The sequence below is a fragment of the Panthera leo genome, chromosome D2, assembly GCF_018350215.1.
Source record: "Panthera leo isolate Ple1 chromosome D2, P.leo_Ple1_pat1.1, whole genome shotgun sequence".
Taxonomy (NCBI): Eukaryota; Metazoa; Chordata; class Mammalia; order Carnivora; family Felidae; genus Panthera; species Panthera leo.
In genome coordinates this window covers 49,315,427-49,458,061 of record NC_056689.1, presented here as the reverse complement: position 1 = coordinate 49,458,061, position 142,635 = coordinate 49,315,427, and the positions used below count along the sequence as shown (strand labels likewise).

At 47.6% G+C, this 142,635-nt stretch overlaps 2 protein-coding genes and 1 long non-coding RNA gene across 11 annotated transcripts; 2 read left to right on the top strand and 1 right to left on the bottom strand.

The window, feature by feature from the left end:
- Positions 1-32,951: 32,951 nt before the first annotated feature.
- On the top strand, positions 32,952-85,627 carry RET (ret proto-oncogene). The gene is made up of 20 exons (XM_042908630.1): positions 32,952-33,205; positions 55,434-55,700; positions 57,476-57,763; positions 59,805-60,049; positions 61,264-61,459; positions 62,813-63,012; positions 65,045-65,303; positions 66,036-66,161; positions 66,650-66,760; positions 67,373-67,495; positions 68,376-68,632; positions 71,597-71,744; positions 73,187-73,294; positions 74,285-74,499; positions 74,582-74,704; positions 76,949-77,019; positions 78,317-78,454; positions 79,561-79,660; positions 81,600-81,747; positions 83,094-85,627. Exons 1-20 carry the CDS (start codon positions 33,133-33,135, stop codon positions 83,249-83,251), a joined length of 3,354 nt encoding a protein of 1,117 aa, XP_042764564.1. The 5' UTR covers positions 32,952-33,132; the 3' UTR covers positions 83,252-85,627.
- A 2,286-nt stretch (positions 85,628-87,913) lies between these two features.
- LOC122202307 lies at positions 87,914-94,076 on the bottom strand. The gene is made up of 2 exons (XR_006194584.1): positions 93,999-94,076; positions 87,914-88,562 (listed from the first exon to the last, which is right to left on the bottom strand). It is a non-coding gene; the product is annotated as an uncharacterized LOC122202307 (long non-coding RNA).
- Positions 94,077-94,169: 93 nt separating this feature from the next.
- CSGALNACT2 (chondroitin sulfate N-acetylgalactosaminyltransferase 2) lies at positions 94,170-140,147 on the top strand. 9 transcript variants are annotated; one of them, XM_042908631.1, is made up of 8 exons: positions 94,170-94,307; positions 111,450-112,385; positions 115,023-115,239; positions 116,585-116,686; positions 119,963-120,141; positions 122,117-122,211; positions 132,961-133,042; positions 138,073-140,147. In XM_042908631.1, the coding sequence occupies exons 2-8, from the start codon at positions 111,725-111,727 to the stop codon at positions 138,363-138,365; spliced, it is 1,629 nt and encodes a 542-aa protein (XP_042764565.1). In that variant the 5' UTR covers positions 94,170-94,307; positions 111,450-111,724; the 3' UTR covers positions 138,366-140,147. The 9 variants fall into 9 exon arrangements, with proteins under 9 accessions (XP_042764565.1, XP_042764567.1, XP_042764566.1 ...); XM_042908633.1 differs by lacking the exon at positions 138,073-140,147 and adding an exon at positions 136,859-138,064; XM_042908632.1 differs by lacking the exon at positions 116,585-116,686.
- The last annotated feature ends 2,488 nt before the right edge of the window (positions 140,148-142,635 follow it).

Below are 142,635 nucleotides of genomic sequence, written 5' to 3'. Positions count from 1 at the left end.
TTATGGAATAATAGAGTCAATCCACCAGGAAGACATAGCAACACTAAATGTATACACACTAAACAACAGAGCTAACAAAATATGTGAGGCAAAATCTAAAAAACTGGAAGGAAAGGGGCGCCTGGGTGGCTAAGTCGGTTGAGCATCTGACTTCGGCTTAGGTCATGATCTCACAGTCTGTGAGTTCGGGCCCCGCGTCGGGCTCTGTGCTGACAGCTCAGAGCCTGGAGCCTGCTTCAGATTCTGTGTCTCCCCTTCTCATGCCCTGTCTCTCTCTCTCTGTCAAAAATAAATAAACATTAAAAAAAAATTTTTTAACTGGAAGGAAAAATAGACAAATCCATATTTATAGTCAGAGACTTCAACAATCCTCTTTCAACAAGTCAGAGAACTACAAGACAGAATTAGCAAGGGTATAAAACCCAACACCATCAACCAACAAGATCATATCAGCATTTATAGAACACTTCAACCAACAACAGCAGAATTCACATTTTTTTTCAAGTTCCTATGGAAAATATACCAAATTCATCATATCCTAGACCATAAAACAAATCTCAACAAATTATAAGAATTGAAATCATACAGTACTTGATATGACCACAATGGAATGAAATTAGAAATCAATAACAAAAAGACAACAGAAAAATCTTGAAAAATTAGAAAACCAAACAACTCCGTTCTAACTCATCCATAGGCTAAGGAGGAAGTCTCAAGGGAAATAAAAAAAATACACTGAAGTGAGTGAAAGTGAAAATATAACCTCTCAAAATTTGTGGGACACAAATCACTACAGCAGTGATGAGAGCGATGAGAGAGAAATATATAGCACCAAATGCATATAATAGTATCAGTTTACTAGGGCTGCCATAACATATGCCACAGACTGAGTGGCTTAAACAACAGAAATTTATTTTCTCAAAGTTCTGGAGGCTTGAAGTCCAAGATCAAGATGGCAGCAGGTTTGATTTCTTCTGGGGCCTCTCTCTTTTGGCTTGCAGGTGGCTGCCTCCTCTCTCTCTCTCTCTCTCTCTCTCTCTCTGTGTGTGTGTGTGTGTGTGTGTGTGTGTGTATCTGTGTCCTAACCTTCTCTTCTTACATGACTGCCAGTCATATTGAATTAGTGTGCCATCCACACGACCTCATTATACCTTAATTGTTCAAAGGCCCTATTTCCAAATACACTCACATTCTGAGGTACTCAGGTTTAGGACTTCAACATATGAATTGTTGGGGTTGGGGACGTAATTAGCCCATAGCACTTTTCAAAACCCTAGAAGAAAAGTGAAATAACTGTAAAGCAAGTAGAATGAAGGAAACAATAAAGATTAGAACAAAAGTCAATGGAATTGAAAACAAAAATAATAGAGAAAATCAATGAAACAGATTTGGTCCTCTGAAAAGGTCAATAATATTGAGAAACTTCTAGCAAGACTGACAATGAAAGAGAGAAGTCACAAATTACCAGTTAGGAATGAAACAGGCAATTATCAAAAAGCTAATAATTGCGAACAACTCTACACACATAAATTTGAACACTTAGACAAAATGGACCAACTCCTTAAAAAACACAACTACAATAACTCATCCAGATAAAATGGATAATTCGAATAGGTCTATACTATTAAGGAAATTAAATTTGTAACTTTAAAAACTCCCCCAAAGAAATTTCCAGGCCCTTATGGTTTCATTGGGGAATTCTACCAAATATTTAGAGTTAACACCAATTCTAAACAATCTCTTCCAGAAAATACAAGAGGAGGGAATTTCATTTTATGAAGCTAGTATTACCCTGATGCCAAAACTAGATGAAGAATACAAAAACTATTGATCCCAATATCCTTCATCAGTATAGATGTAAAAATCCTTAACAAAGTAATAGCAAAGAGAATTCAGGGGGAAAAAAACATTTTTAATTTATTTTTTTTTAAGTTTACTTATATTTTGAGAGAGAGAACATGCATAAGCAGGGGAGGGACAGACAGAGGGAGAGGGAATCCCAAGCAGACTCCACACGCCAACATGGGGCTCAAACTCACAAACTGTGAGATCATGACCTGAGCTGAAATCAATTTTAGGGGTGCTTGGGTAGCTCAGTCAAACATCCAACTTCAGCTCAGGTCATGATCTTGTGGTTTGTGAGTTTGAGCCCTGTGTGGGGCTTTCTGCTGTCAGCGCAGAGCTGACTTCAGATCCTCTGTTTCCCTCTCTCTCTGCCCCTCTGCCCTGCCCCCATCATAAATAAATAAATAAATAAATAAATAAATCATTAAAAAAAAGAATTTTAAGGGTGCCTGGATGGCTCAGCCAGTAGAACATGTGACTCTTGATCTTGGAGTTGTGAGTTCCAGCCCCACGTTGGGTGTAGAGTTTACTTATTAAGATAGATAGATAGAGATATGTTTTAATTAAAAACTTAATAATGAAAGAATTTTATACTATAACCAAGTGAGTTTTATCCCAGGATTGTAAGGCTGGACATTTGAAAATCAATCAATGTAATCTACCATATTAACAGGTTAAAGAAGAGAAATCACATGAACATCTCAATTGGTGAAGAAAATACACTTGATAAAATTCAACACTCATTCCTGAAAAGAAAGTTTCAGAAAAAATAGTAACTGAGGAACTTTCTCCACTTGATACAGAGCAGGTATAAAAAAAAAAAAATCTATAGCTAACATTATGCTTAATGGTAAAAGACTGCTTTCCCCCAAAATTAGAATAAAACAAGTTTCTTCATCCTCGCCATTCTCATTCAAAATAGTGCTGGAAATTATAGCCAGTGCAACAAGAGGGTCGGAGAGAGGGGAAGGAAATAAAAGACATGCAGATTGAAAGGGAAAAAATAAAACTATTGTCCCTGTTTGCACATAACATGACTGTCTAGGTAGAAAAGCCTAAGAAATCAACATAAAAAATCTCTTAAAACTAGTAAGTGAGTCCAGCAAGTTTGCAGGATACAAGATAAACATACAAAAAAAAAAAAAAAACCATACAAAGTGCTATATCTATACACTAGCAACAAATACATGGACACTGACATTAAAAATAAACCACTTACAGTAACTCAAAAAAAGAGATATTTATATGTAGATCTAGCAAAACTTGTTAGCCTGAAAACTATACAATACTACTGAAAAAGATCAAAGAAGATCTAAAGAAATGGAGAGATATGGAATAGGAGACAACATACTAAAGATGTTGATTTTGTCCAAATCAGTATATATGCCTAACACAATGCTTATAAAACTCTCAGCATAATTTTTGTAGATATGTATGAGATTATTTTAAAATTTGTATAGAAAGACAAAAGAACTACAGTAGTTTAAACAATCTTGAAAATGAAGAATAAAGTAGAAGAAATCAGTGTACTCAATGTTAAGATTTTTATGTTGCTGCAATAATTAAGACTGTGTGGTCCTAGCAAAGGGAGAGACACATGGATTTATGGAACAGAACAGAGAACACAGAAATAGACCCACAAAAATACGCCCAACTGATTTTTGACAAAGGTACAAAAGCAATTCAATGAAGGAAAGATCACCTTTTCAACAAATGGTACGGGAATAATTGGACATCCTTAGTCATAGATCTGAACCTTGACCTAAGTTTCATATCTTATACAAAAGAGAATTCAATATGGATCACAGAGATAAATGTGAACCTTAAAACCAAAAAAAAAAAAAAAAAAAAGAGAGAGAGAGAGACAGAGAGACAGAGAGAGAGAGAGAGAAACTTTGAGATCTAGGTCTAGGCAAAGAGTTCACAGACCTGACATCAGAAGCATGACCTTAAAAGGTAAAATTAGTAACTTGAGTTTCATCAAAATTTAAAACTTTTGCTTTGCAAAAGACCCTGCTTTTAGGATAAAAGGTAAGCTATAGAGTGGGAGAAACTATTTTGTAAACCACATATCCAACCAAGAACTGAATCTAGAGTATATCATTTTATGCCATTTTGTAGGACATTTTCCTACTTAAAGAACTCCCAAAACTCAACAAGTAAAAAAAAAAAAATTCAATTAGAAAATGGGCAAAAGACATGAACAGACATTTCACTGAAGATGATATATCAAATTCAAATAAGAATTTGAAAAGATTCAACATCATAAGCTGTTAGGGAAGTGCAAATTGAAACCACAATGACACCTCATCATCAGAATGACTAAAATAAAAAAGTGACAACACCAAATCCTGATGAAGATGTGGAGAAACCAAGTTAGTCATACATTGTTGGTGGAGATGTCAAATGGTAGGGCTGCTCTTAAAGACAGTTTGACATTCTTAAAATAAACAAAAACAAAAAACTAAACAGGCACCTACCACACAAGCCAGCAACTGCAATCCTGGATATTTATCCAACAAAAATTAAGACTTACGTTAACACAAAAACCAGTACATAAAAATCTGTAACAGCTTTATTTGTAGCAGTCAAAATCTGGAAAGAGCCCAAATGTCCTCCAATGGGTAAATGGTTTAAGCAAACTTCAGTACAGCTATACCATGGAATACTATGCAGTAATAAAAAGGAACAAGCTATTGATACAGGCAACAACCTGAATGAATCTCCAGAGAATTATGCTGAGTGATAAAAAACCAACCCCAAAGGTTACATACTATATGATTTTATTTCCATAACATTCTAAAGTGACAAAATTGTAGAAATGGAGAACAGATTAGTGGTTGGCAGGGGTTAAGGAAGGATGGCGAGAGAAAGTGGGTGTGGTTATGAAGGACAACATGAGAGATCCCTGTGGGGATGGAAATGTACTATATCTTGACCATATCAATGTCAACATCCTGGTTATGACGTTGTACTGGAGCTTTGCAAATTTGTACCAATGGGGAGAACTGGGTAAAGAGGATATGAGATCTTTGGGGCTCCTGGGTGCATCAGTCATTAAGCATCTGACTTCGGCTCAGGTCATGACCTCACGGTTCATGAATTCAAGTCCCATGACAAGTCCCAGGGATGAGCTTGATCCCTGCTTCGGGTGAGCTGGAGTCCCACATCCGGTGAGCTCGTACCCCACTTCAGGTGAACACAAACCCCACTTTGGGTGAGCCCGAACCCTGCTTCAGGTGAGCCCCACTTCTCTCTCTCTCTCCCTCTCTCTCCCTCCCTCTCTGTTCCTCTCTCTCTGCCCCTCCTGGGATTTTCTGTCTCTGCCCCTCGCTCACTTGTGCCTGCTATCTCTCTCTCTCTCAAAAAAAGAGTATATGAGATCTTTCTGTATTATTCCTTACAACCGCATGTGAATCTATAATGATCTCCAAATAAAAATTTTAATTTTAAAAAAATGATGATGAAATTAGAGGCAGACTTGAGCTCTAGCTATACTGTTTAATTACTAAAGATTATACATGTTTCATACTCTTGCAGGGGGAGGGAAAGGTGATAGATTTGATTCATAAAAATGTAAAACATCTGCACAGCTAAAGACACCATAAAAATCAAAAGACGAATGACAAAATAGGAGAATCATTCACCAAGTACAAAAGAGAAAAGAACTTTAATACAAGTTCAGAAAATATTCCATTTAGTGAAACAAAAACAATTTAATAGAGAAATGATTCACAAAATAACTAGAAATGACTAACCTGTGAAAATATGCTCAACATTGCCTGTGATGAAGTGAATACAGATTAAAATACCTGTGAGATACGATTTTGTATGTAACACTTTGGCAAACATAATTTTTCCCTTAAACCTTTTATTTGAAAACAATTCTAAACTCAGTGCAAAGAACTCCCTTTCACCACTGGCCCATACATTTTTTTAATGTTTTTAATGTTTATTTATTTTTGAAAGAGAGAGAGAGAGAGCATGAGCAGGGGAGGGGCAAAGAGAGAGAGGGAGACACAGAATCCGAAGCAGGCTCCAGGCTCTGAGCTGTCAGCACAGAGCCCGACGCGAGGCTCGAACCCACAAGCTGTGAGATCATGACCTGAGCCAAAGTTGGACACTCAACTGACTGAGCCACCCAGGCCCCATCCACTGACCCATATTCACTGGACTGTTCGTATTTTGCTGCATTTGTTTTCTCTACCTCTCCCTTTCTCTGTGTGTGTGTCTCATATGAATACATACATGTATACATATGTACATATATTATATATATGTGGTTTATTTTCTGAATGATTTGACAGTAAGTCGCACACCTCCATGCCTCCTTACTCCTAAATTTTTAAATCTATGTCTTCTACAAACAAGGACATTTTCCTACTTGACCACGATACATTTATCAAGTGCAGGAAAACTAGCATGAATACAGATGTTATCTGTTAGTCATACTCTCATATATTATCTGAAGTCATACTTTAATTCTGTCAGCTGTCCTGATATTGTCCTTAATAACAGTTTTTTCTAGTCCAGGATCACTAATTGTCACGGCCCAGTAGACCCCTGGAATCTGGAGAAGGCTCTGCTTTACTTTGCTTGCATAACGTTGACATGTATGAAGGGGACTGTCCCTTTATGTTGTACAATGTGCTTCAGTTTGGGTTTTGTGATATTTCCCCAGGATTAGATTCAGATCATCAATTTTTGGCAAGAATGCCTCAGAAGTGCTGCTGTGCCCTCTCAGTGGGTCACCAACACGGCCATGGGAGTGTGGTTCATCGCTGGTGATATGGACTCTGATATTCACTGGGTTTCTCGTTTATAAAGTGGCTTTTTTCCCTTCTGTGATAAAGAAGTGTTTTTGTGGGAAGATACGTCGAGTCTGTGGTTCCTGTTCAAACTTTCACCCACAAATTTTGCATCTGTTGACGATTCTTGTCTGATCGATTATTATCGTAACTGTTGCCAAATGAAGCTTTTTCTAAATTCTGTCTACATGTATTAGCTGAAATTCTAAAAGTACAAGCTTTTCCTTTTTATTTAATATCATTACAGACTGACTCATGGAGTTTTAGTTTCAATCGCTATAATTCATTGCTATAATTTAGTCTGATGCTCAAAATGTCCCAATTGGGTCAGCGGGAGCTCCCTCGAGTTAGCTTGTGCCCCCTTGACATGTCTCTGTCATTCTTTGAGTGCTTCCTTACTTTCTGTCACATCAAACTGTTCTAAGCTCTTTTTTCGTTGTTGTTCCTCACCCCAGCACTAGAATCAGTCATTTCTCCAAGGAGTCATGATTCCTGGTTCCTTTTAGGGGAGACAGTATTTAGAAACCAAGCTTTGGGCTACTGGGGTGTTTGCAACATTTGTGAAGATTAAGTGTGTCCAAGTTTAGTGAAGGCATAGGGAAAGAGCGCTCTCGTTCTCAGTCAGGGAGAGAGTAATTGGTGCAGGAGTTTAGGAATGACATTTGGCCACACCTGTCAAATGCAGGCTTGGACACAGCCAGGCCACGTGTGGGAGTCTCTACAGCCCAAATTGACGTACAAATACATAGAAGCAACACATTGGAAGTAACCAGTGTCCGTCGACACAAGGTTAGCTAAAGAAATCATAGTACTTTCTTCCTAAGGAAAAGTCAGCATATGTTGGAAACAATGAGCCAGATTTAAGTCCATGAGTTATTATTGGATAAGAAGTAAATTACAGACTCCCGTGTAGAGCCTGAATTTTTTCTATTTAAAATAAGATGTGTGCGGGGCGCCTGGGTGGCTCAGTCGGTTAAGCGGCCGACTTCGGCTCGGGTCATGATCTCGCGGTCCGTGAGTTCGAGCCCCGCGTCGGGCTCTGTGCTGACCGCTCGGAGCCTAGAGCCTGTTTCGGATTCTGTGTCTCCCTCTCGCTGACCCTCCCCTGTTCAAGTTCTGTCTCTCTCTGTCTCAAAAATAAATAAAACGTTAAAAAAAAAAAAAAAGATGTGTGCATCCTACATATGAGTGTGTTTGTGTAGGGAAGGCTCTGAAAGGACACACTCTAATCTCCTAGGTAATGCTATCCCTCTGAGTTATGGGGAGAGGGGGGTGGAGGTTGAAAAGATGGGAGCAGAAAATTATACTTTTTATTTCGTAAACTTCTGAACTATTTGAAGGTTTTATAGCAGCCTCGTATTTCTTTCATAACTTAAAAAAAAAAAAAAGCATTAAGAGATAATAGGTAAAGAAGAGACAAGCCAGCTCCCAGCCCAGGAGACTCTCCAGTATTTCTGAATAGAAAGGTAGCTTTAAAAATAAAGAAAAAGACGTTCATCAGAAGTGGGGTCAATCAGCTTTGGAAACAGAGGAAGAAAAAAAGAAAGAAAATCTTGGCAGTGTTTGCTCATACGTGCCCTGGAGCAGAGGAGGGGCCTTGGCCCAAGGTCTTGGCTCTCTGTGGAGTGGCCCCACAGGCTCTCCCAGACTCTTGAAGATTCCGGGTGTCTAGTCCCCTGTTCTGATCCTGGCTCCCCGCCCTCCTTCGGAAAGTAACTGGCTTTCCCGGAGTAGTGCATGGAGGGAGAGAATGGGGTGGCCAGGAGGCTTAGGACAAGAGGCCTGAGACCTGGGTTGTGCTGTTCTTCCTGGCTTCCTCATCTTATAGACAGATAATACCACCACATGTGATTATGAGCACCCAGAGCCACACTTTCCGAAATCACATCCTGGGTCACAGCTTACCAACTTGGACAAGTTCTCTCAATCACTCGATGCCTTCATTTTGATACCTATAAGATACCCGCCACGGGCTGCAGGAAGATAAAATGAGTAAATATGCCAAGTGCTTAGGAGAGTAGCTGGCATGTAGTGAACACTCAAAAAAAAATGAAAAATAAAACAACATTTGTAATTATTAGCAATCCTAGCTGTTACAGCAGGCACACCCTTGTCTCAGAATGTAATGGAAATGCAGCTAGAATTTCAGTGTTACTTGTGATGCTGGCTGATAGTTTGCTGTAGTGGTGTTCATTAGCTAGGAATCCTTTCTATTACAAGAATTCCAAACACAGCAGCGTAAACAAACAAGGCTTTGTTTTGCCTCAGTTTACAAGAAGCCTGTAAGTAGAAAGATGCTGGCTGGTGTTCAGCACCTCAGCCGTGTCAGGGCCTTGTCTCGGCAAGTGCTTAGCCTCTCTTTCGTGCATTCTGCCTCAGTGTTGCAACATGGCTGCCCCAACTCCTGGCATCGCATCCACCTTCAAGGTAGGGAGAAGAGAAATGGAGCGAAAACCAGAAGCACCAGCCACATTTGGCTCTTCTATTAAGAAAACAAGCCTTCTCAGAATCCCCCAGCTGACTGCCAGTTATGTCTCATTTACCAGAACTGTGTCTATTTGACCGCACTTAGTTCAAGACGGGCCGGGAATATAGTTAGCTTTTCAGCCTCAATAGTGCAGATCATAATGGAAAGGAGGTCGGGGATGACCTCCGCAGAGCCTGCCACAATTTCTTTGTCCTATTAAAGAAAATTCCGTGTGACCATCTTTTAGTGGATCAGGAGCAGGTGGTGGCATTCAGCAAATGTTTCCTCAGCAGTGAGACCTTTGTAGTGTTTCTGTCCCTCTCCTGCTCTTGGGGTCCGTCTAAAGAGAGGCCCACCTGTTGTGAAACAGGAGGGGAACCTCTAGCTACACGGGCCAGCTGGTTGCTCACATTCTCTTGGGAACTCAGCAAAGCTGGGAGTAGTGCAGACCAGGATCCAGGGCGTCCAGAGCCTCCAGATCCAACTTCCCAACTCAGCCAACCCCCTGCCAGAAACTGCCATCGCTGCGGCGGAGGGAGCCAGAAGCAGTCAGGCTGCTGGCCCCAGCCCTTGGCAGCGAGGGCGCCTCTGCTCATTTCCTTCTGGACTGGAACCTGTTTTCCATCTTCCGGGCTCCCAGGAGCACGGGGCAGGCCGGCCTGGAATTAGGCGGCTCCCATGTGTGACAGCCACAGCCTCCCTCCACATCCGCTGGGCAGGCCAGGCTGATGGTATCTAGTTCCTGAGACCCTACAGTGAACCCAGACCCCAGATACTCTCTCCTGATAACAGCCTCGCCTTTTTCATCTCTTTTAACGAATACCAACCACTGGCTGAAACCCAAACTCCTGGCCGAATACCAACTCCTGGCTGAAAACTTGCTGCTTCCCAGAAACGAGCCTGGTCGGAGACGGATGGTGGAGGAGGAGAAGCCGGCTGCGTGCCCGGGGCTTCCTGCCTGCCCCCCCCCCCGGGGAGCTTAGCGCCTTCTCTGGGGCCCTGTTCCTCATCAGTAAAGTGAAGGGAGCGGACCAGAAGCTTCCTGGGATTGCTGTCCTCTGTGCACACTCGGTGGTTCCCCTGGCTCACCCATCACCACGTGCTGGCTCTGAGGACAGCCATGGGCCACCTTTGGCAGGAAAGCCACAGCCACGGTCCCAGGTCTTGAGGAAAGGCAGTTTGTTATTTGTGAGTTTGTGGGAAGTGCACCATGAACACATCTGCACCAATGGAGGAGATGATATCTCTCCTAGAGGCCAGAAGAAAGGGAAAATTCGATTTTCCCTGACACCCAGCCCTCCGTTTCTGCTCCTACTACCTGTGTTCTTGGCCATTGAGAGGAAGCAAATCCTGCAGGGCACAGATGAGGAGGAAGGGGAACAGAAGCTGTTTCAAACAAGGGACTTTTCCTCAATTCAGTAGCAAGTTTAAGCTTTCTTTCAGAAGGACTTTAGCCCCCTGACACGGCAATACGTTGGCTGCTCAGGGTACCTCACGTCCTATTTGCACCACCTTGATCCCACTCCTAGTGGATGACTAATCCCTTTCCTCCACAACGTCACTGCCCCACGCAGGCCTTCCTCGCACACCCCTCACACAGCCTGTGAGAATGTGCTCTCACTCACTCCATTCTCCAGATGAAGAAACTGAGGCTTGGGAAGGTAGTCCCTTGCCTGAGACCATGGCCGGACCCTGGGCCTGAGCCTGATCTCGCGGCCAGGATGTTCAGCTACCCGCTGCTCCCTCAGCAGTGACCAGCCGCTGTGTCCCCAGAGTCCCTGTCCTGCCCCCAGCACCTCCGAGGGTCAGTCAAGGGTGTCTAGGGCTGGCCTCCACTCTGCTCTGTAAAGCTTATCAATCTATTTCTTTCAGCTTCTCAAACGCCACATGAAACAAGGCTGTAGATGCAACATGAGATTAAAGGCTGAACCTCGTCCAGGTCAGGAAATTCCAAGGGCAGTCTCCCAGCTCGGCTCCAGCTCCCTCGGTCACCCCCAGGGTGACTTGTCTGCCGGCTTGCGCGGTGGGATGTCAGGGGACCCATGCGTGCCGCAGGGGCACCCGCACCCTCCGGAACTTCCTGAGGATCTGATGCTCTGATTTCCCAACCGGCTCTTAAGGACATTTCCAGCTCCCTCTCTCGGGACAACTTCCAGCCAGCCTCCCTCATTGCTGTGTCCTGATGTTTCCTTCTCTAGCCAAACCATTCCCATTGGGTTTATACACTGCTATTTCCCCATCTTTAAGACACCCCTCTGTTGTACTCACTTTGTTCCTTCACCTGCTGCCCTATTTCTTTGCTCCTCTTGGCCGTCAAACTGGTTCACATTGTGTTCCTATATGTGGTTTGCCCCTTGAACACTCTCTCGAGCCCTCGGCAAAAATTCGTGACACTCTCACTGCCAGTGACCCTTGAGTTGCTAAACCCAAGTCGGCGCTTGGCCTCACCTTACAGACATCAGGGTGACTGAGCTCCCCAGCCCCTGGTCCTCCACACTGTCTTCACCTGCATTCCAGGTTCCCTACCCTGGCCCTGCCACCCTGGCCTCCCCTCCACTCCCTCCTGCCTCCCATCTCATGGCTCAGAAAGTCTCCACATGCCGCCCTGCCCAACCACCTCAAGTTCAGACGGGCGCCCAGAGCTTGAACCCCAACCTCCCGGCCTCACCGGGCCTGCTTGCCTCCACCTTCCTTCTGATGCAAAAACAGCTCTCTTTCCTTACACACACCTCTCATCTGGTCGCCTGTGAAGGAAACCCAGGACCTGACGCCTCTGGTCATCTCCCTGCTGCCTCCCACCTGCCCAAACACTCTTATTGCCCCCTGAATCCTGTTGAAATGTGCAACTCCTCAAAGACCGCACGGCTCCCTTTTGCAGAGCTCAGAGCAGGAGCCCAAATGCCAGCATGACGCCCCCAGCTGCTCTCTCCCTTCCCTCTGCCTCTTGCCCCTCTTGTTCTGTTCCTACAAACCTTGTCTCCTGAGCTCCCACAAAATACATGTCCCCAGTTCTAGCTCTGCCCCTGGGGCACCATGGCTCTCCCTTCTTCAAGTCTTATCTCAAATACCTCCTTCCCTGGCACCCCATTTTAAACTGCACCCCTTACCCTGGCACTCTCTATTCCTCCCTGTGTTAGTCAGCTTTTGATGAGTAACAAGCAAGCCCAAAACCTAGTGGCTTAAGAAAACAACATTTGTACGTTGTTATCTCACAGTTTCTATGGGTCAGGGATCGGGTGTGGCTTAGGTGTCCCTCTGGCTCAGGGTCTCTTGTAGGTTTCAGTCAAGGTGTTCGCTGGGCTATGGTCACCTCAGGGCTGGATCTGCTTCAGGCTGCCTCATGAGGCTGTGGTCAAGAATTGCCTCCTTGTGGGCTGCCCTCAGTCCCTCACACACCGGCCCACCATAGCACTGCTCCAACATCAAAGTGAGCGAGGGAGAGTGGGAGTGCATGTAAGAGACTCCCAGGCATTCGCAACCTAATCTTGGGAGCAACTTCCATCATTCTGCCTGTTCTGTTCATAAGAAGCAACTTAGGGTGCTTGGGTGGCTCAGTTGGTTAAGCATCCGACTCTTGATTTTGGCTCAGGTCATGATCCCAGGGTTGCAGGATCGAGTCCCAATGTCAGGCTCCATGCTAAGCATGGAACCTGCTGGAGATTCTGTCTCTTCCTCTGTCCACTCCCCCCACCCCACCCCCATTCGCTTGGGCTCTCTCTGTCTCAAAAGAAGCAAATCCTAGGTCCAGCCTAGGGAGGCTGGACTCAAAGGGAGGGCAGAGGGGAATCACACAAGTATGTGAACACCTGGGGGTGTGAATACCTGAAGCCACTTCTGACACTGGCTACCACACTGTTTTTCTTCTCCTCTAACATACTATACAGTTGGCTCATGTATTTTCTTCATGGTCTGTCTCCCCAAGTAGGATGCAAGCTCCCTGTGGGCAGGGCCTTTTTGTGTCGTTGCAGGCTGTATCCCTACCACCTCCAACAGCACCGTCACAGCACAGAGCAGGTGCTGAGTAAATGCTCGTTGGGTAGGTGCTGGTGAACTTCAGGAAGTGCTTTACAATGCAGCCTGAGTAACGGCCATCCACCCCGAGGGTACTTTCCCTGGGTTACAGAGTGATCTGGTGACAGGCACTGAAGATTGTTCTGTAAAAGTAGGAAAGGCTGGGGCCATCCTGATTACCACAGCCACGGCGGCCAAGAGATCGCAGTCCCACCCCCTCTCTGAGCCTGGGCCTTGCTCCTGGGAAGTGAGACTCAGTCCCAGAGCTTGAACTCATAGTCTCAAGGGCTCTGTAATGCAGTTGTGCTAATTTCATTCTTTTAAACTATGTGTTTTCAAATATTTTTAAAAATCATAATTTGTTAAAAACATACTTAGGAGACAGTTTGGCATTCTCTGCCAAAGCTTTAAATGCACCCAGCGAGTCCAGAGCCTGGAATATTGATTTTTCACTATATTCACACATGAAGGCAAAGACATGTACAAAGGCGTCCAATGCAATTTTGTTTACAGTAGCAGAAGAATGAAAACGCTAAATGTCCTCAAGCAGGGCAGCGGTTAAATAAACTGTGCACCAGCCACACAGTGGAATTGCACATGGCTGTAAGGAAGACCAAGGGAAACCAGACGTCCTGATGTGGGCGCATCACCATCTCGTTCATTCATTCCACCAGTCCATATTTGTTGAGTACCTACTATGTTCCAAGTATTGTTCTAGGCACTAGGGACACAGAAGAAGGAGGTACCTGGCCTCAGAGGTTTACATTATAGTATAAAATCATATACAGGTGCAAAGATACATGCAAACAAAGACAATAATGAAATATAACAGGGTTCTAAGGAAAGCAAAGCAGGCTAGGGATAGTGTGGGAGCATATGACTAGGAGAGGCCTGTTGAGGAGCAACATCTGAGCAGACACCTGGGGAAGTGAGGGAAAGGCCAAAGCATGCAGGACCAGTGCCCCCAAGATACAGGGAACAGCCAGTGCAAAGTCCCCAAGCACAAACACACTTGCTCTACTCTGGGGAGAGCATATCAGGCCAGAGGGGCCCAAGTAGAGTGAGGAGGCGGAGGGTGAGGCCAGGGAAGGTGGGTAAGCTGGGGTGGGGGTGGGAGGACAACCATCCATCAGAGCAGGCTCCACTCACCCCCAGGCTGCAGCCTTGGGTAGGGCAAACTGACATATCAACCCCAGTAGGCGGGGGGCCTCCTCCATGTGATAGGGCCTTGCTATTTTCCAGCATCACTCTGGGGCTGTGGGGAGGACAGATTAGGAAGGGGTGAGGACAAGGGCAGGAGCCCCAGAGGAAGCCACCATAATGGCCTACAGAGGACATCAGCTTGGACCAAGGTGGCCACGACCAAGGTGAGTGAGTGAGATTCCGAATATGTTCTGAAGAAAGAACCAGCAGAATATGCTGCTGGATCAGATTTGGGGAATGAAAGAGAGGAGCCATGGGTGACTCTTTGTTTTTTTTTCCTGAGAAACCGGATAAATATGGGAAGGCTGAGGGAGAAGCAAGATGTGGGGGTTGGGAAGGATGCAAATCAAGTTTCCTTTGGATGCATTCAACTTGAGATGCCTGCTTGATGTCCGAGTGGGAGAGGCCACGGAGGGCAGGCAGCTCGGAAAGCAGACTTCACGGGGAGGAAAGGCTGAGGGAATGGCTGGGCAGCAGTGTCGCCAGCCAGGCCTGGGTGAGGATGCCGAGGAGTGGGTGTAGGTAAGCAGAGGGCCCAGTATGGGGGTCCTTGGGGACACTTTTCACGTTTAGAAATGGCAGTGAGGAAGGCACGCGGATGAGGAAGAGGAGAGCCAGAGGTGGCCGGATGGGGGCAGGTGTCCGGGAAGCCAAGTGAGGGAGGCCTGGGGGAGGGTGGTGGGCACGTCCAGCACTCCCAGGGACTGAGTGGGTGCAGAGGGTCACTGCAGGCCTGTCTGGGTGAAGGCCTTCGTTCTTCAGGCTCCAATAGGGACAGAATTAGGGGAGTGGTGGGGGCCACGAGGAGTGCAGGGGCCAGGAGAGGATGCAGTTAAAGAACGTAACATTGTCAAGGCAAATTTCTGTCAAGGGAGCAGAGAAATAAGAGAGAGGCATGGGGTCTTGGAGCTTGGATTTCCATAGGAGGAGCATCGCAGGCTGTTTGCATTCTGAAGGGAATGTTCCAGTAGGCTCAAGACGGGGTGTTGGTGGGAGGGGGGGCGCAGCCAAAGGACTGGAAAGGTGGACAGGGCAGGTTCAGGAGCCGTGGCTAAGTGCGTGGTGCTTCTCCTCCAGGGTTCAGGTTTTGCCAGGTGAGTAGGAGAACATAGCATTGTTGGGGTCAGGGTGGGGATGTACATGGAGCGTCCTGGTCACGCTCACTTCCCAGGGCCCTTACCCGGGCCCTGCTCTGTGGGTTTGCCACACCACCACCCTGGGCGAGGGGCACCACTTTGAACCACTTTGAACATGAGGCTTGCAGTTGAGTTACGGGAGCTGGGTGCTCACGAGATGCAGCTGAGGAAGGCTTCCGTAAATGGGCAGGTTCTCCACCAGGAGACCCAGGGATTAGTGACGGGCTGACCTGCAAAAGAACATGGGGGCCGGATCAGGGGTAGGAGAGGCTCCAACTGGTCCAGGACCCCCACCTTTTGAAAAGCTCCACACGTGGCAGGGTTCAGAAAATGCTGACCGGGTAAGTGAAGAGTGGAATCCTTCTCCTTTTCTAGACCCTGGAGATTGCTGACGCCCCTTCCAAGTCTCAAACCCAATGGTTTCAATCAAGAACATGGACATTCAGAGGGAACTTGAGCCAGAGGAAGGAAAGCGGCAGCCCTGCCCCCTCCACCCCTTCTCAGTGACCCTGGGGTTCCACTTCCTTCTCCAGTCCTGGCCAGCCTAAGTTGTGGCCACAGGTCAGTCCTCGTTCTGAGAATGACCAGGAGGCCAGAGAAGCCAGCAGCTGCTGACCTAGGACCCCGAGTGTGCCCAGCACTGTGCTAGGCCTTGGGGGAAGACCGAGAGAGGAGACACCCAGCACTCGTGGGTCCGGACCCTTCAACACACATTGCTCCAAGGTAGGTGTTAACCTGTGTGACAGGTAAGGAAGGAGGCCTCAGGTGGACCTGTGAACATTGTCCCCCAACAGGCAGCAGAGGAGCAGGATGTGGGTACAAACTGCTGTCCCAGCACCTTCATTGGCTCCTCCCTCGTGGTGGGCCCCACAGGAGCCCAGCTCAGGGCACAAGTCACTTGCACTGTCCCTTGCATGAGTGTCACAGGTAGAGAAGGGCAAGCTTGACGAGTGTGCAGACCCCACCCAAATCGAATATCCTGGCTGGGAGGAGCTGACCACCGAGGGTCTTCCGCCCCTAACCCCCTGGGCAGGTGATCTCTGGTGGCCCCTACTGGGGAGGAGGCAGCCAGAGCACAGGCCCTGTGTCCCTCTCCACTTGCCCTTGATCAGAGTGTCTGATCCGGCAACGTCACCTCAGGCGGGCCGTGCTGTTACTAATGGAATCACAGCTTGCCAGGCCGAGTGACAAGATTTATAAAATGCCCCAGGCATGACGAATCCTCCCTTTGAGTGGGTCATTTGCTGAAGGAGATTCCGCTGATGACTCATTTCAGACTGGAGAGTCCTGACATCACAGACGGTCATTGCTAAGAGGACTTGAGAGAGGTGCAAGGCTGCTCTCTTCATGCTGATGGACCCATGGGGCCAGAGGGAACACAGTGCCCCATGGGGTATTGACTCAGCCTCACTTCAGTGGCAGTGGGGAGGCATTTTTGGGCTGTGTCCCCAATCCTAGGGGTGAATCATATTTGGGACCTGCTGCCTTGACCCAGAGTCCCCAGTGTGACCTCTGACCCATGGTGTGGCAGGCTGCATTTTCCAAAAATGACCACAGCAATATTTCTCAGCTACATGTTCTTCCAGAATCTCACCACCCCTATTAAGAGGATTCCATCTCCACTCTCCTTGAAACTGGGTGGGCCTTTGTGACCTTCGTGATGAAAAGAACATGGCAGAGGGGTGCAGGGTGATTTCTGAGGCTCGATCACCCTATGACTTTGACTGCCATATTGTAAGGCCCCAGATCCTTGCTACGGTGTCAGGTGTCTTTGTTCTGGCCAACAGCTCCAGCAAATGTTGAGGTTCTGGGCTGACACACCGGCAAAAGCCTCCACCCCGTGAGGGAGCCCTCGGATGATTCCAGCCCTGCCTGCAAGCCACCCCAAGCTAAGCTGAGTAAAGCAGAGACAAACTACCCCAGACAGCCAAGTGCTGCTCAAATTGCAGACTCGTGGGCAAAAGAAATGATGGTGTTGCTTTAAGACACTCACTCCACTGGGGATGGTTTGCTATTCAGCAATAGATAACGGGAACAGTACCCTGGGTGATCTCTAGGACTTCCAGGGATATCTCTGTCCCAGGGATGCAGCACTGACTCTGTAGATGACTGAGAGAAGACTCTGGGTGAGCATAGGGCTCCTTGTCCTGGGGGAACTTCCAACTGGAATGGATCTGGGGGAAGAATGGAGAGAGACATTCAACTGGACCCACCATGCATTGGGTGGGGGGAGGGCAGGGCATGCTCCATGCCTGGAAACTCTGGCTGGGGTTTTCTATTCAATGGGAAATGTTTTCATGCTAGCCAGATGCTAGGCATTAGGCTTCCGAATTAGATACTTGGTCATTTTCCCAAAGGTTGTGAAGTCTCTGAATCCCTTCTGTGAACCTGTAGCAAGCTGAGTTCTGGCCTGAAGAGAAATTGCTTATTTTAGGCCTCCACTGAAAAGCAGCGGTAATGGGGCTGCTGTAAGAACAAAAACTGTCACTAAGCTGAGTGGGTCAGTGGGGCTTTAAACAACACATTGACGTTCTCCGGAATAAGCTTCATCAAGTGAATGTCTGTGATTTTATTTAAAATACATGTTGTACGATGACGCCTACACCAGTAATTCCCATGAAGTTCTTTCTGTTAAAATAACACTGACCTGCTATTTTGTGAAAGGACAAGCAAGGGCTCAATAGCCTGTTCCCTCCGTCTCTTTGGCTGGATGGTGGTGCCCTAGTTGGGTTGCCATGGGGTTCCTGATCAATGTCACCGCCATCGGGGACATTGGGGAACAGAAATGTCACCAAGATGGTGGGAGATGTGGGCTGTGGCTCCCTGTCTGCTCTGCACCTCAACAGCCCACACATCCAGCAATTCTCTGACGCCCATCCCAGCAACTGTGGACCCAACCTCCCGTTTCGGCCTCCACCCCTAGAATGCGCCAGGCAGCCTTCCCCATCAGCGTCTCCTTCTAAACCACTGAGTGTAAATAAATACATTCCAATTTGTGAATCCATAAAAACAAAACAAACTAAAAAAATTAAAACCACAAAAAATATCTGAAACACCAACCTCCTCACCAAAATAAAAACAAATAAAAGTAATAGTGCTCTGGGGCATCTGGGTGGCTCAGAGGGTTAAGCCTCCAACTTCAGCTCAGGTCTTGATCTCGCGGTTCATGGGTTCAAGCACCGCATCGGGCTCTGTGCTGACAGCTCGGAGCCTGGAGCCTGCTTCAGATTCTGTGTCTCCCTCTCTTTCTGCCCCTCCCCTGCTCGCACTCTGTCTCTCTCTCAAAAGATAAATACGCATTGGGGCGCCTGAGTGGCTCAGTCAGTTAATGGTCTGACTTCGGCTCAGGTCATGATCTCACAGTTTGTGAGTTCGAGCCCCACGTCAGGCTCTGTGCTGACAGCTCAGAGCCTGGAGCCTGCTTCGGATTCTGTCTCCCTCTCTCTTTGCCCCTCCCCCACTCGCGCTCTGTCTGTCTCTCTCTCAAAATAAATAAGCATTAAAGAAAATTTTTAAAAATAACTACACATTAAAAAAAAAAAGTAATAGTGCTCTAAGTTCATTACCATGAACTTTATCAACTGTATCAGTTTCCTGGGACTGCCACAACAAAGTGGCCCAGACCACAACATAAATGTGTTCTCTCACAGTTCTGGAGGCTGGAGGTCTGAAATCAGGGTTGATTCCTTCTGAGGGCCGGGAAGGAAGAATCCATTTGAGGCTTCTCTCCTCAGCTTGTGCCTCTTCACGTCATCCCTCCCTGAGTGTCTCAGCGTCCAAATTTCCCTCTTTTTATAAGGAGACTAGTCATATATGTTTAGGGTCTACCCTAATGACCTCGTTTTAACTTGATTACCTCTGTAAGGACCCTATCTCCAAATAAGGTCACACTCTGAGGCACCGGGGGTTAGGAATCCAACATATGGATTTGGAGAAATACTTTTGAACCCATGACATAATGCGAAGAATAATTTGTGGATTTATGTTTATCTCCTTAGTATGATTAAATACGATACTATGGTAGCCCAGACCAGCCTTGTGGGCAGCCCCGCAGCCACGTCCAATAGGCAGAGGGCAGAGGGCACTACCCTGGAGGCTGGGAGGCCTGCTTTGTTCTATAGCCTTGGCCAGTCTCTCCAAAGGCCTCAGTTTCTCCATCTTTATGATGAGGCTTAGACTGGGTGGTCCCCCGGGGCCTTTCTATGCCTGAGATTATTCAGGGTCACTTGTCCCTAACATTAGACTATAGCATGGGGGCTTTCCCTGGGTTGGCCCAGTGTGAGCATGGGCAGCAGTGTGGGGGGACACACAGGCTCTCGCCTGGGCTGCTCAGTGTGGGGCACACAAAGGAGGCATCAATAGGTCTCCCTGGGAAGGGCCAGGTTCTCATGTCATCAAAAACAGGAAAGCAGGCCTTTCCCCACAATGTTCCTTACTACTAGCCTTGCAGGAATTTTCCTTAAGGAATGTGTGGTCGGAGCTCAGCAGAAGCAGAGGGCACACCTGAAGGGCAATGACTACAGTTCAGTGTAAGAGCAGAGGGCTGAGCAGAACATGGTGAGAGGCTGGCATGGTGGGGAGCTGGAATCCCTGATCCCTGACACAAGCTAGGAGTCCAGATCTGGTAGAGCGTAGAGGGAGAGGGACCCCCAAGGGGAGGTGGGGCTTGGCAGAGACGGGCTTGGGGAGAAACCCTCCATCCTCCTTGAATTGGTCTCCTCCAGGGCCTTGTATCAGGAGACAAATGGTCATGTGTTCCTCTATCCCTCAGGAGCAGGTGTGCGAAGGATGGAGAGCAGGGAGCCAGCCTATGGGGGGGAGGTGCGGGGCGGGGGGGGGTGGGGGGGCAGACACCACTGTGTGAGGCTGGAGCCTGGCTGGCCCTGACGCCACTCGCCCACCTGGCTGCCCAGGTGGGCATATGCACAGTGGGGTAGAATTGAGCTAGTACGGCCCTCACCACGAAGGAGTGAGTATACCTCACCGCTCAGCTGGCATGGCAGGCAGGCCAGACTGGGACCTACAGTGAGCCCTAGCTTAAAGCTTCCCTGCAGAGAAGCACCCCAGGGACTGGCCAAAGGGCTTGGACATCCATCTCCTGGAGGGAAAGAGTGGACCTCAGCTTAGAGGTAGTGAGAATGAATGGTTGTTTAGGCAAGCGTCACCTAAACCAAGAGTTTGGAGCAGTAATTCTCACAGAGCAAAGATGGGTGTGTGTGATTGGTTACCATTAGGAGGTTCACCAGAGCCCCAGCCCCCCGGGGCAGGGGGGAGGATCCCACTGCTCTGGTCTCAGGCAGCACCTGGCCCTGTCTACCCTGCGCTCTTCTCCTCTGGCGCCTCCTGTAGCCGGGAGGGTTGGGGGTGGGGTGAGTCCTAGTGAGGGGGTGTCATAACCCAGGCCTCCAGAAGCCTGTCAGCCACTGGCCTGGCACTCACCAGAGAGGGAGAGGAAGGGGAAGACAGGAAGGTGAGTGGGCTTAGATGTGTCCCCTGCTCCCAGCAGCCTCCAGGGCAGCCATGTGCTCCCCTGGGCTCCTTTCCCCAGCCTGGAGGCAGGAACAGCTGAGTGGCCCCATTTCTCATCCCTATTGATTATGCCACAGAGCCCTACAGTACAGAACGTAAATCATCATCCCCAGGGTATTTAACCCAGGGAGGGTTAGTTGGAGGTGGCATCCCTTATAAGTCCTGCATCTGATGTTTTTATATTAATTCCTATAGTGGCCAGATTAATTTTTATTCCACTGACCGTTATCTCTTCTTCATTGACTAGGAGACATTTCTAAGCAGTGCATATCTCGGTGAGTATCAGTCATTTAGTGGGGTGCTTCCTCTCGCTGCAAGGTTTTCATTAAAGAATGAAAATTCCTTTGTTCCAAAGCCTTAGTCTTTGGAAATAACAATGCACAGGCCAGCCAGAGTCCTTGCTGCTGCTGCCGCCGATGCGTGCTGTCCTGGAGGGGCCTACGTGCCTCCAACTAAGAGCACAGGATCCCCTGTCCCCCTCTCATCCCTTGGCTTCCCCAGGCCCCCATTGGCCATACACAGGTCCTGAGTCAGCCTTTGTCAAATGACCATGGCTTGGCAAAGCCAGTTCTCCTAGAACTAAGGTCATCAGGATGATGGCAATAGCCATCTTGCTCTACAGACTGGAGAAATGCATTTGCTGTAGATTCCCTGAAGCCTAATACTGTGCAAGGGTCAAGCCACGGATCATGCATTGAATCCAGTCCAACCATGGAAATAAACACCCTATTTGCCTGCACTGTGAAGGTGCTGGACGCTCCCCATCCCAAGCGGACTCCAAGGGGTCTGAACCTCACATAGGATCCTAGCTGAAGAAATGAGTGTTAGGAAGAAACAGAGCTGGCTGCAAATGCAGGTGGGTCCTTGCAGAGGAACACAGCACATGTGTTCTTGGTGGGCCCCCAGCAAAGCCAGGACCGTGGGCGTAAGTCAGGGGTGGATAAAGACTAGAAACCAGGAGGTGATGCAGGGGAGGTGGAGAGACCCGCCAAGGACATAGTGCACTGGTCAGAGTGTGTGTGTGTGTGTGTGTGTGTGTGCCTTCCACCCTGAGACTGTCACCCACCTCTCTGCCATCCCACTTGCTCTGGAACAATGGATCCCACATTGTGGGCCTGGAACCAGCAGCACTGGCAGCTCCTGGGAAGTGGTTATGAGTACAGTCTCTCACCCCCACCCATGTCCAGAGTCGGAACCCAGGGGGGCAGGCCACATTGTGTTTGATCAGCCCTCCACCAGAGTTTGGGAACCAGGAACAATGTAGCATGAGGGCTCCAGAGAAAGGACACCCGGGCTTGCACCTGAGTGACCTCACCTGTAAAGTGGGACACCGTTACCACTTGAGCAGGGGCTGTGACCCTGAGTGAGTTGGAGGTTCCAGGTCAGGGCTGCCTACAGGTAGTTTCTCAATAGCGACCTGTGAGCCATTCTTATTCAGGCCCCTCTAGGGCTTGCTTCTTTCTCTAGGAGAGATGATTCAGCCTCACCACCCCCTCTGCCCCAAAGATTTACCTCCCAGAGCATCTTATTCAGAGGTCAGACATGCGTAATCAAACCCTAAACCTCTAGGATTTGGAGAATGCTGATAAGTTACAGATGTAAATAGGTAACGAGCCAACACCCCAATCCAAGCCTGGGTGTCAGCCTGGGAAATAAAACAGAGGTCATTGCCTTCTGCCCCACACAGGCAAGGTCACAAGAGCCCTCAAAGATTATACATAGTTTATGGGCTGCTTTCAGTCTGTGGGCAGCTGCTTCCAAGACATAACTGTGAAAAAACAAAAGGGTTGTAAATGGTGCTAAGAAATCAGCTGCATCCAAGTGCCTGGATCCTGCAAGGAAATAAATTATGAGGCAGGAGTAAAGCTTTAGAAGATCGTGGGTACTTTGTCTAATCAGTTCTCATCTACCCATTAGATGGACTCCTGATCAGGGTCTTGGAAGGTCCCAGGGGCTGAGGAGGTGAGTTCAGGGCCCTGGTAGGGGAAGGTGACCCTTGGGGTGGGGGGAGGGACCCAGACCCCAGCCTCTCAACATCCACCTCCCTGTCCATTCACTGCCCAAGACAGCCAGGACAGAGCTACCAGGACTTTGACCACACACAATCCCATTTACACACAAACTCCCATCTTGGAAGATGGGGAGATCCTCACAAGTGGGGTCTGAGGCAGGGAGGGTCTGAGACAGGTCCCTGAGGGCCAGGCTAGGAGATGGAAGATGGAGAGGCAGGGTGGGAGGGCAGCATATCCTCAGAAATGGAAAAACCGAGGCCAGGCTTCTCCATTATAGCAGCCGGAATTGTTGAAAATGTGCTGAAAAAGTCACCTGGGCAATCAATGTTGAGTCATGGTGTATCGATTGAATAGAACATTTCTGCTGCCCCCGGGAAGACAGCACAGACACAGCTGTCCCTTCTCTCTTGGTCCCTACCACCCCCAGTGCTCATCAGACAGCTGTGCTAGGAGGCAGCTTGCCTGTGCCTTCAGAGCCTGCACTGACTTGAAGCCTCTCAGTTCCATCCGCGTGTTTACTGGGAGCCAGGTCATGGATTGCAGTGGGCCCCTCCTGGTCCTGCCTCGGCTCTGTGTGCCCCAGCCCACCCACGATGATGGGAAGACAAGCCTGAGGTCAGGCCGGCTTGGCCAGGGACACCCTTCCTCCACCCCACATCCCCAGCCTAAGCCACAGCACAGGTGATCTGGGGCATAGTTCTTTGGTGCTGGACCCATTCAAGGATGGGTTGCAAGTCCAGGAGGGCATTCACCCCCTCATAATGTAGCCCTTGTCCTGGGGGGCAAGGCGGGGGCTGAGAGCAGGGCAGCATATGCACAGGGGAAGTGGCACCAGCCCCACATGTGAGCACTTCGTGTCCAGGCCAGAGCTGGGCAGAGGGCAGCTGCAGGACCCGGGGGTCCGGGCAGTCGTGGGGCAGAGACTGGGATGGGCAGGTGGGGGCCTGTCTCTTAGCTGGAAGGGAGAAGCTTCCAGACATGACTGCATTTGACCTTCTTCTCATGTCTCCTCTCTCTGGCATGGGGCCCGAGGTGAGCTCAGCTCCTTCATACTCCTGGGCTTCAGTGTGGGGAACTTCGTAAGATTTCCAATCCATAGAAAATTGCCAATCTCTGGAAGCCTCAGGGGGACCCACGTACTCCACACAGAGCCCTTCTCCTTCCTGAGGACCAGCCATCCAGACTCCTCCGGGGGAGGGGGAGGGGGGCTGGGGCAGGGAGGGGAGCTGCTCTGAATGAAAAGGACACTTCTTAGCCACTAAATCATTTTCCCAAGAGACCCCTCCCATCCCTCACCCCTGCCTGGAGCACTGAGGTCTTAAGAACCTTCTTGAACATTCCTCAGTTGAGCAATCCCAGCCCAGGACAAATCCCTAGAGAACCTGAAAAGGAGAATGCACCCCTGGCTGAGGATCCTTGTATCCTTATGTTTAAGGGGCCAGAGGGAAAAGAAGGATTCTGAGCTTTTTAAGAGAAAGTCTCTCAACAAAACACTTCCTGATGCTTCTCTGACACTAAAAACCTATTAAAGTCATAAACTTCTCCTACGGAACACTTCTCAAAAATGTATTTATCTAAAGGGCATCTGTGTTTGGTCTCAAACTCAAACGCTCCAAATGTCAGGCCCCAAATGATTTATTTGGGGCGCCTTTTTCTCTCCCTGCAAGTTATTCTACAGCTCAAGCCCATGGTCATGTAACTCCTTCCGGTGATTTTTACAGATGGCTTTTAGTCACACCAAGGGAGGCAGCCCAGAGGAAGAAGGGGCACAGGGGCATGGGGGTGCACGTGGGGAGGGGGCAGCAGGACAGATGCTGTCTCAGCCCAGGACCCCATGCTCCCCCACCTACCTTCCTGAGCACACCGCCTTGCCTTGCCCAGGCTGTCCCCACCACCTGGAGGACTGTTTCCTATAACTGGACATTTAACCCATGCTCTGAATCCTCACTGGGTCCCCAGTCAAGGGCTCAGAGATAAATCCAGCACAATTAGAGCAGAAGGTATACCGGGTCCCCTTTGGAGTATCTATGTGGGTTGGGAAGAAGGTGCCTTAGAGCCAAGACTTCTGAGTGACAAGTAGGAGTTGAACAACAGAGGGGGCCAGGAGGAGGTGGGAAGAATGTTCCAGGCAGGAGGAACAGCCAGTGGAGGCCAGTGGCCAGGCAACACGTGGGGAGTCTGAGACCATAGTGAGGGTGGGGGGAGCTCACTAGCAGAAGGACAAGGATCGTGGAGAAGGGCCAGGTGCTGAGCTCCCAGCATCAGCGAGTAGGCCCTTGGGTCTCAGGCTGCTGCACAGAGTCCCCTGACAGCCCTTCATCACTGCATCTTAATATGCACAAGCTCATTAGCCCCTCTGCGAAGAGGCCCCTGAGAGCTGCTGCACTCTGCCTGAGGAGGCCCAGAGTTTCAGGGGGGGTGGTCAGGCCCGGGGCTGGACCTGGAGGGAAACAGCCGTGCCCCAGGGTGAGGGGTGCCTACGGTGTGCCCCAGCAATGCTGCCCTTCTCCTTGGGGCTGTGGCCTCTCCAAACCACAGGAAGAAGGCTTCTGGATCAGAGAGCCCATTGGTACCACACTGGGCGCCCACATGGTCTCTGGCTAAGCAACTCAGAAGGCTCTGGTTGCTCTGCCTTCACTCCAGTAGGGGAGCTTTGTGCCAGGAAGTCTAGGAAGGGGCTGGGGAGCTGTTTCTTAAAGCTTCACTGCCCAGTAAGTCTACTGGTCACGTGTGACTATTTAATTTGACATTATTATAAATACAGTAAAATTAAAAATTCAGTTCCTCAGTCCCACTAGCCAAATTTCAAGTGCCTGATAGCCACACTTGGCCATCACATTGGACAGCACGGAGGAGAATGTTTTCATCATCACAGAATGTTCCACTGGACAGCACTATTCTAGGAGATGAAGGCCAGCCTGGAAAACTTCTGAGCAAGCAGAGAGGGGACCCCATCTGGCCTGCATGAGGGGTTTGCAGCAAGGGTGCGAGCTCTGGGCAGGCCTAGGCTCAGGAAGCAACCCGGAATAGAAGCAGTCATCTGCCCAAGACTGGCCTGGGCGTTCTGAAATAGCCTAGCAAGTTCTGCAGGAGAGCTCCAAGCTCGGGGGCAAGTAGGTGCTGTGCTCCTGGGCCCGTCTGCAAACAGCGGCTGTGAGAGCCACCCAGTCTATACCTTCAAGCTCTGCCAGCCCCCCTTCCCCCAGCCCATCTAGCTCACAGCTACTACCTGCACCCAGGCTTGAGATGCACCTAGAAGTTGCACACCACGCCTGGAGTGTCAACCCATGCCATCCTGGGCAAGGATCCTTCAGAAGCCATTACTGGGCATTAAGTCAATGGACTTCCTATTTGTCAGCATTCCAACAGCACGGCGGACGTTTTTGGCTCCAAAACACTGCCCAGGCCAGAGTATTTGCCCTGCAGATCCTGCCCTGCAGAGACCAGAGCTGCAGATTCCAGAAGGCAAGGGTGAGGCTGCTTGAGGAGACGCTCTCCTAAGAAGACCAACTGTGGCATCTCACTTGTGCTGGGGCAGAACTCCAAGGCCCCTTCCCACCTCCAGCACCATCTCCAGGGAGAGAGCAGCGCTCTCCCCAGCAGCTTGCCCCAAGTCAGCTCCCTGGGGCAGCCAGCCCTGACAGATGTCTTCCCCTGTGTACTTTCTTGTCTGGGGTCACTTTAAGATGTACTGCCTATGTGCTTCCTGTGTTGGTAACGGTCTGCAAGAAGCACCATGAAGGGAAGGCCTTTGGTTTATTCACTGTCGGGTCTCTAATGCTGAAAATAGCACCCAGAATATGGTGAAGTGCCCAGTAAATGTTTGTTACATAAATGAACCCTTCAAGAAGGAGGGAAAACGGGAAATGCGCAGACTGGGTATATAGTACGGATTCATGCATGAGGTTTTGAGCGAAAACAGATCTCAACTTGATCAATTGATCATTTTAGGTTCTGTGACTGGGGAGGGAAAATAAGAACATTGGGGGACATTAGGGGCTCAGATGGCACTTCTCCCTGTGGGCCCTCGTTGGGCTGCTGGGTTGCTTCCTCCTCTGCTTCCGCATCTTTCCTGCGGAGCAGGCTTTCCAGCTGGTCCCCCCTGGCTCCACACCCCCCCCCCCACTCCCACGCCGGGCAGGTGATTCTGTCCTTCCTGTAGCACACTGCTACCTTGTCATCAGTTTGGTGTTTTCGTTGTTTGCTTTTTTGTTTTTTGTTTTCCATTTGGGCCATAGACCAAATCGAGAAGCATCATCCATCTTGCCTGAAGGTTTTGCCATTTTAGTCTTGAAACCAACGGAGAAGTCGTAAGTAAGTTTTGCTCCGGTAAAGATAAGCTTAATTTTTCATTCGCCTCCAGCTAATAACCGATGGGGAGGTCCTCCTGCGCTTTCAGAAGCAAAAGGGAAAAGCAAAGGCTTCCTAGTGACAGGATAATTTGTCAGAAAGTTATGAGTGAGTACAAGCAGGCCTGTATAGGAAGTGTGTATTGAATAATATGACACACTGGCTTCTAATTGCTGCTGCCTTTCTGATCAATAATACATGTTTTCAAAAAGCCTTCTGTTTGCATTTACACAATGGGCTGTAACTACTGCAAAGGATCCATTAAGACCTATTTTAAAAAGTGCATTCGTAAAAACTTGTCTAAATCTGCATTACAAGGCAGATTATGAAACTGCCTTGGGAGATGTTTTTTCTAAAAGGCATTCAGGCCACATTTGCTGGACTTGCCAATCTGAGCCCCCTTGTATCTCCACAACGCGCCTGTCAGCCAGGATGGGCCTTCTCCTTGGCGTCCACATGATGCAAGAGGTGGGCACGGTCAGGCCTGAGGCCCCACCAGGCTCCAGCCTCCTCAGGCCAGCGGTGCCCTGGAGCTGGGGACTCAGCTGAGGTGGGGCACAGGCATTAATCAACCCAGCATTCCCGAATGTGTAATTACATGGCCAGATAAGTGCTGCAGCGTCCAGAGACTCTGCGGTTCCAGGGCTCGCTCTGTCTTTCCACGGAGAAGGCAGCTTGTCACGTGGGGTGGGCGAGAGACGGGGGCCAGGCTCACGTGGCCAGGTTCGCTTTCGCCAGCCCCAGGCGGTGTGAATTGTTCCTTATGCAGGTGGGGAGCCAGAGCACAGAGAAGCAGACAGCTCAGGGTTAGGAACCACCTGCTTTCTGTGCTACCTTAGCGACGTCCACTGACCTCTTTGGCCTCTTAGCTTCAGCTTCTCCAGCTGATGGGAACCAATGATAACAGTGACAGCTCACATTGACTGCATGGGGACTCACTTGTTCTCGGGCACCTGGGGGGAAGGAACTCTGCTTTCCCTCCCACCTAGGCCCAGAAACACTGGGAACATACTACTGGGAACACGCCCAGGTCATACAGACAAGGACATGACTCAGAGACCACCTGCAACCTTCACAGCACGCCAGTACCCCTGGCCTACCACCCGGATGGCTCCCTGCCCTTCAGAGGAGCCCTTGGAAGAACAGTAAGAAAAATGTCCATTTCCTGCTGAGCCAGGAACTGTGCTGATCCTGTCCAAACCTCGTTTGGGTTTAACTTCACATCCCTGCATTACTATTATTATTTATTATTATTATTATTATTATTATTTTCATGTAACAGGTGGAGAACCTGGGCCCCACTGATGCAGCGAACCTGGTTCTTGTGCTGGTGGAAAGGAGTGGAGGACGGGGCACCTGGGTGGCTGGGTCAGTTGAGCATCCGACTCTGATTTTGGCTCAGGTTGTGATCTCACGGTTCTCGAGCTGGAGCCCGGCATCGGACTCTGCGCTGACAGGGCCTGCTTGGGATTCTCTCTCTCCTTCCTCTCTCTCTGTCCCTCCCTCCTTCCCTCCTTCTATCAAAATAAATAAGATAAACTTAAAATTAAAAAAAAAAGAAAGGAATGAGAAGAGATTCCTTTGAGAGAAGGGGGGGAGGGAAGGAGGTGAAGAAGGGGAAGGGAGAACAGAGGAGGGAAGGGAGTTGAGGGAGGAAATTCAGAGGAGAAAAACAAGTCTGTTGAGGGGGCCCACAACAGGAAGGGGGAGTGGGGGCAAAGAGCTGAGGTCAGGCCCTCTGGGTGGAGGTGAGCTACACGGGGGCTCTGACAGACATGCAGGACCCAGTTGCTCGTGCTCTGGAGCCCTGGGCTGGGGCCTCAGGCACCTGCTCCTTGTCAGGCCCACCAGCCAGATTGAGGCCCTGTCTGCAAATACCAGCTGCGGGTGGCAAGGCAGGCAGGCGGGGCCTGCTCAGAGTAAGGTGAAGAGCGTCCCTGCGCCATACCCTGCGAGCCCAGTCCTGGTGTGTTGTGAGTGTGCCGTGGGGACAGCATATTTACATATTTAATTACGTGGGTAGGGAGCCCACTATGGGGCCCTCAGAGCCAGCTGATGGGCCTTGGCTCTTTTGGCAGCTGTGCCTCGAGGAGGGAAAACCGTGCAATGGCAATAGACCTTCCTCCCTCTCAACACCCCACTGGGGTTGCAGAGTGTAGTGGTAGGGACTATTTACAAGGGGGAAAGTGAGGCGCTGAGCAGTTAGCTAACAGCACCCACAGTCAGTCTCAAAGTCTATGCTTCCAGCCACTGCGTCAAGCTGCCTGCAGAAGGGACTGAGACCCTCTGCCGTGCTCACTCTGACCACATCTGGCAGGAGCCTCTGTTGGTAGTTCTAGGAACGGCTGCCTGGTCTTTCAGTAGCCCCTGGACTGGGCTGTGTCCCCTTTCCGGCAAGGCCCCCCAGGGCCAGGGTTTCCTGTCCCTGCACTCAGTGTCCCCCCCTAACAGCTGGCCTTCTCAGCTCCCCTGGACCTCCCTGAGTCCCCATAGCCACCTGGGTCATGGTCACAATGCATCCTGCCCAGCCTCGTACTCCCAGCAGCAGCTTCTCCCCACTTGGGCAAGCCTGTGCTGGGTGGGATCCGTTTCTGTGTTGGGCTTGACCTCCACCCTCCCTTCCTTATGCTGTGTTTGGGGGCCAGACCCAAGTGACTCCAGGTAGGCCTCACCTGCTTGGAAGCAAAGACTGCCGTTGGGAGCACATGTGAGCTGCCTGCCCACTGAGCACCTTACCCTGTGCTGGCGACAGGGCCTTGCAGACACTATTCGATTCTCAGCCCCCATTTTATACATGACAAAACTGAGGCTCAGAGAGGTCAAGGACTTGCACAAGTGGCAAAATAAAAACTCAGGTCTGACTCACTTCAAAGCAGAATCCCCTATCAGAATCTCTTGGGGAACTTTTTTTTAAGTTGGGTTTTTTTGTGGAGGTGGGGCCCAGGGATCTATCTATTGATTAAACTTACCCTGGTGATACTCCAAGGGGGTCTGTGGGCAGCAGTGGGGAACACTAACAGACAACACAGTAACGCACCCCCTCCCCAGATCCCAGAAAGCCTCTCAGTGCCTGTGGGAGCCCATGCCCCACAACACTGTGGTCTTTTGGGGCAAGGATGCCATAGCCAACTCCTAAACCTGGGCAAGACAATGGCCATGATTTCTTGAGCACCTGCCACTGAGATCTACCCTCAGGTGTACTCCCTCTTTTTATCCTCACTCTTCCTTCTGAGAGGGGGATGTTTACGGTTGGGGAAACTGAGGCTCAGAGAGAGATGACTAGGGGAAGCCAAGACAGGGAGCAGGAACCTCCTGCAGGCTCTCCCAGGCAAATGTCCCAGGAGCCCCTGGGACAGGAAGTTAGGAGAAGGACTTCCTGGGAAATCACAGCCTGGCCTCTTTGGATTGTACCCCAGTGTGACCTCTGACCTCCCCTTGTCGGTCCTCAGGGAGACCACATCTATTTCCTCTCTGCTGATTGAGGAAGCTCCTTCCTGCTGCTCTGATATTAGGGATCCTGAGCCGATGCCCAGGCCCAGACAGGGCTGAGTCACTCCCTCCCTGCAGTTCTCAGGCTAGCAAGACCAAGCTTTCACTTCTGCCCTCTACTGGATGCCACTCTGGTCAGGTCCCTGGGCATGCAGCGGGAGACAGTAGGAATGTCCATCTATGTGAACACAGGCATACGCACATATGTATAAATGTGTGCATATGCACCTGTGTACAGGAGTTTACATATGAAGCCTCCCAGACCTTTTTCTAAGAAGAGGGCAATGCCCCACCATAGTGTCAGGTGTCCACTCAAAACCCTGTGAGGTGGCCCAGGCAGGACCACAGCCTCAGCCCTGAGACAGTCACACAGAGCACAACCAAACATCCAGGCCGTCCAGTGTCAGCCATGGCCTAGCCAGAGTGGTCCCTGGGAGGTGTGGGGGTGAGACTGGTTGAAAGAATGTGCCAGGCCACCCCTCTCCTTCTGCATTCTCCTGCCATGGGATATTTGTAATGAAGAAGTCCCCCTCAGCCCCTTCCTTCCTGCTCAAGTCCCTTCCCTGGGAGGATGCCTGAGTATACAGCCTTGGCAATCCTTATTAGCACCAGAAGTAGGGCCTGTCCGCACCCAAGAAAACCCTCCCATGGCGAACTCCAGCCCCGGAAATCCAAGGGCCCCGGGGGCTCTGGGTGGGGGGTGTGGCAAGCAACACAAGGTCTGGTGGCCACAGGGTGGCTCTCCTGAGCTGGCAGCACTGTGCCCTGGCCTCCCGCCAGCAGGCTTGCTCTGGACATCTCAGCTGGCAGAGCCCCCAGCCAGCTTCTGTCTTGGCAGCTCCTCCTGCCTGCGAGGGTGACTTCACTTTGACTTCATATCTGCAAAGTGATGTGCGGATCTCTTATTCAGCCCTGAAGGGGGCGGGGCTTTGTGCGCAGCAGGCGGAAGAGACACTGAAGTAGGGGCGCCCCAGGCCCAGGAACCCTCCCACCCCAAGGCTCCATGGGTTTCTATTCCTCTTCACCTAAGTGGAGACCATTCCTCAAAAGACAGCGAGGAGTGGTAGAACAGTGGATCTTTCCCACAGAGACCTAGAATCCAACCGCAACCTCACTCCAGGACCCCCATGTTAGGGGCCCAGAGTCTCCCCCTTTATGGGATTGGATGTGTTCATGGGTATCATTTATTTGGGCAACAATTAAATTACTTTGGGCTCCAGCTCCTCCCTGCTACTTGCTCTCCTACCCCGTCAGTCCACATTCTAAGAGTTCTTCTGTTTGGGAAAGGACACCTGCCCTCCAAACACTCCATTAAGCTGCCAGTGCCAGGCCTCTCTGAAAGGTGTGCCCAGACCCAGTTTCCTGCTCCCATTGGTTGAACCAGTCCTAAAGAGAGGGGGATCACAAACTAGCCCCGGGAAACGTTACCCTATCCCTCAGCGCGACCTCGGACTTTGTAAGCCATACGCCAGGCTCGCTCCGGGAGTGCGCAGAAAGCGCTCAGGCTCCCCTTCCCTTGCCCAGGCTCTTCCCCTCCTCCCGCCGGGCCCCAGGAGAGGCCGCGCTCCCACCGCGCCTCCCCCCTCTGAGAAATGGCGGAGGATGCGCTCCGCGCCGAGAGCCTGGAGGCGGGGCGCCCGCCTCGTCTCCTTGTCGGATCGGGCGCACCCCTACCCAGTCCGCCGTGACTCCTCATCCCCGCCGGGTTTCCCTGCCCTCAGCCGGCGGGCGGCCGTAAAGAGCGGAGCGCAGGGACCGCGAGCGGGCGCACAGGCTGAAAAGAGTGGCTGTGCGTGCAGAGGTGCGCTCACTGGGGCTGCGGGTGGCAGGCCCGCACCCCGCGTCCAGCACCTCGCTCCTACTCGTACCGGGCCCGGCCAGCATCCCGCGTCCCGCACAGGTTTCCTCTCCGCGCCCGGCGGGATCCCCACCAGGCGCCCGCGGCCGGTACCCCGAGCCCCGCCCTTACCCCCGCACCCCGCCCGCACCCTGGCCCCGCCCGGCCCGCCCCTGGCCCGCCCCCCTCACCGCCCCGCCCCGCCCCTGCCCACTCCTCCGGCGCAGTCCGCGCCCGCCCCGCCTCAGTCCCGCGACCCGAGCCCGGCGCGCAGCATCGTGGAGCAGCCGGAGTCCGCGCCCCGACGCTCTGCGCCCGCAGTGTCCGCCGTGTCCGCCGCGTCCCGGGCGGGCATGGGGCGACCAGGCTGACCGCCGCACCCCGCCGCCGAGACCCCCAGCCCCAGCCAGCAGCCCTCTTGCTGCGGCCCCGGCGTGCGCGGGCCATGGCGAAGGCGACGGCGACGGCCGGCGCCGCGAGGCTGCGGTTGCTGCTGCTGCTGCCGCTGCTCGGCGAAGGTGAGTCCTGCCGGGAGCCGGTGCCCGCAGCGGCCGGGGCGAAGTTGGCGCCCGGCGCCGAGCGGCGGAGTGGACGCGCTCGGAAACGCCTTTCTCTTTGCGGCGGGCAGCGCGCTGCGCAGTTGCCGGCCGCCTGGGCTGGGCCGGGAGCGAGGTGGAGCGGCCGACCCGGCGCCTCGAGGCCCAGACTGGGCGGGTCTCCGGCCAGAACGGGACGTGAGCCGGGCCGGGCGGCCGGGGTCGGTGTGCAGGGCCCGAGCCGCAGCGGCGCGTCCCAGCCTGGTTGCGCCCCGCGCCGCGGCCGCGTCTTGGAGCGACCCGGACGGATCTTGTCGAGGTTTTCGGCGCAGGTGGGGGAGGCCCGGTGAGGTAGCCCCAGAAAGCCCGCGACTTGGCGCGGGGAGTTCTGTCTTTGCAGATTGTTGCGTCCTGGTTTCCTGTCCTCGCTCCACGTCGGTGCATTCCTCCTCCAGCTCTGATATCCTGGCCCGCCAAGGGTTGCGGAGGGGATCTGCTCTTTTGTAAAAGGTTGCTTTTCCCTCGTGCGTTTTTGCCGCCCTGGTCTTTAAAAATTCGAAAAGCCCATGGTTTCTGGGAGGCTGCCCTCGAGGGCCCGCTCTGACTGGCCCAGCGCAGCCGGCTGAGGCCCCGCCATGGCCAGAGTTCCAACAGGCAGCATTAGAGCCGCACGCCGCTGCCAGGCAGGGCCACCTAAGGGAACAGCCTTTGGGACGGAGAGACCGCTCCGGGCCAACCTTTACCAAGCGCTTTTGATCATCCTAGAGTGGGGCAGGGCTATGTGCCGCCAGCCAGCGTAGGGGCTGAAAGGATTAGATGTGGCCTTGCAAAGGCTGGGCACCGCCCCCGATGCCAGACTGACAGGATGAATCCTAAGGCCATAGAATCTTTGATCCCTTTGGCCATACATTTTAGTGTTCCTGGAAGAGTCCTGATTTGATCTCTTCCTTCAGTGCTTTTGTATGCACCAAGTTTCTCTCTGACAGGGAAGCCTGCCCGCCCCCACTGCTTACAAAGGACTTTCCCTCCTTGTGGCCTTTGGGAACAGAAGAGGCGGTGGTCCCCTGCCTCTAGCCCCTGGTCTTGCTGACTCTGGGTTCACAGGCCTGCCCCAAGGCTTCATTTGTGTGACTGGATCCTGGGTTCCACTGGTAGATACTGAAGCCAGAATGGGTTCCCAGCCTGCCATGGGGAGGGCAGGGGAGAAGCTCTTTCCTTGCCCTGAGGAGGAATGTAGTGGAGGGAGCCTGTTTCCGGTATTGGGACTCTGGGGTCACTGGGTTGCAGGGGGAGGACCCCTAGGAAGCTGCAGTCAGGGCAGAAGTAAACACAAACAGAATGTTCTGAAGATCTCTTGTAACTCTGAGTTGCAACTTTGTACGTGCTCTTCCACAGCCATTAGCTTAACTGGGGTGCCTGGAAAGGCTTCAAGGGCTAGACTGTGGGGCCCAGGTTGCAAGAGTCAACCTGTGGCACTTGGGCGTGGATGTAGTTGGCTTTTTTACACCTCTGGCCCACGCAATTTGGTGGCCAGACTCTCCAGTCCAGGGCAAGTGAGCCTCCCGCCCCGCCCACCTTTCCCTTGGGATGACCAAGGTGCCATGATTGGCTGGTGCTGAGGGTGGAGAAGTGGGCCTGCAGCACCCACAGGAGACATCTGGGACCTTTGGAGAGGCACATGGGCACCCTTCACTTGAAGCAGCACTCCTGGAGCTCGTGAGCCTGGCTCTCGTGGAGCTGCACCGGATGAGCCCTGATGCTGCTCCAGGACCCACCCAGGCTGAGAGCAGCTCAGCCTCTGGGCGCCCTCTTGTGGATGCAGCATTCCGGTGACCAGGCCTATGGCTCAGGGGATGTGCTGCGTCTCTAGAGGATGAGACCTTCCCCCTGTGGCCAGACAATTCCCCAAGGCAGGAAGCTCTCTTCTGTGCTGGGAGACTGACAGGATGGGAGCAGGGAGGTGACCCAGATGAAGAGGCAGTGGCCTAAACCAGAGCACAGCGGAAGGAGCCCCGCTGCTTCAGGGCTGGCCAAGAAGCGGGGGACGGGGATGCCCGGAGCAAGGCCATGGGACATAATAAACAGACCCCTGAAACTTGTTCCCCTTCCACATGTGCACAGTGTCTTTGTGTGTGACCGCATATGCCTTAAGAGAAAGGTGCTGACACAGACTCCTCTCTCACATCCTGGTGTCCATGCATGGGTGCACACCCATAGGGTGTCTCTCTCTCTCTCTCTCACACACACACACACTCATAATGCTCATCACTAGACATGCTCCTGCCCTTTCTCAAGGATAATGTGATCATGACACCTATGGACACACACACGCTCCCACAATGAGTGAGGCCTAACCCCACTCATACTCCACCCTCACCCAGGGAACCCAGCCCCTGTCACTCACACGTACTGGGACCTCACATATATACATAGGAACCCCTGCCCTTCACCCCCTCATACACTCAGGGACACAGCCCATTGGCCCCGGGGATCCTGGAACCAGAGTTGGGAACTTCCATCTAAGACTTGTTCTTAGGAGAGTCTCTGGCACTTTGCTGCTCAACACAGGTGCAGCCACCCTTGGGGCATGGATGAGCAGTTAAGTCCCAGCCCAGGGCTCTCCCAGCCTGACTCCCCGGGTAGCACCATTTCCCCGACTTTTGGAGTTCCTCAGCAGGCCTCACGTCTCTCGTCTTTCTCGCCTATCTCCTTGGGTGCCATTTTGCTGAGCACCTGTGGCGTCAAGGACGGACCTGCCCTCTCTACCTGCAGACCCCTGGGACTTTCAGCCCCTGACACCAAAGAAGGAAGAACTTGCCATGACTTGGCATGCTCCCCTCCAGGATGCCAGGCCCGGCCCTCTGTAGTGTGGCCTGGGCAGGCCACTTATGCCTGGACCAGCAGATGTCAGAGCAGCCATGCTGGGAAGGCTGCCTCACCTACTTCTTACTTTCTTTTGGACCCTCCCTCTTTTTGGCCGGGGCCTAGTAAAAGACATGTCCTCCTTCACCAGCTGACCTGGACCCCTGCCTTCCGTCTCTTTCACCCTAGCCTGCATCCCCACTATGCCTCTCTGACCTCTGGGAGCTGCTTGCATCCCACAATGCCTGCCCTGGGCCCCACCAGGGCCCAGCCTACCCAAGAACACAGGGGATGGGCTAGCTGGTGGGCTCCTAAGGGTGGGGCCTGCAAACAGCAAATGAGGAAGTTTATTGAGCCCATCGCTAAATTGCCTTTATTCTGCAGAATTGCTTTAGGGATGGCTAAGTAAATCGCTGTTTCCTTGATGGTGTGAAGAAAATGGGATGCATTCACCTAATGGGGAGCTAATGGCCTTTTAGCCAGGGGAAGAGAAAACTAATTAAAAATTATGGTATCTGTTAAAATGGAGCCCAGGGTGCCAGGGGGAATGGAAGGCCCGGAAGCTGCCACTTCCCCCGAGGCCTTACCCCTCTCTGTGACCTGAGGGAGGACTCCTCTGTCCTTGGTCTTAACTGGGTAAGGCTGAGGAGGAGCCACCCCAGGGAACTCACAGCCTGCTGGTCCTCTGCGGAGCACTGCCTGTCTGCCAGCTTCCTGTAACCTCCCGAAACCCTGAGGGACATGGCCTTGGTATCCCATTTCGCAGGTGAGGAAGCCGTGCCCCACATCACCTGTGGACTCCAGCCTATGGAGGAGATTTAGTGACTCCTCACCCCTAGTCCTACGCCTTTTGGCAAATGCCTTCTCTGAGCCGGTGGTGGTGGGGACCAGGCATGGGGCTGAGGAGGGCTCCTGGGAAGGGAAAGGAGTCCTGAGCCTGCTCGCCCACCAGTGACTCACCTGCTCGGGGCTCCAGCAGGGAGGGAAGTGGCATGGGAGGGAAGTGTGGCACTGTGCTCGAAACAGAAGCTCATCTGGGTCGTGGCAGATTTCTTTGGCTGGACCATTGCTTTAGCTGATGTCTGGGAGTCTCATGGGTCTAGAGACAGCCACCAAGCATGGCCCTGTCATGGCCGGCCCCAGGAGAGGGGTGTGTGTGCTCTTATGTGGCAGAAAGGGGTCTCTGTGAGGGTGCAGCCTCTGCACCCACCCTCTGCCTGGGGACGCAGTACCTGACCGAAGCTATTGTGCCGAGGTGGCGGGGGTGGGGGGGGTGCGGGGCTTCAGGAGGTGTGGGTACAAGTGTGTCTCCGTATCCACGACCGGGCTCTCCTCCCCAGGGCTCCAGGGCACACTGGGAGGAGAAAGTGCCCAACCAGTACCCAGGAAAAGCACAGAGTTGGAGAGGCACTCCCCCACTCCCATAGTAGTGCTTCCTTCTGTCCTGTGGAAGTGGCTGCATTTCTGCTGCGGAACCATTTCCCCCTTCCTGTGGGTGTGGGGGGGACATTTCCTATGTGAGGGCCCTGCTCTGGCTCCTGACCTTGGCAGCACTCAGCTCAGGTCCCCCATGTCCTCTTCCTCCTCCTCATGTCCTCCTCCTCTTCCTCATGTCCTCCTCCTCCTGTGGCCCTCCTCTTCCCTGTGTCTTCTTCCTCCCTGTATCTTCCTCCTCCCCATGTCCTTCTCTCCATGCCCTCCTCCTCCTCCCCGTGTCCTCCTCCTCCCATGTTCTTCCCTGTGTCCTCCTCCTCCTCCCCACATCCTCCTCCCCATGGCCTGCTCCCCATGGCCTCCTCTTCCCCATATCCTTTTCTCCATGCCTTCCTCCTCCCCCCGTGTCTTCCTTCTCCTTCCTATAGACTCCTCCTCCTCCCCATGTCCTCCTCCTCCTCATGTCCTCCTCCTCCTTCTCACGTCCTCCTTCTTCCTGTGTCCTTCTCCTCCCCGCATGCTCCTCCCCATGCCCTCTTCCTCCCTGTGTCCTCCTTCTTCTGTGTCGTCCTCCCATCCATATCCTTCTCTCCATGCCCTCCTCCTCCCTGTGTCTTCCTCCTCCTCCCCGTGTCCTCCTCCTCCCCACATGCTCCTCCCTGTGTCCTCCTCCTCCGTGTCCTTTTCTCCATGCCTTCCTCCTCCCAGTGTCTTCCTCCTCCTTCCTATATACTCTTTCCTGTGTCCTCCTCCTCTCCACATCCTCCTCCCCATGTCCTCCTCCTCCTTCCTATAGACTCCTCCTCCTCCCAGTGTCCTCATCCTCCTCCCCATGTCCTCCTCCTCCTTCTCACATCCTCCTTCTTCCCGTGTCCTCCTCCTCTTTGCTGTGTCCTCATCCTCCTCCCCATATCCTCCTCCTCCCCATATCCTCCTCCTCCTTTGTGTACCCTCCTCCCGTGTCCTCCTCCTCCTTCCTGAGTCCTCATGCTCCTCCCCATAACCTCCTCCTCCTCCTGTTGTCCTCTTTTTCCCCAGTGTCCTTCTCTCCATGTCCTCCTCCTCCCCGTATCTTCCTCTTCCTCCCAGTGCCCTTCTCTCCATGTCTTCCTCCTCCTCCCCATGTCCTCCTTCTCCTGCCTGTGTTTTCCTCTTCCCCATTCCCTCTCCATCCTCCTGGTGTCATCCTCTGCCTCATTTCTGCAGTTTCTCCGAGTGAGTGGTTTAATAGTGATAGTAATAGTGATCTACAGACACTCCCTGAGGGACCGCCTGCTGCCTAGAGAGCTTCTCCAGGGCTGGGGATGCCCCTGGGGAGACAACAGAAGGGCTCTTTGACCTCAGAGCTGTCACTGTGCAGGGAGGGACAGGCAGTAAAGGAAGCACTAAGCTGTCACTTACCCCAAAAGCATGTGTGTGATTTCAGAGGTGCTCAGCAGGAGTACCCTGCCCCCTGAAGGGCAGGGGAGGGGAGGGCACTGGGCTGCCAGGCAGGCAAGTGGCCCTCCCAGCTATGGGCTGCAGTGTGGTTATGACAGCAGGGGATCATGCATCCCTGCTGGGCTCCCTCCTCTTCCCTGCTCCCTCTCCTCAGCTTCCCATAGGTCTCTGAGGCCTTTCTTCCGTGCTCTGTGGGTCGGGGTGCTTCAGCCCCTAGAAGGCTGTGGGGTCAGTATGACTCAGAGAGGCCACACCCAGCGTGGCCCTCTGGTGGCCTGGGGAGGGCGCTCCTGAGAGGCTTGAAGGGGTGGAAATGCCCAGGCCTCCCAGAGCCCACCTGACTTTCCCTTCCCAGCCCCAGAGTGGCAGTCCAGGCCTGGTGTTTGAGGGTTTAAGGGAGACTGTGACTTCTGAGGCAGGGCTCCACCTCACCTCAGAAGACCTTAGAAGACCCCTCTTTGGGCCAACACTCCAAGACCCTTGGGAGCCCTGTAGACTGGGCCCTCCTGCCCTCCCTCCCCTCCTGATCCTCCTACCATCCACCTTTCCTGAGCTCTGGGACCAGATGAGGGCCTGGGCTCCCATCGAGCTCAGACTTCACAGCTGTGCGGTTGTAGGGGCCCCTGGGACCTCCCTTTGTCCCTGAGGCTGGAGGCTGTGAAGCCGGTGCACCCCTGCACTGTCCCCTCTGAGACTCTGGGCCAGGAGGGGGTGGGACAAGAGGAGGCAGCAGTGTGCCATTGTTTCCTCAGCTGGAGCTGATGCCTCTAGAAAATGCGGTTGTGGGGGTAGGTGACACTAACAGGACCTTGAGGGAGACAGTTTAGGCACCACCTGGGCCCCCAAGGAGAGCAGGTGGCCAGCCGTGAGCAAACACCTCTGTTTGCCTTTGCCTTATGAGTGGCTCCACAAAGTACAGCAGCCCGGGTGCCGCTGCGGAGAGGTCACCTGTGCACTTGAACAGGTGTGTGCCCACCTGGTGGGCTGGCTAGTGCAAGTTGTCCATGACAATATCAAAGCCAGGGGGGTGGGGGAGGGCAAGGCTAGAGTTCTGTGTTGGGCAGGGCTCAGTTCTGGGCCCAACTCAGGGAAGGTGCCTGTGCCCCCGTAGGCCTGGGTCCTAGGGCCCCAGCCCTCTTCCCAAGTTCAGGCGCTGGCGGCTGTACCTCATGGCCATCTTGGGCCTTTGCTCCTATGTGACATGGGGTGCTGATGTCTGTGATCTGCGGGGCCCAGGGCTCCAGAAGTGCTTAGAGAGCAGTATGGCCTGGGGGGCTGGGGTGGGGGAGGGGGAAGGGACCGCAGGGGTGTCGAAGCTCTGAGCCCTGCCCCAAGCACCAGCCGGATTGGAGAAAGGGTTCTCCTGCTAAAAATAAGTTAGAAGGCCCCTGGCAAGCTAGTAGCCACCAAAGCTGGTTCCAGTGTCCCATAGGTGGCTGTGTGATCACCAGAAAATTGCAGTGATTCTCAGCCTTCCAGAAGGGGGAAAAGAAAAAATGTGATTAATGGCCCCAAATCATTAATGACCTACAAAATGCTGGGGGAAATGTGCACTCTGTGTGCCAGGACCTGGGGGTGGGGTGTGTGAGGGTGTTGACCTGGACGTGTGCAGAGTGATGGGGCCATCCAAGAGTCTAGAGAGTTTGTTCCCTCAATTTCTCTTGCTGGTGAAACCAGCAAAGACACAGAAACAGTGAAATGGTTCAAGACAGAAGCTGGGGCTGCTCCTGGGTGGGTGCGGGTTTCTCCTTGCCTGCTCCCCTGTCCTGCCCTCCCAACACTGGCTGTGGGGCATCTTCTGCATTCTGTCCTTTCCGGGGAGGAGAAAGGGTGGAGTTGGGGAGCAGGGCACCATTCCAGCAGCCACTTAGTGGGGTAGCCACCCTCCATCTCCTCACTTCTGGAGGCAGGGTTAACATGCACTTAGCCCTATGCAGATGGGTGTTGCCACCAGAGGGATGACCCACGTCAGGTAGGCAACCTGCAGGGTGGTCTTTGCAGGAGATTCATCCAGCAGGACCACAGACATGACTCCACAGAGCCTTGAAGTCTCTTGAGTGAGAACCCACTCGAAGATTCTCTGCTTCCAAGCCTCCCACCGACTCCTATCTTTGAGGGCAGGTGAGACTGCACTTGGTAAGAGAAAGCCCCACAGCCTCAGTGATTCAACACAGCCAGTTTGTCTCCTACTAATGGTCCCTCCTGCTAGCCCCTCCATGCCCAGCTGTGTGCTCAAGGAGGGGCACAGAGCCAGGCCTGGAGGGACCCGCAGCACTCTGCCCATGTTCCACAGGCTAGAACCCCATCACGTGGCCCTTCTCTCCACAAGAGAGGCCCAGAGTACAAAGGAGGGCATGGCGGGTGGGAGGGCACACACCGGAGCACCTGCCTACACTCTCGGGGACCCCTGCTCCCGACACGGCACCCCTGCGCACGGACTCTTCCATGGCAGTTCTCCTGGTCAGCACAGCCAGGGCCTGTGTCCTGCCCAGCATCTGCCTGAGGGAAGGGTAGCAAATAATTACAATTTGCTTCTTTTTGGTGAGGTAAAATTCACATAACATGAAATCAACCATTTTAAGTGAACAATTCAGTGGCATTCAGTACGTTCACAATGTTGCATAGGTATCACATCTATGTAGTTCCTAAACGGTCTCATCGAGGCAGAAGGAGACCCCAAACGCATTTAGGCACTGCCGTGTATCCCTGCAGCCCCCAGCCCATGGTAACCACTGCTCCGCCTTCTGTCCCTATGGGTTTGTCCACTTGGGATATTTCACATAAATGGAACTTTGTATCCGGCATCTTTCTCTGAGCATGATGTTTTCAAAGTGCACCCACATTGTAGCATGTATCAGTGCTTCATTTCTTTGTAAGGGTAATATTTCCTTGGATTGTAAATATCATGTTTATTTATCTGTTCATTTCCACCTTTTAGCTATTGTGAATAATGCTGCTGTGAATATTCACGTACAAATACCTGTTTGAGTCCCTGGTTTCACTTCTCTTAGGTGTGTCCCTAGGAGTGGAATTGCTGGGCCATATGGTAATTCTGTTTTATTTATTGAGGAATTCCCAAATTGTTTTCCATGGCAGCTACACCATTTTGCATGCCCACCAGAAGCGTGGGAGAGTTCCAATTTCACCACATCTTCAACACTTGTTATTTTTTGGATTGTTTTGTTTTGTTTTGTGTTAATTATAGCCAGCATACTGGGTACGATGTGGTATCTCATTGTAGTTTTGATTTGCATTTTTCTAATGATTAGCAATGTTGAACATCCTTTCACGTGCTCATTAGCCATTTGTATCTTCTTTGAAGAAATCTCTAATCAGGTCCTTTGCCCATGTTTTAATTGGGTGGGGTGTCTTTTTGTTGTTGGGTTTACCTTGCTTCATCAAATCTCCACCAAGTTTTGCTAAGAAGCTGTTTTGTGTCATTGCATTTCATTGTGTCAGTGGCATTTCTGTTGGTATCTGAGCCCCAGATCCCTTTTGAGGAGGATGTGGGTTCATCTGATGTTCAAGGTGGGAGGCTGAGTCACCATAACCCCACTGGGACCCTGAGGACATTCTCAGAAATCCTGGACCTTGAGGCCACTTTAGGCTCGAATGCCCCAGAGGCAATGGAGTCACAACTTGTGTGTGTGACGCCCACGCCCAGAAATCACCTTGTGAAGGACCAGGGAAAGGAGTGGTGCCAGGAATCAGCAGCCCACCCAGCCCACCTGACAAGCCAGGACTCAGCAGCAGGGGAACCCAGGGCTGCCCTGTCTTGCTAAACCTCAATCCTGACTCTAAAAATAACCAGGCAGATCCGGTGTAAGTTGATTACCGTAATTGTAGCTCTGTGATGTCATGCTGCCAGTCCCTTGAAGCCATTTTCCTGGGACAGAGTGTGTACCAAGGCATTGCTCAGCCTTGCAGGAGGGCTGGGCAGTGGCATGGGCATCACAAGGCCTTGACTGAAGAGTGGCTGGAAGGCTTTGTGGGCCCCAGGCAGATCTGATTCCAGACTGGGGAACCAGGAATGCAGAGAGAGAACAGAAGAGAACCGGCTTCAGTCAGCAGGTGCTGTATGCCTGGTCTGTCCCAGCCGTGCTTCCAAAGAGGAGTTCCTGTCCCAGTTCACAGCTGGGAACAGACCCAGAGAGGCAATTGCCAAGCCGGTCACACAGCGAGGCAGTGAAGGAGCGTGGGCTTGGGCCCGGCTCTGCCCTTGTCTTTCTGCTTCCTTGTGCTGCACTAAAATCTCTCCTTTGGATCTAGGCCCATGTGTTTTTGCCTTACCATTGGTGGCCTAGGGAGATACCTGTGATCCTAATCCTATTCCATCCCATATCCTACTCCCCTCCCAGAGGCCACCTAGGTCAAAGCCCATCCCAATTTCTAATATGCCCACCATTCTGCCTCCTGGTCCCGGGTCAGGAAGTTCATTCAGTGAATGCTTCTGCGCCAACATCACATAGACTCATAGGAGAATCAGAATTTAAAGGAGCCTTAGCATTGGATGCAACCTTATCATTTTATAGATGGGGAAACTGAGGCCCAGAGGGAGCCATGAGTTGTCACACATGTGAGAAGCATCAACTGAGGACTCGCCTGCCATGACCCCTTCTCCATACAGCTTCTCCAGCCCTGCAGTTAGGCTCCTTTTTACTCTTGAAGTTGAGGCCTTAGAGGTCTGGTGCTCCAGTAGGCTTGATAACAACAGCCAAATGCAGGTGCATGTGCCCCAGCCCTAGGCTTGTCTGGCCCCAGGTCCATGCTGTGCTGGAACCTGCCTCTCTCAGAGGCTTACCCTCCCAGCAGAGCAGACCCTTAGGCCTGCTTTGAAACCCCACATCCCCAGAGAGAACCCAGCTTTTCCATCGTGGTGGCCCTGCCTCAGGGTCCTACCTGCTGCTCACTCTGACTGCACCTGCCCTTGCTTACAGCAGGAGTAGGGAGAGGAGGGGGCAGCCCAAAGCCACAGGGAGGGACTGAGGGGGGCTACCAGTGGGAGCACTGTGACATCCCAAGCCTGCCCCACATAGGAGGGAGTGCGTGTTGGGGGCAGGAGGGCAAACCTGTTCGCTCAGCCCTTGAGGAAAGGGGCTTCCTTTGAGAGGTCCCTTGGTGTTCCTCTCAGACCTAACAAAGAAGCACGTCCAGACCACAGGATGGCCTTCCAGCCCCCCACTCAGCTGCAGCAGTCCCAGTAGGCCCTGCTCTGACCGACAGGCTGCTGCTGGCTCAGGGAGGTGCCTTTATCCCAGCCACCCTAAGTGCTACCTTCCTAGGAGCTGCCCTGACCCCTCCCCTCAGGAGGTACAAGTGGCCACTTGCAGAAGCCGGACTTTGCTGGTTCCACCTTTTCAAGTATTTGGTGATAATAGGACCCAATGGGGATGGAGGGCAGGACCCTGTAAGAGTCATTTCTGGTCCAGCAGAGATAGACATGTCAGGCCCCTGGCATCGGTGGGCCCCTGCCACGTCCTGCCTGTGCATTCAGCAACCATCGCTGTGTCTGTCCCTGTCAGGCAGATAACTGCCTGAGCAGACTCCCACCCAGTCACACTTTCCTGGGCCTTCATCCCATTTCATTGAAATGTTAACAAATTTATACCAGGAAACCTCTAGGGGCACCTGCTTTTTAGAAGAGGTAAGGGAGGCATGGATCGTTATTTATGATGGCATCATCGGTCTGGGCTGTAAGCGGGTGGGTAGGTGGTGCAGGGTCCCAGATCTCAGCGCCCTGGCTTCTCTGCGTGTGTGTGCATGGCCGTCACTGAGCAAAAGAGCTTGGTGGCCATGCATACCACCCTACACAGGACCCTAGCTTCAATCCTGGCTCACTGTCTGCGTGGCCTTGGGCAAGGTACTTAGCCTCTCTCTGCCTCAGTTTCCTCCTCTTCAAAGACAGGGATCATAATCATCCTGCTTCTGACAGTTGTGTTAATTCAGTGGGACAATGCATGTGAAATACCTCAGAACAGAGACTCTCACAAGGAGTGCACCATAGAAGTCTTGCTGGTTAATGTTGCACAAGAAGAGTGCTGCATGGGGCTGCGGGGGGGGGGGGGGGGGGGGTGGACAAAAATGGACAGGACCATCTCTGTTCAGGGATCTCAAGATAGGTGGGATAACAGGTTTGTTTAAGTCTGAGTCACAGTGCCCTGCTGGGTACATGAGGGACAGCTCCCCAGGCGGAGGCACCAGGGTCAAAGCCAGTAATGTCCTGGCCAGTCACCCCCAGGCCAGAGCTAGCACCCCCGAAGTCAGTTGGGACCTTGCAGCATGAGAGTCCTGGAGCCAAGTGGGCCTGGTGACCCCCACACAGTCATCAGCAGGCCACTTGGGTGGCCAATCTTGTTCCAGCCAGGCCTTGCCCTGGGTAAGAAATTAATTGTAACCTAATTGGCAGTTTCCTTTGCATAGAAGCCGGAAGGAGCTGCCAGTGAGGCTGGTGATTAACTCAGCAGCAGCTGGGAAATCACATTTGGGCAGGAGCATCCATCATCTCAGTGAGGCCACTGCAGCTGGCCTTGATGGGTGTGGAAGTGTGGGTGGTGGCTGCGGGTGCATGTAGGGTGCAACCTGGGGCCCGGGCCCCTCGGAGCAGAAGGCTGGGGCCTGTGTGCAGAGAGTGAGCCTGGACCACTGGCTCCCATGCTGCCTGGGCTGTAGACCTCAGTCATTGGCCTCACTTTCCCAAACCTCAACCTCAACCATGCAGAGACCCCTTCCCCACTCTTGGCAGAGGGCTACATGGATGACGTGGGTCGTGTCAGGAGACCTGGGCCCCGATGGCACTTCCGTGAGTGTGAGAGGTGAAACCCAGCTTCTGTTTCCCATCATTGAATGGGGGTGGGTGGGTGGCCGAGTGATGTCCCTAGACTACAGCAAGAGCTTAGGCGAGGGGTGCGAGGAAGAGCTTTTCACAAAGGTAGACGGGTGTGCCTGTGTGTGCAGAGTGGTATCTCTGAGGCAAGGGCTGGTTCCCAGCTCTCTCTTCCTCCATCCAGCTGCTCTCCCAGGATGCCGGCCACCTTTCCCAGCCAGGGCCCAAGAGGACAGGTATGTGGGGAGAACACCGCACCCCACGTTGGGTCTCCTGCCCTTCTCTACCGTGAACCACACGGTGAGGGCTTAGGCTGCAGGGATGATGTGGACCTCGAGAGCTGAGCTGGTGCGAAGTCCCTGGCCAGACAGGCAGGCAGGAGCCCTGGGCATTGTGCTAGACAGAACCTTTGGGAACATCGAGAGCCCCAGAGCGCATTATTGAAAGCTCAGGCATCCACTGTGTGTGCCAGGATCCCCATTCGTTCCTCCCTGTGTGCCGGGCCTACTCAGCTTGCCCTTGCTGTGTGCCCAGGCACCCCCAGGAAGGCCACTCAGCCTTGTGGCCATAGTGGCATAGGCTGCCTCCTGAGGGCTGCTGGCAGCATTTTGGGAAGAAGGAATGGAAGACTGAAACTGAAGTTGCACTGCCGTGATGTGACTAATGCCCTCATTGGACACCAGGGAAGTAGCTAGCCCTCCTTCAGTTCCTTCTTAAAAATAATTAAGATGATAAATTGTAGGGGTGCCTGGGTTTCTGTCAGTTAGGCATCCAACTTTGGCTCAGGTCACGATCTCGCAGTTCGTGGGTTCAAGCCCCATGTTGGGCCCTGTGTTGACAGCTCAGAGCCCAGAGCCTGCTTCGGATTCTCTCTCTCTCTCTCTCTCTCAAAAATAAACATTGAAAAAAAAATTTTTTTTAAGATGGTAAATTTTATGTGTATTCTACCATGATTAATTTTAAAAACTGGGATTCCCTTTGTGTGCCTCCCCAGATTTGTTCTTTATAAATTTGATTTGCAATTTGATCCGTACTTTTTTCCTAAAAGCTGAATGACATCACAATCCCTTGTAAAAGCAGGGCCTCCGGCTGAGACAAAGCACAGTGATTGCAGGGTGACCCTGCCTGTGCACACACACTTGTGTGCATGTGTGTGTGTGAGTGAGCACACACATCCTGGCCAACACCTACAGTTGGCAGTGCTCCTCAGTCACCAGTAAGTCATTTGCTGAGCTGGGATCAGAGGTTTTGTTCTCAGCCTGGTGGCTGTTGGCTCAGCACCCACCACCGGCCTCACCAAGATGGCCAGTGCACCAGAGGGCCCTCCATGTCCCTCGTGTGTCTTGTGCACATGACTCTCTCTGGCTCATCCTGCTGCTGACTGTCCCCCTGTGGCTCCCAGGGCCCATCAGACCAAGCCAGAGTATCCTAGCCCCACCTCCTCTCCCATCCCAAATTTGGACTATTTCCCAAAAACACCCAGCATCCCCTCCCCCATGAAACCATGTGTTTATCGGTTTGTTCCTTCCTTGTTGCGTTCATTGGTTCACTCATTAGTCTGTTCTTTCAGCTCAGATGTGGTGAGTTGGCTGATGCGACTGGAAGGTGGGTGCCCAGGAGAGTGGGGAGGAGGTGAGTTGGGACCTCACCCCTGGTGAGGAGCTGTGTTCTATTCTGCAAGCAGTGGACAGTTAATACAGGGCGTCAGGCGGAGGGTGACATGAGCCGACTCACCCTGGTTGCTCTGTACAAGTGGCCTGTGGGGTTGAGAGCGGGCGCAGGAAAGCCACTTGAGCATTGTGGCAGTGTCATCCAGGTGAGGGAGGTGTGGGAGCATGCGACTTCGATTGGGGATGGCAGAGGGCGGTCTGTGGGCTGGTGGAAGGGGTGGAAGTCAGACAGGCTCCAGGTGAGCTTGAGGTGTGTGTTCTGAGCAGTGAGGCAGGAGGTGCCCTGGCTGGGGTGGAAAGATGGCAGCAGGCTGGTGGGTGGGGGTGAAGGGGGGGGGTCTGGGTCCTCCTCTAAGTGGACTGAGATGTGAGAGGGGCTGGAGCAAGACGGCGGAGATTCGCACCTGGCACCGAGGAGGAGGTCAGTCAGGGCGTGGGAACATGGCAGTTGTCAGCACAAGACTCATGAACCTGGCCACAAATGCTGTGGGACTGACTGCCGCTTGCTAGCAGAGAACGGGGAGAGAGAACGAGGAGCTTCCGACACCCAGAGGGGCGGCGAGGGGGAGGAAACCAGCGCGGGAGGTTGGCCACCTGGCTTATTGTGGTGCAACTGGAGAGAACACCAGATAGGAGCCAGAGAGAAGAGGGAATACTAAGGAGTGACAAGTAGAACGAGGATAGAGTTCTCAGCAGCAGCAACAAAAGCAAAAGAAAAAAAAAAAAAAGTCCTCCGAAGGACTGAGAGAAAGTAACTGTCCTACAGAATCCTCTAACACAGCAGAAGTACCTTCCATGAATGAGGCAGAAGGTTTAAAAAAAAAAAAAAAAAAGTTTTTTTTAAGGCAAGAGGAACCCAAGACCCAGGTTCATGTTCGAAGTGAGTGGGATGAAGTGGAAGGTGGGGACCGGGGAGGGGCAGGAACATTGCGAAGCGTCCAGTGAGGTTGGCCTTGGGCTCAGGGTGGTGGTTGTGGGAGGGGGGGGGTTATATTTACTTGCAGTGTAAATGTTCTGTATGACGTATTTGTGTATATCAAATATACAATTAGAATAAAGAGAGAATGTGAATGTGATAGAGGAGGGGCCATGGTGTGGACAGGCCACATCCTGAGAGGGTGACAGTGCCAAGCATGGGTCTTGGGGGCTAGAGAGACCCCCTCCAGGGACAGCTGGCCTGCAGGGGAGGGGCTGCCCCTGGGGAGAAGTCAGTGAGGTCTGTTTCCCATTCCCAGCAAAGATGATGGCATTAGGAAATCGTCTGTTAAGGAGATTCTGCTGGGTTATAATAAAACTGTCATCTGCACGATCTGGCGCTCATCAAGGGCAGGAGCCAGGGCTGTGTAGAGAGTGGATTCTGCAGGAAGGGCCTGCCCTGCACACAGTGCTAACCCTGCCCAGGTCTTGGATCAAACCGTTTCACTCTTTTTTTCTTTCTTAGGAGCCCTGAGTTCCAACTTTCATGTTGCAGTGCAGCACATTTTTAGTTGTTGGGGGCTCTCTGCACTTCTCTGGCAGGGTGAGCGTGTGCCACGGGGAGTGTGACTCACCGGTGCTCATAGCAGCCGGGAGGACAGGCCCCGAGATGGGGTGAGAGACCAAGGGCACCCGGCCAGGAAGTGCCTGCCCAGATACGGACTGGCATGGTCAGAGGGCGGCACAACCACCACAGAGGGTGGCACCGAAATCCGAGGCACCTCGGGTGAGCTGTGTGTGGCCGTGATGGCCAGGGCTGGCCAGGACCATGGAGAGCTGGCGAAGGTGAGCCCACAGTCAGGACCGGTCTATACTACACTACCCTAAGTGAGCCACAGGACGTGTGCGTGAATATGTAACCGTGTGTGTGTGAGAGAATGAGTGTGTGCATGAGAGATGTGTGTATGAGTGCGGGCTCACCGAGGATTCAGCACTCACACAGCAGTTGAAACAGGAGAGGTGAACATAACTTATTAATCTGTGTTGACAGGACAACAGTGGGTATAGGAGAGCTCTGTGGGCTACCTCAGGCTGAGGGCACCCAGGGAAGGACCCTGCTCCCCGGCCGGGGGTCAGAGCCTGCTGGCGGAGCTGGACAGCAGCCCACTGCTCATGGGGAAGTTGGCTGAGTTGCTTGGGCCGGGACTGGCCTGCAGCTTCGAGCTGGCTGGAGACAATCCTCCAAGGCACAGGGGAGCCAAGGCTGTGGACGGGTGGGAGCCAGTCCCTTTCAGGGCCAGGCAGGGTGGGAGCCGATGGGGTCTCTTTGAACATGAGCAGTGACTTCAGCCTTGGGTGGGTGTGCCATGAGCAATGTGGGAGGGACCCACCTGTGCTGTGTGAGGGAAGGTCAGCTCCTCACCCCTCAGTGTGGTGCCATGGAACAGGGGCAGCCTGAGCAACCAGACCCACTGTGCAAGGAGGTGCCACCAGAGGGTGATGCTGGCCGACTCTGTCCAGACAGAAATGTTAGACTAGGTGCGGGGGACGATTCTGACACCCTGTGGCATTCACAGGTGAGAGGGATGGGTACGGAAGGCTTTGCAAGTTCTGTGTCGACCTATCCAAAGTGCCAGGTTTGGTCCTCACTGGAGGCCACTCTGAGCCCATAGGCCAGACAGCCCTTCCTGGCAGAAAGTTGCCAGCAGTGAGCCTCTTGGTGGGCTCAACGTCTGCCTTTATCCTGACTCCCGCTGCCACTTCGTTAGCCCTTGTACCAAATCCCGAGTCTCAGAACCTCCAGCCGAGTGACCTTGGTAAGGCTTCCTACCTCCCAGCTTCGGTGTTCCGAACTGTGAAATGGGGTAGTAAAGCGATCTGCACACAGTGGCTGTGAATCTGAAGTTAGCAGCTTTGTGTAATACACACTTATGCAGAGGTGAGGCCTGGCTGCAACCTGCACTGGCTGCTCCTCTCCCCAGCATGCCCTGCTCTGATTCACAGTTGGAGAAACTGAGGCTGCAGAGGCTGCACAGCCCTGTGGAAGTAGACACCAGTGGCCCGTCTCAGGCTCTCCTCATTCACCTGCCAGGATTGGCTACATCATTTGTGGGGCCCCGTGTAGAATGAAGGTGGGGACCCCTCGTTCTAGAATTGTGAAGAATTTCAAAACCGTGACAACAGAGCATTAAACCAAGTGTGGGGCCCTTGGGGACTGCCTAGGCTATACCCCCCTGAGGCCGGCCCTGCACCCACCTCCTCAGTTCCCTGCCTCGGACCATGTGTTTTTCCATCTAGAAGTGTCTGTGACACTGAGGAGCATTAAGGGAGCCATGCCCTGCGTCAGAGACCACCTGGGAGGTATTTTAAGTGCATTTAAGTCTGTTTCTGCTTACAATCATCGCCCAACCCACAAATCCCTTCTGGCAGCAATAGATTGGGCCCCACACGGATCCCGTAGGGCTGAGCTCTCTGAGATGAGAGCAGGCAGGGCCCATTTTCTCCCGCACATGAGGACTGTGTGGCAGTGACCAGCCTGGAGGAGGGGTGGGAGAGGGATCTGGGAGCTCGGGCTGTGCTGCCTCCCAGCCCCTGTACCACTGGAAGTATGTGCAGTCAGGGAGGCCCCCTCCCCCCGCCGCCCAGAGGGTCCTGGAGCTGCTCCCACGTACCTGCGAGGTGGGGTGCTCTGGGTAGAGTAGTTCCCCCAGCAAGACCTGACAAGACCTTCTGCAGCCTCAGGGGTTACCACCCCCAAGAGGCCCTCCCCACAGTGACTCCAAGAACAGCCAGGTTCTACTGGCTTCTACCCTGCTGACCAGGGCCAGGAGTGTGGGTGCTGAGAGAATGTCCAGCAGCTGCTGTATTGAGTCTCATGATGTAAGCTCAGTTGACATGCAGCGGCCCCTCACTGGTACTCTGGAGGCCAGAACGCACACCCCATCTCTCCAGGGAGGGGTCGGGCACCCTAAGGAAAGCTGGTGGCCTGATAGGCTCTGGAAGACACAGGCTGCCCTGGTCTGTGTCTACGGCCGATTCTGTAGACTCAGCAGTGTTCCCTGGGGGGAGCCCTGGGCGCTCAGGCCCAAGGGCAGCATCTCAGAGCATTAGCGGTTAGCGTGTGCCCTTCTGCCACGGCGTTGGGGAGGTCGGCAGCACTCATCCAGGCTGAGCCCCCTCTTTACCTGGTGTTGGTGTCACAAGCCCAGACTGCCCCTGGCCACCATCCTGTGAGGCCCCTGGGAGTTACAGTCTCCTCTCCTTTCTGTGCCCGGAAGTGCCGAGCTGCCCAGAGACATGATACATCATCAGGGTCCACTTCCCCTCTTGAGCTGGTGTTCCTGACTTGCAGTGAGCCCTAGCACCACTGAGGGCTTTGTCGGGGAGCAAAGCCTGTCCCAGCAGTCAGGGCCCCCTGGGTGGGGGGTGGGGGTGGGGTGGGGGCCCAGGCCTGGTCAGCTGGGGATCAAGAGCATGGCAGCTGTGGGGGCCCCCAGAAGCTGAGTGGGCTGGTGAAGGATGTGCCTCTCTGGAAAGACAGCTTTACGAATTCCAGTTTCTTTCTGTCTGTGCGTGTGCCCTTAAGCAAACAAATGACTTTCCTTCTTTCCGCCTCAGTGTCTGTGTTTGCAAAGCAGTGGTCCTGACAGTGCCTCTGTCTGGGGCTGTGGAGAGGATGGAAGGTCAGTGGGTATGCGTGGGGAATTGCCTCCCAGAGCCATCCAGCGCTCTCCCCACACTCCACCTTTGAGAGGCAGCGGGAGGCTGCAGGGGGCCGGCCCCTTCAGAGAATGTCATGGGAGCAGGACACGGTCAGGGGGAAGGGGGAGTCGTTCTTTCTGTCCATGGGGCAGTGAGCACCACTTGCCTCGCCCCCACCTCAGCCCCTCCCCCAGGGCTCTTGCTGGATGCCCTGACTTGGAACCTTCATGGAATGTTGGAGGATAAGGAAGCTTGGCTGCTGCTCATGATTCAGGCCCTTGTCCTGGAGCAGCCGTGCTGTGCCCGGCTCTGATCCCCCTTCTGAGCCTGCCTTCCGGGACGTGGCCATGCTGGCGCTGGGGCAGGATGCTGCCATGGGTTGGGAGCCCCCATAATGCCGGATTCCTGTGGAGGGAGGCCGGATGGCCCCGCAGAGGAAAGCAGGCCAGGGGTTCCCCTGCCAGGTAGCACAGAGGGGGCTCCCGCACGCTCCTAGTGGGAGGTGGCCGCCAACCCCCTTCGGGAACTCCTCCACCACTGTCCCCTCCCTATGGGTGAGGAGACACCCACAGGGAGCTTTCCTGTCTTTGCGTCATGACTTGAGTGGTTGCTAGGGTCCTCTTTGGGCCCCCACACTGTGGGGAGAGTGAGTACCCCTTCTGGAGTGAATCCCAGCTGTGCGGGGACCCTCGGAGGACCTGACAGCCATGGCCCATCACTCAGCTCAGCTCTGTGCTGGTACCATGAGTGACCCTTCAGCAGGAGCAGCAAGAGGCCAGTTTTGTGGCCCTTTGGGGCCAACACAGCCCTCTGAGCTGCCCTCCTGTCCCTGCTGGCATCAGCGGCTAAATCCCAAGGAGGTCAGCCCTGAGTGCCTCTGAGAACCTGTGTCCTCCTGGACCATGCTCTCTGCCCTAGCTGTCTCCCCCTTGAATGGCAGCCCATGTGGCACTCTGGAGCAGATCCTTCCCCTGGGAAACTTCAGCTCAGAGCAAAAGGCGGGCTCCTTGGAGGTCCTAGCCTGCTCCTCCTGCCTGAACTTCACCCACAGGGACTGAGTAATTCTAGGTCCTACCCCAGGGACACCTCTCCTGGAGAAGGGCTTTCCAAAGGTCTGAAAGGCCACATTATGGGTGTTGTCATCATCCCCCGACCCCCACCCCCACGTCCCCCCATCACGGTGTTTAGGGTGGGGTGTGCAGGGCCAGGCCTTCGGCTCTGACGAAACCATCTCTCTCGCCCTCCTCCTCCCTTTCCTGTTACCCCCTTGTCTCTCTCCTTCTCTCCCTTCTCTCTCCCTCTCCCACCCCTTCCCCCTTGCTCCTTCCCAGCCCAGGCCTGTCTGACATGGCAGCACCCACACTGGAGCAGGCAGGGCCAAGGGTCTCCTCTGCTGGTGCAGACTGGCCTGGCTGCTAACCCCGACAGCTGCAAAAAAAGTGGGGTCTGGGTGGAAACAAGCTGATTGAAAGGAGAAGTTGGCGGGGCACCTGGATGCCTCAGTCGGCTAAGCATCTGACTTCGGCTCAGGTCACGATCTCACGGTTAGAGCCCTGCATCGCATCGTATTGGGCTCTCTCCTGTCAGCACGGAGCCTGCTTCAGATCCTCTGTCTCTCCCCACCCAAAATAAATAAACATTTAAAAAAGAGAGAGAGAAAAAAATTGGCTACAAGTGCATGAATAGTCTTAACGTTTGCGTTGTGTGCTGGGTAGTTCCTATGCATTATATTTTCAGGACTTTTGTGGTTTTTAAGCATCGTTTGCCTATTTATCCACCTCCTTGAAAATTCTTACTATTTTAAAAAACTTTTTATTATGAAAGATGTTGAACACACACAAAGTCAGCAGAGGAGTGAGCTCCTACGTGGGCTTACCCAGTGAGGTCATGGTCAGCATCCTCTTCTCGTGGCAACCACAGCTCTACCCACAGTGCCTTGGTGATCAGGTTTGTAGGGAAACTTTACAGAAGTCGAAATGCACAGCCCTCAGCTGTACATTGGCAGCAAATGTATGTGCCCATGCGACCCACACTGCTGTCAGGATGTGGAACCTTTACATCCCCCAGAATGTTCCTTCCTGCCCCTCCCAGGCTTGTGTCTTCTCCCACCCCAGGTAGCCAGGCTACTTTCCGTCACCTGAAATTAGCCTAGAATCCTGCCATGTATATTCTTTTGTGCCTGGCTTCTTCCTCTTGGCATGGTGTCTGTGAGAGCTTTCCAGGCTGTGATGTGTATCCATAGTTCATCCCTTCTTGTCGCTGCATAGGATTCCGTGGTGTGAAAACCACTTTTTGCTTATCCACTCACCTGCTGAAGGGCATCTGGGATGTTTCCAGTTCTTGGCTGCGTGAATAACCCTGCCACTTGTGAATAAGTCATTTGATGGACGTGTGTTTTCATTTCTCTTGGATAAATTTAGTAGGATTTCTGGGTCCAAAGGTAGGAGTATGTTTAACTTTAGAAAAGGTTTGTTTCTCTTATAAAAAGTGCCCAGGTTCATTTTTGGTGACTACTGCCAGCCCTGCTTATGTGACATCATCTTGTTCACTTGAAAACTCTGGATCCAGGGGCACTGGGTCTCTCAGTCAGATAAGCATCCGACTTCGGCTCAGTTCATGATCTCACGGTTTGTGGGTTCGAGCCCCGCATCAGGCTCTGTGCTGACCGCTTGCTTGGAGCCTGGAGCCTGCTTCAGATCTGTGTCTCCCTCTCTCTCTCTCTCTCTCTCTGCCCCTCCCCTGCTCACGCTCTGTCTGTGTGTGTGTCTCTCTCTCTCTCTCAAAAATGAATAAACGTTAAAAAAATTTTTTGAAAGAAAGAAAACTCCGGATCCAGATGATTTGCTGAGAAGCCTGTGTGAACTCCCAGCTCTGTGCAATTCACGTACTTAACAAACTTGGGTAATTGAGAATGATTTTGCACTTGTCTTATACTGCCTCTTCCTCCTCTCTTTTCTTTTTCTGTTTTAAGGCAGTCCGTTTTCAGCTTGTGTTTAGCTACACAGATAGTTGTGTGCTGATGTTATTAGGACTACAGGTGAGAAAGTCCCACTAGGAGCAGAATTTTCTTATTTATCTATTTATTTATTTATTTCTGTATGAAAGACTTTAATCCTATAAATTATGGAGGATGACACCTCTTATAATTTAAGAATGAGGAGACTTAACACTTGCATCTGATTTTGCTTGCAAACTATTCCTTACGCTAGGTTGGAATTTTAAATTCGGAAGTTTTTTGGTCCACAAAGAAGCTTTTATCAAGGTGTGAAATAAAGCTGCTGGGGAATGCTGGTCTGCCTGGGGGGCTTGCTCTGGACATCATCCTCACCCCTCCCTCCCTCACACGCTTCCCTCCCTTCTCCAGCTCCGCTGGGACTCTACTTCGCCAGGGATGCTTACTGGGAGAAACTCTACGTGGACCAGCCAGCCGGCATGCCCCTGCTCTACGTCCATGCCCTGCGGGACATGCCGGAGGAGGTGCCCACCTTCCGCCTGGGCCAGCACCTCTACGGCATCGCCTACCGTGCAAGGCTGCATGAGAACGACTGGATTCGCATCGAGGAGGACACTGGCCTTCTCTACCTTAACCGGAGCCTGGATCACAGCACCTGGGACAAGCTCAGCATCCGCAGTAAGGGAGCTGCCTACCCCCAGCCTGTCTCCTTCTCCTCCCACAGCCCACCTCATGCCTCTCCTCCTCTCACAGCCACACGGTGGCTCAAGAGGGTGGTTGCTATGCAATTCCTGTTGTATCAGAGTAAAGAGTGAGGCGAGGCTGGCCTGCCTCTGTGTCCAGCCAGGCCAGGGCACGGATGAGTTTGGGGGCTGCTGATGATCCTTGGGCCTCCTAAGTCTGTTGGGATTTTGGAGAACCCCTGGGAAGGATTGGGTGCTCTCTCTATGCTGGACTCAGATGCCTTTTCCAGTTGGGCGACCAGGATTTGGGGTTATAAGAGGGGTTAAAAGGGGCTAGAAAAATCAGAAGGTTTTTGATTTAGCAAATGATCTGGAACTTCCCGGGGAAGGAGCAGTTCTGCAGAAAGTTTGTCTTCCCATCCGCAACAGGCTGCCCTTGGTCCCTGGTGGGGACTCCAGCCTGGTGCTGGGGAGAAAAGTGATGTGGAAGGAGGGCCTGGCCAGCTCCTCAGAGTCGGGGACAGAGCAGAACAGAGGCCACATGTGACCCTGGTCCTGGGGGGGGTGCAGCAGCTTTGCCTGGTGGTACAAAAATGGTGTTCACATGCCCAGTAGCTCCCCACCTCCAAGCATCTCCTCCAAAGACATGGCCTCACAGCCTGCTCCCACCAGCCCTGAGCGCCCTCATATGGGCAAGAGGCAGGTGGCATGCCTATGCATGCAGAGTGGGCGGCACTGCCCAGCAGGACGGAGTGATTGCACCCCTGTCTGCCAGGTAAAAGCCAGGGTCACATGACGGAGCCCCCCACCGGGTACCCCCAGTTCTGGAGGAGGTGGCATCTGAGATGGATTTCGGTTCCGTGCACGCTTAACCGCTGCCGTCTTCATCCCAAGCCCCTGTGGGGATCTTGAACTAGGGCTCCAGGGGCAGAGGCCAGAGTGGAATTTGCCAAGGTGCCCCTTTTCATAGGAGTCCTGTTCTGTTCGTGATTGCACCTGTTAAGTCCAGTCAGGAGAGAAACCACACGGTAACTTGAACAGGGCAAGTTTGTATAGAGAATGGTTAACTACAGCCCGGGATTGAAGCAACAAAGGACAGGCTGGTAAGAAGCAAAGAGAACTCTAACGAATATGGGAGGAGGAGATGTGAGGGAGCAGCCACTACCCTAGGGCTGAGAGAGAGGGCCCAGGAAGCGTCCCTGTCACTGTGGCAGAGATCCAGACCTTGTTGGAGAAAGAGCCTCCATAATGGAATTTGCTGGAAATTCCCCCTCCAGGTGCTGGGAAGTCTGTCCATGGGTATGTCTCTGCAGAGGCAGCTCCACAATGAAAGCCCTTGGGGAGGGTGTGGAAGGGAGCGGCCTGCTGATCACCACATGCAGTAGGAACCAGCTTGGGGAGTTGGACCCAGGGCTCAGGGCACCCCTCTGCGGGGGGTGATGATGTGGGGAGAATTAGGGGGAACAATAGACCCCAGTGCTCAGGGCACCTGAGGAAGCAGTATTTGAGCTGAGACCTGAATGACAAGAGAGGCGGGCCTGCCAGGTACCTCCAGGCAGAGGGAGCAGAACCATGGGACCCTGAAGCACAGACATGCCCCAGGTCCAGGGAAGTCGGTGGTGGGGTGCAGAGAGCCCAGTGGAACCCTGTGGACAACCGTGAGGACTGGGCTTTACACTAGCCCTGCAGCTCCTGTCCCTTCCCCATTCTGTTCCCTACCACCTGTAGATGTGGCTGATGACCCACCAGACCTGACTTCTTTCTCTGCAGATGGCGGCTTCCCTGTGCTCACCATCTACCTCCAGGTCTTCCTGTCACCTACATCCCTGCGTGAGGGCGAGTGCCAATGGCCCGGCTGTGCCCGTGTGTACTTCTCCTTTGTCAACACCTCCTTCCCGGCTTGTGGTTCCCTCAAACCCCAGGAGCTCTGCTTTCCTGAGACAGGTGTCTCCTTCCGCATCAGAGAGAATAGGCCTCCCGGCACTTTCCACCAGTTCCGCCTGCTGCCTGTGCAGTTCCTCTGCCCCAACATCAGCGTGGCCTACAGGCTCCTAGAAGGTGAGTGCCGGCCTTGTAGGGCCATCCTCAATGCCTGCTATGTGCCGAGCACAGGACCACTAGCCCTTGACATGAGCCATCTGGTTTACTCTCCACCACCACACCACCGGCTCATTTAGTATTCCAGAAATATTTCTTGTCATGGATGATGGCCTGTCAGGGACTAGGTACTATTCTAGGGGCTAAGGATGTGACAGTGAACTAAAGTCAAAATCCTGCCTGCCCGCAGCCTCCATTTCCCTGAGAGATGGAGACCATGCACATGCCAAGGAAATGGGGTGGCTTCTGGAAGGTGCTATGTGGGAAGTAAAGCTCCAAGGATATAGAGGGGTGGAGACTGCGGTCTTAAATCTCATGGCTGGGGAAGGGAGAGCTGGAACAGAGGTGGGAGGGCCCCAGGCAAGCTGGGCTGGCCCCTTTGAGATCCCTGAAGTGGAGCCCCTGTATAGCTGGAGTGGAGTGAGCGACAGGGGATAGTGGAGGTGCATGAGAACAGAGAAATTCTTGAGGGTTTCCCCTTGAGGGACTGGGGAGTCAAGGAAGGCTTGTCGGGAAGGGGGGCTTGGCCAGACCTGACTTACCTCTAAAGGATTATTCTGGCTGCTGTGCTAGGAGTGATTTGGTACGGGGCAGCGTAGGGTGGAAGTAGGGAAACGGTTAGGAGGCTACCTGAGAAATCCCTGAGCCAAGAGGATGGAGACCGGAAGAAGGGTGAAAGCCACAGGGACATGAAAAGCAGGCAGCTTCTGGTCATGTTATGAAGGAAGGCCCAGCAGGATTTCTTGAGGAGTTGGGTGTGGGTGTTGAGGGGAAGGGGGAGCTAGTGTGGCTCCAGGATTCTGCCCTAAGCAGCTGCAAGGGCAGCAGACTTTGCCACAAGATGGCCCTGGGGAGGCCGGCCAAGGTGGGGATGGGGGGTGAGTCCCAGTGGAGGTGAGAGGGGGCACCTGAGCAGACCTCCGATGGGAGGCACCATTAAAATACTCAAAAGCAAGAAACTGGGACCCAGAAGGTAGACTGCTAGTAGTAAGAGGAACCTGAGTTCACAGCAGGTTTACCGTTCACACCATAATGAGGTAATCATGTTACAGAAAATCTCAGTAAGATAAGAAAAGTAGCCACCCACTCCCCCAGCATCCTCACACTGCCCCGCAGCAGGGATGGGTGTCTTTGTGCAGGATTGTTAGCCAAACGTAAGGCTGAGCATGCTGCCCTTCCTCATAAAGGTTACATCGTTAAATTTTGTTGAGCGTGTTTTTTGTAGCCATAAACATCAGAGAGAAACATTATATCATAAGCATTTCCCACATGTAATCCACATGTAATATGTGGCTTTGAGGAGAGGGAAGGGACTTTTGATTTCCCACCGAATGGAGCTGGCCTAACCCTTCCTGGTTGGCTGTGGGGGCAGTCAGTGTTGACCTTCAAGCCTTCAGCGTTTCCCCTTTTCCGAGTTATTCCTGGAGGATGAATTTCAGGACAGGCTTGGGCTGAAGAGTGTACCATGGTGACTGGCCCTCCCCTCAGCGGGTAGCGGGAAGGTACATAAGTCACTGACCACGTAGCAGCTCCTGGTCAGGAGCAGGCATGTTAGCCTTCATCATCCCATCTCTTGGTGAGGAAACAGGCACAGAGAGGCGGAACGACCAGTCTGGGATCACACAGCCAGAGACACAGCTGTCCCCGCCCCCCAGAGAGGCAAGGTTGGGGGTTGGGTAAGTAGTGTGAGCAGCCTTCCCTAGGTTATCAGGGTGAGGACTTGATCCAGGCCTCATGGTTCCTGTGCGTCCCCATCAGCACGAGTGAAGGTGGCAGGCACAGGACAGCCCATTAGTGCACGGTCATCACTGCAAACCCGTGCCTGAAGTTCCACACCCACCACCGCCAGAGCCGAGGAGGAGTAGTTCAGGGCGGGGCCAGCATGCTCCACAACTCTGACCCACTGGCAGGGCCCCTGAAAAAGGCAGCTCGCCCTGCCCCCCTCCCCAGCCTCCTCCCTGCCCGGAGTCATGTTGGGGTTCCTGGTCTGCTTGGTGCATAGGTGAGAACCTGCCCTTCCACTGCGCCCCGGACAGCCTGGAGGTGAGCACGCGCTGGCCCCTGGATCGCGAGCTGCGGGAGAAGTACGAGCTGGTGGCTGCTTGCACGGTGCGCGTCGGCGCACGCAAGGAGGAGGTGGTGATGGTGCCCTTCCCCGTGACCGTGTATGATGAGGACGACTCGGCGCCCACCTTCCTCGGGGGCATCGACACCGCCAGCGCTGTGGTGGAGTTCAAGAGGAAGGAGGTGCCTGTCTGCCGCCCTTGGGCTTGTCTGTTTTCTGTCGTCCATCTGTTGGGTGTCTGTCATTCTGTCCACCATTTATTCCTTGGTCTGTTCAGCTGTCCATCTAGCCATCCAGCCGTGTGGCTGACCATCCGTCTAGCTATTCGTCTTTTATTGGTCCATCCAACTGTCTGTTGGGGCTTTCTTCCTGTCTTGGGGGTAGCTGAGGAGGAGAGGGGAGGTCAGCCTAGCTGTCCTCTGATGAGTGTCCCGGCGCCCTGAATGCCTAGCATGTGTCTGACCAGGCTGTCAAAGCCAAGGGCGGGCATTCGTGTCAGGGGTGTACCTGTACCGCTGCCGGTGGGCACAGCGGTGCTGCCCTGAGGGGGAGAGGACAGCTGCCAGAAGGGCACTCCCTTCCACCGTGTCAGCTGTCACTAGAGGGCGGTAGAGGCTCGCGGAGGGTGGCCAGGGAGTGCATAAGACTGGCAAGTGCCGCTCCCAGCACAGCACCGCCCACCCACCTCCCTGCAGGCGGATCGTGACTGCCACCTGCTGGGCATTGGGCCGTCCTGCAGCCGGCTGGCCAAGGGCACAATGGGAAATGTGTTGTCCGTCACTTGCCTCTCTAGACACCCCAAGTGGTAGATGGGCGGATGGGAGGAAAGCACGTCTCGCTGGTAAAGGTCGCATGAGCTTGGAAGAGCTGCCTTGGGGTGACAGCAAGGAGTCTGGTTAGCAGTGGAAGCAGGGATGCCCTGTGACTGCTCAGAGCTCTTCTCATGATTCCCTCCAGCCTGATATAGAAGGTCCTTGGAGGAGGACATTTTGATGTACACCCGGGCTTGGATCTGGCTCTGCCATCTATCACTATGTGACAGTGAGCTAACTCCTCCACCCTGTGGGGCCCGGCTTGCTGTGCTCCATGGAGACCTGGGTGAAGCCTATCAGCAAAGCACCTGGGCATCTGCTCTCATCCATTCTTAGGGGAAATCTGTAGACGTCTGTCACACCTGTTGCACCAGTGAGGCACAGTGGCCCAAGGAGGGTGACTGAGCCAGATTGGCAAGGGACCCTCTGAGAACTTGAACCCAGGCCAGTGTGTCCTTAGAACTGGCTCTGAGTGTGCACATTTGCCCCGCCTTTGGTGCACGTGCCCTCCTGAAGTCTCAGGCTACAGGGTCTCTGAGGGGTCCCTCTCACCAGCTCTGACTGGCACCCCCTACTTTCTGCAGGGCACTGTGGTGGCCAAAATACGTGTCTTCGATGCAGACGTGGTGCCAGCATCCGGGGAGCTCCTGAAGCGATACACAAACACACTACTCTCTGGGGATGCCTGGGTCCTCCAGACATTCCGTATCGAGCACTCCCCCAACGAGACCTTGGCCCAGGCCAACGGCAGCTTTGTGCGGGCAACTGTGCATGACTACAGTAAGAGGCACCAGGCGTGGCCTGGCTGGGCCCCCTAGGGAATCCCACCCTTGTAGCATCCTACAAACACAGATACTTGTCCTTGCTCTCTGACCCTGGGATAAAGATCCTTCCACTCCACCCAGCCCTTCCTCGTCTTCCACTGGTCTCACCTTGGCCACCTTGGTGGGTTTTTACCGGCTTTGTTCTCTCACTGAACTGCCTCGTGGCAGGCCTTGGCTGGACCCTCCCACATTTCCCCATGCTTACCATGCCAGGGTTCACTGCCCACTACAAACAAATACATCGTTTCCTGAGGCCTTCCTCTGGCTCCTGGCATCTGCTTTGCTGCCTCCGAGGTGGCCAAGTACCTGGGGATTATTTCTCCCTAGTCCCCATAGCTCTCTACTCACAGAGGTTAGTACCCGGTAGCATCTCTGTGTGCTTGAGCCAGAGGATCCTGCAAAGATTGTCCTGTCTGGCTCCCACAGGGTTAAGCTCCAGGGGCCTGCTGTGCTCCCTTGCAGGATGGGGCATCTTCATCAGCTGCCTTGCCTCCCCCCCACCCTCCTGCCCATGTTTTCTGGGATTATCCTTCCAAATACCCTAGTTGCACTTGAATCCTTGTTTTGGGACCTGCTTCTGGGGGAACCCAGAATCGCTGGTACCTTTACCCCTTTCTGCCTGGCCTGATCCTTTTTGTTTCTCATCTTCCTCACACACTCTGAGCCGTTGAAGGTCTCCTGCCCTGTACAAGGGGAAATGTCATCCTTGCCCGGGCTCATTCACTCTAAACACCCTGTGTACCAAAACCTCCTGACCCTCATCCTCCTGTCTCTGCGAAACTAGAACCACAGCCACGCCATTCAGCAGGTGCACGGAAGTGTGCAGGCTCCGAGCACTGGGGGCCTGTGGAGTCCAGGACTCCACTGGAGGCTGCTGCTGTTGGGAGGAGTTCTCTGGGGGAATGGAGGCCAGTATAGTTTTCCCAGGGCCTCGGTGGTGGTGCATCTTTACCCCGTGTACACCCACACATACATGCTCCACACGTACACATTCCACGTGCATACCCGATACCTACCACATATACGTACATATACCCTATACACGACACACAGACACCGCATAACACGTACCACACACACATACAGGTTACCTCCCAGCTGAGAAGGATTTTCTCAGCTTCCAGCTCGGCACAACGGTTAACATTTAAACAGTGGTTCTGACTTAGCCGCATCTGTTATCCATGCACCATATGTGTGAAAATCTGTGTTTGCACACATGTGTATATGTGCCGGGGACATGGCTGGGAGGAGGCACGCGGTGGCACGGGGCAGTGGGCCCAGGCAGTCATCACCGTGCCCCCACCCACAGGGCTGGTTCTCAACCGGAGCCTCCCCATCTCGGAGAACCGCTCCCTGCAGCTGACCGTGCTGGTCAATGACTCGGACTTCCAGGGCCCCGGGGAGGGCACCCTCTTCCTCCACTTCAACGTGTCCGTGCTGCCTGTCAGCTTGCACTTGCCCAGCACCTACACCTTCACTGTGAGCAGGCGGGCCCGCCGCTTTGCCCAGGTGAGCCCACAGCCCAGTGCCTACCTGGGGAGGGGCATGGAGGGACCGAGGACCCCCAGGGTGGGGCACTCTGTTTTACAGATTGCAAGCAGGGCTGGTGTTGAGAGACACTCCCTCCCTGGCCTAACGTGTACACAGAGTGGCCCAGGGGGAGCCACGGGCACGGGGCCAGGGAGGCTGGGGCCATGACAGAGTTGACAGAGTCACAAGGGTAGGGCTAGTGGGCACCATGGACCTCTTTGTGGCCGTCTTCCTTTGTATTTTTAAAACATGTTTTGTCCAACTGTAAAAGCAATGCCAGCTAAATCTACGTAGGCTGACTTGGAAAGATGCTCCTGGTGGATTGTTAAGTGAAAAGTGATTTGTAAAAATACTGGCCTCCCATGACTCCGTATGTTCAAAAACAAATTTTCATTGATGGAATTTGCGAGCGTGTGAATGCAGGCAGCAAGTAACAGTGGCGCCCTCTGCTGGGAAAGGTGGGGAGCACTTGCACTTTGCCTTCTGCATGTGCGTTTACTAGAGCTTATCTTTCATTTGTCATTGAAAAATAACAATTAGAAGTGGAAAAAAAAACATAAAGTAGTAAGTATCCGTTAAAAAAGATGAAGGACAGGGAGGAGAGATCCCTTCTCTCCCTATCAACTGGTATTTAGCATTTTAGTACAGTTCTTTCTAGAATGTTTCTCTTAAGGATTTTTGTAGTTTTGCTTGCCATTACAGCATGCATATGACTTCACATACTGCTCTTTCCTAATGGAGCAGCTTCGGATACACCTCTTCAGAATGTCATGTTTAAGGCCATCTCCAGTTGTCCCCGTTTCTGTTGTTGGTTCCCATGCACCCTCCGCTCCTGACAGCCACCCAGGTCCAGCACACAAAGGACCCCACCCTTGGACATATCCAAGCTCCCTGACCTGCCACCCAACCCCGGACCTTTCATGGAAGCAGAGGTCAAGGGTGGTGGGAGGTAACAAGGCAGAGGGGTCCGAGGGGTCTCTGAGGGGGTGCCAAATGGAAGCAAATACCGTAAGAGGTGTGTCACCTGTGCTCCAGCAGACTTGAGATCAGAGGGACTTGAGTCCCAATACGGCCTCACACTCACTGTGATCTTTCACCCCCCCCTCCCCGGTCTTTGTGATTGTAAGTTGAGGATAGTGACCTTGGGCAACTTTGAGGACCGTATGGGAGAGTGGAAGTAAGCACATTTTATATGGGAATGTGCTGGGAGATCTAGGAGGTAGTAGTTTTATTGTGGTGTCGGGCCTGTGTGTGGAGGAACCTGGCTGTGCCCTGGGCCTGAGCAGGGCTGAGTGAACGCCTGCTAAGTGGCTGCAGTCCAGGCCCCAGCCTGCCCTCTGCCCCCCGGCCTTGACTAGTCAGAGCTCCTGGTTTTAAGCCACTGAAACCAGTGTCTAATTTGAACTTCAGTGGCCGAGGGGTAAGGAGAGTTCCGGGCCCCAGCAATGGCACTGCCTGCCTAGCATCCCCTGGAGAAGCATCCCCTCTTTCCCAGCGGCTCCAGCCAGAGTGCCAGGAAGGCCCCTGGGTCTCGTGTGGGACAGGCAGAATCATATGGCCTGGGCACGGTGCTCTGACTGACCAGGCAGGTGACCTGGAGCAACCGGGCCACATGCACTCAGGATGGCAGTTGGTGGTCCCCAAAACTGGCCTGGCCGGAAGTCGGGGAGGGCAGGAGGGGGGACCCAATCGGCCTTCGTGCCTCAAGGAGCCGGTGAGTAAAGAATGAGCCGGGAGAGTGGGCACCTGCCTGGAGGCAGGGCCCTGAGTTCTTCCACCTCTGGCCCCCAGGAGGTAGGCGGTGGTGTGATGGGCAGGGCAGGGGAGGTACAGGCATCTGGATGGGTCTGCAGGTTCCAGGGGCATGGAGGACGGGGACTTGAGGGGGGTCTGTCATACCTGGAGCCCGTAGGGGACTGTTCCAGGACTCAGGCCGGCCAGGGGCCCCTCCAGCCACCATCACAAGCCAGTGCCGCACCCAGCTGAGGCATTTCCTGTGCCCCGTGCCTAGATTGGGAAAGTCTGTGTGGAAAACTGCCAGGAGTTCAGCGGCATCCACGTGCAGTACAGGCTGCAGCTCTCCAGCACCAACTGCAGTGTCCTGGGGGTGGTCACCTCAGCAGAGGACACCACAGGGAACCTTTTCGTGAACGACACAGAAGCCCTGCAGCGGCCCGATTGCTCTCAACTCCGGTACACGGTAGTGGCTGTCGACCGGCCAACCCGCAAGCAGACCCAGGCCCTGCTGGTTGTCACCGTGGAGGGGACATGTGAGTGCCGGGGCCGCGTCGAAGATGGAGACGGGCAGGGTATGGTAGAGCCATGGGCTTCCCTCATAGAAGTGGCCTGGGCCTGCCCCCTTCACCCGATGGCAGTGCCCCTGGGCGCGAGTCTCCTTCCCTGCAAAATGAGACTAAGAGTGCCCGCTGCATAGCCAAGCGTGAAGGGTGACAAGGAGAAAGTATAAAACAGCTTAGCCCAGAGTGACTGAGTAGTGAAAGGTCACTATTCCCCGTCACCACTGCCAGTGCATTCTATACACGCCCTGCTATAGGACTGCCAGATAAAATACAGGACCCTGGTTAAATTTAAATTTCAGGTAAGCAACAAGCAATTCTTGTTGTAAGTATGTCCCACACAACATTTGCAGACTTCCAAGTATGTCGATGCAGTGTTAGGGATGTACTTACACAAAGCAAGCATTCAGTGTTCTCTCTGAAATTCAGGTGTAACCGTGCATGTGTATCTTTGGCTGAGTGTAGCCCTGTCACATCCTCCCTCCATGCTTAGCCCAGTAGCTGCCCCACCCCTTGCTGTGACCGTGGTACCACCCTACTTCCTCAGTGGGCCCCATCCTGCCCTGTGCCCTGATGCAGAGGCACCCCCACCCCTCTAGCCTCACCCATGAGAGAAGCTTGGCCAGTGCTTCCCTCTGCCCCTGGATGCTGGCTGGACACCGGGCCTAGGCCAGCCCTCTGTGACCAGCTTTCTGCCACCCCCAGATGTGGCTGAGGAGCCAGGCTGCCCCCTGTCCTGTGCAGTCAGCAAGAGACGCCCTGAATGTGAGGAGTGCGGCGGCCTGGGCTCTCTGACGGGCAGGTGCGAGTGGAGACAGGGAGATGGCAAAGGTAGGCCCCACGCAGAGCCAGGGGCCTGCGGCCAGGCGGGGGAGAGGGGTAATGGTGGCTGAGTGGAAATGGGGTCCATGTAGGCCCTGCCGGCCACTGTGATGGCCCTCCCCTCTCCACATGTGTTCTCCAGAACTTTGTCCCCGTTTGTAGTTCCTGATGTCAGGAGAGGGTGAGCATGAACACAGAGCACGGGCGGTACAAGGACGTGCAGTCTTCTCATCGCCATGGGACCACAGGTCCTCTTGGGTTTTGGAAGGTCTGGGCCAAAGTTGGGATGTGGCCCCAGGCAGTAGGGCTTGGGTGTAGATGGCAGCAAATTCTGAACTGTGCCCACCACCCCATGGATCCCACTCACGGATTCTCTGCTTGGGCCTCAGTTTGCTCCTTTAGGGGGTACAAGGTTGGCCTGGGAGGCCCTGGGGTGCCGCCCTTCTGGCCCTGGCCATCTGACCTTGTGGTAGTGACCAGCCTGCCGTGTGTCGTAGGAATCACCAGGAACTTCTCCACCTGCTCCCCCAGCATCAAGACCTGCCCCGATGGCCACTGTGATGCCGTGGAGAGCAGAAATGTCAACATCTGCCCCCAGGACTGCCTCCGTAAGCAACTACTGGGCCTACAAGTTCAAGGGCCCCAGGTGGGTGGGAGTAGCCAGCGGGAGGGAGAGGCTTGGACTCCCACCTGCACTTCAGCCAGACAAGCCTCATGCCTGGATTTTTTTGCCAAGACTTTTTCTAACATTTCATTTGAACAAAGGGCTTTGCACCACCTCCCGCAAAACAAAACAAACAAAAAAAAACAACCTCTGGAGACTGGTGCCTGGACCAACACTCCCCAGTGTCTCCCTGGGCAGCTCACATGGGTACAGCTCCCAACCCCTGATTGTCCTGGCTTCCTGCTGCCTCTTGTCTGCTTCTGAAAAGTAACTATGTGTGGACCTCAGCGAGGGCCCTGGACAGCCTGTGGGGGCCTTCTTCTACCTGCTGGGGCCACTGGATTGGGGGCAGACTGTGCTGATTCCTGCCCAGGTGACCCAGACTTCAGAGCTCACTACCCTTCCCACCCCCACCTACCCCCATGTCTCCCACCCACCCCACCCCCTGGCCTAATATGCTGACATCATGTGCAGAGGGACTGCTCATGCTTCTTCCTGGGTGGTCCTGGTTGGTTTGGTCACACCAGGAGGCTTAGTGGGCTACATCTGTCACCAGGGGGCGGCAGCATCATTGGTGGGCATGAGCCAGGGGAGCGCTGGGGGATTAAAGCTGGCTTCGGTATCTGCAACTGTTTCCCAGAAGAGAAGAAGTGCTTCTGCGAACCTGAAGACAGCCAGGGTGAGTGGGTGGGGGGCACTGCGGGGGCCATATGCAGGGCAGGGCTCCCCGCACCTCCCTGAGCCCCAGCGAGCCAGGGAGGAAATTGCAGGAAGGCAAGTGAAACCCCGGGAGACCCTCCTCCTTCCCTCTGGGCCTCGGTTCCCTCATCTGTGCAGAGGCATCTAGGTCAGGGCCTCTACAGAGTAAGTTTTCTGCCCTGAAGTTTTATGGTAAAGGTTGGGCTGGAAAATTCTTCCACCTAGTAACTCCACATCTATTCAGTTTGTCCTTGTGCAGGGCCTTCTCTGGGCCCATGGCACCATCTGACTGGAACCCCACTCTCCCAGCCATAGCCTCCAGGTGCTCCTTCTGGGCCAGCAGGTGCGGGTAGGTGGCATGGGTCTGAGCACACGGGAAGCTTTCCTGCCTGGGCCCAGGGATGTTTTTTTGTATTTGAGTTGTTGCGGCATGGCACTAGGCCCTGAGCCGCTTTCCTTCCCTCTCCCGGTTTTACAAAGAAAATACAGAATACACTGGGAACACAGCAGAGGAACCCTGCCTGCCTGCCTGCCAGCCCCCCGGCTGCCAGCATCCCAGGGCTAGCACAGTGCATACACTGCCTCTGCTGGGTGGCCTCGGGCAGGCTGCTTAAACCCCCTGTGCCTCCTGGCCCTTCCGTAGGAGGGTGATAGCAGTCTCCGCAGGGAAAGTGACCTGCCAAGCGGTCGGTGCCGTGTGAGTGTCTGCGTTATGCTCACGACTTCGTGCTGCCACACTTGCCGGGCCGCCCGGCTTGTCACAGCAGTCCTCCCGCTGCTGCAGTCATGCCACGCTGGTGCCCATTGGTATCGGGGCACCCTCGCAGAGCGCTGTCCCTCACGGCTGCCCCTGCCTGCAGAGCCGCTGTGTGACGAGCTCTGCCGCACGGTGATCGCGGCCGCTGTGCTCTTCTCCTTCGTCGTCTCCATGCTGCTCTCCACCTTCTGCATCCACCGCTACCACAAGAACGCCCACAAGCCACCCATTGCCTCTGCTGAGATGACCTTCCGCCGGCCTGCCCAGGCCTTCCCGGTCAGCTACTCCTCGTCCGGCGCCCGCCGGCCCTCTATGGACTCCATGGAGAACCAGGTCTCTGTGGACGCCTTCAAGATCCCGGTGAGGCTCCGCGCAGGACCTCCGCCTGGGAGGCATCCCTCCTGGAGGCACTGTGGGTGACAGACACCCCAGGCCTGGGGAAGCTAGGAGGTGCGGGGAGGGGCACACGGGGTTTCCTCGTGCCACGTCCTGTAGCCCACAAGTGGCTAATGCATCCTCACTCACCAGGAAGACATCACAAGCAAGGCCCCAGCCTCCGCGGAGCTGCCTTCCAAGGAGGGCAGAGGACATGGAGGCAGTTTAGCAGAGTGGAGAGTGATGGGTGCTCATTTAGGTGGACTGAGATTTGGGAGGGTGGGCCATGCCATACCTGATAGGCAACTGTCCTCCAGATGCCCCGAGGGCTGCGGGCTCCTCCCTGAGGAGGAGTGTGGATTTTATTCCCAGAGGGTGGGTGGGGCCCTGGGGCTTGGGGGTTCAGCAGAGGAGGCCCATATTCTGCCTTCATTTCTGCAGGTTCCTCTGTTGGGGAGTCTCCGGGGTGGGTGCAGAAGTAGGAGCCCTGTGGGGCACCTGGATGGCTCAGTGGGTTGAGCATCTGACCGACTCAGGTCATGATCTCACAGATGGTGTGTTCAAGCCCCGCTTTGGGCTCTGTGCTGACCGCTCAGAGCCTGGAGCCTGCTTCAGATTCTGTGCCTCCCTCTCTCTCTGCAGCTCCCTGGCTTGTGCTCTTTCTCTCTCAAAAGTAAATAAATGCTAAAAAAAAAAAAAAGAAGAAGAAGAAGAAGAATTAGGAGCCCTGTGATGAGGCACTGTCCTCAGCTAGGCGAGTGATGGCAGCAGGCAGGGGCTGGGCCAGGGTGGCAGCAGTAGGGAGGGGAGTTCATCTGTGGAGTGGAAGAGGGGGTGCCATGGGCCTCTGGGCCAGCTGTGGAGGAGGTAGGCCCGAGAGGACCCTAACTGGCTGGGTGATGGAGAGTGCCACCCAGAGCCGGCAGCCTCCCGATCCCCTTTCTCCATGGGAGGTCCTGGGCCTGCAGTCACTATGTGCTCCTGAGAGCCCCCGTCCTGGCCAGGCCTCCCCTCAACCTGCCACGCTTCTTCTGTATGCCTGCTGGCAGGTGCCACGGAGCTGGAAGCCAGGTTCTAAGAGGACCTGAGAAGAACACTCAGCACCGAGGGTGCATGTGAACAGAGGCTCCCCGCCCATGGCCTGGCAGCCAGCATCGCAGAGTGTGCACCTTGACAGGGGTCACCGAGTAGGGAGCTCAGGAGTCACGGGGCCTTTGGCAGTGCCCAAGCAGGGCTGGGAGGTGGCTGGGGTTTGCAGGGGGCACTACTCAAGGGTACTCTCCCGTAGTGAGGGTCTGGGCCACGGACGCCATCCCCAGCTGTGGCAGACACTGCGGCCTCCGTCCTGGCTTTCCTAGTTCTAGTCGCTCAGCAGACAGGGGGTCTGTGACCCCTGTCCCAGGAAGCGTCTCAGCCTCAACAGCAGGCCTGTGGGATGAGCCACTTGAATCCTTTGTAAACCCAGGCAGTTTATGGTGAGGTGCACAGGAAGGGCAGTGCCTGTGGGCGCTTGTGCAAGTGGACACACACCAATCTCAGCCCACGTCCGCTTGGGCCCACGGCACAGAGAAGGCAGAGCCCAGCCTGAGGACCCTGACCAGCTCTACGGACATATTACGCAACTGCTGGACCTTACTTGTCTCTTGTATAAAGTGGGAAGAAGCGTTAATGTCTTTTAAGAGGATCAAGTCAGTGCTGTCTACGCATGCTTAGTGCAGTTTCCGTGTGCAGTGAAAACTTCTCCAGTGCAGTGTGGGTTGAGGACACCAGGGTAACAGTGATGACATTGTCAACCCTGACCCTGACTGTGGGTTCCTGGGGAACTTGAGGCAACACCACCACGCCCGGCAGCTGGCCAGCAGGGACCCTGGATGTGGTGCCGAGGGGAGGCTGCCTCTGCCCATGAAGAGCACGCACACCTATACATGGGTGTTGGAAACCATGGTCCTGCTCAGCAGGGCAGTGGGGCCCAGTGGTGTCATCTGTGTGGGTCAGATGAGTCTGGCAGGTCACATCATAGCAGCGCCCCCAGGCCACAACCATACCCAGCTGCAGGGAGAGCTGGGGCAACAGACACCCATAGTGGCCCAGGAGGGAAGGTTCCTGATAGGCTTTGGCATCCCCAGTCAGAGTTCAAGGATGCGGGGCCAGGCTGGGGTCTGGGAAGGTGTCCCAGAGTAATCTGAGTTGGGTTTCAGTGGGAAGGCAGGGTGGGTAGAGGGGAGCGTGGGAAGCATGGGGAACAGGTAGAGGCAGGTCCAGGGAAATGGCCAGTCCCATGGGAGGAGCAGCATCTTCCACAGAGGAGGACGGAGGTTCCCAAGTAGCACGGTGGTACGTTTTCTGGAGCACCACACAGGGAAGTTGCCCTGGACGCTTCCATCCATAGCTGGGGGTCCTTGGCCAGGAGGCAGCTTGGGCCACTGGTGCCAATTCAGTCCTCTTGGGGATCCGGGGGTTCTCTAGAGAGGACAGATTGGGACCTGGTCTGTGGGATGTCAGTGGCTTATGGGCCTGGTGTCCAAAGCAGAGGCAGCACTGGGAGGCTTGGGCTTAACTCCCAGGGAAGAGGCCACACTCCCATGTGAGTACCCCCTGGGTGCTAGGCTAGCCCTGAACCCCTTGTTTGAGAGACAAGGACATGGGCCTGGGAGGGCCCAAGGCATGTTCAGTAGACCAGGGATAAGCAAGGGTCCAGGCATCCAGAGTCCAGGCCATTCTGTGTCAGCACCTATCTTCCCATAAGGTGTGGGATCCTGCCCAGCTGGGGTCCTGCCCTCAGTGCAGGTGGGTGCCCATTGTCCACAGGTTCAGGTGACTGTTGTTTACACACTGGTGCTTGCCCACGGTGGGGGGAGGGGGGGCTCACTTATGGGCCTTGCCGTCCTCTTTTCCTCCTACCCTCACCAGCTTTCTCCCTTCTCTTCTTCTTCCTTCAACCCCACGTAGGAGGATCCAAAGTGGGAATTCCCTCGAAAGAACTTGGTTCTTGGGAAAACCCTGGGAGAAGGCGAATTTGGAAAAGTGGTTAAGGCGACAGCCTTCCGGCTAAAAGGCAAAGCAGGGTACACAACCGTGGCCGTGAAGATGCTGAAAGGTACCTGTCTATGCACTGTGCACAGGTGGCTCTGCAGGAGCCCCAAGGGCTGGACGAAGCCCCCCTGACAACCAGGGTGCTGGCAGCCAGCCAGGAGCCTTCTCCAGAGCCCCCCATTGCTATTCTTGAGGGGCTGCATTCTGGAGACCCCCGTCACGGATGAAATGGGCCAGGGTGGGCCCTGGAGAAACAGAGCAAGAGGACTTTCCTCACTTGGAAGTTTCTAGAGTGGTATTGCTTTTGCATCAATATTGGGTAAAGATCTGAGTTTTAAAAAAATTAAAAGCCCTTTTTGTCTTGAACTGACAGCTCTCCCTCCCCAGTCTGCCCCATTCATTCCTCTCAGCCCCTGGGGTCCTGGTGAAGAAGCCACCTGTAGGGACTGGCCCCTGCCCCCTGGGGCCCTGCCTGGCCTGTCCCTGTGGCCCTCAGCGAGGGCCCTATGACCAGTCATGCCACAAGTTTGCCTCTAAGTGGGTATATGCTCACCTACCCATACGCAAACACTGGTGTCCACCCAGAGACTGGGTGGACAGTCCAGTGGCCCAAGGGCCCAGTGGCCATGCAGTGGGTGCAAGCTGGCAGATGTACATGAGAATTCTAGTGCCGCAGGTGGGGCTACACCGTGACAACCATTACCTGAACCAGTGGGTGCTTCTGAATGCTTACCTAGGCCCTCAGACTGGGGTCTCCCCATGCCCCCCTGAGGCTCCAGGAACTAAGGGGCCGCACTGAGACCAGCCCAGGCCGCCACATGTGGGTCCTGACACCCTATCTCCCAGCCGCCCTCTCACTTCCAGTGCACAGCCAGAGGGTGCAATGTGGCACAGCTGCCCCAGGAGGCCTGTTGAGCCCCAGCTTCTGACTCCACATCCCTCCCCTCGAGATTAGGCTCCTGCTGGGAGCCCAAGCACAGCTCTGCCCACCCTCAGGATGCACATGCTCAGCATGGTGAGAGGCCACCTCTGTGAAGCCTCATCGTCTTCAACTTTCTCCAGGGCCTCACCCTCCTGTTGCGTGCTTGGTCAGCAGGTGTTTTAGGACACGGGACAAGCGTCTTACCTTCCCGGGATTTATGAGGATGGTCTCTGTGCACCACTGTCCTTGAAAGATGACAATTGCAGGGAAATGCAGCCACTTCCACACACAGCCTGGTCCCAGGAGGGTTTCCATGGAAAGAGCCTGCCGATAAGGAAGTTTGCTCCTCAGGGTTGTTATTCCCCAGAAGCAGATGAGGCAGCTGTTGACCCTCTCTACAGGCTGAGAGAAGCCCTGAATAGCAGGGTCTTTGGGGGCCTTGTCTAAACCTAGGTAGGCTGTCTGGGAAGGAGATAACCAGGGTCTGTGCAGACCCGTGATGTGGGTCAGTGACCCAGGGTGGTCACAGAGGGGGCTTCCAGAAGGGATTGGTTTGCAGCCTGCTCTGTTTACGTGCATTTCAGAGAACGCTTCCCCAAGTGAGCTGCGGGACCTGCTGTCAGAGTTCAACCTCCTGAAGCAGGTCAACCACCCACATGTCATCAAGCTGTACGGGGCCTGCAGCCAGGACGGTAAGGCCGGCCAAGGGACAGGCAGCTGCCCAGTGCAGGCTGGGGGCTCTGGGCTGCTTCGTTCTTCCTCCTTCCCCTTCCTTGTCCTCTCTGGCTCTGGCCCCACCCAAAGCCTGCATCCTCCCGCGTCAGTGAGAGGATCAGGAAGGGCTGCTGCAGCGGTGTTTGCATGAGGCTCCTGCCCCCGGGCCTGCTGTAGCTGCACAGAGGTCTGTGGTGACATCCTGGTCTGTCAGCACCCTGCTCCAGGCAGAGCTCCAGGGCAGGGAGCCCTAGAAACAGATGGTATGTCCTGGGCACCTACTGGGGACTAGGAGTGTCGTGACCTCCAGGTGACCCCAAGCCCAGCCCTGCATGGTGAAGGCATCGTCACCATCTCTCACATAAGGACACAGGAGATTGGCCTGGTCTGTGCTGCTCGAGGGCCTCTCACTGTGTGTCCTCGTACACGCAGATGTGCGTGCTGGGGGAACGAGAGGGCAGGGTCCCCCAGGGAGAGGGCAGCAAGGACACTGATGGACACCAGCAGGACTCGAGGCTGGGCTTGGGACAAGACTGCAGCCTACGAGCTGCTGAGAACAGGGAGCAGGTGCCACACGAGGCTCCAGATCCTCTGCGTCCGTCAGCCATCCCCAGCCTGTGCTGCAGCAGGGCCGAGGATGTAGAAAGACGTGACGTCCTGGCAGCAGGGGGCTGGCTCCCAGGGCAGCACTAGTAAGGCAGCCGCCTGCCTTGGGCACCCCAGAAGAAGGCTGCGCCCGGCCGCCCAGGGAGCCTCTTTGGCATGGCCAGCACAAAGAAGAGAGCAAGCCGTACCAGAGTGAGCCGGGACTGAAATACGTGCTGCACGGCGCCCAGGCCACTGGCCAGAGAGGGCTGTGTCCTTGTGCCCACTTACTGGTGGGGGCAGAGCCTGCCTAGGGGCCCTGCAGCCTCCTCCCGGCCCAGGCTCTGCAGGTAGCCAGCTCACAGCCCCCTCTCTGCCCCCAGGCCCGCTCTTCCTCATTGTGGAGTATGCCAAGTACGGTTCCCTGCGGGGCTTCCTCCGAGAGAGCCGCAAGGCGGGGCCCGGCTACGTGGGCAGCGGAGGCAGCCGCAGCTCCAGCTACCTGGACAACCCCGAGGAGCGGGCCCTGACCATGGGCGACCTCATCTCCTTCGCCTGGCAGATCTCTCGGGGGATGCGGTACCTGGCTGAGATGAAGGTGTGTGCCTTGCCAGCCCGGGCCTCCACCGCTTGCGCTGGGGCCCGGGCTTCAGGCGTCCCTGTTGCTGTCTTCCTTGCAGCTTGTCCATCGGGACTTGGCAGCCAGAAATGTCCTGGTAGCTGAGGGGCGGAAGATGAAGATTTCGGATTTTGGCCTGTCCCGAGACGTTTATGAAGAGGATTCCTATGTGAAGAGGAGCAAGGTACCGGGTCCCCAGGGGTGTGGCCCAGGGCTCCCAGAGGGGTTGGAGGGCGGTGGGGGGGGGGGGTGGGGGTGGGGCAGGGTTCCCGCAGTGGGCCTGGGCAGAGCCCTTAGAGCACCTGGGGAGGAGAGAGCAGATCATTTTAGAGTATAAACTTCTAGCTGTCATCTTCAGATCCCTCCCTAATCGTGGGTCCCCAGAGACCCAGCTCAGGACTCGTCCCTGTGTCTGTTCCTTCTCTTCCTGAGGGCCATACCCGCCCTTTCAGAGCACCCCTGGGAAGCTGGGCCTGCAGCTTCTTTTGCTTTTCATCACTTTTGAAGGTCAGCTAGCGCTGCAGAAATGACAGTTCTCTTCTCCGCAGTTGTTCCCCTCCCTTCTACAGGATGAAAGGTCCCTTGTTTCCTCTGTGTAACTTAGCTCTTCGCTCAAAGGAGACTGAAGTCAATAAGCCTCACTGTGGCAGTCATTCTGGGCAGAAAGGAATGAACTGCGTTACAGGTGGGGGTTCCCCTGGAACAGGGACCTGGGAACCCCTGGCTGAGCGACTTTGGAAGGCTCACAGGGAGGCCCTGGAGAGGGAGTCCAGAGATGCAACGTAGGATTCTTAGACGCTTTCTCCAAACCACTGGAATAGTTGGTTGGGGGCCCTTCTGGGGAAATTTGTGTCCCTGTATTGTCCAGTGCCCTGTGGCAGTTCCAAGTGATGTATAAGTGTGGGTGTTGCCTTCCTGGGGTCAAGGTTATATGCATGGGGCACCACGATGCCCATCTGGGCAGCCTGGCAGGGGGACATAGTTCCACTGCCCTCTCAGCCCCTCTCCTGTTGCCTCCTGGTGACCGGACAGGATCACTCCTGGGGCCTTTCAAGAGCTATGCCTACCAGCTTTCAGAACAGACACTGCTCAAAAAAGAGAAGCACAAAAAGTGACCACATACACTTCAGATTTGTTCTAAGGGATTAGGAGAAGCCCCGTGTCGCCACAGACTGTGAGGACGATGTTTCATTTTTTTCTGGGGTTTCTGTGGTTCTGTTTTGTTGTTTAAGCTTATTTATTTTGAAAGAGAGAGAGAGAGATCATGGGCTGGGGAGGGGCAGAAAGAGAGAGAGAATCCCAAACAGGTTCCGTGCTGTCAGCATAGAGCCTGACACGGGGCTTGAACTCACAAACTATGAGATTGTGACCCGAGCTGACATCAAGAGTTGGTCACTTAATGGACTTAATGGCACCCCAGGTGCCTCTGGGGTTTCTGTTGTGACAGCATATCTCAGAACTGCTAAAGGGGAAGTGGAGAGGGGCCGCTTCCCCTATGGAGGGGTGTGGACACAGCCTTTCTATAGATGCACTGATCCCCCCAAAATGGCCTGTGTCCGGGAGCAGAGAAGTACAGACATCCAAGCACAAGGCCTCCTAGAGAGCACAGGCAGCAGGCAGTGTTGCTACAAACACTCACACCTCAAAAAGTCACACTTCATGAAGGTTGGAAATCGTGAGGAATGCTTTCAAGAAAAGGAAACTGCAGTAAATTTTGCATTAAAATCGATCAACCACATTTTTGGTTGATTCTTGTCCTAAGACTTACCTACTAACTTGTTTCTCAAGTTGCACTGGAAAGCATTTGTTAGGTCTGACCCCAACAACTCTGCAGTGGGCACAGTTTCTCAGAGGGTGCTAACAGGGCTGTGGGATAAAATGATAGGGAAAAAAGAAGCCCCAAGACATGGAAACAGATTTCTTCTCTCAGGGCTTCTCAGAAAAGCCTTTAGTGTGTTGGTTTGCCTCAGAAGTCCCCAAGATGGAAACGCTGGAAGTTGGTTTCCTGAACTCATTCACCCTCAGAAATCAGGAGATCTTGCTGGATGGTGTTGTTGGCCCACACATTGGGCATCACCACCCAGGGCACCCCAGAGCCCTCCGGACCTGGCCCTAGGGAAACCTGGCTTGGGTGTGGTCTTGATTCCTTGGGTTTCTTCTCAGCAGGGATGTGATGCATGACGAGCACGCCCTGTGTAGCTGTGGGCAGGCCAGCTGACTCCCTCCAGCATCTCAACTGTGCCTGGGAGACCAGAGTTCCAGCCCCTCTGAGGCTCTGCTGCCAGTTCTGTGCCTGGGAGCACTCTGGACATTGCTCCTCAGCATCCTTCCAGAGCTGGAAATGCACGGGACATGGCCCCACACTCCCCACCCCCAGTTCCCAGGGTGTCAGAGCCATGTTAATGTCTTTCCGTCGTTCCCTTTTTAGGGTCGGATTCCAGTCAAATGGATGGCAATTGAGTCTCTTTTCGATCATATCTACACCACCCAAAGTGATGTGTAAGTATGGGTGTTGCCTTCCTGGGGTCAAGGTTACAATTCATAGGGTGCCACGATGCCCATCTGGGCAGTGTGGCTGGGGGGTCAACACTGGCCCCAACACTGGCTCATACCAACCATCTGCAATGACCACCCCCCTGCCAAGTTGAGGGGCCTTCATGTATTCATTCAGCAAACGGCAGGGGCCCACGCAGTGGTTCTGAGAGTCACAGTGGAATGCGTGAGAACAGTGAATGGGTAACTGGAAATTTCCCTCACCATCCTCCTTGCCAGCCCCTCCCTCTCCTCCCTGGGCATCTTAGTGCCACGCAGGCCCAGCTGAACCGTTCCCCTCTGTGGGCCTGAGCGTGGGCTGGGCTCAGACAAGTCCTACCATAGGTAGGGTGGCCTTGGGTGAGTTGCTGGGTTGGCGTGTCCCAATCTGCTTGAAGAGAGGAACCAACACTTGGCCTTACAGGTCAAATCATAAGACCTGATGGTTTTCAAAAACACAGCAGACTTGTTTCTGAGTGTTCTTCCATCAACGCACATGCATTTCTTGAATCATGTGGGCTGAGAAAAGGCAGTTCCTAAACAGTTTTAAGCAGCTGTGTTCGGATTATGTAAAGCTGACTGTAGACAGTTGGAAAAGGCAAAGGGTAATGAAGACACTGCAAGTCAGTTGGGTCGCACGGCCCCTGAGTAGCTCCTGAAGGTCCTGGCCTACAAGACCGTCTAGTGTTTTCCATGGTGTGCAGGCATATACTTCTTATCTCTGTAAGTGGGCTCATGTGATGATGCTATTTTACAATGTGATTTTGGTCCCACTTCACAGTAAGTTCTCCCTCACAGTTAAATAATTTTCTGTGCCAGTGCTGTTTTTCTTTGAAGATTTTACGTTTCCAAGCCCACAGAAAAGGTGAAGGAATTGTACAGGCAGCCCCATGGCCTCAGTCCCCGCCTCACATGTTGGTGTACCTGCCCGGCTGCTCTGTGCTGTCCCTGGTGCTTTGGCGCATCTCCACAGGGCCAGCCGAGTACCCCTTGTGGGTGTGGGGGCCGAGCTCTGGCGGCGGCCTGGTGGGCCTTGTGCACGGCAGGCGTGAGAGCAGGGCAGGCAGCCGGCTCATCCCTACCTCCATTCCACATCCATCCACGCAGTCAGGCCCAGGCTGAAATCCGTGAGCACTTGGCTGGCTCTTTGCGCTGGGGGCGCTGATGAGGTCAACAACAGCTGGGGGGATGGACGTCTGGTCTGCCGAGAAGGGGACGCCGCTGGCCCAGTGCAGCCGCCCACTGGTTGTCTCACTCCCCTTAGGTGGTCCTTTGGTGTCCTGCTGTGGGAGATTGTGACTCTGGGGGGCAACCCCTACCCTGGGATCCCTCCGGAGCGGCTTTTCAACCTCCTGAAGACAGGCTACCGGATGGAGAGGCCCGACAACTGCAGTGAGGAGATGTGAGCAGGCTTTGCTTTGGCCCAGCCTCCCTCAGACACAGACAATGCACTCATTCCCTCGCTGTTCCTGAGCAGCCCTGGGCACGAGCCCACGGTGAACCAGGGAGTAGGTAGTAAGAGGGCAGAGCACACCAAGGCAGAAGGCTGAGAACCAGCACTGGGCACGATGGCAGGTGCTGGGGACCCTGACTCTGCTGGGAGCTGAGTGGGTTTCCTGTGGGTGGAGGCTTACATGGATGAGGGGGAGTAAGGCCAAGGAAAGGTGGTGGAAAGGATAAAAGGGTGCTTCAGACCCAGAGAGCAGCTTGAGCCCAAGGCCTGTCCCTGTCAGACACCTGGGGAGGGGCAGATAATTCAGAATGACCCTAGGAGTGCACACTGGGGAGGGCCCACATGGAGGCACAGAGGCCGGCAGGTGGCAGGCAGGAAGAGCCTGCCCCACAGCCCAAGAGTGCCGGAGTCTCCACATGGTAGTTCCAGCAGATGATTCTTAGAGGCCAGGCTGAGAACACATGGGAAAGGCACCACCAGGGGCAGAAACAGGCCAGTCCATTCATTCAACACAACCTGTTGTGTGCCTGCCACGCGCCTGGCTCAGGGCTAGATGAGGGAGTGCAGGGGTGAGTAGGTGCCACGTCCCTGGGCGGCTCAGGGCACACCCACGTGGCAGCCCTGGAGGCCCTGCAGCCAAGCCCGGGCCCCAGGGAAATGAGGAAGTGAGGACGGCCCAAGGCAGAGGTGTGGTTGGCAGAAGCTTTTGTTTGTTTCCATAACCAGTTCATACTTGATAAGAGTTTAAGGACTAGCCCCCGTACTGAGCATGGCATCCTGTCAGCTGTTTACCAACATCTTTGAAAAGGAAGGGAAAACAAATCTCTTTCAAGGGCAAGGAGACCCACAGGATGCTGGACCACAGCACCAGGCACCCTGACCCCCTAACGACACTTGGATCTTGGCTCAGCTCAGCAAAGGATGTCCAGTGACGCAGAAACAGCTTTGGGGTTTGAGAACAGAGCCCTGTGGGCCCAGGGCACCGTGCTGGCTATGGCGGCTGTGATTGGGCAGTCCATGCTGGGTCATAACTGCTCATCTGTGCTTCCCGCCAGGTACGGTCTCATGCTGCAGTGTTGGAAGCAGGAACCAGACAAGAGGCCAGTGTTTGCTGACATCAGCAAAGACCTGGAAAAGATGATGGTTAAGAACAGAGTGAGTACCTGGGGCTAATTCCTGGCGTTGCCCACCTGCAGGCGGAACATGGCAGTGGGGGGACTCCAGCCTCACCCCTGTTCTGTGGAGTTCCCAGTGCAGGGTCAGAGCAAGGCCATACAAAGGGAGATGGTCGTGCCGTCCCCTGAAGGCAGCCAGCACCTGAACCCTTCTCCTTGAGCCAGGCCCCTTCTCAAATCATAAAGAAACCAAGATTCTTCCCTTTATGCTTAGAGCTGTTCACAGACAGGTGTGGGAAGCAAATATTCCAAAGTCAAACAACATCATTTTCAGTAAAGAAACAAGTCATCAGAGTAGAGCTGCGAGGGGCCCCGCGGGGGGTTGGAAGCGGCTACAGAGTGGTGGGGACTGCGGCCAACAGGAGCACACCAGGCCCTCTAAAGGACCTCTCGTTGTAGCCACACATAACCTATAGGAATATGAGTACCAGAGTGCCTAGTCTTCTGAATTTTAAAGAATATTTATGTAAAGTTTTGCAGTTTTTTTTAATGCTTATTTATTTTTGAGAGAGAGAGACAGAGCTTGAGCAGGGGAGGGCCCAGAGAGAGGGGGAAACACAGAATCTGAAGCAGGCTCCAGGCAAGCTGTCAGCACACAGCCCGACGCAGGGTCTGAACTAACAAACCATGAGATCACGACCTGAGCCAAAGTTGGACGCTTAACCCGCCCAGCCACCAGGCACCCCTGAAGCTTTCCAGTTGTTAATGTTAGTAACTCACTTAAATTTCCAACAGCTGGGGCGCCTGGGTGGCTCTCTCGATTAAGCTTGAAACTCTTGATTGCGACTCAGGCCATGATCTCACAATCAAAATCAAGCCCCGGGTCAGACACTCTGCCCCTCCCCCGCTTGTGCTCTTTGCATTCTCCCTCTCTCTCTCTTTCAAAATAAATAAATAAATAAATACTTCCAAAAGCTCAGTCTGGTCCAAATAAATCATATCTGGGAGACTCAGTTCAGCCCATATGCCTCTGGGTTACAACTCTGTAGGTAAACGAGAAAGCCGACAAGTTTCAATTAATATTTACTGAGCAACTGCTATGTATCATTTTCTGTCTCAGATGCTGGGGATACAAGTAAACAATACAGACAGATCTTACCTTCAGGGTTTCAGGGTTTCATCTTTACCTTGGCACATTTACTAAAAGTTGGCATTTCTTCAAACACAAAAACAAATGTGCCTGGTGTAGGCCGCTTGTAATAAAACCTAACATCAGGGTACCATTTGGGCCAAGCCTCCAAATCCTGTGAACGCAGGATTACCTTAAATCAAAATAACAGGTGATGCCAAGAGAGCCGACCTTCCTAGAGAAGCATCCAGGAAAATGCTACAACTGTTCTTTACACATTTAACCAGGGCAGTGGAAGTGGCAGGCACTGAGAAATCATCACGCTTGGGAGCTAAAGCCCAGAACAGCCTCCTATGCAAAACCCATGTCAATGACTTCAGATTTCTGAGTCCTGATGCTCTGTTCTAGATGGGAGTCCTCAGAGGAAAGCTGAAAAATGTTAGCAGGTCAGAGATGCTTCTTGGCACTCGCACATGAGTAATGGGGCTGCAGTGAGCTCTCCCAGAGCCTTGGGTTTGGTAAAATGGGCCGGTTCCCCAGTGCTGGATGTAGTAACCCACCCCCTTCCCGCATGTTGCAGAGGTAAGACTAGGCAATGAAGGAGCACATTTCTGTCCCAGGCAGGTGACTTTCTAGAGGGAGCAATGAGGGCTGTGGAGCAAGGCCAGCAAAGCAGAGGCTGGGAGGGCTCAGTGCTGGCTGTCTGGCAGGGGGCTCAGGTCGTGAGGAGAGGCTAGTAGGCCAGCATGAGGTGGGACTCAGCCAGTGAGTCTGCCTTTGGGAGGAGAGGAGCAGGGGCCATGTCCAGTAGTGACCCACGCGGGGATGACCAACTATCTCTGTCTTCCAGGACTACTTGGACCTGGCTGCCTCCACCCCATCCGACTCCCTGCTTTATGACGACGGCCTCTCGGAGGAGGAGACGCCCCTGGTGGACTGTAATAATGCTCCCCTCCCTCGAGCCCTCCCCTCCACGTGGATTGAAAACAAACTCTATGGTAGAATTTCACATGCATTTACTAGATTCTAGCAACATCGTTCCTCTCTGCACTATCCTTACTCTCTGTAATGCTTTTTAAGAGTGTTTCTGGTCTGAATGAAACCAAAGTTCTCTCTGAACCTTTTTATTTGTAAATGTCTGACTTTGCATCCGTTTACATTCAGGCATTTTTGAAACTGTGTGTGTGTGTGTTTTTTTTTTTAAAGGATGTGAAAATAAGTATACTTACCACACTGCCTAGCAACTTATGATAATAGAAAAGAAAGAGCTGGGCAGAATTCTCAGGGGATATTGAGAAAATGATAAACAAGTCATTTCTGGGTGGGTATGCATCAAGTCATAGTACTTCTAATTTAACTACTGGGATAAATTTACCCAATCTGGGGAGGCATTTCATTAAGACAGGAGGAGCCGGCACCACCCCGCCTGCACTGAGGGCACAGCCTGTGGTCACTCCCAGAACCCATCTGGGTGGGCAAGTGGCTCTTGGGAGGCCACTCCATACTAGGGAGCTCAGCCCAGCCCACATGCCCACCACCAGGGAGGACACATGAAGACTGCTGTTTTCACATCCTTTGCGTTACACACCGTCATGACAGTTGTCACTTATGAAGTCAGTGCTACAAGCTGGAGCAAATGCTTCTGAAAGAACATAGTCTGTGGTGCTGTGGTCTTGCAATGGACAGTAAATACGGTTCTTGCCAAAACTCCTTCTTTTGTCTTTGATTAAATACTTGAAAATTTTTTCTGTTTCCTAACTTGATCATTGATTGCTTTTAAATCTTGGAGTGTCAAGCATTTTTCAGCTGAGATTGTTCCTTTTGCATGCCTCCTGAGTCACTGATTCCTTGCTGGCTTTGGGTCTGGTGCCACACACCATTGTCTTGTCGACGCTGGGGGCTCGCCCGTGCGCACCCTTGATTTGGAAGATTCTCTCCTCCATGGTGGGTTTGGATGGAAGATGAGTAGGCTTCTTTACATTAGAAAACTTTTTATAGAAGCTTCCCACTGCAGTGAGCCCTTTAATTCAGCAATGCTTTATGCTGCCTTAGAAAAAGACTTAAACAGGTCAACAAATATTTATATCAGATTTGGGAGTTCGAAGCTTATAAAAGTCAAAATTGGGAGTTTCTGTTAAGTTACAGTTACCAAGAGAGCACGTGATATTTCCCCCCAAATATGACAGTGTTTTGGAAACCCGGAGCACGAAACCATTCATGTAATTGGCACAGAAAACCAGAAAGTTTGGTTTGAACCTCAAAGGGAGTTTTGCCAAGGCCTTACTGTCTGCACATGAAGTTTTGGTTCTTCAGTGCAGAGCAAATGATCTGTTTTCATTTTTAGGCATGTCAGACCCGAACTGGCCTGAAGAGAGTCCTGTACCACTCACGAGAGCTGATGGCACTAACACTGTGTGTCCAAGATATGCAAATGATAGTGTATATGCTAACTGGATGGTTTCACCCTCAGCGGCACAATTAATGGACGCATTTGATAGTTAACATTTCTTTGTGAAAGGTAATGGACTCACAAGGGGAAGAAACATGCCGAGAACAGAAAGTCTGCCGGCCCCTCCTTTGTGCACTTCACACTGGCTGGTGATTTTCCCTCCTGGCAGACGTAGCGTGCTGGACCAGAGTTCTGAGTCCAGCCTTTAGGTATTCCTTCCTCTCCAGCCCTTGGCAGTGCTCTGTGTTGGTCTGTGTTCATCAGTGACCACCACACCCTGTGCTCAGACGTGTGGGTCCCTCACTCACTACCTGAGCGGTTTGATTTTTCTTGTTGCCAGCAAACAAGGCAACACGATTTAAACATGAAGCACACACACCAAAAAAGGCAGCAGGAAAAAAAAAAAAAAACTGGCCCAAATGACACATCCTTGTTCAGAACAAGAAGCCCAGCAAGGCCCTATCGTGGTATCGAACCCTTGGCCAGGGCTGGAGGGGACAAGGGGACCTTGGGACAGGCCTCAGCTCAGCATTTGAGATCCTGGGAGCGGTTTGTTTTTTGGTTTTTGTTTTTAATCGTGTAACCTTTTCTTAGGAAGACATTTGATTTTTATCATGATTTAAATGGATTCTTCAATTTAGCACAATAGATTTGATGCTATGTAGATAGGCAGTGTGAGAGGACAGGGCTCACTGAACACTTCACTGTTGTTCCCATCACTGAGTGATCACTACCTTCTGGCAAGAACAGAATGAAGAAGAGGGGCGTCTGAGTGGAGTGGCCTCCCGTCCCGGGATTGCTAACAGCCGAGACTCGGCTGCCATGAATCCCACCCCTGCCAGCCCCCAGGGTGCCGCATCCGTCCAGTGCCAGAAAGCGGTGCCTCATCTCGCACATTAGGAATGGGTGGGGTTAGTGCGCAGTTTAAAAGGGACAGTTCAGCTAGTTCTGTTAGAAGTAACGTTGACAGTGACCGAGGATTGCTACCCTTCTGATCACAGTTCTGATGCGGAAAAGACAATGTTTTGGCTCTCATAGAGCTTGTGTGAAAAGGTACGTGTATCCATTCATTCTGTGTTTGTAACTCAATGCTGCTATATAGCAAGACGTTTTTGTTTATTAGATTCTGACCATGACTCATAAGCTTCTTGTCATTCTTCACTGCTTGTTTGTGGTCACACACACTCAGTGCCCCTCCCATCTTGTGGAGGCGGCTTTCGGGAAGTCCCCGACAGCTCTTCTGTCTGTAACTTTGCAGGAGAGGGTCGGTTACCAACACACTGCCTGGTCTTCAGACTTAAAGCACTGTGAAAGATTGACAGTAGCCTCATCCAAATACTGTATCCTACAGGCATTTCACAAAAGCAATGAAATGGGGGCATTTTTGTGGCCAAGAAGGCTTGGATGAGTATGTATCAGAGCCTCGTGATGTGTGTGTATGTGTATGTGTGTGTACACACACCCAGAGAGAGCGCTGGAAAAACACTTACTGGAGATGGAACATGGCTTTAGTTTAGGCCGTTTTTTAGATGCACTGTGATGAATTCTGTTACAAATATCTAGTTGTGGTAAACTTTTGGTTTTCAGATGTGCTTAATGATAGTCTTAGCAATGCAAAAATAGGGAGAAACTCTCTCACATAATTAAAAATACCTTCCCAATAAGTGCGAGTTGCCACAGTAGGTTTGTTCTTGGCAGGGTGAGAACTCCAGGTCAAACTGGCTGACCCAGTGATGGGGAATTAACTCTTGACCAATAATCTAATTGTCTGTTCCTGAGTTTTAACAGCATTCATATTTACTAGTCCTATCAGACAATTTTCATATACATATACACAGAAGTTACTAAGTATTAAATATTACTGGCTGTAAGTAGCAATCTGTCAGTTATTAAAGTTTGTAAAATCTATTTATGAAAGGTTATTAAACTATACCATGTTATTTTGCTTTTGTAATCAAGGTGACTAAGAACATAATTTCAGTTATGTAAATAAAATTGTGTGTCATAAAATGTGTAAACTTCTTTTCTCTTTTTAACTTCCCAGTTGGAAACCTCGGGTTTCTGATTTTGAAGTTTCAATATAAGGATTGAAGTATCACAGGGAAATCTGTTGTATTTATTGACTTGTCTCACCCATTATGTATGTGATGAGGCCCGTTTATGGCAACGGTTAAAACTCCTCTAACTCTGCCATTCAGGAAATTCCTTCCTTTATGTTTCCTTCCCTAAAATAGAGTAGCAGCCAGTCTAGTTCAGGTATTTGTGGCTTTCTGGCAGTTTTTCTATGGCTTATTTCTTGAAACTGCAGTTGGGCAGTTGTAGGAGAGAGGATGTAAAATGCATAGCCATAAGTGAAGGTCCATTAGTCAGAGGGAAAAATTTGCCCTGAACCACCATGAAGCTTTAAACACTAAGTGCTTCTGTTTATGTCTTCCTGTTGGGTCATGGAGGCATGCTCTGAGCTCCTCCTCCAAGGCCTGGCAAGGAGCAGGTGGGTCAGTTGATAATCACATGTTGTTACCAACATAAATCTGATTTCTGGTTGTATCGTGTGCTAGATGGCGAGGGCCTGTGTCATTTCCCTCGTGTGTGTGCACATGTGTGCATACACAGGCTGTCCTTGGCCCTCGGAGCTGTAGCTCCTGGCCCTCGGCACCCATGTCTGCTCTTGGCGTCCTCCTTCAAACTGGCCACAGGGCCTGGAAATAAATATAATTTCTAGGGTCAGTTATTTGCTACAGCCTTTCTCTCTGAATGTTTAGAAACGTATGCCGAGAAAATCTCATACTAAAAATACTAAAAACCCCTTTTTCAAGAGCATTGAACTTCCATCAGGAGTGTTTGTATGTGTGTGTTTGGTTTATTTGTCTTTAAAAGTCCCATTTCTCCACTGTCTTCCACAAAGGATGCTTTCCCACCACAAGGCCAGCTTATTTGGGTGGAAATTCAGCTGAATATAATGTCTGAGAATGGGGTCCGGACAAATACTTCACACATAAAAGAAAATTCTAAGGCAAAACATAATTTCCCCCAGTAGAAATAAAGCATTTTTTCTCCAGTGAATGGTTTCCTGTCCTCCTTTGAGCATATTGATAGGATACTTAGCAGGTGGTATTTAGGGTGGTTCTAGGAGGTGCCTGAGAAGCCCTTACCTCTGTGGCCCCGGAAAGACATAGTGTGGGTCTGAAGGGCATGTGCAGCGGTAGGGGGTGCTGGGAATGCCTCATATCTTCAGTGTGGAGGTAGGCACAGAACTTATCCCCTGCTGTCGCCCTCATGTGTACAGAAAACACCCCTTTCCGCTGAGGCCACCTGCTGTGTCCTCGTCTCTTCCCAGGCAGCAGCCTCAACGGCCTTGTTAGAACCGTGTTAGGGATTCACGTGAAGCGTTCTTAGCAGACATTGTGAAAAAATCAGAACCTGTATGTAGAGAGTTTTTCAGTTTGGGGCAGGTCTGAAGCCGAGGCTGGATGGGTGGCAGTGTGACAGCAGGAAGAATAAGCGTCACAACCAGAGTTAAAGAGGAACACACTATCGATGCCCAAAAGACATCACGGTTAATCTTTGCAACTCAGGTTTTGATTGCTGTGTCAAGAGAGGAGATATTTTTTGCAGAGGTTTCTGGGATGTGCTAAATCACAGGACCTGGCCAAGCAACATCTCTCAGCGGGAGCCCGGGCCCAGAGTCGCGACAGGGAAGCCATCTGCAGGAACATGTGGCTGCAGGAACATCAGTGTCACGGGGAACTGGGCCAGGCAGCGCCGAAGGAGTCACGACCCGAGACCACCACAGCCACTGTGACCCCAGGAGGCACCATAATCCTGCATCCTTTCAGAGGATACTGAGCAATTCAAGTTCAAAGTTAGCATAAGCAGGCAAGGTAAGGACAGTAAGTGCATTCTAAAACTAAAAAAATATTTTTTTGAGAAAGAAATCATTTTGATATTTCATACACAGATAATACTTACCATGAAAACTGTCAATTGCTTGAATAAAACCGTGAGGCTTCATTTTAAGCATCCCTGTTTTTATTTATCTTGGTCAACTTTGTAAACAATATCAGAGTAAACCATATGCTTTTTGGCTGCTCTCAGGAGAAGGATGAATATGAGGCTGCCTCTTACTACCTGAGGCAAAGGACTTTGCCCAGAGGACACACAGTGCCTGTATCACAGCCCTGTCCTCAGAGGCTTCGCTCACCAAGAGCCTATGACTTGCTTCATAGATTGTGCCTCTTGAGGGTTTTAAAGAGCTTGAGGGGCACCTGGGTGGCTCCAATCAGTTAAGCATCCGACTGTTGGTTTTGGCTCAGGTTATGATCACAGATTCGTGAGTTCAAGCCCGTGTCGGGCTCTGCACTGTCAGCACAGAGCTAGCTTGGGATTCTCTCTCTCTCCTTGCTCTCTGCCCCGCCCCCCCACCCCCACCGTCACTGTCTCTCTCAAAATAAATAAACTTAAATAAATAAATAGCTTCAAAATGTTCCTGGAGGCTCTGTGGCCACAGCGGGCCAGGAGCATGCCAAGGGTTTGAGGGGCTTTGTAAGCATGTGGAAAGGAAAGATCATCAGATGTGATTTTTAGGAAAAGGAGTGACACACAGGTTGCCAGGATTCTGGTGTGTCATAAGATGGTGACTGAAAATTGTATTTTTTAAGAGAAGTCTAATTATCTATAATCTTTAGTTTCGTAGAAATAAGTAAAGACCATCCAAATGAGAACAAGCAGAGGTTATTTATTCTGAACTTGCTATATAGTAAGGGAGTCGACCACCAGCACTAGCTTTTGACAGAAACTCAAAGGCAGGCAGAGGAGGGAAAAGCTTTATAGTAGAAAAGGGGGTGATGGAGAGAGGCCTCAGGCGTGTCGTGATTGGAGGTTGTTGGCATGGGAAGACTGGAGGTAGGCTATCTGGAAGCCAGGAATCTCATGCGATTCGTTTTGGGAACATAACTGGCTTTCTCTGGTTGGTCCTGATTCAGAAATAGGAGCAAAAGATAGGGAAACAGGCAGTCATTGACCAAGCCCTGACCATTCCGGGCTGGTGGCTGCACAGGTGTGGGTCAGAGTTTCTCAGTTTACATGTGGTCTGATCATTGTCTGCGTGTTCAGTCTCCGTCCGCCTCTCTGGTCATTTTCTTGCTTGTGAGAGGTTGACCAATTTAGGGAAGCCTAGAAATCCAGATCTTCACCGCTTTGAGACTGATCGTCCAGTCATCTCCATGGCCAACTGTACCATGAGGTCTTCTCGGCCTTTCTGTTGTGCATGATGGGTTCCATCATGTTGTTCCATCTGACGAGGAAGTGTCTGTGCAGAAGCATTTCAGGCCCTGGATAGAATGCAGTGGACCAGTATCACGACCACTATGACAAAAACAGGAATAATCAATAACCCCTGTAAGATGCTTTGAATCCACAACCCTAGTCCAGGCCAAGAATAAATCCCACACAGGTCATGAGAGTCAACCTTACAGAGCAAGTAGCTTTTGCTCTTTAAGGCATTGTGTAGCCTATCCCACCTTCCCTGTGTCACTGATCCAAATACAGTACTAGGAATGACACACACCATGACGAACCTACATGACATTTAGAACAATGCCACTGTCTCTTTACAGTCTCTCCTCCAGTGTTGATGTAAGGTAGTAATCCATTTGTGCTCTATGAGTGGTTTCAGGGAGAAATGTAGCTGTTTGGTATCATGATCTGCTACAGCATTTTCTTCAGCTTCAACATTCTCTTTTTTTTGCCTCATTCTCAGACTTCATAATAGCCACCTCTGTGGTAAGTAGAGTGTATCTAAAAGTTGCTTAATTTGCTCTCCATTTTTGTGGAGGTTCTAGCAACCCAAAGTCGTGTAGCACTCCAAAAGCATATTTCCTATCTGTATATATGTTCACTCCCTAGTCATTGGCTAGTTAACAAGCTCTAGTAAACGCAATAAGTTCTGCCATTTAGACTGATTTTACCTCAGGTAGAGGACTATATTCTAAAGGAGACCTTTGATTAATGATAGTATATGCTGCTTGATAACGTCTAGCGTTGAGAATGATCTATCAACAAACAGGATTAGCTCAGGGTTCTCAACATGAGACTGTAGTAAATCTGAGGGAGGTGCAGAGTGCTCCCAAATTATCTGAGGCAAAATCATCACAAGGCTCCCCTTCTTCTGAGAAGAAGGAGAGTGCCAGGATTTGGGGGGTTGTAGCGGTGAGTAGTACCTGAGAGGGAGAGAGTAATAGAATTTCATAAGAGGTTAATCAGCTGCCTGAAAAGTGCTGTGTTCTCAGTCAATAGTAATGGCTTTACTTCAGGAAGAATCATGAGGTCAGGCGAAGAGCCTGGAACTAGCTCAGCAGAAGCATCAGCAAATTTTGCAGCAGAGCACTTGTCCTAACACTAGGGAGAGACACCTTTACAGCGTGTCAAGGGAAGGCTATAGTAAGTGATGGCTTTTGGATAGTTCCCATGAAACTCCAAGGGCTTGTCCAAATTGCTCATGCACAAATAGACAAAAGGGCTTTCTGTTGTTTGGGATGTCTAGGAAAGGAGGCCATTGGGGAACTACCTTCAGGTTCCAGAAAGCCTGTCCATGTTTGGGCTCCCAGAAGAGAGAATCTCTTACTAAGAACATATAGTTCCTTAAAAAGTGTCAAAATTCCAGAAAAAGCAGCACCGATAGTCTGCAAAATCTAGTTAAACCTTTAAATCCTCCCAAATGCCATTTTGTCAGGGATCTACCATTGATTTGAGTAGTTTTTAGTCTATCACAAGAGAATGGTTTCCCCCTTCTACATGGATCATGCCCTAAACAACAGACTGCATTCTGGAAAAATGGTCATTTATCTTTTGAAATGTTTTTTTTTCTAAATATTATTTATTGTCAAGTTAGCTAACATACAGTGTACAGAGTGTGCTCTTGGTTTTGGGAGTAGATTCCCGTGATTCATCACTTACATACAGCACCCAGTGCCCCTCCCAACAAGTGCCCTCCTCAGTGCCCATCACCCATTTCCCCCTGCCCTTTCATCCTCCCTTCAACCCTCAGTTTGTTCTCTGTATTTAAGAGTCTCTCAGGCCATCTGCCTGAGGGGCTAGTCAATGATTGGCACCCTTCTAAGAAGAGAGAAATTTGGACCTAAGGAAGGCACACAAGGAAGAACATAAAGATGGATGCTGGTCTGATGAGAACCCCAAACTCAGGTCTGAGAAGCCAGCCAGAGAAACAGGATTCCAGAGCCTGTGTCAGTGTTCTACCCCACTACTCTCCATATGACAGACGACACTCTTAGGACACAAAATAGTAACCTAAAAGACGGCAAAAAGGGATGAAAGGAACGGACTGATTCCTTCAAAGATGCCAAACAAATGGAAATCAGTAACAAAAACCAGATTGCCACACTGAGAATAAATAGCCAAAGAACTCAGTGCAAAGCAAAGCAAAGCAAAGCAAGCAGAGGTCAGACCCAATGCCAATTTACCATATCCTTATAGACTTGATAAACCAAGAAACACAAGGCACAAGGAGTTTCTGTGGATACCACGCTTGATTGAAGGCAACAAGCAGTGAAGACCATACCTTGGTGGGGCCACTAGGGAAACTGGAAACAAGATGGCCCAAATGAAAACAGGAAAAGCTATCCAGAGTTTGCTACAGCAAAGGAGTCAGCCTCCATCACTTTCATTTGGCAGGAGCTCAAAAGCAGGCTTAGTGGAGTGGGAAAGCTTTACAGTTAAAAAAGAAGCCTCAGATTGGATATTTGGGGGAGGGACACTATATTCTTCTGATATTAATATACCACAACTGTACTTTAGTATTTTTCTCAATGGAACTACTTATTTTATGCGGCTCAGTAGATCACCCATTATCTGCCAAAGAATTTGAATTATGCATTATTTTCTCTCCAAATTTAAATTATACACATTTAATATCTGATGTAGCAATTTAAAAAATAATAAAACACTAACAATTTAAATCCATTGATGGCAGAATCTCAATTATTTTAAAAACAACTGTTCTAATGCAGGATTCAAATAACAGTTTACGAGAAGTGACAACTAGTTAACGTTAACCCCATTGCTTCCATTTCATGTCAGGTCCTGTGCTGGAAGAGCCTCTGCAGATTCCTCTCGGAGTTTCTGTCTTCTCCATGGTAAACTGAGGACCATAACCTACTCCACAAGGATGTCAAGAGGATTAGAGGGATTAAAACAGAGGGAGCAGTGGGAAAACCACCTGCTGCTGAGTGCACCCTCAGCCTGTGCCAGACATGGCTACACAGCATGATCAGTAAGGAAAGTATAGGATAAAGGAAGAAAAACAAATGCTATAAAAAAGAAAGGCCAGCACTTATAAGGCTAGTGGAAGTAGACAAAGAATGAAAGGTTTAACATGGAGGGGAGTGGTTTTACTGTGCATTGCAGCACATTAGGAAATGAGCCTGTTTTGCATCTGGTGAGTGAAAGTATAGACTTCTCTTGCTGTTACTTTGACACCCAGTAGAGGAAAGTTAGAGCTGTAGATTTTACTATTATTCATTCATTCATTCATTCACATATCCGTGGGTATGCAGTGAGCACCTATAATGGGGTCAGGCCCCTTGCCTGGCTTAGGGGTGCTGTCCCTGCCCTAGGAGACAGATAGTCTTGGCCAATTTAAAGTGTCTAGGGACAACATAAGGAACAGCCTAAGCATTTGCCATTACTGGATATGAGGCTAGAGTACAAGGTCCAGATACTCCTTTTTCTTCGGAATGCCTAAGGGCCATCAGCAGGAATTTCAAGTACAGGCTGATTATAGCATCTTAACTAAGAACATGCAGTGAACTTGGATTGAGAACTTCAAAGCTGCCAGCCTGGGAACATAATCCCCTGGCCATTCAGTGGCCTGACATTTATGTTTACTTGAAGTAACACCTTAAGCATTTAAAGAATTTCTGTCTTATCCTCTTAAATCCACCAATGCTGTGGATCCACTCTCTAATTCTCCCAAGACGGAATACTTTGCCTTTGCATTCACACTCCCAAGTCGGGTCCTCAGACTTACAGGACAAACGCTCATGGCAGGTTTAAACACTAGATAACTAATTTACACTAAGTAGACTCCCACAAGGCTGATTGCCATACTAGAGCATAACTAGGCATCCAGACAGAAAACTTAATTTCGTGACAGCAAAGTTAATCATTCATGCCACCTGCCGGAAGGGCTAGTCAAGTGGCAGAGATTCTGGATAAGGGAGACATCCTTGTGTGTTCTTATTTTAATCAATTCAATTCACATTTATTGAACATTACCCTTACTATGCGTAAAGTACTGGTGGATGAAAAAGACATGGTCCTTATCTTCAGAAGGTCACAGACCCATGGAATCTATGACTAGATGAATTATTTACTCTTGGACCAGGTTAGGAGGAAGGAATGTTAATGTTTATTTATTTTTGAGAGAGAGAGACAGAGCATGAGTTGGGGAGGAGCAGAGAGAGAGGGAGACACAGAATCCGAAGCAGGCTCCAGGCTCTGAGCTGTCAGCACAGAGCCCAACGCGGGGCTTGAACTAACGAACTGAGATATCTTGACCTGGGCCAAAGTCGGACACTTAACCGACTGAGCCACCCAGGTGCCCCAGGAGGGTTAAAACTATAAATGTTTACAGTTGCTCACAAGTGATATGAGAAAAAAAAAAATAACATGAGTCGTGACACCTTGAAATTAGGAAGAAGTTGCACATTCAGCAAGCCTGGCTTAGAAACGGGCTATTCAGACTCTCTTACTGGTGGAATTTCCCACAAGACATATCTGAGGAGAACATCTGTGGTAAAGACGTCCCAATAACCATCATCAAAGGAAGACAGCTGTGATTAGGAGCAGATCCTCCCAGCAGTGCCGCTTCTACAGGGTGCATCTCAGACTTCACCTCAGTCTTCTGCTCTAACTAATGTCCTTAATGGTGACAGTGAACTCCGACTGCCTGCCATCTGCCAGGCACGGTGCCAGACACTTCAAATACAAAACTGCATTTAACCCTCACAACCACCTTAGGAAGTATGTGCTGTTGTTACTGTCCCTACAACACCGCTGAGGAAACAGGCTTAGAGAGGCTAAGTATGGTAACCTGCCAAGGTAGCCCTGTAAGGAAAGCAGAACCTGGTGAGAGGCAGACCCCAGAGCTGCTCTTAGCACCTCCGTGTCCTTTCCAGACACAGGCAGGTGCCGGTGCTCTCTGACATCCCCTCCCCTGCTCAGGCCACTGCTCTCCAGGGCAGGACAAAGTGCCTTGGGGATGTCCCTAAAATAAGCAGTTGAGTGGAGGGGGTGTTAGGGAGGGCTTTCTTTTTTTCCACTCACTAAATCATACAATGTCAGATCTCAAGCCGTCTTCCAGAATGTCTACCTCAAACCCTTCGTTTCACATATAAGGAAACCCAGGTTCAAAGAAATGGAATGGCTAAAGGTCCAGCGGCAGCTCAGGACTTCCTCCCTGGGGCCTCACGCACAGCCCAGTGCATGCTAGGATGCTCGGACACTTCTGACGACCCGTCAGTCCTTAGTTCAGTGCCCACAAAGGCACTCATCGCCCCCTTTGGGCTCCCAGGACAGGGGTCCCCGACAGGACAGCGCTGCCATCCTGCGCTGAGTTCCTCCCTCTGGCAAAGTCAGCGGTCCGCCAGAGTTGGTACTCCTGTCCCTGCAGACGCTTGCTCCAGGAAGAACGGTTTTCTGCCTGAGGCACTCTCCTGGTCTCCACAAATCGTTTTTGGAGCTACACACACACATACTTGAAACAGATAATCGATTAATCAGTACCGTACGCCAGTTACTGAGCTTCCGGTGCCTGACACTGGGTGCGGGCGGGGCAGTGGGCGGGGCCAAGGCGGGGCTGTCGGTGTTGGGCGTGGTCGGTGTTGGGCGTGGGCGGGGCGGGGCTGGGCGGGCGCAAGCCGCAGCTGCAGCCTCATTTCCTCACGCGCGCCGGAAGTGGCGGTTGTCGGCTCAGAGGCGTGCGGTGGGCTGTGGCGTGGCTGCATCCCTGTGCGCCGGGCGCCGCCGGAGTATGCCCGCGGCCGGGGAGAAGGCGGCTGGGCGGCGGTCGCCTTGCGAGGACTGAGGAGCGCGGTGAGTACCCGGCCCCACCCGGCCTTGCCTGCCCGCGCGGCTCTCGCGACTAGGGCCCGAGTGGTGCCGGGGCGCGCGGGCCGAGGGCTGTGGATCCCTCCTTTGCGGGTCGGGTCGCTTCTCCGACGAGCCCTCCGGGGGGGGGCCCTGTCCGGGTGGGGTCGCCTCCTGGAGAAGCCCTCCGGAGACCGCTGCGGTGTCAGGAAAAGCCACAGTTTTTCGGAGCGGTTTGAGTTTTCTGTTGAAGAACGATGCTGTCAGAGACCGTTGGTTTGGGTGTGTTTTATTTTTGTCACTTTTTTTTTTTTTTTTAAGCTGTAACTCACCCCCGCCTCTGCCTCTCTCAGTGCATAACTTTGCAGTCCGCTGTTACCCCTTTATTGCGTTAAAGTAGTATTCTCCAGCTGCAGCCCCTCGCAGTTTCTGCCAGACACCAGGCGCCTTTAAAAGATGCACATTTGTGTCGGAATTAGTGGGGCCGCGGGGACTACAGGACAGGGAGCTTCTGGCATTTTCAGACTGCATCTGGAAAATTGCACTGTTGCTGAACAGCTTGCTGAGGAATCATTTGTAAAGGCAGTAGTGATGCTTTTATGATGACAGGATGAAACATTGATTATAAATCTTAAGCTTTTATCCTTCAGCCTGCTCTTGAGATTTATGTGCAGTGTGTGGACGTTTAGCCTCATGGAAGGTTCTCAGGAGCTGGGCCTTCATTCCTGGTGGAATTCATGTTGTCTTTAAATGTCGCATCAAAACGGTACTTCCAAACTTGGAGGTGGGAAACCAAGTATTTTATGACTGAGAATGTTGACCTTCATTTTGTATTGTTATTCTGATACCATTTGTTTAAAACTGTCTTGTGACTAAAAGAATGTAAGAAGGATGTCGGATGTCCAATATCTATGGCTTAGGAGATTTTGACATCAGTACACACCGTTTTGGTTCCCAACGGTTCGGAAATTACGTTTCTTTCTTAACTTTTTTATTGAGGTATAAAATACATATGAAGTCATCAAGTTCATAAATCTTTATTGTACAGCTCAGTGGATTTTTATAGATTTATTAACTTGTATAACCACAGGCTAGATCAAATTATACTTATAGAACGTTTCCATCATCCCAGGAGTTTCCCTCTGCTTCGTCCAAGTTTTACTGCTGCCCCCCCCCCCCCCCCATCAGTAATCTGATTTCTGTCATCAGCTCTTAGGTTTGTCTATTTTGGGCTCGATGTTAATGGATTCAGGCAGAATGCTGAGCAGTTGCTTGTGAGATTCACCCATGATGTTCCACGTATCAGTAGTTCATTCTTTTTTTTATTGCTGTTTAATATTCCATTGTATGGCTATGTGACTGTTCTTTTGTTGATGGATATTTGTGTTTCCAATTTTTGTTATTATGTATTTTGGGGAATGCTATGGAACATTCTTGTAAATGTTCTTGGTGAACACACACCTGTGTGCATTTCTGTCAGCTGTGGAGTAACTGTCATAAGGTAGGCAGAAAATTGTTTTAACCAACCTGGACTCTTTCTTTTCTTTTTCAATAGAATTTGTTATTTTAATTTATATAACATTCAAGATTGGTAAAAAGCAAAACTATTATGAGTTCAAGACTTAAGTGATTCGTTACCCTACGGTTATTTATTTTTTGAATTGTACACCTCTGACAATCTTCTCCCAGACTGTCATTACTTATTTAACTATCTGTTAGAGAAGTCTGCTAGATAGAGCTGGTGTCCCTGAAGCTTATTGCATAACGCTTAGGTAAGAACAGTGTTACTCAAATTGGTGGTTGTTAGGGGAAACGAAACACCAAAAGGATATGACTAAAAATGGATTGAAGAATCATGGGATTGCAAGTCAGTAAACTTAACATTGTTGTCATACTATACAAGTACTAGGTGTAAATGTAAAATTGAATTCTAGGGTTATTTACAAGTACGAATTTACTGTAGGAGTGCAGTGATTTCCATGTATACTGAGATGCTGATACATTTATATCAGAAACAGAAACATTTAAATCAGAGACATTCATATCAGGGGACAGACAACAGAAATCTGTGGCATGTGAGAGGTGCCCCAGACTGAACAAATAACGAGACCTGAAGCAATGGAATTGATAGAAGAAATAGAAGAATACTTTAAAATTAATATTAGTATGCTCAGATTTGGGAGGGTACCATGCTTATTGAACAGGCTGCCCTGAAAACAATAGTAAAACATAGAAAGAAGGAAAAATAGCTATGACATGGAAAATAGATCCAAAAGAGTCAATGCACATCTAACAGCAATTCCAGGAAGGAATAGAAATTAGAAGGGGAGAAATAACCACAGAGATTGTGAGGGTAGAAGTATCCAGGCAGTATCTTGGTCATCCAGAGCCAAACAGAAAAATGTTATCAGGAGACAAAGTACCAGCAAATGTAAATCAGCCCTTCCTTCTCACGCCTTCCATTTCATCTGTGTTGTGGGGATGATCAGTAAGTATAATCTTTTAAGAGAGCTTGTAGAAAGATGTGGCACAGGTTGAGGGCTTCTGGCTTTGCTAACAACTCCTATTCCCCCGTTCTCCTCCCCTCGCAATTGACAATAGATGCCAGATTTCCCATTCTTACCTTACGGTAGAATGGAAATAAAATACTGTGTCAAGGAAAGAAAGGAAGGAAACAAAGAAATTTGTCTTAGTAGAAGTATCTGAGTTTATGAATGGACTAGACATACTGAGTGTCTTAAACGAGTGTTGATAGACACGCCTAGATACATTCCAATGAAATTTATGAGCTTCCATGGATAAATAAATATACAGTCTCATAAGCTTCTAAAGAGAAATATATGGTTATCTATAAAGGAGTGAAAATCAGATGTGTGATCAGACTTCTAATTTGGGATGTGGTTATCTAACATAATATCTAATATCTAATATAATATCTAACATAAATAGTGTCCATGAGACATATTTTAAACTCAGAAACTTCTCACCAACCAACCTGTCATTCAAAGTGAGGGCATAATTGGAGCACCCGGGTGACTCAGTTGAGTGTCCAACTTTTGATTTTGGCTCAGGTCATGATCTCACAGTTTCTCGAGTTCAGGCCCCATGTTGGGTTCTGTGCTAACAACACAGAGCCTGCTTGAGATTCTACCCCCCTCCCCCACCCTCCCCGCACCCACTTGCATTTTCTCTGTCTCTCAAATAAATTAAAAAAAAAAAAAAAGGTGGGAGCAAAATAAAGTCATTTTCACCCATACCCACTAGGAATACCCCAAGAGGTACTCTATCAAGTGAAAAATTAATCCAAGAAAAATAGATATGGAATTCAAGAAACAGTGACCAAAGAAAATAGTATAACTTATTTCTTAACTCCAAGACATTGATAATGATAAGCTAAGAACTATAATGGAATGCTAAGGAAGGATTAATGGACCAGAGTAGTTATAGTTTAAAGTCTGTAATCTGGAGCAAATATTTAACATAATTTTAAAAGTTGATTGGGAAGGTGAGATATAGATAAAGCCATGCTGAAAGGCTTATCCTGAGCAAGGAAAGGCTATAGAAACTGACCAATTACATGCTGAAATGAATACTTTAAAGAATTTTAACCTAGCAGTCCTGTTTTCAGAGATTTATCCTATGGGTGAAATAATACATGGGAGGTCATGTATATATAAGGCTGTTTATGCTGGGATGTTTAATAGTGGCAATAGGTTTGGAAGGATACACAAAAACTGAAGAAGGGACCTGGGCCTCTGAGATAGAAGGCAGAGGTTTCACTGTATGACCTTATATCATGTTTAACTTTTTTCTCACGTGTATTTATTTTGTAGAATTTTAGAAATAGAAAAAAATTCTAAGAGTGTATACAAATGTAAAGGTTTAGAGCACAAGTTGCCAAATGTGACTAGGAACCTATTTTAGTATTACCTGTGACATAAGGGTGACTTTTATATTTTTAAGTGCTTGGGGGGGGAAAACCTAAAAGAAGAATATTTTGTGACATGAAAATTATAGGAAGTTCACATTTCAGTATCCGTTGGAATACAACTATGCTCATTCATTTGCACATTTTCTGTGGCTGCTTTTGTGCTGCAAGGCAGAGGTACTACATGGCCCTTTACCTGAAATGTTTGTTAATCCCTGGTTTAGAGACAGAAATAGACCTCCATATGTATAAGGAATTGTGCTTATGATAAAAGTGAAATTTCAAATTAGTGACAAGAGCATGGATTGTTTAATAAATGATAAGAAATGGTTATTTGAGAAAATAAGTTTTATATTAGGATAATTTCCAGTACAGAAGCTAAAATCGAGAAGTCATGCAGGAAAAGACTGATAGATTTGACTCCATTAACAACAGCAACAAAAGAAAACTTTGCACAAGGGAAATAACACCCAACACTTACTGAGCACTTAATGCTTGCTTGTCATGTTTTACTTGACTGTTACAATAACACTGCAAGTAGGTTCTATAATTATTCCCACTTAACAGATGAGAAAACTGAAGCTTGTAGAGATTGAAGAATATATCTATAATGAAGAATTAGAAAGTGATAGAGCAGATGTATGAATTTAGGCCATCTGGCTCCCAAACCTATTGTGCAGACAAGATATTACTTTATAGGTATTATCTATGTCAACACATCTAGATCTACCTCATTCCTTTCAAATGCTCTGTTGTATAAATGTCTGCAGTTTATTTATCCTCTCTTATTGATAGATTTTAAGTTACTTTTATTTTGCTGTTATATGTAGCAGTAGTAAACATCTTATGCATGTGACTATATGCTAGTATAAGTATTTCTGTAGTATGAAGTCTTAAAAATCTTAAAAGTGGAATTGTGAATTGCTGGATTAAAAGGCGTAAGTCATATTTGTCCTTCCAAAAATAAGGTGTGTGTGTGTCTATTTTTAATTTATCTTTAATCAAAGGAATTGAAACATCTTGGAAGGAACCTTGGCCATCCAAGCAAATTATTTTATAGATGAAGGCCATATAGGTTAAGTATTATGTCCAAGATTACACAGCTATTAAGTAGCTATTACACTTGACTTTTTGAGTTGTTTTTACTGTGCCATGGGCTGCTTTTGGCACATTCTTCTGTTTTACCTGTAATGATAGCATTAGTATTGCTGCCATTTGTTTTGCTGAAATCTGGGTACCTTGAGTATAGTTTTCCCCAGAAACACTTGTCAGAATGATTATTCTGGTATTATTTGTTCTCAGCACCTAATACAGTGTCTGTCTTAGTCAGTTTGGGTAGCTGTAACAAAGTACTGTAGACTGGCTTAATTTATTTTTCTTAATCTGAGATCAGGGTACCAGTTATAGTTGAGTTCTGGTGAGGGCCCTCTTCTGGGTTATGGACTGCCAACTTGTTTCTTCAGATGGCAGAAAGAGGGCTACATTAATTGCTCTTTGGGATCTCTTTTATAAGAGCACTAATCCCATTAAAGAGGGCTGTACCCTCATGACCTCTAGTTAACCTCCCAAAGGCCTTTTACCCCCTTATAAGTAACACATTGGGGGTTAGGATTTCAACATAAGAGTGTCTGAGAGAAACATTCAGTCCATTGCAGTGCCTAACACACAATAGGTACTCAAATATTTTTTTTAACGTGTTTATTAATTTTTGAGTGACAGAGACAGACATTCATTTTTAACAGACATTTTTGAGTTAGACAGAACACTAACAGCGGAAGGGCAGAGAGAGAGAGAGAGAGAGAGAGAGAGAGAGAGGCACACACACACACACAGAATCCAGAGCAGCCTCCGAGCCGTCAGCACAGAGCCTGACACAGGGCTTGAACCCACAAACCATGAGATCATGACCTGAGCTGAAGTTGGACACTTAACCGACTGAGTCACCCAGGCACCCTGGTACTCAAATATTTGTTGAATGAGCACTACCTTCTGGTGATCAGTACTTTTATTTCTAAATACAAACCACTTATTCATTGACATGTTAAAGAATCCGTGTATCACTGTAACTCATAAATTGCTCAAGGAATAAAAGATTCTAATTCCTTCCCTTACAAATATTTATACTTCATAATGTTTTAGTTTGTTTTTTTCTGACAGTGCTTATGTTTTCCAAATAATGTTTTGGCTTTTTGTTGTGTAAAAAATGAACTAAAAATTATAAATTTAGTTTTTGAAGACTTTAGTAAGACATTATACAGAAATTCAGGAAGATTATACAGAATAGAACTTTTTAAAATATTTTTATTAAAAGCCAAATTAACATACAGTGTAATAATGGTTTCAGGAGTAGAATTTAGTGATTCATCCCCTACATATAACACCCAGTGCTCATCCCAACAAATACCCTCCTTAATGCCCATCACCCATTTAGCCCAATCCCCCATCCAACAAACACGCTTCCAGCAGCCCTCAATTTGTTCTCTGTATTAAAGAGTCTCTTATGGTTCGCCTCCCTCTCTGTTTTTATCTTCAGAATTGAGAATTTTTAATTATTTTTATGTTAATTAATTTTTTTGCGAGAGAGCAAGCTGGGGAAGGGCAGAGAGAGAAATCCCAAGCAGGCTCCATTCTGTCAGCACAGAACCCAGCATGGGGCTCAAACCCACGAACTGTGAGTTTGTGACCTGAGCCAAAACCAAGACTTGGACACTTAACCAACTGATCCATCCAGGCACCCCCAGAATAGAACTTTTAAAGTAAATAGATTCAAATGAATTGTTTGTATTTTGCAAAAGGCAATAGGTTATTCTAAATGCAAACATTACAGTGTAAGTATCATGGAAATTATGTATGAAATATGTATTAGTACTACAAAATTATAGAATCAAAAGATTGAGTAGAAATTGCTTAAAGGCCATAGTGTTATGTAGGGATCAGTGCCACAGAATGAACTATGTTTAGCAATCTTCTTTTGTCTCAGAATCATAAGGCAAATAGAAAGATGTAACGAGACCTTGACGGTAATATGAGTTCTACTTTTTTTGGAGAGCAGGTTTTGCTTATTTTTGTTTTTGTTTTTTTGTTGTTGTGTTTTTTTAAGATTTTTAATTTTTTAAGTAATCTCTACACCCAACGTGGGGCTCAAACTTACAACCCTGAAACCAAGAGTTGCATGCTCCACTGACTGAGCCAGCCAGGCGCCCCTCTTATTTTTGTTAAGTCCAAGCTGGTAGTCAGCAAACCTTCATGCTTGTCTTCTTAATGAACAAAATGGAGGTTTCTTAAAAATGCCTCTTTGATGCTACTACTCAAACTAAATCTGATTTTTTAAAAAGTAGCTTCACTGAGGTATAATTGACATATGATAAACTATGCATATTTAAAGTATACAATTTGATAATTTGAACATATGTATATACCTGTGAAATCATCACTACAAGTCAAAATGATAGACCGTATCTGTCACTCCCAAAAGTTTCCTTGTGCTCTTTTATAATTGCTTACTATTACCACTTCCCCAACCCACCCCTGGTCCCAGTAATCACTGATTCATCTGCTCTCTGTCACTACAAATTACCTTACATTTTCTAGAATTGTATATAAATAGAATATACACTCTCATTGTTGAGCTTCTGTCACTGAGAATAATTACTGAGATTCACCGGTGATGATACATGTATCAGTATGGCTCTACCACAGTTTGTTTATCCATTCACTTGTTGATAAACATTTGAGTTGTTTCTAGTTTTTGGTTGTTACATATAAAGCTGCCATGAGCATTTGTGTACAAATCTTTGTATGAACATATGCTTTCATTTCTCTCAGATAAATATCTAAGAATGAAAAGACGCAATCATGATAGGCTTATGTTTAACTTGTTAGGAAACTGTGTAAAACCGTCTTACATTCCTACCAGCAGTATATGAAAGTTCTGGTTCCTCCACATTGTCACCAGCACATCAGTCTTTTTAATTTTAGCCATTCTAAAATTAGCCATTCTATGTAATGGTATCTCATCGTGGTTTGAATTTGCATTTCCCTAATGACTAAGGGTGTTGAACATTTTTTTCATGTTCTTATATAAAGTGTTTGCTCAAATATTTTGCCAAGTTTTAATTGAGTTGTGTTTGTTTTGTTATTACTGCATTTTGATAGTGGTTAAGTATGTATTCTGAATGCAAGTCCTTTGTCAGAAATATGCTTTGCACCTATTTTCTTCAGATCAGTGACTTGTCTTTTCATTCTCTTAACAGCATCTTCCAGAGAGCACAAATTAACATATTTTGACAAAGTCCAGTTTTTCGGTTATGCTATTACTGTTTTATCAAAGAAATCTTTGCATAATAACTTAAGGTGACAAAGATTTCCTCCTGTGCTTCTACTTTTATAGTTTTGGGTTTTTCATTCATCTGTAATTCATTTTGAATTATATCCTAGTGGATGTGAAGTAGTTATCTCATTGTAGTTTTGATATGTGTTTCCCTATTGGCTAATAATGTTGAGCCATCTTCTCATGTGTTTATAGGCCATTCTTAATCTTTTTAGAGAAATGTCTAGTTAGATCTTTTGCCCATTGTGTTATTTATCCTTTTGATACCGAGTGATAAGAGTTATTTACATATTCTAGACACAGACCCCTATCAGGTATATGATTTACAAATATTTTCTCCCATTCTGTAATTGTCTTTTCACTTTCTCAGTGATATCCTTTGCAGTACAAAAGTTTTTAATTTTAATGAAGTCCAATTTATTTATTTTGTCTTTGCTCTTTTGGTGTCATATCTAACAAATCATTGCCTAAAAGCCACAGAGATTTATACTTAGGTTTTCTAAGAGCTTTATGTTTTTAACTCTTACATTTCGATCTCTGACCCACTTGGAGTTAATTTTTGAATATAGTGTGAGGTAGGAGCCCAGTTTCATTCTTTTACATGTGAATATCCAGTTGTCCTAGCACCATTTATTGGAAAGACTTCTTTCTGCATTGAATTACCTTTCCACCTTGTTGAAATCAATTAATGTAGTTTATTTCTGGACCCTAAATTCTATTGATCTATATGTCTATGCCTGTACTAGTACCACTCTATCTAGAAGTAAGTTTTGAAATGGGGAAGTGTGAGTCCTCCAGTTTCGCTCTTCTTTCTCTAGACTGTTTTGGCTATCCTGGGCTCCTTGAATTTCTATGTGAATTCTAGCTTGTCAATTAGCTTGTCAATTTCTGTAAAGTCAGCTGGATTCTGAAGAGGATCATGTTGAATCTGTAAATCAATTTGGAGAATATTGCTGTCTTAATAACATTAGGTCTTCCCATCCATGAGCATAGGTGTCTTTCCATTTATTTAAATCTTCTTTAATTTCTTTCAACAATGTTTTGTAGTTTTCAGAACACAAGTCTTATACTTGTTAAAATTATTCCTGAACATTTTATTCTTTTTGGTATATATCAGATTGTTTTCTTAATTTCATTTTCAAATTTTCAGTGCTGGTATATAGAAATACAATTGATTTTTATGTATTGATCTTGTATCCTGCAAACTGACTAAACTTATTTATTATAATAGATTTTTAGTGAATTCCTTAAGATTTTCTATATACAAGATCATATCATGTGCAATATTTTCCAATCTAGATGTCATTTTATTTCATTTTCTTGCATAACTGCCCTGGCTAGAACCTGTTCCAGTACTGTGTTAAAAAGAAGTGATGAGAGCAGACATCCTTGTCTTATTCCTGATCTTAGAGGGAAGCATGTAGTCTTTCACCATTAAACGTGAAGTTAGCTGTGTGTTAGCTTTTTTGTATCTGCCCTTTATCAGGTCGAGGAAGTTTCCTTATATTCTTAGTTTGTTAAGTAGTTTTATCAGAGGTGCAGGATTTTATCAAATGCTTTTTCTTTGTCTATTGACATGATTGTGCGGGGTTTGTCCTTTATTGATATGGTATATTAAATTAATGGACTTTTAGATGGTAAACCAATCTTGCATTTCTGTGATAAATCTCCCTTGGTCATGTTATATAATACTTTTTATGTGTTGATGGATTCAGAGTGCTAAAGTTTGGATGAGGATTTTTGTGTCTCTATCATTAAGGAATATTGGTATCTAGTTTTCTTTTGATGTCTTTATATGATTTTGGTATCAAAGTAATACTGGTCTTATAGAATGCTTTGGAAAGTGTGTTTTATTTTTTGGAACAGTTTGTGAAGAATTGGTATTAATTCTTACAAATGGTTGGTAGAATCCGCTATTGAAGACATCTGGGCCTGGACTTTTCTTTGTGGGTAGTCTTTGATTATTAATTTGGTCTCATAGGTCTGTTAATATTTACTATTTCTTCCTAAGTCAGATTCAGTGGTTTGTGTCTTTATATTTTAAAGGGATTTAAATAATTTGAAACTTATATCCATGTTGTTAACATTTCTACTTTCTTCATGCTTTGTATAGATTCATATTTCTATCTGGTATTATTTTACTTCTGCCTAAAGGACTTGTAGTACAGGTCTGATGGTGATGAATTCTTTTAGCTTTTTAATGTCTAAAGAATTACTGGCCTTTGTTCTTGACAGATACTTTTTGTGTGTATAGAATTGTAGGTTGACATATTTTTCCTTTCAGTTCTTTAAAGATAATGCTCCACTCCCTTTGTTTCTTGTATGTGGTGTGTGTTTTTTTTCTGGCCACTTTCAGGATTTTCTATTTATCATAGAATTTGAGCAATTTGATTATCGTGTGCCTGGCTTTAGTTTTCTTTATGGCTTTTGTGTTTGGTAATCGTTGAGCTTCTTGGATCTGTGTTAATAGTTTTCATCAAATTTGGAAAACTTTTCAGTTTTATTTCTTTAAATATTTCTCCTCACCCCCCTCTCACTTCTTTAGAGACTCTAATTACATATATATTAGACTGCTTGAAGCTGTCACACAGCTTTCTGGGTGCTCTGTTCATGCTTTTCATTCTCTTTTCCTTCTGTATTTTGCATAATTTCTATTACAGTGTCTTCAATTTGTTAATATTTTGCACTGAAATATCTACCACTAATTCCATTCAATGTATTTTTCATCTCAGACATTGAAGTTTTTATCTCCTAAAGTTCAGTTTGGATGTTTTTATGTCCTTTGTGTCTCTGTTTAGTTTTTTGAACATGAATATATCTTTTTATTTTTATTTTTATTTTTTTTTTATTTATTTTTTTTTTAACGTTTATTTATTTTTGAGACAGAGAGAGACAGAGCATGAACGGGGGAGGGTCAGAGAGAGGGAGACACAGAATCTGAAACAGGCTCCAGGCTCTGAGCTGTCAGCACAGAGCCCGACACGGGGCTCGAACTCACGGACCATGAGATCATGACCTGAGCCGAAGTCGGACGCTTAACCGACCAAGCCACCCAGGCGCCCCATGAATATCTTTTTAAATACAGTTGCAACCATTTTAATATCCTTTTCTCTTTTTTATAATGCTTATTTATTTATTTATTTTGAGAGAGAGAGAGAGCAAGCTTGTGCACGAGCAGGGGAGGGGCAGATTGCAAGCAGGCTTCATATCAGCACAGAGCCTGATGCAGGGGCTCAATCCCATGACTGGGAGATTATGACCAGAGCTGAAACCTACTAGAGTTTTAGTAATAATAATCACTCTATTATTGTCAATCTCAGTAATAATAATAACTCTATTATTGTCAATAGAGTTGGACACTCAACCAACTGAGCCACCCAGGTGCTCCCTAACGTTCTTTTCTATGAATTCTGGCATCCGTCATTTTTTTTATTATTATTTATTTATTTAATTTACATCCAAATTAGTTATGATATAGTGCAATAATGATTTCAGGAGTAGAATCCAGTGATTCATCCCTACATATAACACCCAGTGCTCATCCCAACAAGTGTCCTCCCTAATGCCCCTTGCCCATTTAGCCCATCCCGCCACCCCAAATCCCTCCAGCAACCCTCAGTTAGTTCTCTACATGTAAGAGTCTCTCGTGTTTGGGCTACCTGGGTGGCCCAGCTGGTTAAGCTTCCGACTTCAGCTCAGGTCATGATCTCGTAGTTCATGAGTTCAAACCCCGTATCAGGCTCTGTGGTGACAGCTCAGAGCTTGGAGCCTGCTTTGAATTCTGTGTCTCCCTGTGTCTCTGCCCCTCCTCACATTCTGTCTCTCTGTCTCACAAAAATAAATAAACATTAAAAAAAAAAAGTGTCTCTTATGTTTTGTACCCCCCACCCTGTTTTATATTATTTTTGCTTCTCTTCCCTTATGTTCATCTGTTTTGTATCTTAAATTCCACATATGAGTTAAGTCATATGATATTTGTTTTTCTCTGACTAATTTTGCTTGGCATAATACACTCTAGTTCCATCCACTTTGTTGCAAATGGCAAGATTTCATTCTTTTTGATTGCTGAGTAATACTTCATTATATATATGTACCACATCTTCTTTATCTAGTCATCTATCGATGACTCTTTTGGGCTCTTTCCATACTTTGATTATTGTCAGTAGCGCTGCTATAAACATTGGGGTAGCATCTGTCAGTTCTAAAACATTTTCAGTCATTGATTATTCTCATTATGGGTTATATATATATTTTTTTTTTCTGTGTTTGCCTGATCATTTTTGTTTGGATGTCAGACATTGTGAATTTTATTTTGCTGGGTGCTAGATATTTTTATATTCCTATAAATATTTTTGAGGCTTGTTGTGCAGTTACTTGAAAACAATTTGATCCTTTCAGGTCTTGCTTTTAAGATTTGTTAGGCAAGACCAGAGCCATGTTTAGTCTAGAGTTAGTTTTTTCCCATGACTGAGGCAAGACCTTTTTGAGTACTCTACCCAATGTCCCATGTATTTTGAGGTTTTCCAGTCTGTCTGGTGGGAACATGCACATTATTCCTGGCCCAGTATGAATGCTGAGATCTGTGTCCTCTAATTTTTTTTTTAGCTTCAGTTAGTTTCTTTTATATGCCTGCACTGGTCAGTGCTCTGCTGAATACCCAAAGGGTGTCCTTCTCAGATCTCTGGAGTTCTCTCTTTGTGCAACTCTCTCTTCTGGTACTGTATCCTTTCATGCTAGCAGCCTTGGTCTTCTCAGCCTGTTGGCTCCATCTCATCAACTCAGCAAGTCAACTGGTCCCTGCTTAGAGGGGACTCCCTGTGTTATGACCTGGAAACTAAGGCAGTAAGCTGGGCAATCGTTTATTTTTTGTTTCTCCAAGGATCACTGCCCTTTGTTACCCAGTGTTCAGTATCTTGAAAAACATTGTTTTATATTGGGAGGGGCGGGTTCTGGATTTTATTGGTTGATTTTTTATTGTCCCAAGTACAAGAGTAAATCTGTCCTTGTTGTTTCATCTAGGAAGTCTCTTTAATGTGTTTTTAAAGAATAAGAATTGATGGCTCCTAAGGTTTCTTTTTAACCCTGAGATCTTTGATTTTGTATTACATATTTTGAACAGCTCATTTTCCTGTCTCCATAGTTTCTCATTCTCTCCTCACAACATTTAACTGTTTGCTGTTTGTTCATAGAAGGTTGCTTGGGATTAACTCTGGGTTATGAATGAACCTTGTTTATGATATAAACACATAGAATGAGGGCAGTCAAGCTGTAACAGCCGAAAAATGGATGTTTTCTCCAACATACTTAACATATTTAAAGTTTTTATAATCTAGTTGAGAGTTTGGCTAAAGAGTTTCCTTCACAGACTAGGCAAGTAAGACTTTAATTTGGTATCTTTTATTTTTAACCACAGAGCTATGCAAATAACATTTATATTCTAAAGTAATTACAGCAACTTTTCTTTCATTTCAACTGTAAGAGATTTAACTGTAAATAGGCATGTAAGATATCTCAAAACCTGTATTTTGCTTGAAGGGGGGGGAAAGACCTTGGTTTTTTAATGCTACCATGTAATAGTTTTATAGAACCTTTATTTAAACCTTTCATTTCTGCATTTATTGTTCTTAGCCAAAAGTTGGCATAGGAAATGTATAAAAATACTTTTTAAATCAGTATTGTCCAGGGTTTTTGGACCACATCCCTCTTATAAATATATTTTATGTGGAGATCTCATACATATACATAATTGTAATAAAAAACTTACTGCTATATGTGGTATACACTGATAGTTCCTGTTCAATTTCAGTGAAAAGTAAGCCTTTAGAAGTGACCCTTGTAATGGATCACATCTCACAGTTTCAAATACAATGCTATATAAAGAAGAAAGCTATGAGGTACCGTATTAATAAAATGTAGACATACTTCGACTACATGCTGTTAGTTCTATTAATCAAATTTCATTTCAAAACAGTTTGAGTATACTATATTTAGTTAAATCATGTCTGGTGTTTTTGCAGCATCTTTGCCACAAGCATTTTTGCTGCATAGCTAATTGGCCATAAAGCAACTTCACCATAAAAGATAAAATCATGAAAAATAAAAGAGGGGCATTTATTAAAAAGGACATAGTGAAAAATGAAAAGTGAATAACAAAATTTTAAAAAGTATTGTAAAATACAAAATATTTGAATATATTTAAAATGTGTGTAGATTTATGGCAATGTTGTGCAAATAACTGATTTTATTTTGTGAATTGTACCTAAACACTTGTCTTCAAAGTCTTTTTTTCATAGTATTATACTTTTTTTTTTTTTGCTTGTTGATTCATGTCCGTGTTCAGCGTTGCACTTTATTTTTTCATGAAAATTTTTTCCTTCATTAAAGAGAGGCATCAGTTTCCAAATACTAGGATACATATTTGTAACTTAGCTTTGTATTGTACTGTGAAATCCTTCTACACTGTTGTTTGTTCTTGTCATATTGTCAGATGTCCATTGATAGACATTCCAAAGTTCTGTGGGAAGGGTGGTTTCAAAATTCCACCACTGGATAGAATATTATGGGGGCTAAGATTTATATAATATAAAAATGGGAGTACTACGGTCAATGGAGAAATGAAACCAAGCTGTCATCTAGTTGATAAAACCAAGAAACTGTCAGCCAGTTATTTTTTTAATCTTTGACAGCAAAATTGCCTTATGACCTTATTAGTTATTCAGCAAAAATGCTTGTGGGAAAGATGCTTATAGCAAAACTACCTAGAATGTGTTAAATATGTATAACTTTATTAATAACTTATGTAAGATTGTGGCTCTACATTTTCAATTTTAGTCTTTTCCCTAATAAGCAGGCTAGTAATAACTTATAAGTAGTTAAAAGAGATACCTCTGAATTTTATCTTTTAAGTAATGACATTCAAGCTAAGAACTATGGTTTTGAGACGTGGTAAAGTCCTAGAACTAATATTAGCTTTGCATCCTTATTTTTTAATTAGATACCTTTCTTAAAATAAATTTTTTAATGTTTATTTATTTATTATAGAGGGAGAGCACAAGCGGGGGAGGCGGAGAGAGGGAGACACAGAATCTGAAGGAGGCTCCAGGCTCCAAGTTGTCTGCGCAGAGCCTGACGCAGGGCTTGAACTCATAAACTGTGAGGTCATGACCTGAGCTGAAGTCAGACTTTCAACTGACTGAGTCGCCCAGGCACCCCTAGATACTTTTATTTATACCAAATTTTTTTCCTGTTTTTTTCTACATCACTTAAAATAAGATTTATAATCAATAAAAGAGATGCCATCATAGTAAAACTTCCTAGTAGTAAATTAAAATTTTCATGATACTTGGTTATCATTTGGTTAACGTAAGTAATAAATGGCTAAGGGTGATTACCATTATTTGCGGTCTACTGGCCATAAGAAGTTTGAATCTATCCTACATTTTTATACAGATATGTTCCACACACATACACACATATACAACAACAACAACAAAACCACAACACACATTGCAACATTTTTCACAGAAGGCATCCAGGCTTTCCCTACTCACTAAGAAAGTGACTAGGGCTGATGTTCCCTGGTGATCTTCCATAGGGTCTGCCGCACCGGTAGAAACCATCTTTATAAAAAGTCTGCTGGAGGGGCGCCTGGGTGGCTCAGTCGGTTAAACGTCCGACTTCAGCTCAGGTCACGATCTCGCGGTCCGTGAGTTCGAGCCCCGCATCGGGCTCTGGGCTGATGGCTCAGAGTCTGGTTCCTGCTTCTGATTCTGTGTCTCCCTCTCTCTCTGCCCCTCCCCTGTTCATGCTCTGTCTCTCTCTGTCTCAAAAATAAATAAAACGTTAAAAAAAAATTAAAAAATAAAAAAAGTCTGCTGGAGTATCACATATCCTTCTTGACAAATACTTTGTTAAAATAAAAGTTCTCTCTGCAGCAGGGACCTCCCCTGCCTCCAGTCTCCTAAATTTAACCTTCTCTATTTATAGAATGAAGAATCTTTAGTTTAAATAGAAATACAGATCTCACACAACTGGTTGTGGTATGAACAGAGCATGTGATTTTGTAAATTTATAAATTGTTTCTGAATTTTTTTCCTCATAGGTAAACATTAAAATGGTCGTTCTGTTTTGTTTTGTGGTTTGAGTTTTTGTTGTTGTTGTTGTTGTTTTTAAAATAGACTCTAAACCTTTCCAGACTTGTAGGAAATCTGTTGCTGTGTAATACAGTGGAAAGAATTATGTGATCTAATGTCCAAATACTCTATGGGAGGACTTTGGATGTAAAAATATTTCTTAATGTGTTTTCCAGATGTCTGTGACCTTTTGGAATTGTCCCTCCCCTCCACCCCTCACTTAATTTTAAGGCTTTAATATTGGTTGAGTTCATCCATTGAAATTTAATAAAACAGAATGCTTGAACTGAATAAACTGGAAGAAAATATATCTCTCTAGTAAGCCATTATCAACATAACAGAAACAATTTATGGAAACTCAGTTCCCAAATGGTGATATGCTCTAGGTGGGAAATGGGGTATTAATCTAAATATTATGTTAATAAAGTTATAAATTATATAATTTTCAAGTAATTAGAAACATTAGTGTCTATGTAACAATAACTATGCTAAACATAATTTTAATGTTTCTTTGATTTATTCAGGTTATGGATGTGTAGACATTCTGGTTAAAAGTATTACATATGGCATTTTAGTGTTATATAAGGTATTTTTCTTAATCCTTTCTCCCAGCATTTACTAAATATTCTACATTGTTATTAGCACTTCTTATGGTGTTCTACATATAGTAGTCACATAGCTAAGTTTACTGAAACTACCAACAATTTGATATGTTTAAGGAAACAAAATTCTGATTGATTCTGATCTGTTTCTTTCAGAAAAATCACCACACATATAATGGAATTTTATCTGATTCTGTAGATCAGATTTCTTTATTCTGGATGTCATGGTAACAATACAGGAAGTATGCACTATTTTTCATTTCTGCAAGCAGCCTTCACTGCTGACGGAAGAAAGTTTTTAAGCTATAGCAGAGTTCATTTTGGTACCTTTAATGGAAATCCTGATTTTGTTTTTAATTTGTGATAACCTTTTTCTAAAGGAATGAACAACCAAAGAACTTACCTCATTAGGCAAGTCCACATGAATAAGAATGCCTAGAAGAGGATTGATTCTTCAGACCCGGACCCACTGGCTGCTGTTGGGTCTTGCTTTACTCTGCAGTTTGGTATTATTTTTATACCTTCTGGAATGCGCCCCCCAGACTGATGGAAATGCACCTCTTCCTGGTGTTATTGGGGAAAACTATGGTAAAGAGTATTACCAGGCCCTCCTACAGGAGCAAGAAGAACATTATCAAACCAGGGCTACCAGTCTGAAACGCCAAATTGCCCAACTAAAACAAGAATTACAAGAAATGAGTGAGAAGATGAGATCATTGCAAGAGAGAAAGAATGTAGGGGCTAATGGCATAGGCTATCAAGGCAACAAAGAACAAACACCTAGTGATCTTTTAGAGTTTCTTCATTCCCAAATTGACAAAGCTGAAGTTAGCATAGGAGCCAAATTACCTAGTGAGTATGGAGTCATTCCTTTTGAAAGTTTTACCTTAATGAAAGTATTCCAGTTGGAAATGGGTCTCACTCGCCATCCTGAGGAAAAGCCAGTTAGAAAAGACAAGCGAGATGAATTGGTAGAAGTTATTGAAGCTGGCTTAGAGGTTATTAATAATCCTGATGAAGATGATGAACAGGAAGAGGAGGACAGTCCCCTTGGAGAGAAAATGATATTTAATGAAAATGACTTCATAGAAGGTAATGTGAAAAATGTGCTCATACATAGTTGTTCGTATGACAAAATCCTATTATTCTATGTTGGAAATATAAGTCATTATCTACAGTAGTGAAACATTTAATTTTTTACCTACTTCATTCCACCAAGAATTTGAAGTGGCTTTTTTTTAAGTTTATTTATTTATTTTTGAGAGACAGGGAGCGAGTGGAGGGAGGGGCAGAGAGAGAGGAAGAGAGAATCCCAAGGAGGGATTCTGTCAGTACAGAGCCTGACGTGGGACTCAGTCTCACAAACCCTGAGATCATGACCTGAGCCAAAACCAAGAGTTGAATGCTTAACCAACTGAGCCACCCAGGTGTCCTGAAGTGGCTTTTTAAAAAAAAGTTATATTGTGATCATAATAAAAGAATAAGGACCAGGGAAATAGAATATTTCTAAGATTATGTAGAAGAGTACTAGTCAAGATAAAGGGCTCTTAGGGCTATGTGTGTACATGTATGTATTTGCATTCCTCTCTTATCTGGTCTTGATACTCCTTTTTGTATTTTTTTAAATGTATGAACTAAGGTTAATGATTTGAAAACTATTTGGTAAAGACAAGAAAAAAACCCTAATTTAGTAGATTGGTAGTTATTCTGTATTTTAGGAGGAAGAGAAGCACATGTCAGAACATCAAGGAGGCATACATAATTTTGAAAAGCATATTTGGCTTTTGGAAAAGTAAAGAAATAACCTGTTTTGCTAATACAGACTGCAGAGAGGGGATGGCATTTATACATACCAAAATGGGGTATGACTCAAAAGTTGAGGAACACTTCTATAAATTTAAGACATTTGCTGATGGATAGAAACAGGAATAATTACAGATTCCTACCCATTTCCAACTTTATATCTCCTGCTAGATGTTTAATTACAAACTTAAAAACCATTTTGGATATAAATCTTTCTTAAAAGTTCTCTTGGGGCGCCTGGGTGGCTCAGTCGGTTGAGCATCCGACTTTAGCTTAGGTCATGATCTCACAGTCTGTGAGTTTGAGCCCCGCATCGGGCTCTCTGCTGACATCTCGGAGCCTGGAGCCTGCTTTGGATTCTGTGTCTCCCTCTCTCTCTGCCCCTCCCCTGCTCATGCTCTGTCTCTCTCTGTCTCAAAAATAAAAACATTAAAAAACTAAAAAAAAAAAAAAAGTTCTCTTTGCTTGATTCTTTGAACAGTATACCGTATGTAGTTTCTTTGACCCTGAATCATCATGGATAGTACTTGCTATACTACAATATGGTAGCACCTTGAGACCTTTGGAGGGCTTGTGCTTTTCTGTGGCATTGCAGCTATCTTTTCATTGTAGTCACTTCTTTTTTTCTGCTCTCACTTACTGCAATTTTGGATGGGTTGTTTCTCTCAAAACTCTTCTAATTTTTCTGCAAGCTCAGTTTTTTGTCTTTTCACCATATTTGTAGTTTATGGCAGAATTGAAAGCCGCTGAGGAAATAACTCACTAAAATGCAAAATGTCTTCACATTTGCCTAAAAGAAAGGAAGCTATGTCACTTTTATATTCTACAACCTCTGCTTATCTTATAACTCTTTGGAATCTTTCACTGACAGGAGTTTTCTCTGTATGGAACATATTTTTTTCCCCACTTTTCCTCCACTCTGCTACTCCTCTTGCCAAAAAATAAATAAATAAATAAATAAATTACTAATGATTGAGTAACTCCTAGTCCTCTTCCAGACTTTAACTTAGATGTCACTTCACTCAGAAGTCATCTCCAACCTACAAGTCTAAGATATCAGTGCTTCCTGTGTCCTCCTGTTACCTCTACCCATGTCTCCTCTCATAGCACTTATCACAGTATTTGGCATTGCCCATTTCCTAATTTGTAGTTCCTCTTAGACTGTAAGCCTCAGGAGGGAGTGGAATTGGTCTATCTTGTTCATTGTTTTATTCCCAGATATTGGCTGACTCACACATCTATAGGTCTTACCTCTCTCTTGAATGTCACACTTAAAAATCAGATTGCCCGATAGACTTCCAGACTTTTCTCCTGGAGGCATCTCACAACACCATGTTTAAATCTGTACTAATTTTTCTTTGACTTCACTCTCTTCAGAGAGAGAGAGAAAGAGAGAGATTTGTGTGTGTGTGTAGAGTAAGGTATATATCACTGTATTGTTTTTACTTATTTTTGTCTCCCTCACTAGACTAACCCTTTCTCAAAACCAGGACCACATAGCCCTCTTTGTACTACCAATGAATGACACGAAGGTATTCCATTTATTTTCATTGAACCGAACTGAGCAATAGAAGTTTTGACTCTCAAGTCTAGAATTTAATAGTGCTAGAAGTAATTTATTTTTATCATAAGATTACTATGTTGATAGGCTCTACTATTTAAAAAAAGTTATATGTAAAAAGGGGCAGTTGTGACTTGAAGCATATTTATGGATTGAATAATAATAGAGCAGTGAACATTTTTTTTAACGTCTCCTTTTAAAGAAAGAATTGTTTACAACTGTACAATGGGGTAAATATTTTTACAAAATGATTAAAAACCCTTCAGTCTACTGTTGTACTGTTGATCTTTGAGTAAAATCAGTATTCACATTGAATTTGTAAACTTTGACATAGAGACATCTTTATCCCTAACTCTTTCCTTTAGGTTATTATCGCACCGAGAGAGATAAGGGCACACAGTATGAACTCTTTTTTAAGAAAGCAGACCTTATGGAATATAGACATGTGACCCTCTTCCGCCCTTTTGGACCTCTCATGAAAGTGAAGAGCGAGATGATTGACATTACTAGATCAATTATTAATATCATTGTGCCACTTGCTGAAAGAACTGAAGCCTTTGCGCAGTTTATGCAGAACTTCAGGTAACTCTCAGGGTGTCATGATTTGACTAAGCACTTGTAAAAAATCACATTTCATGCAGATTTACTTAATTCATCTTCATTGAGTATGATTACTTAGAATTATAGAGTAATTTTGTAGGCTTTGGGAATTTTAATTTTTGCTATTCTTTTTTTTTAAGCATGTATAATATAGTGTGTTATTGACAGTTTGAACTTTGAAATAAATTGAGAGTGACAACTATTAGAAACTACATTTGATGACCTTTATAATTGTGTGTGAATTCACTTTAGGGCAAGTTGAATCTTTAAAAATAACTTTATTAAGGTATAAATTACATAAATAAAACGCACATATTTTAAGTAGAAGTTTCATGAGTTTTGACAAATCTATACACTCATAATTGCCTTCGCAGTCACGATATAGGACAATGCTATTTCCCCAGAAGATTCCCTTGAGTAAATTTGAATTTTAAAATTGAAATGAATTTCGGAAATACAAACATTCAACTAAAAATGGGAGACAGTTATTCCATCTTGAGAAGCAGAGAGTTTAATAATTTTTAAAAACTTTTTTGTCATTAAATTTGGATATTTTAAAATGCTAAAGTGTTAAAAAAAATTAGTAAGTATGTTATTAGGGTAGCTAGCTGGGGAAAGTTTGCTTTTTTGTTTTAATTTAACCTTTGCCATGTTTTTAATATTTTAATATGCTAGTTTTAATGCTTTATAATCCCATCTTTATTCTCATTTTGAAATCATTGGACTTAAAAATTAGTTAATGCTGTTCTGTAGCAAAATATATAGAAATCATTCTTCCAAATGAGTTTTACCTGTTTGGAATAGCTCACTTGAGATCTGATTTCCTAAAGCATTTTTTACTGCCATTCTTGGAATTGCTTTCAGATGCTACATTATTCTTTACAGTAAGTAACATCAGTCATGGCAAATATTTATTCCTTAATGATAGGTATAATTTCTGGAATTAGCCAGTCTGAAGACAAAATAACTCTTGACCAACAACTTGAATATTTATTTGTTTATGAACTGATTAGACTTCTTTCCTTGAATAGCTTGTATTTGCTTCTGAAGGCAATACCAAAGCAAATGTTTCAAAAAGATTTTGAAATATGGCAACTTCTATGGGCCTCAAAGGGTTATATTCATGTGCATATGTTGTTATGCGTTTGCTGTGACTTCTTTAATAATTCAACGATATTGCCGCTTTTATATTTACTTAAAGTTTCTGCAGTTTCATTCTAAATGAGTAATGCCTCATTCATTTTGTTAAGGCTTCATGTGATGGCTTTCTGAATGAGTAGTGCCTTATATATTTTCTTGAATGAACTTTATTTTTCAATTCTGTTAGGGATGTGTGTATTCATCAGGACAAGAGAATTCATCTCACAGTGGTGTATTTTGGTAAAGAAGGACTGTCTAAAGTCAAGTCTATCCTAGAATCTGTCACAAGGTTGGTGAGCCATGTCCACATTGAAGTCCTTGATATGTAACATTAGAAGAATGAGAATTTCAGATATTTAATTAGTTAATTTTAAATAGCTGCTATTTAAAAGTTGGCTGGGCACATGAGTGGTGGTGATAATAAGTTCCTCATTTCACCCCTCAATTCACTCACGCAACTCTAAATAATATGTCTTCCCTGCCCTCTTGACAGATAGCCTAGCATGATCTGGGCCCTCTCACTTTGTGGCCCACCTACCTTCTATTTATTTGCCTCCATTTATTACTTCTTCCTTCCCTTGTGTTGGACTCTTCTCCTTTTTCTAAATCTAATCCCTTCACTTTAATACTATCTCCTGAGCTTTCTCTCACTTGTCACCTTTTCTTTCCTTCCATTTCCCCAAGTTCATTCTTCTTGTCCTGCAGATGATGCTTAGGTCTCCCCTGTCACTAAGACACCACCACCCGACTCTATAATACTCATCAGCTACTAGTAGGTTTCTGTCCTTTCTGGCTAAACCTCATAGAACAGTAATTCTCTAATTAGGCAACTCATACAGTACCTGGCACATAGTAGGTACTCAGAGGTTTGAATGAATGAATTTGTAATTCCTTAATACTCCATTATTAATTCTACAGCTCTTCTGCCTTTTCATCTCTAAGTTATGGGCCCGAAGTTATGACCTAGCTGCCAAATTCAAACTTTTCTGTTATCCTCTTTGATCGCTTTTTTATATTTGATGCCTAACCACCCAGTAGTTCCTTCTTGACACTTTCCTCTGATGTTTGTAAAATGTAAATATTTTGTAAATATAAATGTATTACCGTGTAAGGTATTAGGTTGATTGTCTTGTCCGCTGCCAACTCTGTATCCTTTTACTTGCTTCTTTACCTTTCTGCTAGTTGTGGCCATTCCCTAAGAGTCCAGATTTGGCCGGCCATTCCTCTCGAACCGTTCAACTAACATTCATTGAATCCCACCAACTATGTTCCAGGTACACCGCTTGGGAGTCTGACTAGGGTGGTTGGAGTAGGACGGGCACAGAGGAAGGACTTGGAGTCCCTACCCCAAAGGGACTCTCACAGCACATGAATAAAAAACAAGCATTGTCTCCTACTTCACACTAGCTATTCTTCTCCCGATGGCCCTCTTTCAGTTCGGACTAAGACCATTCTCATGATCCCCTGGGCTTAATGTCTGAGAGCTAGCATCTTTCACTCATTCTTTACCTCTAATAAGTTCTTGCTTACTACACAGGACCTCTTCTCTGTTCTTTCTTGCTGCTGCCACCACCTAACCCAGGTTTCCCCTCCCTTCATTTCTTCCCTGCTTACCATTTTCAGGTCACCTACTAAGTGCCAAGCACTTCTATTGGTATTACTGAAGTTGTCCCTGCTTTAATCAAGACTCCTCTGTGGCACATGATGGAAACCTATCTTAAACTTAGGGAATACTTAAGGAAACTGGGAATGTTATGAAAGAATTTTGGATAGCTCCCAAACTAAGGGGATTATTACCAAATTTGGGGGAAAAAAACAAAACAGCTTTGATGTCTTAGGGACTGGAACCAGAGACTTGAATACCATGAAAATTCTCTTGTTATCTTCTTGTCTGTTTTTCTCTGCATGTTGATTTCATTCTCCTATTGCAGATTGGCTTCTTCCACATGTGAGGTATATGGCTGTTGGCGGCTTTGGGCTCACATCTTCTCAGCTTTGCCATCAGAGAGGAAAGAGCTTTCTCCCAGATCCAGTTGAGAAAAGCCCAGGGAAGGAGTTTTGCCCACTCATGAGGGGTGGGGGTATTGTGATTGGCCCAGCTTGAGTCTGGTCCCCGCCCCTAGGAAGTTACTGTGGTTGGGGTGTTCTATGATTAGTTCCTCTGCTGGGTGCTGGGAGTGTGAGGTGGTAATCAGCAGTTTTCCCAAAAGAAAGGAGAGATTTGTATCCCATGAGGAGGACATTGTGGGCATTCAGAGCATGTGGAGTCCACGCCATACACTATTTGAGCCTTTGCTTCCATCTCTCCATTTCCCATTCTATACTGTTATAAGAATTATCTTCCTAAAATGTCCCTTTTTTGAGCCAGCTGTACCCTAGCACAGCACTTCTCCCAACTTTAACATCAGAGCGACCTGGAGTGATCTGTCTCAAGAGAGACACAGATGCTCATTGTCACCCCTAGTATCTGATTCAGAGGTCTGGGGTGTAGCCCAGACCCACCCAGGAAGGGTTTCTAATACTTTCCCAGGGAGGCTAATGCTGTGGGTGTGGGGACTTCATTGTGAGAACCACACGGCCCTGGCAGAAAAACTCCTCCTTGCCTCAAGGACACTGACCAGGTCCTTTAACTTCTCACAGAAGGCACTCACTCCTCAGTCTGACCCTTTTCTGGTCTTCTCTCATTGTTCCCATTTTAGGATCCCTTTGTTCCAATCTGATTTGTCTGATCCCTGTTGTCTAAAATGCTTTCTACTCTCATCTCTTTACCTTTGAGAATAATTAATTGGAATAACCTCTAAACGCACTACTGAATTCAGGATTTTAATCAAGACATAAGTTAAATTCTGCTTCTAACATCATCTCTAACTACTCTCAGACAAAAACAATCTTTTTTCTCAGAACTGCTGTTCATTCATTCATTCATTCAGCAAATATTTATTGATCTCCTACTCTTTGAGGAGGTGCACTGTATCCATAGTAACAAACAAAACAAAGTCCCTGCTCTCATGGAGTTTATATTCCAGTGTGGGAAGACACACGAATAAACATGTCTGGTGGTCCTGAGTAAAGCAAAGCCAGGCAGGGCGGTAAATATTGAAGAAAGAGAGGGAAGTCAGAGCAACTTCACATATGGTGTGAGGGGGACTCCTCTGATAAGGAGACGTGTGAGCAAAGATCTGAAAAACTCTAGAGCAAGAGTACTCTTTGCATGTACCATTTACATGGAATGCATTATTTATTACCAAATATTAATGACCATTTTCCCATGTGTATGTTTCTTATCTGCCCAATAAGTTTTTAACATCCTGAAGGTCAGTGGCCCCTCGACAGTTTTTAAGCTCACACCACCAGCACATTGCCTCAAATATGGGCATTTAGTGAGTATCTGTCTCTGATGATGATCATACATGTGAAGCTGAAGATTTCCTTTCCCTGTATGAATGTAGAACCAAAGTAAAAAAATATCTAGAGTGTAAAACATATTGCGTAAGTTGTGTTGAAAGAAGAGAGTTGTTAAGCTTTAAATGGGACTTATCCTTTGTTGTATATGTTTTCCTCCTAGTGAGTCTAATTTTCACAATTATACTTTGATCCCATTGAATGAAGAATTTAATCGTGGACAAGGACTAAATGTGGGTGCCCAAGCTTGGGACAAGGGAGAGGTCTTGATGTTTTTCTGTGATGTTGATATATATTTCTCAGCCGAATTCCTTAACAGCTGCCGGTTAAATGCTGAGCCAGGTGCGTAACATGTTGGTAGATGAACTGAGTGTAGAAATTTAGCGCAGTGTCAGCATGTCCCACATTTGGAATCAAGTTGATTATGTTTTCTTAAAGGTATATTAGGCATACTTTAACTGGAATATTAAGTAGAAAAGTGAAAATTTGCCCTTCTGAAGTTCATACCCTTCTTCTCTTACGGCCAAATTCTGTTGCCAACAATTGAATCCAGATAAGCAAAGGCCTTAAAATTGACAAGGAGGAAGCAGCGCTTCTCAGAAAAAGAGCCAAGCAGACAATGTGGAGATGTGTGAGAGTCAGTAGCACTGTGCCTCAGGCAGGTGGTGCCAACACAAAGACACACGTGCAGGTCCAGATACAGATGGTACTTGGTGTCCTTGCTGTGTGTATGGGGACGATTTAGATGATTTACTATTCTTTGCCTATGTTGTAGATATTTTTTGAAAATGTATGGGCAGATGACATTTTTATAAAGCAAATCTTTTTTTTGTTGTTTTTTTTTTTGAGAGAGAGAGAGAGAAAGCACGCGAGCAGGGGAGAGAGGCGGAGAAGAGAGAGAGAGAGAGAGAGAGAGAGAGAATGAATCTTAAGCAGGCTTCACATGGAGCCCAACACAGGGCTCAATCCATGACCCTGGGATCATGACCTGAGCCGAAATCAAGAGTTGGACACTCAAACAACTGAGCTACCCAGGCACCCCCAAATTTTTTTTTTAATGCTTGTTTATTTTTGAAAGACAGAGTGCGAGCGGGGGAGGGGCAGAGAGAGAGGGAGACATGGAATTTGAAGCAGGCTCCAGGCTCTGAGCTGTCACCACAGAGCCTGATGTGGGGCTTGAATTCATGAACTGTGAGAAGGACTCTTAACCCACTGAGCCACCCAGGCATCCCTGGGCACCCCCAAATCTTATTTTAAATGTGAAAAGGAAGTTTTCTGTACTAAAAAATCTCATAGTAAATTTTTTTTGTAGAACTGTTCATATCATGAAAATTATTACTTTCTTATTATTTTCATGAGGGATGATTGTCAGGAACTCTTTGAGAACCTAGTGAATAAATGAGGGTTAGGTTTACTTTTGTGACACCAGTCAGCATGAAGTTCACAATGTGGAAGTAGAAGGAAACATGTTTCCTCAACGTGAAAGATATATTTTTATGTCTAGAAATAGATTGGCCTCTGAGAATTGACCTCCCCATTCCTAAGTGAGTTTTAACAAAAGTGAGATGAGCATCTAGTTGGGATCTTGCAATAAAAAGCCTACCACATTGCCACAGGTACTTGATAGTTACTGAGCACTTCATATTATCACAACTGACTGAGGCCAGTCTTTATTGGGGGGAGGATGGGCTAGTCTTTAGCTTCCCTTTAGTGCTATCAATTTGAATACTAATGACAAAGGCTTCTGCAGCAGCTATTAGATCAGGTAATTTTAACTCTTCCCAGCTTTTACAAATCTTATTCATATCCATCTGCAGTTCTATATTTTAATTCTGTACATATCTGTTCACTGTATAATATTCTTTGGATTTACTGTTTCTACGATTTGTTTTGAAGGATGGCTTTAACAGAAGTTTCTAAGTTCTTGGTGATTGTCAAAGGTTAACCTACATCTATCCCCACTAATTAGATGAAATGATGAGTAATAAATGGCTTACCTAATGAATAGCTGAGAGAACACCTTTGTGTATCTTTCTAAAATCAAAGAGAATAAATGTGTAGAACACCCTTTAGTCTATTTTAGCTTATAATTTCATAGCCTGGCCTACTGATGTGTCATCATTATTTCGTCAAATCTAAGTCATTATTTCATCAAATCTAGCATGATGTTTGGTAGCCTGAAAATTGATAAAATACAATATTGATAAAGTCATATGACTGAAGAAAGACTTTAATAAAATGTTGATAATGCAGTACTGATGAGTCTTTTCATTTTAGGACTTCTTTGTGTGATGTAATCATATAATTTAATTTATAGGTAAGAAGGTGTTTTACCCTGTGGTGTTCAGTCTTTACAACCCTGCCATTGTTTATGCCAGTCAGGATGTACCACCGCCTGTGGAGCAGCAGCTGGTAAGATTCACTGTCAGGAAAGGCCACAAAGATCTTGCTAGATTCCTTTATATTTGTTTCACAAGTAGAAAAGAAAGTTTCCATAAAAAACTGTAGTTATTATAAACATATTTTCATTGTCTCTTTTACACCCCCCACGATAAGATGGTTTCACGTTTATGGCTTTAGAATTAAGTACTATTCTAGAGGGGGAAAGAAAAATTTAGGACACAGAGAAAACAATGTTCTAGAATATGAAAATTTTAGTCATTTCTGCCAACATATTTTCAGTAATACTAAATAAATTTTAGGGATGCCTGGATGGTTCAGCCTGCTTCAGTTTCTGTGTCTCCCTCTCTCTTTGCCCCTCCCCAACTCATGCTCGCTCTCTCTCGCTCTCTCTCTCAAAAATATTAAAATTTTTTTAATAAAAGAAAAATAAATAAAAATAAATTTTAAGTTTAAAAACCTTATTAGGGGCGCCTGGGTGGCGCAGTCGGTTGAGCGTCCGACTTCAGCCAGGTCACGATCTCGCGGTCCGTGAGTTCGAGCCCCGCGTCGGGCTCTGGGCTGATGGCTCGGAGCCTGGAGCCTGTTTCCGATTCTTTGTCTCCCTCTCTCACTGCCCCTCCCCCGTTCATGCTCTGTCTCTCTCTGTCCCAAAAATAAATAAAAAACGTTGAAAAAAAAAAAAATTTAAAAAAAAAAAAATAATAAAAAAAAAAAAAAAATAAAAAATAAAAACCTTATTAACTAAGGGCGCCTGGGTGGCTCAGTTGGTTAAGCATCCAACTTCAGCTCAGGTCATGATATCATGGTTTGTGGGTTTGAGTTCCGCATTGGGCTCTGTGCTGACAGCCTAGAGCCTGGAGCCTGCTTTGGATTCTGTGTCTCCCTCTCTCTCTCTCTGCTCCTCCCCTGCTGGCACTCTGTCTCTCTCTCAGAAATAAGTAAATAGTAAAAAAACAATTTTTTTTAATTAAAAGAAACCTTATTAACTAGAAATTAAAACTAAATAAGAAGGAATAATATTCTGTGGGCAATTACATAGAAAGTCATGGTGTGGAAATGCCACATATTAGAACTTCTAGTTCTTGACAGAGTTAATATACTTTTTTTTTTTAATAAACTTCTATGTTGGAATAATTTAGATTCACAGAAAAGTTTGAAAGATAATATAGAGCCTTCCTATACTTCACCCGGTTTCCCTAAGGTTAATATCTATATAAGTGATGATCACAATTAGAACTTAACATTGGTAAGTACTGCTAACTACACTATAGATTAGGATTTCATTACTTCTTCTACTAACATCCTTTTTCTGTTCTAGGTTCCAGACCAGGATACTATATTGCACTTAGCCTAATCTTTTATTGTTAATATTAAATAAAAATGGAAACAAACTAAGAAGTCAATTAAGATGTTAAAAAATGAAAAATAACTCTGAGGAAAGAAAGATAAAGGCAGAAATTAATGAACCAAAAATAATAGTTTCACTAATATATAGGACCTTAATCTTTATGTGCAAAAAAATTTTTTTTTCTATTTTTTTTTTAAGTTTTATTTATTTTTGAGAGAGACAGAATGTGAGCAGGGGAGGAACAGAGAGAGGGAGACACAGAATCCAAAGCAGGCTCCAGACTCTAGGCTGTCAGCACAGAGCCCAGTGCAGGGTTTGAACCCACGAACCGTGAGATCATGACTTGAGCCAAAGTCGGACGCTTAACCAACTGAGCCACCCAGGTGCCCCATGCTAAAAAAAATATTTTAATCAACGTGGACAGATTTGGGGTAAACAGAAAAACACATCATTGGAAATTAGAATAAGAAAACATTGAGAGAAATCGTTTTTATATGGTAAGTTTAAAAAAAATCTAGATAAAAGATTTGAGCATTTATAAACTATTAACATGAGCAAAGTTTTTGTTAGTGCTTTATGAATAAAAAAGATGGAAGCTCTGAAAAGACTAAGAACCACTTAAAAAATTAGAACAGTTATCAAAAAATTATCCTGCAGGTGCATAGGTATAATGTTTTACTGGTGAGTTTTTCCAAAAAAGAACAGTTAGTACCATATGATCTACTTAATAAATTTTATGAAGCCAACATTCTCTTCAGAGGAACACCTGGCAAGGCGTTTATATACACATACCCTGTACCTTATCTGTAGGCCAGTGTTACTGAGGAATATAGAAACAGATGGGATCAAAATGACAAACCAAGCACCCACATTTGCCTTATCTGACACCCTAAATTCTTTGTAAAAGTGAATTACTGAAAACAAAAAGGTATATTAGCACTGCAAAATGAGAGAAGTGCCACTTACTGGTAGATCCATATTTTGAGAAATTTCTGTAAGATGGCAGTAGTTGGCATAGGATCAGTAGTGGAGAGAAGAATCTGGAACGTGTTCAGGAGAACACAAGATGGGGCTGCTCTGCATCCTCTGAGCTCATAGAAGGCAGAGAGTAGTGAAGTATGTATTCTCTGGCCGTGTGCTCAACAACAGGCATCCTAGGCTTTGGACTGTAGCCTGCAGCAGGGTATGTAGTTCTGGAGCAAGAGAGGCAGAGCAGGGTTTGGGGAATATTGAGTTGCAGGGTGGATAGGAAGCCCCAGGCTCTGAAGATGAGCTACTCTTGGCACATTTGCCCCTCTTCCACTATTACTGGAGATAAGCCCCTCTACTCACAGCTAACAGCCAAGGGTTTTTGAACAGTGACTTTTGAAACAAAAATCAGTAGCGGTTAACCAGGAGTAGCCAAACCAACAGAAAAACAGAAAAGGTAACACATGAGAATATGAATACAGAATGAAAACAACTTTAAGATAAATATGTGTTTAGGAAGAGAAAACTTTAAATTCATAAAACCAGATTTGGTGCTAAAAAGGTCAGAAATGGGAAATTACGAAAATCTAAAACTCACTAAATGGGCTGAATAGTGGAATGGTCACAGTTGAAACAAATTTGTAAACTAGAAGACAAGCCATCTGGGCACACAAAGACCAAGAGAGATGATGTGAGAGAAAAACTGAGACATGAGGGATCAGTCAAGAAGCTCCCGAAATTGTTGATTGAATAGGAGTTCCAGAAGGGAGAAAAAAGAGAAAACAGAGGAGGAAATAGAAGAAAACTTCAAAGAGCCAAGGAAAGACAAGTCTTCTGGCATTTGAGAACAATGAAGGGACAATCCTGATAGCTTTTAGAGACACCAAAAATAGCAAACCCCAGCTTGTCTACAAAGGAGTAAAAATCAGATTGGCATTCACCTTCATTTTGATAATATTGGTGCTAGAAGACAATCAAACAATACCTTGAACATTCTGAGAGAAACAACTTTAATTCTGGAATTCATATTTGATCTGAGAGCAAAATAGACATTGTTGAACATTCAGGGACTCGGTTTACTTCTTACAGACCTCTTCAGCAGAATGAGAAATGAGCCTGTATGAAAGAAGATCTGAGAATGTAACAGTAGTCAACAACAACAAAACCCCAGTAAAACTTTTGTTTAAACAGTTGTTGATGAAACACATAATAAAAAAGAAATGAATAACAATTGGGGATTTAAAAGTCAAACGGTACATGCTTACAAGTATTACCTAGCTCTATCCCCTGAGAAGACCTAGAAGCAGTGATACCCCAAGAGTAACAAGCATACCAGGCTTCCAGATCTTAGTGCTGGGACAGGAAATTAAGGAGCCTGAAGGTCCAGAAAGTAAGGAAGTACTCAAACAACAAAAGGGTGAGGTGAGGGTCTGTCAAAGGGACACAGGAGCCTGGAAGAACTCTCAATGGCAAAGCTGAACAATTTGAGCACAAGATAAATAACATAGTCCTGGATTGCAACCCCAAGCATAAAATAAATATCCTTGAGCCCATACTGGTATAAATACATAGTGGAGGTGCGCCTAGGTGGCTCAGTCGGTTAAGCGTCCGACTTCGGCTCAGGTCATGATCTCGCGGTTTGTGGGTTCGAGCCCTGCATCAGGCTCTGTGCTGGCAGCTCAGAGCCTGGAGCCTGCTTCAGATGCTGTCTCCTTCTCTCTCTGCCCCTCCCCTGTTCTCTCGCTCTCTCATCAAAAAAAATAAAAAACATTTTAAAAATTAATAAATGAGCAAGTAGATAAACAATAATCAATGGGTAGACAAGCTCTTTAGATAAAATAAGAGTAGATGAGGGAAAAGAGATCAGTCTTCTTACAGAATTCCAAATAATTTATGTAGGTATTTTCTTTTCCAGTAGGTGGAGCTAGGTGACTCATTTCTAAAGAATCAAGTATGGAAAGAGAAAAACTAACTTTTCAGGGGAGAAACCTGGTAGACACCACCTTAAGCCCTAAGTGATGAAGGCTAACATTACCAGGGTTGTTATGCACCCCTGATATGATGTAGCAAGAAGGCCATTTCACTTCTGTGGCCTTCCCTCCAAAACCCTAATCATGAGAAGCATCAGACAAAACCAGTATTCTACAAAATACTTGACCAGTACTCCTCAAAGTTGTCAAGATCAGGAGTACCTGGCTGGCTCAGAGGAGCAGATGATTCTTGATCTCGGGGTCATGAGTTCGAGGTTCACGTTGGGTGTAGAGGTTACTAAAAAAAATAAACTTAAAAGTGTCAAGGTCGTTAAAAACAAAACTAAGAAACTATGACAGGTTCTCAGGAGACCAAGGAGACATAACAGATAAATGCAGTTTGGTGCCTTAGACTGGATCCTGGAACAGAAAAAGGACATTGAAGGAAAAACTGGTGGAATCCAAACAAAAGTCTCAAATTTAGTTAATAGTAATGTACCAGTGTTGATTTCTTAGTTTTTATAAATGTACCACAACAATGTAAGATAATAACATTTAGGGGAAGTTAGAATTAGATGAGAAGTATATGAGAACTCTCTGCTGCTTTGCAACTTTTCTATAAACGTAAAATTACTCCAAAACAAAAAAAAAAATTATTTATAAAAAAATTACTTGATAAAAAAAGTGCCAAATGGAGTCAACATATGAGGGTGAAGAGAAATATAAAAGCATACTAATATTCTTGTCTGGTTTGGGAAGATGTGAGAGAAGAATAGTTTGAATGTAGGTTCATTCTAGATGTTATGCAGAAAGATAAGTTTAAGTGCTTCCACTTCAAGCTCTAGCTTCGCTCCTTTGTAACCTTTGCAAGTTACCCTTTCTAAACTTCAGTCTCCCCACTTAAAGGAAGACAAAAGCTTGCTCTCCTTAATGTGTAATATTATCTCCTTAATATTCAAAGTAAGTAGGAAATATACCAATAGAAAAAAATGATTAAAAGACAGTTGGTAATAATTCACAATAAACATATTTAAATAGTAAACTTACGAAGAATAAATTAAAACAGCAGTGCGAAACTTTTTTGCTGCTGTGAAATCACTGTTTAAAACAGCCATGCAAGCGAGGCCGGCAGGATGGAAGTCTCCCATCCCTGCAGGTGGTGTAGGAATGCAGGCAAGCTCCCTGGGCCAGGAGTTTTCAAACAGGTTCATCTCTCTGATCCAGTAATCTCCACTCCCAGGATTCTCTCCTGAGGAAGCAGAGCTCTGGAGTAGCAATTCACATAATAATATTGACAACATTGAAAGCAAGTAAAACTCTAATGATAAAATAATAAATTGAATTATAGTACCTACAGTGGTGAATATGTACCTAAAGGAAAATGTTCATGAAATGTAGATATATACAGCAGTGTAAATGTAGCGGAAAATACAAAGTTTAAAAAGTGGGGAATGGGGGTGCCCGGCTGGCTCAGTCAGAGGAGCATGTGACTCTTGGTCTCAGGATCATGAGTTCAAGACCCACGTTGGGTGTAGAGATTACATCAAAATAAAATTTTTAAAAAACGGGAAATGGTGTATCTTTCTTAGATGATCCTTTAATGTTAATGATGGCTATTTTTTTATGTACCCTTTTCTCTGTGTAAGGTACTGTTCTGTTTTTCATACATGTTAACTCATTTAATCCTTCTTACAACCTCTGAAGTAGGTGCTATTTTTACCCCTGTTTTACAGACAAGGACACAGCTGTATAGTGATTGAGTGCCTGCCCACAGGCCTCGCAGGGTTGGGGCCAGAAGGCTGGGCTGTGTGTCTCCACTCTTACCCAATGCACAAACTGCCTCTGTTATATTAATTCATCCAGTAGGGCTCATGCTATACCAGCCATTATTCACCGCTGGAACCCCCAGCACCTGGAACCATATAGACATGGTTACCATTCACAGGAATATTTATTCTGATAGGAAGAGATGGAAGATAAAGTCAATTAATAAATACCATACAGATCATTAAAATAGGCTGAGTTGTGAAGAGTGATTAGGTGGTTTCTGTGGTGTGCTTGGTCAGAAAGACCTTTCTGAGACTGGGCTGTAGGAGAGGCCATCCAAGTAACAAGAAGGAACCTGCTACCCTTACTGGGGAAAAGCAGTTGCAGGCAGAAGGAGACACTAGTGGGTTTCCTAAGGCGGCTGGAGCACAGTGGGCAGTAGGGCACAAAGCTGAGCCAGTCACGTAGAGCTTGTTGGCACTAAGGAGTTTAGGCTAAGTGTGATAGAAAGCCTTGGGAGGGTTTTGATTCTATGGAGAATGGATTGTATGTGGCTCCTGTTGCAAAGAGCCAGTTGGGCTTTTGCAGCAGACCAGGGAGGTGACTGTGGCTTGAGTAAGGATGGTGATTGTGGAGAACGGTTTGGGTGTGACTTGGCTGACAGAACTTGCTGGTGGACAAGATGTGAGGAGTAGGAAAAAGACAAGAATGGCAAGAGGAGAGATCAAGAGGTCAACCTGAACATGTTGGTCGATTAGACCCTCAAGGGGAGGTGTCAGGTTGCCACATGGATTCTTGAACCTGGCAACCTGTGAGGCACTGAGGGCTAGAGATATAGGTTATAACGTGGATAGCTATGTCCCCCACATGCTTAGGAGAGGGACAGATAAAAATAAAATATTAATAACCAGGGATTATTGACAGTGGAAATGTGGTGGTTTAAAAATCAAACAAAACCAATGACTTCTTCCCCCGAATCTGATAACTGGAGATTTTTAAAAGAAGTTAAGTTATAAAGGAAGTCATAATATTTGTAAAATCAGAATTGTCATGGAGTAGAAATGTCAAAGTGAGTGTTTTGTTGTAATACTTTTGTTTTGACTAAGGAGATAAGAATATTAGAGCCTGGTTTTGCCACAGAAATTATGCCTGTATAAATTTGTTTATTCATTTAACCAATGTTTATTGAGAGCCTACCATGTGCCACATGTTGTTCTAGGTGCTACAGATATGGCAGTGATCAAAATCAACAAAAATTCCTGCTGTCTAGGAGCTTTACATTCTAGAAGGGGAAGAAGCCCCTCTCCTGCAAAAAAAAAAAAAAAAGGGGGCAAGAAGGAAAATGCATACCTCACGTATTAGCTCCAACTTAAGCTGAATCCTCAGTTGCTGCCTTGTTCTGTTTCCAGCCAGTTCTCCTATTCCACACAGCAGCTTTTTCAGACTCTCCTCACTCCCCTCAAGATTTGCCTCCTCTATAGATAAGCAGTAATTCCCATGTGGCTTACAGATCACTCGCATTCATTATATCCAGAACCCAGCTCTGCATTGTTCTGCTCTGGGCTGGCCCTTTCCCTAGTGCCCCCACTCTTGGGGGATGGTACTACCATTGTTCAGGACAGCAGCCTGCTGTCACTCTTGGTTGATCCTTCCCTCTCACCCTTACTCCTGCCCATTTAGTCACTTGCTAACTTGTCAGTTTTTGTACTCAATCTTTTTTACCTCCATGCAATTTTTTCTTTCTGAACATACCATGATAGTCTAAAACTAGGCTTCCCATTCCTAGATTATAACTGGTGCCTCTTTAACCAGCCTCCCTTGTCCCCTTTTATATCTCTTCTCTACACTGTAACCAGAGTGATCTTTCAAAAATGTCATCTGATCCCGTTACTCCTTCTGCCCTGACTCTTCAGGGAAATTTCCATTGCCATTAGGAAAAAGCCAAAACGTGTGACCAGGTACCCCATTCTTTCTGATGAGGTCTGTGGATCCCTTAAACCAGGGGTCAGCAGTCTACAACCTGCTGCCCAAAATACCTGCTGCCTAATTTTCTCTGGCCCGGGGGTGAAGAGTGGTTGAAAAATATTTTTGAAATAATACTTCATGGCAGATGGAAATGATATGAAATACAAATTTCAGTGGCCATAAATAAAGTTTATTGGAACACAGCGTGCTCATTTGGTTACTTATTGTCAATGACAGCTTTCACACTACAGTGGCAAAGTTGAATAGTTGTGACAGACTCTGTGTTCTGCGGAGCCCAAAATATTTACTGCCCATTGTGTTGCAGACGTTTGCTGAGCCCTGGCCTAGATTTGTGGTCGCTTCTACTTCTGTCTCTAATGTGGTCCCACCATCCTTCACCCACAGTGCTCTCTCCCATCTCTGGATCTTTGCACAACCTGTTCTTTTGTCTGCAACTTTCACTTGGCTAACTCCTGCTTCTCTCTCAGATCCCAGCTCCAACTTCATTTCTTCTAGAAAGCTGTTTCAGAACCCTGCACGTTGGATGAGATCTTTCTTTTCTGTCATCCTCCTCATGTCCGCATACTTACATCTCTCCTTACCCAACTCAGACTCCATAGTCAGTCATTATCCATAGCCTTCTTGCTATACTCACCTCCTTCATCCCTCCTCCCAATGTTTTCTCTTAAAACCCCAGCCTGGTTAAGGGCAACTCTCACCCAGGCCCCTGAGCAGTGAATGTGGAGGGCAAGAAACAGCCCCACTATAGGGCCATTGCTTTAAATATATGACCATAGGCCTCAGGGTTCCATGGCTGCCCTAACGTTCTGCTCCTGACCATAGTCTACCTGCTGTCTGTCCTCCAAGCCAGCCACACTGTCCTTCTCGTGCCTCCCAGCACTCCTCACCACTCCTCCCTCTTCAAATATCTTGCTTCATTTTTCACTTAGAGGAGTGGTCAGACATTCTTCTTTACTCTGTCATGAGATCTCTCAGCCTCTCCCCATTCCCAGTGGACAAATTCCCTGTGACCCCTCGTAAGCCTAGCCTGTCCTTTTCTGTTGAACTAGAGCTTATCCCTCATGACTAAACAAGGACTCCCGTCCCCGCCATCCTTCACTGTCTCCTATCCTAACATTTGCCTCTTATGGATCATTACCATATACATACAAAAATCTGTAATACCAATTATCTTTTTAAAATGTTAATAGCCCTTTCTTGTCTGCAGGGCCTCATTCTTCTGCTCTTGCCCTTGTTTTCTCTACTCTTGCCTTAGTCATTCACTTACTGCCTCCGAGCCATTGTACATGTTACCCTCTTTACCTGGAATGATCTCCTTTAGATATTTGCACAGCTCACTTCAGTATTTCATTACAGTCCCTGCTCAAACATTATCTCCTCAGAGAAGCCCCTTATGGCAAAATAGGCTTTCTCTCTCTCATGTTCTCCCATTGTCCTACTGCATTTTTCTTCCTAGCATGTGTTACCACCTGAGATATAGATTTATTTGCTATCTTTCCATCAAAACAGAGCTCTGTGATGGCAGAGTCTATTCATACTGCTCTATTCATACTGCTGTGTCCCAGCTCCTAGTACTGTGTCTAATGGATTCAAATACTTGTTGAATGCATGAATAAAATAAAGAAGGTTTATCGAGGTTCAACGTTTACTTGATTCTGGGGGCTCTATATCATCAAAGCCCTGCTTTTCTTTTTCTTTCTCTGCTTGGACTTTAGTGGTGACAGCTTCATTTTAAAACTGGTCTCCCATGTGATAGAGAAGGAGTGCAGCAGTTCAAGCCTGTTAGGCTTGAACCCCTACTTTTGAGGCGTTGTCAAACTTACTCTGTAAAGAGCCATGTAGAAAATATCTTGGGCTTTCCGGACCATACAGTTAAATTCCTATTGCAACTACTCAGCTATGCCACTGTACCATGAAAATATGCATAGACAGTTTGTAAACAAATGAGTGTGGCTCTATTCCGACGAAATTATTTTCAGAAACAGGCAGCAGGCCAGATTTAGCCTGGAGGCTGTAGTTTGCTGACTCCTGCCCTATACCGTTCAAAAAAAGCAAGCGTCTTTTCTAGTAGCTCTCTCGGAGGAACGAAGGGGCTTTGTCTTCCAGAGTTCCCAACAACCCTCTTCTTTTGCCATGTTGTCCTGAATTTTGTCTGATTCCTGTTAGTGAACCAATTCCTGCAATTAGTGGGGTGACAGTGTGCCACTGGTAAAGAGTAGTCGTGGCCCAGTCTGAAGCTGCAGGTGGAAGGAGCTTCCCTGAAGCTCATGGGCTACATGAGGCCAGAGAATTACCAGAGCAAAAGTGTGTACAGTCAGGAGAGGGGCAAGGAATAAATGCTGAGTAGGCACCAAATAAGATTTGTGTAGAAGTAATTATATTGTATTACAGTATGTGTTTGTGCAACTGTTACCCTCCCAGAATAGAATGTAAGCTCCTTTGAGCTCAGGCACCATACTGTTTACTAGTAACTTCAGCTTGCACCTTGTAAGGGCTTGAATTCGGGTAAATTAAATATGGCAAGAATCCTTTGCTCATGTAGAGTACTGTTTTTTTGTTGGTTTTGTAAGGATTTAATAATATAAATGCATGTGATCCATTTTCAGTCACATAAGTGATAGGAAAAATTATTATTTGGAAAGTATCTTAATTTTTTTCATTGTTGATTGAAACCTAGGTCTTGAGGGATTAAATTGAATTTCTTTTTTTTAACCAAAGGTTCACAAAAAGGATTCTGGCTTTTGGCGAGATTTTGGCTTTGGAATGACTTGTCAGTATCGATCAGATTTCCTGACCATTGGTAAGTATATCTTACATTTAAGAATAGGACTATACATGTTTACTGTAGGGCCTTATGGCATTTTCTAAAGGTCTGAGAATTGAGTGTTTTCCCATTAAATTATGAATGTCTGAGATTGGCTAAAAAGAGGAGTCTGGAGATGTGAAAGGCAAAGTTTATAATAATGTCTCTGAGTGGCAAAAATGAGATCATAAAGATGAAGGTGTAACAGAATATTTACTTGTTTCTTGAAAATCAAACACTGGTTTTTAAAAGCATCGGTTTGTCTTATTACCAATATTTGCAGTTGTTTTGAATGCTCTTACAAAAGATCTCTACATAACTTTGGTGTTGTGCTCATGGATTATTACATCTGGAAGTAATATTAGAGTATCTAGTTCAGGGGCTTTGGCATTTTTTTATTTAGAGATGAAACCCCTTTAATTATCTGTTAACTCTTATGAAAATCCTAGTATTCAAAAAACAAATGAAAAGACAACTGGTCTTTCTAGCTCTGATTGAAGTTAGAGTGGGGGACTTATAGTCACTGGCTTAATCATGCATTCCTTGAAGCCAGAGATGACCCTGAAGAATCTGGTCTAAGCCCCCTGTCCCCACTCTGGCTTCAGCCTTACCCAGCAAAAAATAGATTGTCAGAGTACAGTTTAAGAAAGCAGGCTGAAGGGCCACTTGGGTGGCTCAGTCAGTGAATTGTCTGAATCTTGATATCAGCTCAGGTCATGATCTTGCTTCCTGAGTTTGAGCCCTACATCAGGCTCCGTGCTGACCTTGCACAACCTGCTTGGGTTTCTGTCTTTCCCCATCCTGTGCACGCTCGCTTTCCCTCCCTCCCTCCTTCTCTCTCTCTCTCTCACAGAATAAAAAATAAAATAAAGCAGGCTGAAACTTGATTCCATGTCTCCTAATCAGTCAGTGGCTACATTTCCACAGCATATAAAAATATATTTTACATATTTATGCATGTATGTATATACATATATATATATATATACATACATACATATATATACATTTATTTTTTTATATTTTATAATAGAATATATTTTATGTACTTTTTAGGTCTGTCTTACATTCATTTTTATAATCATGCATTTGTTTTGGAAATTCCTCCACCTTGTCTCTTTATTATTGTAACATTTGAATCATGGAAAATCAGCAAATAGCAATAAAAAGACTATTAAATGAAACTAATGCCCTTTTCCCTTACTTCTGGCTTAATAAAACAGCGAGTATACATCATTGCCTTCTAACCTGTGTTACTTCTCACTGCTCCTTTCTCATTATTTTCTCTTCATATTCCTGTTTGATCTGTGTTGGTGCAGTTAACGGTGTCCCACATTTCTCTGGGATTGTTCATTTTTCATTTTTCTTTTTTTCTCTGTTCTTTGGATTACATAATCGCAGTTGATCTGTCTTCAAGTTTGTTGATTCTTTGTTAGATCAGATCTTCTGTTGAGCTGCTCTAATGAGTTTTTTATTTAAATTGTACTTTTTTAACTCCAGAATTTCCATTTGGCACTCTCGGTCTATCTATACATATCTATATATATGTTATATATATGTATGACTTCTGTTTTTTCATTAATATTCCCCATTTGATGAGACATTGTTATCTTACCTTCTCTTTAAGTATGATTTCTTTAATTCTTTGAACATATTTATAATGATTGTTTTGGAATTTTTGTAAAAACCAACATCTAGGCCCTCTCACAGCTTCTGTTGCCTCCTTTTTTTCTGGTATACAGGTCACACTTTTCTGTTTATTAACATGCCTCCTAATTTCTTTCTTGCAAACTGAACATCTTAGTTAATCTATTGTGGCAAGTCTGGGTATTGAATTTCCCCCTGCCTCCAGGGCTTGTTTTTTGTTCTGTTTTCTGCTTGTTTATTTATTGACTTGGCTTTACTATGTTAATGAATTTTAACTCCCCACCCTCCCTCCACCCCCCAGCAATATGAAGCCTCTCCTGTCACTCCTTAGGGCCTGTGCACAGTCACCCTGGGATGACATGAATTTAGTAGAGCTCTCTTTTACTTTTTCTGTGCCTCTGTTGGTAACTCCCATCTGTTAGACTGCACTAATTGCTCACTGGTTTGCGCTCTTGTTTTTGACAGGGCTCTGGGGCATAAATTGCTCCACAGTCTGACCCAGTTAAATTGAACCCTTTTGCAAGGTAGTTTTTGAGGCAAATCTTTGAGTTTTGTTCAGACCTCAAAAGGGCTCTTCTTAGCTGTCTCTTTCCCTGTTTCTCTCCAGTAACCTAACTGGCCTATTTTTAGCTTATTGCTCTAATGGAGCTATCAGCTTCCTCTGAATTGCTTACCACCAAAATCTCCATTATTTTCAAGAGCCCTGTTAGGCTTGAACTTCTGCACACTGTTTCAAATAAAGTCAGTTTCGTTGCGTAGAGCTTTGAAGCAGTTTGTTCTCATGTACTGCCTCCTCCCCTGGGGAAAAAATCTCTGAGCCTCTCCAGAGCGGGGGGGGGGGGGGGGGGGGGGGGGGGGGGGGGGGGGGGGGTGGGGGGGGGGGGGGGGGGGGGGTGGGGTGAAGACAGTGGCACCCTTCTCTCAGAGTGGCATCCCTACCTTATGGGGTAGGGGAAGAGCAGTCCCACTCCCTTCTGGAATGAAGCGTCTACCTTATAACTATAAGCTGGATGAGAAAGGGAGTCCCAATCCTCTCAGCGCTTGTTTGGAATTTGGCCTCTTTCATTGTGGAGCTTCTATTCCTTTCTCCCTTTCCTCGCCTTCTGATATTCCCATTATACATACGTTATACCTTTTGTGGTTGTCCCACAGTTCTTAGAAGTTCTGATCTGTTTTTTCCCCCAGTCTTCTTTGGGTTTGCCTTTTCAGTTTTGGAAGTTTCTATTGATGTGTCCTCAAGCTCAGAGATTCTTTCCTCAGCCAGTACAAAGGCATTCTTCCTTTGTTACATTGTTTATCTTTAGCATTTCTTTTCTATTCTTTCTTAGAAGCTCTCAGTCTGCTTACATTACCCATCTGTTCTTGCTTTTCCCAATGGAGTCCTTAGCATATCAATTACAGTTGTTTTAAATTCCCAGGCTGATAATTTCAATACCCCTGCCATATCTGAGTCTGGTTCTGATACTTGCTCTATGTCTTCAGTCGTTTTTTGTCTTTTAGTATGCCTCATTTTCTCTTCATAGCTGAACATAATGTATTGGGCAAGGCCTTTAGTAATCGGTGGTGAAGTGTAGGAAAAGAGGAAGCATTCTATATACCTGTGATTAGGCCTCAGTCCTTGAAGTGAGATTATATGTCTTCACAAGTGTTTCTCAGACGCTGCCCCAACCTAAGGTGGAACAGGATGGATAGAGTGGGCTAGAGTTGGATATGTCCTTCCCCCAGGTAGATTCGACTCAGGTAAAATAGTTTCTCCTAATGGCAGGTTTTGTTAAGAAGAATAAAGTGTTCTCTCTGGCTTGTTTCAAAATGATCACTTTCCACTGCCCTGCTGAAAGCACTAGGGGATTTTGCTCCAGTCTTCACAGTTTTGCTAGAGCTCCTAAAGGAGTACAGGGACCTTCCTATGACTGGGCCGCCTGAAATTTTCAACTCTCCGTCATTTACGGTTCAGATTTCCACCCCACTCTGCCCACCGCCACCTTACCCCAGTACTGGTTCCCCTGGAGATTTCTATTGGTAGGTTTCTGCTCTGATACTTGTGATTCTGTTTTACCTGCCTGTCTCTCCAATTTGGAGGTAGCCATTTGCTCTGTGACCTTATTTCTCTGAGGGATCTGAGAAGAGTTGTACATTTTTCAGTTTGTTTTTTTTACTTTTTGGTAGGATGAAATGACTTCTAAGCTCTGTTTGTGCTGGACCAGAAACTGGAAGTCTCCCATTTATGTTAAGTATCTACACCATCTCTAATATTTGAACAACTGATATCTACAAGGAAGAAAAACCAAGACATATTATACATAGTGTTTATTAGTAAGGCTGTGACTATTTAAAGTAATACTTTTCAGAGAGCTCAGGATTATTGTCATCCTTCAAGGGTGAAATTAAGTGACATATAATTATTTGACAGAAGACATAATTTGGAAACCTAGCTCCTAAAGAATTAATTTGTTCTCAGTTTTTAAAAATCTTTTCTAGTTTTTCAGAAAACTCCAAATGGTTTATGTTCTCCATGTTTCTTTAGAAAGTTCATTGTTCAGCTTAAGCCAGTTTGAAAATAGTCTCAACTTTATCTCCTGTTTCATGTGTTTACCCATTCCAGTTATCCATTTGCCCCATCACTGTATCAGAATTGTTCTAGTAGGTAAGATTATAAATAACATGTATGTTTCCAGGTCTACCTGGGTCTTTTTAAGTTCTTAACTGAGCAGCACACACATGAGCATTTCTTCTTCACGACACTTTCTTCGTTTGACTACTCTGATAGCTTGATCTCCAGAATTTTCTCCATCCTCTGGTGCCATTTTTCAGACTCCTTTGCTGACTTATCTTTCTCTGCATGTTTAACCTGTAGATGTTGGCATTACTTACTTAGGATTTAGACCTGAGCCCTATTTTCTTTCTAAATTCCTTCAGTAATTTCATCCATTCCTATGGCTTTAAATCATCTGTGTGCCCATTCTCAAATGTATATGTTCAGCTTAGACATTTCTTCTCTTTTCTCCTCTGGAAAATTTTCTGTGACCCAGAAAAACTTAAGTCTCAAAGGATAATTATGTTAATTATAATAAGGGTGGTGAGATTATGGGTGATTTATATTTCCTTCTCCTTTGATTTTCTCCAGATTTTCTATATAACTTTGACGTTTACAAAGCATTCTCAAATATTTAATCTCATTTTGATACTCTCAACAACAGACCCTGCGCTCCTAGATGTCTGCTCCTAACTGACTTCCAAACCAGGATGTCAGTCTTCTCCATGAGGTGTCTTTAGGCTATGCCATGCCATGTCATTTGAAGCAGAACATCTTGATCCTTATCAGGTCTGACTGTGCTCTAGCTGTCAGACAGTTATGTACAGTGTCCATTTTAATCCTGCAGGTGGATTCGACATGGAAGTAAAAGGTTGGGGTGGAGAAGATGTTCATCTTTATCGAAAATACTTACATGGTGACCTGATTGTGATTCGGACTCCAGTTCCTGGTCTTTTCCACCTCTGGCATGAGAAACGCTGTGCTGATGAATTGACCCCCGAGCAGTACCGTATGTGCATCCAGTCCAAAGCCATGAATGAGGCCTCTCACTCGCACCTGGGAATGCTGGTCTTCAGGGAGGAGATAGAGACCCATCTTCACAAACAGGCATACAGGACAAATAGTGAAGCTGTTGGTTAATGTCATCATTGGCACACTAGTCTGAACCACAAACCAGCACTATTTTTTTAGCCTTAATTCCAATTCCAGATGCAGTGCCTCTTTCAGAGAAGACATGCTTATTTTTTGTGTTCTTTCTGGCATTACTTTACTTTAAGCGGTTCAACTTGATATGGGAAGAAAAAGCAAGTGTTTCAGTGCAAAGCCTGTTTTGTGAGAATACCGTACTTTGGAATCACTGACAAATTGAAATCTGGTGTTTGCCCCAAAAGTAGTTTTGAGGTGGTTTCTACCCTGCACCCATGTTCTGATGTGTTCGGGTTGCATCTGGGTTGAGGGATGGAATGTGTTGTGCTCAGGGTGGGTCAGGAGCATCCAGTCCTGCACAGAGGACAGAGTGTTATGGAGGGATTGTGTTGACAAGGGTTCTTCACCTGCTGACCACTGAGTCAACCTGCTTTTATATTAAGACCTTTAGTCAGTTGCTTGAAGAAACCTTTTCACTGAAGCAGAGGATGACTAAATGACACATCTGAAATTCAGAATCAATCAAAAGAAATCAGAAATAAAAACGCTTAATGTTGCTTAGCTCCCTGAATGTCTGGTATTAAACAAATGAGTAATAGTGAAAATACTTAGGTTAGAATCTATGACTCATGATTAAAACTATAATGTGTTATCGTGTTCTGGATTAGTAGTCAGAGTTGCTATGGATTGTTTTAAGTAAACAAACATGGAAATGTCTTTACTAGAACATTTACTTATGTTGGAGAGCAGGTGATCTCTGGGAACATCCGTTTACATGAGCCAGGTGCTACCGGGGCCTTCTTATAGTGGTTCAGAATAGATGAACATAGCATGCTTTTGTGTTTTTTGCTTTGCATTGTCTCATTTAGCTTGAATCCGTATATATTTATTATCCTTTTTTTCCCTCATATGTTAATATATGCTACATCTGTATTTGTAATGTTATGCTACTTTGAGTTGAGAGAGAGTTTCTTGAAGAAAAACAATTTAATGAGGTATACCATAGATTACACTGATTTGCAAAAAGAGGTGGAGGGGAAAGTAATCTGAATGGAAATCTGAATTACAGAATATTTTAGAGAAATGTATTGTTTGCAGATAGAATATTGTTTTACTTGAGGTATAAATTATGTTAATGAGACAAGATGCATAAGAAGTTGTATTCAGATAGGACTGTACTATGTTATTTATCACACATGGATCTTTTACCATACGGTCAATTGCTAGATCCAGAAATTGGAGATAAGGTGAAAGGCATGCATAGATTTTGATTTGGCTTTTAAAAGGGACCTATATTGTATCCTTCCTATTTGTACATAAACCCCTGAAAATTCACAGAAGAAAAGTCATTACTTTTTACTCAGTAAATCATACCATCTGAAATATAAATTCCAAATTTCTTGGTGCTACATGAATTCATTTTACAGTAACTCTTATGAATTATTCTTACAAGTTTTAAGTTGGGTAGCATTTAGGCTTTTTTTTTTAAGATGTATAAAATATTCTCTACAGAATTATTAGGCTATTGTCTCCTTTATATACAGTTATTTATTATGAAGACCAGTGAATTTTGGTATTTAAAGTGAGAGAACCTAATTATTTGCGAAGGTAAGTTGCATCTTGTTTTTTGACAGAATCAAGTGATTTTACCTTTTCTCCTTTTTAAAAAAAACTAGTCTTTAATTTAAAAATGGAAGCTAAGCAATGGAAACATACTGTGGCTTTGACATTAAATGGTACCAATAAAGTATTTTATTATCAAAATTTAAATGAAAATGTGATAATTTTTTTCTGTTGCAAAATACCATAAATACAGAAAAGAATATAACATGTAATTGTGTAATTTAAAGAGTAATAAAGCAAACAGCTACCCAGAGTGAGATAAAGAACATTGTCAGTGAAAGGCCTCTGTGTGCCCCTTCTTAATCACACACCCTCACCTCCCATAATAGTAGCCATTCTGATTTCTGTGATAATTTTTCACTTGTTTTTCTTAGTTTTCCCGACTATATATGTGTCAGTGTACAAGAATTTCTTTAGTAATAATGTTGGGTCATCAGTTGTGTGTACATTCTGTTTCCTTTCCAAAGTGGACCATCTTCAGCAGTGTGAGACAGTTTTTTTGCATCCTTGGCAATACTTAATTTTGTTAGGTTTATTAATTCTTGCTAATCTAGTAGGCCTTAGGCATGAATTAGAATTACAATTTGCATTTCAGTCTTTTTGCCCATTTCTATCAGTTCATAGGAATTCATCACATAACCAGTTCTTATTGGTTGACTATCTCCTCCCAGGATGTGGCTTGTTTTTTCCCATTCTTGATGGTACTTTTTCATTAATAAAAATTAACTTTAATGTGACTATTTTTTCCCTTTATGGATTCTACTTTTTATTATTGATTTATAACCTTATATTAAGGAAAGAGGGCTTAAAGCTATTGTTCTATATTGTCTCCTGAATACCTCATATATAGCTTTGCTTTTCCTAGTTAGGTCTTTAACCTAACTGGAAGAGCTTTTTATATGTGCCGTGAGGTAAGGATTGTATTACACTGTTTCCAGCATCACCTTACAATATAGTCCATATTTTACCCACTGATCTGCAGAACCACTCCCATCCATCAGATCTCCATACATGGAGAGAGGTCTGGTTCTGGGCTCTCTCTGTTCAATTAGGCTTTCTGTCCATCACCATACCCTTACATCATGGCCTAAATTACTATAACTTTATAAGAAATCACTATTTCTAAGAGCTAGTCCATTTGCCCATTCTTAACAATTGTCATGGCTACTTGTGGCCCTGGTATTTTCATATAAATTTTAGAATAAGCTAGTTAAGTTTCACAAAACTGTCATGAATTTGATTGGGATTTCATTGAATCTCTAAGATCACCTTGGGGACATTTCACATCTTTATGATACGGAGTCTTCCAGTCCTTGAACATGACATATCTATTTAGGTCTATATTGTCTTTCAATTAAATTTTATACTTTTTCACACAGTGGGTTTACATGTATTATTTTATAGATTTTTCCTAGATACTTTGCATTTTTTATGCCATTGTAACTATCTTTTTTCTTTTTTTATTGTCTATTGCTGAGCTTAGAAACCCAATTGATTCTTGTGTTCAGCAACCTTGCCAAAAACACTTAATTCTAGTGATGTATTTCTGGCTTCTTTCGTATTTTTCTGTTATGCAATCATATCTCTATGAGTAGTAAAAGTTTTGTTTCTTTTCAGTTTTTATGTCTTTATTTTCCGTGTCTTACTGTGCTTGTTGGGATTTGTTGTGCAGTGTTGACTGGAGGTGATAATAGTGGACTTCCTGCCCATGTTTCTGATTTCAAGGGGAACACTCTCAGTGTTTCATCAGTAAGTATGGTATTTGTTGAAGGTGTTTTTATAAATGCCCTTTATCAAGTTAACAAAGTTACTTTATATTACTGCATCTGTTGAGATGATCATATGTTTTTTTTCCATCTTTGAGATGTTAAATTAAGTTAATCAGTTTTCTGAAGTACCCTTGCATTCCTAGGGTAAACTCCAATCTTTCATGATAGATTATTCTTATTATGCATTGCTGGATTTAGTTTATCGTGTGTGCGTGCGCACACACACACACACATACTTCATTTGCATATCTGTGTATGTATTCGTGTGTGTATGGGTGTTTATGTGTATATATATTTGAGGTGTTTTTCATCTGTGTTCATGAGTTTTTATTAAGGTTATGCTAACCTATAAAGTAAGTGATAGGTCTTCCTCCTTCTGTTTCTAAAAAAGTTTTGTAAGACTGGAATTATTTCTTCTTTGAATATTTGAGAGAACTACCTGAAAGCCACATGACCATGAAGTTTTCATTTTGGGAAGATTTCTGATCATTGGTCCAATTTATTTAATGATTATAGATCTATTCAGATTTTCTCTTTCTTTTAAAGTCAGTTTTGATTGTGTTATTTTAGATAAGGTGCAGTCTTCTAGGAATTTATAGTGATAAATTTGAAAATTTAGATGAAATATACAAAGTTGTTTACAATATCCTATTATATCTGTAATATGTACAGGATCTATAGTGATAACCCTTCTTTCATTCCAGATATTATTTGTGCCTTTTGTTTTTCCTTGATTAACCTTACCAGAGGCTGACCAATTTTTTCAGTCCTTTCAAATAACTCACTCTTGCCAGCCACGTGTGAGGAATCCAGTTGTGTCACGTTGTCCCAACATAGTATTTTCAATGTTTTCAATTTAGACCCTTTAATCT

Excerpts from the sequence above, each read along its gene's own strand:
- RET (XM_042908630.1), top strand. The coding sequence starts at position 33,133 with ATGGCGAAGGCGACGGCGACGGCCGGCGCCGCGAGGCTGCGGTTGCTG. Across the intron at positions 55,701-57,475 it reads GGACAAGCTCAGCATCCGCA|ATGGCGGCTTCCCTGTGCTC; the intron begins GTAAGGGAGCTG and ends CTTTCTCTGCAG. Across the intron at positions 60,050-61,263 it reads TGGAGTTCAAGAGGAAGGAG|GGCACTGTGGTGGCCAAAAT; the intron begins GTGCCTGTCTGC and ends TACTTTCTGCAG.
- CSGALNACT2 (XM_042908631.1), top strand. The coding sequence starts at position 111,725 with ATGCCTAGAAGAGGATTGATTCTTCAGACCCGGACCCACTGGCTGCTG. Across the intron at positions 115,240-116,584 it reads CAGTTTATGCAGAACTTCAG|GGATGTGTGTATTCATCAGG; the intron begins GTAACTCTCAGG and ends CAATTCTGTTAG. Across the intron at positions 116,687-119,962 it reads ATCCTAGAATCTGTCACAAG|TGAGTCTAATTTTCACAATT; the intron begins GTTGGTGAGCCA and ends TTTTCCTCCTAG.